This window comes from Lissotriton vulgaris, chromosome 8 (assembly GCF_964263255.1).
Source record: "Lissotriton vulgaris chromosome 8, aLisVul1.2, whole genome shotgun sequence".
In the NCBI taxonomy this organism is placed as follows: domain Eukaryota; kingdom Metazoa; phylum Chordata; class Amphibia; order Caudata; family Salamandridae; genus Lissotriton; species Lissotriton vulgaris.
The window spans coordinates 53,998,608-54,142,786 of NC_141696.1; positions in this window are offsets into that span (position 1 = coordinate 53,998,608).

Sequence of the window (144,179 nt, forward strand, 5' to 3'; positions counted from 1 at the left end):
TACAGCACCCCTTCTTAAAAAAAGAAATAAAAAAAAGACCAACATTGTCCTGGAGGCCCCACCCTCTCCCAGCAACACTCTGCGAACACACCCTCTGGGGCGTTTTAAGTTGGGGAATTCATTCCCCTTCAATACTCAGGGTCCCTGGGGGCCAACTAGCCCACCAGGTACCTCTAGTATGCGCCGCAGGGCTGCCTTACAGAGAGGTGGTCTGAGGCCACCCCCCTTTTTACACCTCTCTGCAACGCAGCTCTGTGGCGCTTACTGAAGGTACCTGGTGGGCTAGTTTGACCCCAGGGACCCTCAGGACTCAGGGGGATTTAATCTTCCAATTCACAATGCAGCAGGGGGTGCATTTGCACAGTGGGGCTGGTAGAGGGTGTGGCCTGATTTGAAAAGTGTGCAAACTCGCCCTATGGCATGTTTTAAGTTGGTGGATTAAGTCCCCTTCAATCCTAAGGGTTCTTGGGGGCCAACTAGCCCACCAGGTACCTCCAGTAACCGCCAGGGAGCTGCATTGCAAAGTGGTGGCCCAAGGCCACACCCCCTTTTTACACCACTCTGCAACGCAGCTCAGTGGCACTTACTGGAGGTAGCTCGTGGGCTAGTCGGCCCTCAGGGATCCTCAGAATTCAAGGAGACTTAATCACCCAACTTGAAACAAGCCACAGGGCACGCTTGCATACTTGTCACATCAGGTCCTGCCCTCCCCCCTCCCTGCACCACAGTGCAAATACGTCCTGTGGTGCATTTTAAGTTGGGGGATGATTTCCCCTTCAATCCGAGGGTCCCTGGGGGCCAACTAGTCTACCAGGTACCTCTTGTAAACGCCACAGGGGTGCGTTGCAGAGATGTGCTCCAAGGCTACACCCCTTTTCACACCACTCTGCAAACACGGCTTCTGGTGCACTGCTGGTGGGCGAGGAAGTCCTCTTGTGTCCTGAGGACCTCAAGACACAAGTGGACTTCATCCTCTGAGCAGCAGTGTGCCAGAAGATGCGTTTGCAGCGTGGTGTAAAAAGGGGCGTGGCCACAGAACACCTCTCTGAAACGCATTTCTGTGGCGCTTATTGAATGTACCTGGTGGCCTACTTTTCCACCAGGATCCTTCAGGGTTCAAGGGGATTTAATAGAGATGTCATAGTTCAAAATTAGGATTTAAAAAAACATTGAAATTCACTGAAAAAAACATAGGTTTCAGGTACATAATAGTTAGAAATTAGCATTTAAAAAATCCTTAGAAATTAACTGAAAAACCATAGGTTTCAGGGGGGTTATAGGTAGCTGGCCATTTCAATCTTAGAAAATCATATAATTCACGCCCCGCAATGCACTGCTGATGTCGTCACATATTACATCATTCATGACATGGTCAGTGACATCACTGATGACATCTCAAATGACATCACTGATGGCATCATCCACTTGATAATCTGAAGCACCTCCTCACACCATAATATAACCTTCCATACATGTACTCTACAATACAGACTACCATTTTCGAAACCATAGACACACCAATACCAGTTACTACATACCCACTCACTGATTCCTAGGTCTTCACACACATCCACTCAGTCACCCATACAGTCACTCATACATGCAGTCACTCATTAATACAGCACTATCACATGTACTCATATACCTATACAGACACTCACACACTGTTATGTTATGTTATGTTATGTTATGTGGTTTTTATTAGGCGCACAGATGCTCCAGCTAAGGAGCGTCCTGGCGCCCGACAAGGCAGCTACACAACACAACTAAATAAAACAGCATAAGCAAAACGACTAAGGGAATAAAAATGTTTTAACGGCGCGACGAAAAGAAAGCAAGTCGCTCGTAGCGCGAATTGCCGGGGGTAAGGAGTTCCACAGAGCAGCGGCCCGCACTCGAAATGAGCGTCCACCGGCCCTGCTTCGCTTAAAGCGAGGAACCACGGCCAATTCGAGGTCTGCCGATCTTAAGGGTCGTGCTGGGATGTAGTTGGCCATGAGGGTCGTAAGGATCATAGCCGGGGACCCCTTCAAGATCTTATAGGCGATGCAGAGGACCTTAAACTGAATCCGCTGCGCCACCGGGAGCCAATGCAGCGCTCGTATGGTGCTGGAGGTAGGACAGAATCTTGGAAGGCCTACCACCGCTCTCGCTGCTGCATTCTGGATCCGTTGCAGGCGCCCGATCTCAGCTACGTTCAATCCGGCCAGCAAAGAACTAGCATAATCCAGCCTGGAGATGACGGTAGCTTGGATCATGAGTTGTCGAGTGGGGGCATCGAAGAACTTTAGCACAGGACGGAGCCCACGCAAGATGCCGAAGCAACAAGCAGCCGTGCGTTTAGTGTGGCATGCAAACGTAAGGGAAGGGTCCAACCAGACCCCGAGGTTTTTAAGCTCGGCGACTGGGATGGGAGCAGGACCCAACTCCTCCGGCCACCATCTCTCTCCCCACAGTTCCGGTTGCCTACCACATACCATCACCTCGGTCTTACTAGCGTTTAGCTGGAGACAATTGAGCGTCATCCAGCTAGCGACCGCCCTCAGTCCTTGTTGAAACCTAGGAGCGTCGACTTCCGCATCCCCGCTGATCGTGACCGCTAGCTGGGTGTCATCGGCATATGACACCATGGTCATACCCCATTGTTTGACAACCTCAGCTAGCGGCCTTACGTACAGGTTGAACAGCGTAGGACTCAGCGAGGAGCCTTGGGGGACGCCCAGGTTCAACGGATGGAATTTTGACTGATAAGGTGGGACGGTCACGCTAAAGGCCCGGTTGGTTAAGAACGACCGGAACCAGTCGAGAGCAGTGCCGGTAACACCAGCCTCCTCTAAACGCTGCAGAAGGATAGGGTGCGAGACGGTGTCAAAGGCAGCGCTTAGATCTAATAGCACCAGCGCTGCCGTTTGTCCCGCGTCAAGCACGGAGCGAAGGTGCTCCACCATATAAAGCAGAGCCGTCTCCGTGCTGTGCCCTGCCCTAAACCCATTCTGCGTGGCGTCGAGTATATCAGCTCGACGAAGATGTTCCGAGAGAGCGGCATTTACGTGTGCCTCCATCACCTTAGCCGGCCACGGCAAGAGTGAAATAGGCCGATAGCTCTCCGGCTTGCTCCCATCCAGGCTAGGTTTCTTCAGGATCGGACGAACCATGGCTCGCTTCCACTTCAGTGGAACTACGCCAGATGTAAGTGACGCATTGACCAAGGAACAAAGCGGAGAGATGTCATGTGCCGCCAGGTCCTTGAACACTTCAGGGCAAAGTGGGTCCTCAGGGGACCCAGACTTCACTTTGCGAGCCAAAGTGCCTAGGCTATCAGAATTTAACAAAGGTAGAGAACATAGTCCCTCAGATGGTGGTGGCTTAGAAGATGTAATCGCAGAGGGAACGACCACAGGAAAGGCTCGATAGATGGCATTCACCTTTTCCAGGAAAAACTCTGCCAACTTTTCACAGTGCTCCAGAGAGCTCTGGTGTGATGTTGTAACTTTTTTGGCAGTGAGGTCTTTCAATACCTTAAAGATAGCCTTTGCCGGGTTTGAACTGTTCCTGAATTGTGTCGCATAAAAAGCGGCACGGGTTCTACACAGCGCCCGATGGTACACCTTCACTGTTGCCTGATATAAGACTTTCTTAGAGCTGGAATAGGCTTTGCGCCATGCCCGCTCTGCGCGCCTGCAAGACACCTTCAAAGCCCGCAGAGAGTCGTCGTACCAGGGGCTGGCCTTGCCAGATCTAGTTTTACAGGTCACCAAGGGGATGAGGGTGTCCAAGGCCCTGGAGACCCATTCGCTAAACCTGTCGTACATCTGATCCGGTGGACCTGAGACGTCAAGCGGGTCAGCTGATAAGAGATGAAAAAACTCATCCAGCTTAAGTTTGTTCCAGCGTCTTCTTGGAACAGAACACACCGTTGGCTTAGATGGACTAGCCACGATAGGGCAGTGGAACTGTATCAAATAGTGATCAGTCCATGCCAGGGGTGTGTAGCTGGTGACACAGACTTCCGTCAGGTTGGTAAAGAACGGGTCAAGGGTGTGACCCCCTGAGTGTGTGGGCTGCGTCACCAACTGATTCAGCTGTAACGCCTCAAGGTCTGCCAGGAAACTGGATACTGAGGGACTACTGGAGTTGTTAAAGTGCAGATTTAAATCTCCAATGATGGTAAAATTGGAGCACCCCGTAGCCAGATTGCTAATAGCCTCGGGTAACGCTGCTCTAAAGGCCACTTCACTCCCCGGGGGCCGATAAATTACCAGTCCCGACAGGGTGAAGTTAGATGAAATAGCGACCTTAAACAGAGCGACCTTAAACAGAGCACTGCCACTCATCCATAGAGTTTCTCACAAACCTAGTCAGTCATGCAAAAGATCAATCACACTTCCATTCACACACCTATACAGTTATTCAAAAACAAGCTCACTTACAGACACAAACACATACTTACTCTCTTATACATTCACTGATACAACCACACAACCACTCTTACAATCACTCACTCTCACATACAGTTCATTTATTTAATCCATCACTCACATATACTGCTTTTCAGATATGTAGTTACTCACACATGTACCACTGAGACATTTGTTCACTAATAAACACAACTATACACACACTCACCCATCTACACCGCTCTTCACAGATATACTATTCAACACATACACCCACTTATATATCCATGCACTGAGTCACCCCCCCCACCCACCCACAGATACTCAGTAAACCAATCAATAACCCATATGGACACTCATTTAGTTACTCACCAACCCATGCAACTGCTTGCACACCAACTGACAGATTGATACAGACATTTACATAGTTTAGTGACTAAGTCATTCATTCACTAAGACTCGTTTAATTACTCACTTATACAGACAGTCATGCACTTCCTAAATCATCCATTCAAACACTTATACACCCACTCATTCTCATTCTTCAATGCACCTTGGTATATATATATATTACCTACTGGCGGTCGCCAGTAGGTATATATAGTTAGGATTTTTTCTCTATGGGACTTTTGAAAATTCTATGTCTAATAACTTTGGCGTTTGTGGACGGAATCAGCTGAAATTTTCAGGAAAATGGCACATTTTGTTTCTGAGCAGCCCCTGAAAATTTGGGAGGTTTCGTCAAGGGGGGACGGGGAAAAAAGGGGGGTCCCAAAACGGGTTTTTCCCATTCATTTTTCCATAGGGCGTTTGGCCTCACTTTTAGCTCGAACGGCTGAATGGATTTGCACGAAACTTGGCAAAATTGTAGGGACTGTTAGCCCGATGTGCCTTTGCTGGGTCTCAATATATGTGCTCCAGTGGATTTTGAGAAATTAACGTTTAAAAAAAATTATATATCTGTGACAGCGTACCGGATAGCGCACCAGTTCGCGTACTTTTCGCGTAACGGAGCTTTGCGAAGCGAAGCTGATTGGCTCTCCGGTGTCTGTCAACATTCTAAACAGTCCGTAGCGGGCGCCATCTTGTCTCTCGGTAGGATCGAGAGACAAGAGGAGGCCAAAACGAAGGGGGAAATGAAGGAAAGGGGGCAAGGTAGACCCCGTCTGACCCCCTAGGATTGATGAGGGGGATATTAAAGTGCCCCTCGGGGCCAAAAAAAAAAAAAAGAATTGCGTTTTTTTGTCATAGAGGCGCAAATCGGTACGTGAACCGGGCAGCTAACCAGGCAGCTAACGGGAGTCTGAGGAGAAGCTGATTGGCTGTCAACATTGTAAACAGTCCGGAGCGGCCGCCATCTTCTCTCTCGGTAGGATCGAGAGACAAGAGGTGGTGAAAAACGAAGGGGGAAATGAAGGAAAGGGGGCAAGGTAGACCCCTCCTGACCCCCTAGGATTGATGAGGGGGATATTAAAGTGCCTCGCGGGGCAAAAAAAAAAAATGCGATTTTTCGCCGTAGAGGCGCGTCCCAGTACGCGAACCGGGCATCTAACTGGGCAGCTAACCGGCAGCGTAATGGGAGTCTGAGGAGAAGCTGATTGGGGGCCAAAAAAAAAAAAAATTTGCGTTTTTTTGTCGTAGAGGCGCAAATCGGTACGTGAACCGGGCAGCTAACCAGGCAGCTAACGGGAGTCTGAGGAGAAGCTGATTGGCTGTCAACTTTGTAAACAGTCCGGAGTGGCTGCCATCTTGTCTCTCTGTAGGATCGAGAGACAAGAGGTGGTGAAAAACAAAGGGGGAAATGAAGGAAAGGGGGCAGGGTAGACCCCCTCCTGACCCCCTAGGATTGATGAGGGGGATATTAAAGTGCCCCGCAGGGCAAAAGGAAAAAAGAAAAAAAAATTGCGATTTTTCGCGGTAGAGGCGCTTCCCGGTACGCCAACCGGGCAGCTAAACGTAGCGTAACGGGAGTCTGACATCTTGTGTTTTTGGAGCGTCCGGTTTGCGTACCGGGTAGCATTCCGGTAAGTGTAACAAGGGGAAAACCAAGAGAAACAGTAAAATAAAATTTAAAGGAATAGATTTCCACCAAACTTGGCAAAATTGTAGGGACTGTTTGTTTAATGTGCCTTTGCAAGGCCTCAAGATATGTGTACGTGTGGATTTTGTCTAATTAAGGTTAAAAAAAATATATATATATCTGTAAGCGTGCTCTGGCGCGCTTACGTTACAGGTTTTGTTTGCGCTGCAGAGACGATACGTCACGTTTATGTGACGCGTCATGAGGCGTCTCACGTGGCTACGTGGTACGTCACGTAATAAAGAATATATTTTACAGCTATAGATATTAGCTTTTAAAAAACCAATGAAATTCACTGAAAAAACCATAGGTTATAGACTATATATAGTTAGGAATTTGCATTTACAAAACCTTGAAAATTCACTGAAAAAACCATGGGTTATAGACCATATATAGTTAGGGATTAGCATTTACAAAACCTTATTTTACTCGCATAAAACCATTGAAATTCGCATATATAGTTAGTTGCGCTAACTATATATCGCGCACCCGCAATCCACTGCTGATGATGTCACATATTACATCATTCATGACATGGTCAGTGACATCACTGATGACATCACTGATGACATCTCAAATGACATCACTGATGACATCACTGATGACATGTCAAATGACATCACTGATGACATCACTGATGACATCTTAAATGACATCACTGATGACATCACTGATGACATCATTCATGTGATAATACGATGAAGCTCTTCAGACTCTAATATAACCTTAGATCCACTCAGTGTAAACAGACACTCACAGACTGTCACTCATCCATGGAGTTACTCACACACCTAGTCAGTCATGCAAAGTATCAATCACACCTCCATTTCCTCAACTATACAGTTATACACACCTTACTTATTCAAACATATACTAACACATATTTACTCTCTTATACAATCCCTGATACAAGTTCACAATGATCCACACAGCCACTCACACATTCACTGGCTCTTATGCACAGTTATTTATATATGTCAACTCTCACATGTACTGTGTTTTACATATGTACTTACTTTGACATGGTAGCACTGAGATATCCATTCATTCACCAATACACTCATGCACACAGTTAACCGCCCATACAGCTGTTTCCACATGCACTTTTGAACCCATACATCTAGTGAATCAACTGCTCACACATCTATGCACAGAGTCATACACCTCCCAGCCACCCACACACACACTCAGTCTCCCATACAAATACTTGGGCAACCAATCAATAACCCATATAGTTACTCATATAGCTACTGATCAACACATGCAGCAGTTTACAGAACAACAGACAGATGCACAAATTAAGACAGTTTAGTCACTAACCCATGCACTCAGTGAGACACATCTAATCACTCTCTCATACAGTCAGTCATGCACCTACTAAATCCTTCAACCAGACACTTATACATCCACTCATTCTTCAATATGTAAGACATATTTTAACTTTACAGAAACATACAGTCACTGGATGATGTCATCAGTGATGTCACTGACCATGTCATGAATGATGTAATATGTGACATCATCAGCAGTGGATTGCGGGTGCGCGATATATAGTTAGCGCAACTAACTATATATGCGAATTTCAATGGTTTTATGCGAGTAAAATAACGTTTTGTAAATGCTAATCCCTAACTATATATGGTCTATAACCCATGGTTTTTTCAGTGAATATATATATATATATATATATTATATATATATATATATATATATATATATGAAACATAATCTAAACTTTACATATTTAAACTTTACAGAAACACACAGTCACTGGATGATGTCATCAGTTATGTCATCAGTGACGTCATTTGAGATGTCATCAGTGATGTCACTGACCATGTCATGAATGATGTAATATGTGATGTCATCAGCAGTGCATTGCAGGGACGCGAGTTATAGTTAGCTGAACTAACTATAACAGTGGGATTACTATGGTTTTGTAGGAGTGAAATGTCCAGCTAACTAGAACATCCCTGAAACCTATAGTTTTTTCAGTGAATTTCTAAAGTTTTTTAAATGCTAATTTCTAACTATCACGTCCCTGAAACCTATGGTTTATTCAGTGAATCTATATAAATATGCTGAAAAACCAAAGGTTTCAGGGAAGTTATAGTTATAAATTAACACTTAAAAAACATTGAAATTCACTGAAAAAAACCATAGGTTTTACTGACGTTATAGTTAATTGGACATTTCACTCATACAAAACCAGAGAAATTCCGCTGTTATAGTTAGTTTAGCTAACTATAATTCACGCCCCCAAAATGCACTGCTGATGACATCACATATTACATCACTCATGACATGGTCAATGACATCACTGATGACATCTCAAATTACATCACTGATGACATCATCCAGTGAATGTGTTTTTCTTTAAACTTTAAATATGTATTACATATATACCAAGCTGCATTGAGGAATGAGTGGGCGTATAAGCGTCTGGATGGAGGATTTAGTAGGTGTGTGACTGACTGTTTAAGTGAGTGATTAAATGTGTTTTACTGAATGCATGGGTTAGTGACTAAAGAGTGTGAATGTCTGTATCAGTCTGTCTGCTGTTGTATAAGCTGCTGCATGGTTTGCGCAGTAGCTACATCAGTGTCTAAATGGGTTATTGATTGGTTGCCAGAGTATTTATATAGCTGTCTGACTGTGTGTGTGGCTGCGTGGGAGGTGTGTAACTCTGTGCATACTTGTTTGAGTGGTTGATTCACTGGGTGTATGGGCTTAGGAGGGCATGTGGAAACAGCTGTATGGGTGATTAAGTGTGTGTATGAGTGTGTCAAAGAGTGAATTGATGTCTCATTGGTACATGTACAAGTAACTACATATGCAAAAGGCAGTGTATGTGAGAGTTCAAATATATAAATGACTATACATTAAAGGCAAAGATTGTGACAGTGGCTGTATACATGAGTGTGCACTTGTATCAGTGTATGTCTGTATGCATTTCTTTCTGTTTGCATAAGTGATATGTTGTGTGTATTTTCAGGTATAGGTTAGTAAATGGAAGTATGATTGATTCTTTGCCTGACTCACTATGTGTGTGAGTAACTCTGGTTGAGTGCTGGTATGTGGGTGTCTGTGTAGGTGTATGAGTGCATATGTTAGTGTTGTATTGATGAGTGACTGCATGTATGAGTGATTGTATGGGTGAATGAATGGATGTATGTATAGACCTAACAACCAGTGACTTGATATGTAGTAAGTGGCATTGGTGTGTCTATGGTTTCGAAAATGGTATTCTGTATTTTGGAGACAGTGTATCAAAGGTTATATTAGGGTGTGAGAAGGTGCATCAGATTGTCACACAAATTATGTCATCACTGATGTCATTTGAGATGTCATCAGTGATGTCATCAGTGATGTAACTGACCATGTCATGAATGATTTAATATGTGATGTCATCAGCAGTGCATTGCAGGGGCGTGAGTTATAGTTAGCTGAACTAACTATAACAGCAGAATTTCTCTGGTTTTGTATGAGTGAAATGTCCAACTAACTATAACGTCAATAAAACCTATGTTTTTTTTCAGTGAATTTCAATGGTTTTTTAAGTGTTAATTTCTAACTATAACTTCCCTGAAACCTATGGTATTTTCAGTGAATTTCAAATGTTTTTTATATGGTAATTTCTAATTATAACGTCCCTGAAACCTATGGATTTTTCAGTGAATTTCAAAGGTTTTTTAAATGGTAATTTCTCACTATAACGCCTCTGAAACCTATGTTTTTTTCAGTGAATTTCAAAGGTTTTTAAATGTACTTTCTAACTATATCTTCCCTAAAACCTACTATTAATAATAATAGCGGGTACTTGTATTAGTAGTTAGGCCATTCCATAAGTACATGACTAGTAACTGGATGATTATAGTGCTATAAAGAGAGTGCATAGTGTATTTATAAGTGCTTTGGTATTAATGAAGTGATTAGATAAGCACAATGTGCTAGATGGGTGATTGTAGAAGTGCATGGGGACTGACAGGGTGATTGCTAGAGTGCATGGGTACTACCAGGGTATTTAGAGGAGTGAATAAGTAGTATGTACCTCCTTAGAAGTCTGTATGGATAGTGCACAGACAATTGTAGCACTGCTTGTGTCAGTGCTTGGGCCATTGTATGAGTACATCAGCAGTGACTGGATGATTACAGTACTGCAAGGAGAGTGTATGCTGAATTTATAAGTACTTGGGTATTAGTGGAGAGATTTCATTAGTGTATAGTACTGGTTGGGTGACTGGAGATGGGCACGGGGACTCACGGTGTCTTTGATAGACTGCAAGGGTAGTACCTGGGTGGATTATTCTTACCTGTTTTCAAGTAGATATGAAATTAATAGTAATATATGTTCACTTCTTTTTTTAAATGCAAATTTAAAGTATTTTAAACTTTAGTAGTAAGGTCTGCAAAACAGAAGAACAAAATTATTTTATTACATATAATGTTATACTTTTCGCAACACAATATAAGTATACAATTATATCCCATATTCAATTTGCCATTTTTTGCTGTCTTCAGATTGTTTTGAATTTCACCATGATTTCAATGTTAATCATCAGATGACAGCGGGCAAAAAAATACAATCAATAAGATTGTTAAAAAAAACATACTTCTCTTCAAAATATCTACAACCAATGCAACTTGGTATTTACATTTTCACAAATAAACATCCTTAGTAACATAGTATATAATACAAAGATCAAATATTATCACCACCTTCTTTCGAACACAATCTTTCAAACGCAATATGAAAGAAGAGAATTAATAATTGAAACCGTAATTATGAGCATATTCCCTATTGGCCGAATTATGTTACTGAAAATATTTATATTGAGTGTATCCGAAATAAACATTGGAATTCATATACACACCTTCCCAATAGGCCAAATGATATTTCTGAAAACATTTGCAATGAGGATATCCAACATACACTTCTAAAATCATATTCACATGTTTCCAATAGGGTGAATGATGTTTCTAAAATCACTTGTAGTGGAAATATCCAAAATATACTCAGTAATTCATGTTGATATCTTCTTAAAATTTTGGCATCAAAAATATTAAGTATGAATTTGGAAATTCATTAGGCAACCAAAATGTATACTCCAAATGTGCATCGCTACATAGTGCCCATCCTTTATTGCATTTTAAATATACAGTATTATGTCCAAATGTTGAAGTTGGTCCATGGTGGAAAAAAATAGCTACTGTTTTAAAAGTTGTTCCTGAAATCGACACTTGACCTGCCACAAAATTTTTAATTTTGGTTTCTAGCCGCCTGATTCATCAAGCTTTTTTGCGCTCGCAAAGGGCCAGATTCTGTGAATCTGGCCCTTTGCGGGAGCGATTTTTGCATTTGGGATTCAGCATCCCAAATGTAAAAATCGGTAATTGCGATCTCGCAATTTTGCGAGGAATTACATTTAAGGAATCTCTATTTGAGATTCCTTAAATGCAATTCATCATCCTATTTTTTTTTTGCGAATTCGCAATTTCTAGGCGCAATTTACCGCGAGGTCAGACCTCGTGGTAAATTGCGAAAACTCAGAAAAATGCATTTAATTGCATTTTTCTGAGTTGCATGTTACACACACACACATGTACTTTGGACATGTGTGTGTGCAACACCTGTGTAATATTTCATTTGAGGGGTGCTACAGGGTGTCCTGTGGACACCCCTGGCACCCTTCAAATCGCTATCTTATTTGCGATTAGCAAATTGCTAATCGCAAATAAGGAATACTCCCCATTCATTCCTATGGGCCTTTTGGCCCATAGGATTGAATGGGGAGTTATTCCTTATTTGCGATTATCAATTAGCTAATCGCAAATAAGGAATTGTAAGGAATCGCATTTTTATTGCATATTCCTACATGAATCCCGTTTTGCGAGTCCTTAATAGTGATTCGCTATGAATCGCTATTAGGGCCTCGCAAAACGGGAGCATGATGAATCAGGCGGTAAGTTTGTTCCATCTGCTCTACAACGTAATACATAGTCCACATCTTTCTATAAATAATGTTGACAACATTTCCGATTTGCACTGAGTACATTCCATATGTTGATTAGATGATTTTACTAGTTCGTTGAAAGACACTGTTTTAAAATCTGGCATTGTCAAATATATGAATCGTTCAGTGTCTATTTTAGTTGTAGATGAAAATGAACAGCTGGCACATCTATGAACCCTGTAATGTAGTCCAAACAGATTTTCAATTTGTATACCTTCATCTTCTAATACTGCAAGCATAAACATAAGAAACTCCTGAGCATCTTGCTGTACATTCTGTGTAAATTGTGAAGCACCAGAACATATATCCAGAAGATTCCGCACATCAGAAGCAGTATGGATTTTCGTTTTATTCGTTTTCAACTTCTCAAAAATATATTGTAGCAAAGAACAAAATCTTTTTTCTCAATTTCAATAATTGTGTGCTGTAGATTTTCTAAAAAAAAGACAACGTTCACAATTACATTAGCATAGCAGTTGATACCTGAACTATTTTCTAACTGATATCCTACAATATTAACAACCGTGTTCCCTTCTATTTTCTTTCCTGAGCCGTCATTCTTTTCAATTCTTTTTTCTTTGCAACCTCAGTATAATCCTTATCATATTTTCATTTTGGACGTATTAAACGTTTTTCATAAATAGGATATTTACCTAAGTTAAGAGCATAGAGCCTTCTTAACCTATTGTACACTTTTACACAATTTACCTCTGCACTAATCTTTTGCTCATCAAAAACAATCAAATACAATCCTGATAACGTTCTTACTCGAGACAATGCAACATACACCACACCCTCTTTAAACACAGAACTTCCAATATTTACCAAAGCATTGTCTACACTTAAACCTTGAGATTTATGAATACTCACTGCATGTGCTAAACAACCAGGAAACTGTTTTCTACGAACATACAAATCTTTTACAAGCAAGAAACGAACAAAACAGCTACCAATTTCTTTCACCTCTTCAATCTGATCAAATGTAATCTTCAAAAATTCAATCTCATCTCCATTTGCAAACTAACAAAGTCAACAACTTTACTCATTGCTCCATTTACTGAACCTTATTCAACATCTAAATTACACCATAATATTACCCGGCAGTTTACAGAGACATAATAGGTCTTTTCCAAACCAGCAGTCTTAGATGTTGATTTTTCCAAATAGTCTAATTTTAACTGCCATTTCTCTGACAAAAGAATATTTACTCCTTGATGTTCTATTTTATCAACAGCTACTATTGTCATTATCGGTTCATTCTCCAGCTTCAACATTTCTTCATTGATGTAGAGCATTCTTTTAGTGTTGGCATAAGGCAAATTATAGATTCCTTTTCTGCAATTCTTCGGTAGATTGTTTCAGCTGCAATATTTTCTGTTGGAAACAAGTTTTTTAGTAGCCAACTTTCTAAAGCATTTTTTCCATCCTTTTCCATAATCTTCATCATTTGCTTGTCGCATGCTCTTGATAAGATTCTTATATTCAAAATAAATCATAATATTTACATTTCCAATACTTCCCGAACATTTTTTTCATCAAGAATGGTTTTAAAGACAGGTTGGCCTTTCACAGGTTTAAGTTGTAGTAGATCACCAAATACAATTACATGTTTTCCTCCAAATAAAAGATCGTAATTTGTTTTTAAAATCTGCTGCATCCTTTATTGTGCAAACACAAGCATTAAGTTTGAGACCATGCTTACTTAATCCATTACCAGAAGTTTAATTTTCTTTAGTACTCTTGAAACTTCGAAACAAGCTTCTCCAGATAGCTTGTGGTATTCCAATTTATTTTCATGTTCTACTGGTAACAAAAGTAGACAATGTAATGTAACCCCTTTAATGTTGTGTGCTGCTAACCCAGTTGGAGCAGTTACAACACAAGACAAATGTGAATATGTTCTTTTCTGTAGATAACTTGACAAACATTTTATCAAGAAACTTTTCCCCATTCCAGCTTGTCCACTGATGTACATAAGAATAGGTCTAAATGAGGTACATTGGCAATCATTCTTTTCATGCAGTAATCCATGTGCTATCTGTTGTGTAACTTGGTGATGATATATTTCTTTCTGTTCAGTATTCAGATGTTCCTCTAAATTTTCCAAATCAATATTGTCCTGTTGTGCTTGTTGCATCACTGTTTTCACTTCACTCTGCCGCTTCATTTCAAGTATGGCTTCTCCAGTGGATCTTGACTTTGTGGAGCAGAACCCTGACTATCTTGAGAACTATCTCTAGCTATTTCAGCTGCAATAGTTTTTTCTTGATTAATCTCTTCTTTCAACATTTGGAAATAATCTGGAAAAATTGTACATTCAATGCTATCTTAACATGCATTGAAAGAATCCTCAGAGCAGTCAAAATCTCCAAGTAATTCCATTTCAGTCCGCCCAGTTTTGAAGAGTTGCAGAAGAGCTAAATAGAAAAACTCTCTTTCATCTGGAGTATCATAACTTAATTTCCTGTGATTAATCAGATTTCCTTTGTCACGCTTTACCAAACATCCTTCAGATCCAATTACAGCGTATTTTCCTTCATTTATATTTTCTATGACTTTTTTAAAAAACTATACTGTTGCAGTATTTGATATATACAGATAGTTTCCAGGTATGGACTTCTATTTGGATAGTACAAATCCAACATATTTGTTTTCAAAATATCTGTACTTTCCGGTTCATTCAGTGCCAAGTATTCAATTTCTTGTACAGATTTCAAAACTTGATTTTGTGCTGCAGCAAGACCAAGACTTATCCAAATGTTTAATTATGCTATAATGTAATTTAATTAATTAATTTAATGTTGTTTAAATTTTGCGTAATTTAATTCTGTAGCGGGTTGTGGGTTTATAGTAACCCTAGGCGAAGCACTACGCTACGCTCGCGGAGCTTGCGAAGTTTATGCAACTTCGCACTACGCGAGCTGCACGTAGCACATTGCGAACATGCGTAGTGCAGCGTAGCGTAGTGCAGCGCTCATTTTTTGCTTTTTCGCGATCCTGAACGTCATGTTCGCGACCGCGAGCAAGCAAAATGACATCCTGGCGAGATTCTCAATGCGGGGAGGTAAGGTTTCTCATTGTGAGTGGTTGCGCATGCTCGCGACCGCTCTCAATGAGAAACTACCAGTTCTCGTTGAGAAACCTGCAGCTCGAGTAATAATCTACTCGAGCAGCAGAAAACTACAGCTCGCACTGTGCAATCTGCAGTTTTCAATGATTGCACAGTGCCGGATGCTTGTCTGCACTGTACAATCATTGAAAACACATCTTGCACAGTGCGAACATGCTACTACGCAGCTCGCGTAGTGCTACGTGAAGTTTGCGTAGTGCAAAGTGCACTTCGCGTAGCGCTACTTCGCGAACTACGCCCACCCTTAGTTTATAAGGGAATAGGGTGGGAAGTAATTTAAATATGTTAATTTATGTAGTGTTATTTATTTATAATTACTTGTTAAATAATTGTTATTTGGTAATTAATTAAATTTAAATTGCCAATTAATTTTATTTAATTGATTAATTGATAATTATGTTAATTTAACTAATTTAATTTCTGTAGGTGGTTGTGGGTTTGTAGGGGAATAGGGTGGGAAGTAATGTAATTATAACTAATTACATATGTTATTTTTTTGGGTATTTATTAGATTTTAATTGCTAAGTAACTTTTTAATTACTGATTAATTAATTGTTAATTTGTAATTAATTAGTATTAATAGATAGCTAATTGTAATGATTAATTTAAATTAGTATTTGTAAATAATTAATTATTATATTATATTAAATTGGTAATTACTTAAAAAAATATAGATATTAATATATATATTTTTTAAACTAATATATGAAGTATATACTTTCCCTACTGTTGCACTCAATGGAGTGGGAATAGTAATTTTTACCCCTACGCTATCCAACGCTTTCCCTACTGTTGCACTCTCTGGAGTGGGAATAGTAATTTTTACCCCTACGCTATCCAACGCTTTCCCTACTGTTGCACTCTCTGGAGTGGGTATAGTAATTTTTACCCCTACGCTATCCAACCCTTTCCCTACTGTTGCACTCTTTGGAGTGGGAATAGTAATTTTTACCCCTACGCTATCCAACGCTTTCCCTACTGTTGCACTCTCTGGAGAGGGAATAGTAATTTTACCCCTACACTATCCAACCCTTTCTCTACAGTTGCACTCTCTGGAGTGGGAATAGTAATTTTTACGCCTACGCTATCCAACCCTTTCTCTACTGTTGCACTCTCTGGAGGGGGAATAGTAATTTGTACCCGTAAGCTATCCAACGCTTTTCCACCTGTTGCACTCTCTATAGTGGGAACAGTAATTTTTACCTCTATGCTATCCAACGCCTTACCTACTGTTGCACTTTCTGGAGTGGGAATAGTAATTTTTACCCCTACGCTATCCAACGCTTTCCCTACTGTTGCACTCTTTGGAGTGGGAATAGTAATTTTTACCCCAACGCTATCCAACGCTCTCCCTACTGTTGCACTCTCTGGAGTGGGAAAAGTAATTTGTACCCCTATGCTATCCAAAGCTTTCCCTACTGTTGCACTCTCTGGAGTGGGAATAGTAATTTTTACCTTTATGCTATCCAACGCCTTACCTACTGTGCACTTTCTGGAGTGGGAATAGTAATTTTTACCCCTACGCTATCCAACGCTTTCCCTACTGTTGCACTCATTGGAGTGGGAATAGTAATTTTTACCCCTACGCTATCCAACGCTTTCCCTACTGTTGTACTCTGTGTAGTGGGAATAGTAATTTTTACCCCTACGCTATCCAACCCTTTCTCTACTGTTGCACTATCTGGAGTGGGAATACTAATTTGTACCCCTACGCTATCCAAAGCTTTCCTTACTGTTGCACTCTCTGTAGTGGGAATAGTAATTTTTACCTCTACGCAATCCAACGCCTTACCTACTGTTGCACTTTCTGGAGTGGGAATAGTAATTTGTACCCCTACGCTATCCAACACCTTCCCTACTGGTGCACTCCTTGGATTGGGAATAGTAATTTTTACCCCTATGCTATCCAACGCTTTCACTACTGTTGCACTCTCTGGAGTGGGAATAGTAGTTTTTACCCCTACGCTATCCAACGCTTTCTTTACTATTGCAGTCTCTGGAGTGGGAATAGTAATTTGTACCCCTACGCTATCCAACGCTTTCCCTACTGTTGCACTCTCTGGAGTGGGAATAGTAATTTTTACCTCTACGCTATCCAACGCCTTACCTACTGTTGCACTTTCCAGAGTGGGAATAGTCATTTGTACCCCTTCGCTATCCAACGCTTTCCCTACTGGTGTACTCTTTGGAGTGGGAATATTAATTTTTACCCCTACGCTATCCAACCCTTTCTCTACTGTTGCACTCTCTGAAGTGGGAATATCAATTTGCACCCCTACACTATCCAACCCTTTCCCTACTGTTGCACTCTCTGGAGTGGGAATAGTAATTTTTACCTCTACGCTATCCAAAGCCTTATCTACTGTTGCACTCTCTGGAGTGGGAATAGTAATTTTTACACTTCCGCTGTCCTAGGGTAATAATATTGGATATTTTTTAATTATATTATGTTACTATATATATATGTTTTAACACATATGATTGTAAAATCTTTTTATAACTTTATTTAATTATTTAATTAATATAAGGTAGTTTAAGTATTTTTAAGTATATTTTAGTAATTAATTACAATTAATTGTTAAATAATTGTTATTTGGTAATTAATTACATTTTAAATGCCAATTAATTTTATTTAATTGATTAATTGATAAATATGTTAATTTAACTAATTTAATTTCTGTAGCGGGTTGTGGGTTTGTAGGGGAATAGGGTGGGAAGTAATGTAATTATAACTAATTACATATGGTAATTATTTTGGGTATTTATTAGATTTTAATTGCTAAGTAACTTTTTAATTACTAATTAATTAATTGTTAATTTGTAATTAATTAGTATTAATAGATAACTAATTGTAATGATTAATTTAAATAAGTATTTGTAAATAATTAATCATCATATTATATTAAAGTGGTAATTACTTAAAAAAAAATTATAGATATTAATATATATATATTTTTAAATAGTATATGAAGTATATACTTTCCCTACCGTTGCACTCACTGGAGTGGGAATAGTAATTTTTACTCCTACGCTATCCAACGCTTTCCCTAATGTTGCACTCTCTGGAGTGGAAATAGTAATTTTTACCCCTACGCTATCCAACACTTTCCCAACTGTTGCACTCACTGGAGTGGGATTCTTAATTTTTACCCCTACGCTATCCAACGCTTTCCCTTCTTTTGCACTCTCTGGAGTGGGAATAGTAATTTTTACCCCTACGCCATCCAACACTTTCCCTAATGTTGCACTCTCTGGAGTGGGAATAGTATTTTTTACCCCTATGCTATCCAACCCTTTCCCTACTGTTGCACTCTTTGGAGAGGGAATAGTAATTTTTACCCCTACGCTATCCAACGCTTTCCCTACTGTTGCACTCTCTGGAGTGGGAATAGTAATTTGTACCCCTACGCTATCCAACGCTTTCCCTACTGTTGCACTCTCTGGAGTGGGAATAGTAATTTTTACCTCTATGATATCCTATCCAACGCCTTACCTACTGTTGCACTTTCTGGAGAGGGAATAGTAATTTTTACCCCTACGCTATCCAACGCTTTCCCTACTGTTGCACTCTTTGGAGTGGGAATAGTAATTTTTACCCCTGCGCTATCCAACGCTTTCCCTACTGTTGCACTCTCTGGAGTGGGAATAATAACTTTTACCCCTACGCTATCCAATCCTTTCTCTACTGTTGCACTCTCTGGAGTGGGAATACTAATTTGTACCCCTCTGCTATCCAACGCTTTCCCTACTGTTGCACTCTCTGTAGTGGGAATAGTAATTTTTACCTCTACGCTATCCAACGCCTTACCTACTGTTGCACTTTCTGGAGTGGGAAAAGTAATTTGTACCCCTACGCTATACAACGCTTTCCCTATTGTCGCACTCTCTGGAGTGGGAATAGTAATTTTTACCTCTACGCTATCCAACGCCTTACCTACTGTTGCACTTTCCAAAGTGGGAATAGTAATTTGACCTTTGACCTTTACTCCTGAGGCGGAAGCCGGGAGCTACAGTCACGAGCACTCGCTCATTTTTAAAATACTTTGAGAGTCACGATAACTTGTACTTTGGTTAAAAATTACGATCTGACAAACCTGTGTGAATGCGTGTGTGTTGATTTTAAAAACCTCACCTTCCCACAGCTCCACTCACCCGCCCACAGCCTCACAGCAGATCTTAGCGCTGCCGAGGACTCGCAGTGAAAACAAACATTGCCGCCATTTCCCGCCGCACTCTGAGGCCATGCCCCTTTTTACGAGGCCACGCCCCCTGAGTACTTAAGACGCGAAAGGCAAGCGTCTGGTCAGAAGACCTTTTCTCCTGAGGCGGAAGCCGGGAGCTACAGGCACGAGCACTCGCTCATTTTTAAAATACTTTGAGAGTCACGATAACTTGTACTTTGGTTAAAAATTACGATCTGACAAACCTGTGTGAATGCGTGTGTGTTGATTTAAAAAACCTCACCTTCCCACAGCTCCACTCACCCGCCCACAGCCTCACAGCGGATCTTAGCGCTGCCGAGGACTCGCAGTGAAAAGAAACATTGCCGCCATTTCCCGTCGCACTCTGAGGCCACGCCCCTTTTTACGAGGCCACGCCTCTCTACCGAGACCTCCTCTCTCTATAAAATATGTGCATGTACCGATCGCGCAGCGGGCGAGCGCAGCGGGTACGACGTTTGCGCGCCGAAGGCGCACCTAAGGCAAGCCCGTCTGCGCCCGTCCGCGCCAGCTCTGGGCCTAGGGCCAGCCATGCTGTCAGTCCCTTACCGGCCACGAGAATCACGTGGACCAGCTCACAGCTACTAGACCTAGGTAAGACATCCTGCTCGTCTCCCATCACTTGTAGCTTTCCTCTACCTTGCCCCTTCCGGCACAAATGCCCAAATTGTCCTTTCTCCCTCTGTCCCGACTGGACTCGTACCAGGAACAGTACACCAGCAACTAAGCAACCCCCCCCACCAACACCTACTCCATGGGTTTGGTGAATTGTCGCTCTCTACCCAGCCACGCCAATGACATCTGGCTTTTACTGTCTACCTCATCCTGGGACGCACTGTTCCTAACAGAGACTTGGATTAAAGACTCCTCCAATCCTGAAAGCAATCTAACAAAAGAAGGGTTGGAGCAAGATACCTGCACCTGTCGTAGTCAGTGACTCTTGAATAGTATGATGGTGCTTGAGAAACCTAGGAACACAACCCTATAAGTTCCTTTTAAGGACAGAGTCCTAAACAAACAACAAAAGCTGTGGAATCAGCACCCATTTACAAAGTACAATTGCAAATAATGTCCTTTAGAACAGTGGTAAGCATCCGTATCAAATGAACAGGTCCGAGCTTGGCAATCGTATATTTTCAATCCTTTATTTTGATTTCACAGTAGAAAAATGATCCAATTCACAATGGATTTTCTTTTTTTCTTTTTTTCTACCCAAGGCGTTACGTCTCTACAAATGAGATTTCTTCAGGGCTAAAAAACATATAAAAAGTTTATATAAAAACACTCATATATACACTTACATATTATTTACAGCAAAGATTACAAACATCTATGTACAAAAAGATTTTCATGGAGAAAAGAAGAAATAGTCCAAGTTATTTACAGCTGTGAAGTGGATTATGCTGCTTGCTTTTTGTGAGATAGGGAAAAGCTCCACTTGTATCTTTCACACTGATATGTTAGAACTTTGAGACATGGGACATTTTCTGCACAAAATTACCATGTCATTTAAAAAATATATTCCTCAAAAAATATTGGTTTCTCTATAAATTAACTTTATGTTTATGCTAATCCTTAGGTCAGAGAAGATATTGCACTCAGTTGTAAATAAAACATCATATCTTGTTTTGAAAAAACCGATCATACCTCAAACATCTGTCTTATGGTATGCAGTATGAGCTGGCGAGTTCTTAAAATGCTTGAAAAACTTGTGAGAGATCTAGAATGTACACATAGATTATATTAAAAAACAAAGCGCTACTCATGTGATGTTTAGGAAATGCAGAGATCAAAAAGAAGGACAGTCCATTAACTTGCCCATAGCATGAAAAACAATATTCCATCAAATTGCATGGTTATATCAACAAATATAAGATTGCCAAATATTCTATGGTTATCAAGAACTTCAAGTGATTACCATCACAATAAGTCATCCCGAATATCTTTGAAAAAACATTTGAAATGTTTCTAAAAAGAGCTCAACATGAAGTAAATCAGACTTCTATTATTACAAATCAAAACAAATATACAAATTAATAATCTGTTCTGACAAACTAAAATACTGTTACAGTTAAAATTCCTAATGCAGTCATTCAGAGGTATATATTGCAAAAAAAAATGAGTACCTGTCATGTCCTACGAGTATTTAGAAATGACTGTTTAAAAGAGAGAAAAGAAAAAAATCTATCAGAGAAAATATATTCAGGAAATATATCTTGTAAACTTTACATATGAAGCAATTAGATTTGACAACCATTTTCGTTGAAACTAATGTAATGCAAAAATAGGGAATGTGATAGTTCAGAATAACAAGAATATTGTAATGTCTCCCATTGTATATTAGGAACCCAGAAATCAGGAAATGGTTTGATACCGTTTAAACACTACCACACATGGTTGATGGTGACCCAACAATAACTTGAGACATTTAAATCTCTGGAATATATTGTATGTGTCGTTCGTTTTAACAGAAAGGATGTTAAAAAGTATCCCATTGTATAATGGGAACCCAGAAATCAGGAAACGATTTGAAACCGTTTAAGCACTATCACACACGGTTTGATGTAACCCAACAGTAACATGAGACATTAAAATCACTGGAATATATTGTTTATATCGTTCGTTTTTAACAGAAAGGATATTATAAAGTCTCTCATTGTATAATGGGAACCCAGAAATCAGGAAACGATGAGACTAAGTAAGTAGTATGGTGTATAGAAAAAAGCGGCACCCGATGCAGTCTTAGTTTAATGGACCAAAAGAACGCCAATCAGAATGACCCAACCCCAAACACATGAAAGTTGGCAGACATCTTGGAATGTCTTTTGACTTAACCGAACCTTCCATAAAACCAAAAACGTAAGAAACGTGTATAAAGAATCATTCCCATAAGAGTTAACTGGTGTAAAGCGAGTGATTGATAAAATAAGGAAAAACTGTCGACTGCATAAGGCAGCGTATCTAACAGCGAAACTTACCTTGGGGACGGCATGGTGACCCGCTGAAGCGAACAGCACGGATTCAGGGTAGCGAATAAGGAGTTTGAAAGAAAGCTGGTTTATATAGGGGAGTAATTGTATAATTAATGACACGTGTAAAATTTTTTTGAAACTCGGAAAAGCGGAAGTGAATATCGCAGTGAATAAGGAAGCGAAAATGGCGGCCATCTTATAATTCCGGTAATACATATCCTGCATAGATCTTCCTCGATAACTATAAGCGTAAAAGGATATGTATATAGAAAAAATAAGCAAAAGGAGACAAGCCTATTAGGGTATAGTGTTAGTGGCAGAATAAACAATTTAAAGTAGCGTTTGTAATTGTCAATGGGGTCTCAAAAAAAAAGATCTGTATTAATCACGTAAGTAAAAGAAAAAAAATCTATACACAAAACATAAAAAAACCGCAGTTAGATGAGAATAGAAAGGTGAAGGATTATAGAAATTAAAATGGAGCGAGAAAAAGAACGTATGTTAGGCACTCGATGATCAAAATGAGAACTAACTAATGGTCTTAGATCAGGGGTACTCGTAGTACGGCCCGCGGGCCTGTGGCGGCCCGGCAAGCCTTTCCTGGCGGCCCGCGGAACCCCGAGACATCATATCTGTGTTTTACGTTTTTTTTAAAGTGTCTGCAGCAGCGCGAGAGACTCTGCTGCTCTGTGGGAGCTGACGATCGGGCGATCTTAGCAATGGCCAGAGTAAAGCTGCAGGGGCCTAAGAAGAGGTGAAATACAAAGGCCACATTAACATGCAAATTATCTTTTAAAGACCCATTAAGAGCTCAGGTGCGGCTGTGAGTGTGTGTGCGCCCCGGCTGGCACACAGGCAGGGTGAGATGACCGAGGGTGACAGAGGGAGTAGGAGGGAAAGGGAGGGGCAGGGGGACGGAGTGGGAGTGAGGGAGTGAGTGTCAGAGAGCGTGAGTGAGTGAGAGGGAGTGAGTGAGTGAGAGGTAGTGAGAGTGAGTGAGTGAGTGGGAGTGAGGGAGTGAGAGAGAAGGAGTGAGTGAGAGGGAGGGAGTGAGTGAGGGAGTGAGGGAGGGAGTGAGAGGGAGGGAGGGAGAGGGAGTGAGAGAGAGAGAGGGAGTGAGTGAGAGGGAGTGAGAGGGAAGGAGTGGAAGGGAGGGAGTGAGTGAGAGGGAGGGAGTGAGGGAGTGAGTGAGAGGGAGTGAGTGAGAGGGAGGGAGGAATGAGTGAGTGAGTTGGAGTGAGTGAGAGGGAGGGAGTGAGTGAGTGAGAGGGAGGGAGTGAGAGAGAGGGAGTGAGCTAGAGGGAGGGAGGGAGTGAGAGGGAAGGAGTGGGTGGGAGGGAGTGAGAGGGAAGGAGTGGGAGGGAAGGAGTGAGAGGGAGGGAGTGAGGGAAGGGGAGTGAGGGAGTGAGTGAGAGGGAGTGAGTGAGTGAGTGGGCGTGAGTGAGTGGGCGGGAGGGAGGGAGTGGGCGTGAGTAAGTGAGTGGGCGTGAGTGAGTGAGTGAGAGGGATGGTGTGAGTGAAAGGGATGGAGTGAGTGAGAGGGATAGAGTGAGTGAGAGGGATCGAGTGACTGAGAGGGATAGAGTGACTGAGAGGGATAGAGTGACTGAGAGGGATGGAGTGACTGAGAGGGATGGAGTGACTCAGAGGGATGGAGTGAGTGAGTGAGAGGGATGGAGTGTGTGAGTTAGTGGGCATGAGTGAGTGAGTGAAAGGGATGGAGTGAGTGAGAGGGATGGAGTGAGTGAGAGGGATGGAGTGAGTGAGAGGGATAGAGTGAGTGAGAGGGATAGAGTGACTGAGAGGGATAGAGTGACTGAGAGGGATAGAGTGACTGAGAGCGATAGAGTGACTGCGAGGGATAGAGTGAGTGAGTGAGAGGGATGGAGTGAGTGAGTGAGAGGGATGGAGTGAGTGAGTGAGAGGGATGGAGTGAGTGAGTGAGAGGGATGGAGTGCGTGAGTGGGATGGAGTGAGTGAGTGGGAGGGAGGGAGTGAGAGGGATGGAGTGAGTAAGAGGGATGCAGTGTGTGAGGTAGAGGGAATGAGTGAGGTAGAGGGAGTGAGGTAGAGGGAGTGAGTGAGTGAGTGAGTGAGTGAGAGGGAGTGAGTGAGTGAGAGAGTGAGTGAGCGGGAGGGAATGAGTGAGAGGGAGGGAGTGAGAGGGAGTGGGAGGGAGTGGGAGGGAGTGAGAGGGAGGGAGTGAGTGAGTGGGAGGGAGGGAGTGAGAGGGATGGAGTGAGTAAGAGGGATGCAGTATGTGAGGTAGAGGGAATGAGTGAGGAAGAGGGAGTGAGGAAGAGGGAGGGAGTGAGTGAGTGAGAGTGAGTGGGTCAGAGGGAGTGAGTGAGTGAGAGAGTGAGTGAGCGGGAGGGAATGAGTGAGAGGGAGGGAGTGAGAGGGAGTAGGAGGGAGTGAGAGGGAGTGGGAGGGAGGGAGTGAGAGGGAGGGAGTGAGTGAGTGGGAGGGAGGGAGTGGGAGGGAGTGAGTGAGGGGGAGTGAGAGGGAGTGAGAGGGAAGGAGTGGAAGGGAGGAGGGAGTGAGGGAGGGAGTGAGAGGGAGTGAGTGGGAGGGAGGGAGTGAGAGGGAGTGAGAGGGAAGGAGTGGAAGGGAGGAGGGAGTGAGGGAGTGAGTGAGAGGGAGTGAGTGAGAGGGAGGAGTGAGTGGGAGGGAGGGAGGGAGTGAGAGGGAGGGAAGGAGTGAGTGAGAGGGAGGGAGGGAGTGAGAGGGAGGGAGTGAGAGAGAGGGAAGGAGAGAGTGAGAGAGAGGGAGTGAGTGAGAGGGAGTGAGTGAGAGGGAGTGAGTGAGAGGGAGGGAGTGAGAGGGAGGGAGTGAGAGGGAGTGAGAGGGAGGGAGTGAGAGGGAGGGAGTGGGAGGGAGGGAGGGGGAGGGAGGGAGTGGGAGGGAGTGGGTGGGAGTGAGTGAGTGAGTGGGAGGGAGTGAGTGAGAGGGAGTGAGTGAGAGGGAGTAAGTGAGAGGGAGTGAGTGGGAGGGAGTGAGTGAGAGGGAGGGAGTGAGTGGGAGGGAGGGAGTGGGAGGGAGTGGGAGGGAGGGAGTGAGTGAGAGGGAGGGAGAGGGAGGGAGAGGGAGGGAGGGAGAGGGAGGGAGTGAGAGAGACGGAGAGGGAGTGAGACGGACAGAGAGAGAGAGGGAGTGAGGTGGAGATAGGGAGGGAGAGGGAGAGGGAGGGAAAGGGAGGGAGATGAAAAGGGAGGGAGACGGAGAAGGAGTGAGAGGGAGGGAAAGGGAAGGAGACTGAAAGGGAGTGAGATGGAGGGAAAGGGAGGGAAAGGGAGGGAGACTGATAGGGATTGACATGGAGGGAATGGGAGGGAGACTGATGGGGAGTGAGATGGAGGGAAAGGGAGGGAGACTGATGGGGAGTGAGATGGAGGGAAAGGGAGGGAAATGGATGGAGAGGGAGGGAAAGGGAGGGAAATGGAGGGAGGGAAAGGGAGGGAGACGGAGAGGGAGTGAGAGGAAGGAAAAGGGAGGTAGACGGAGAGGGAGGGAGAGGGAGGGAAAGGGAGGGAAAGGGAGGGAGATGGAGAGGGAGTGAGAGGGAGGGAAAGGAAGGGAATGGAGGGAGAGGGAGGGAAAGGGAGTGAGACGGAGAGTCAGAGGGAGGGAGACGGAGAGGGAAGGAGAGAGAGAGGGAGGGAGGGAGAGAGAGAGAGAAATGGAGGGAGAGAGAGAGGGAGGGAGTGAGAGAGGGAGTGAGACAGAGGGAGTGAGACAGTCAGAGTGAGACAGAGGAAGACAGGAGAGAGGGAGGGAAAGAGGGAGAGAGAGCTAGAGAGAGGGAGAGAGAGCTATAGAGAGGGAGGGAGACCGAGAGAGAAAGAGAGAGAGAGATGTGTGTATGCCGGGACGGCTTAGTGGACGAAGGCGTCCGCTGCAGGGACCTGTGATCAACCTCATGGTCAGTTTTATGTTGTTGCTCTAGCCCCGCCCCTCCCCCACTGACCCCGCCCCCACCGATGCGGCCCTCAGACACAAACCAAACTGTAAATTTGGCCCCCGAGAGAAAGTTTGTGAGTACCCATGTCTTAGATGGACTAATGCGGCGGCCATCTTAGAATGAATAATAACGAATGGCATATTTCCTAATTAATTGTATAGAGAGACCATTGCAAATAAAATATAAGTTGTATGGTATGATTAGAGACCCAAATAGTTCAAAAGAATAATATTAAATCAAAAATATCATAAGAGGCCAAAGTAATGAATATGAAAAATTACAATAAAGGAATTATAAAAAAAGGGAAGAGAAGGAACACTAAAGTAAGTAATGCCTCCATATTCTGTATTTAAAATGCAAAAGTAGTAAGAGAGTTGCTAAGAATGCTTATCATGCAAAAGTAGTAAGAGAGTTGCTAGCATTAATAAACAAAAGATATATACAATTTCTTTCTAAAAAACAGTCACCCCAAATACCGTGCAACAATTATCAGAAAATCAACATCAAATAATCAGTATCTGCATCACAAAATTGTTCACTAACCGAATCATTGTAGCAGAAAGAACAACTTTGTAAAACATTACATTTTAACAGAAAAAATGAAGATCGACATCAGAATATCATAAAAAATGATGAAATTCATTATTTTGATTTATCCCATATTGAACACATCTCAGACGGCAAATCCATGTAGATTCTAATTGTCTCAAATCATGTTCTTTATTACCGCCTCTTGGATTGGTCTGTAGATGGTCAATTGCATGGAATTTGACTAACCTCTCATTAGGATGTTCAGTACAGATATGGTTAGCCATTGGATATTTTAAATCACCATTTTTGATAGCTCTTATATGTTCCTGTATACGTATTTTCAGGCAACGAATACTGCTTCCAACATAGGTCTTATTGCATGAAAATTGGATTAGATATATGGTGAAAGTGGTGTTGCAATTGATGAATTCTCTGATCTCAAATTTCCTTGAACCATTATATGAGAACTCAGTGATTTTGTTCACACCAAAATGGCAAATGCAGCACCCCCCACAGACGAAAAAACCTTTAGGTTTTTCAGGGAACCAACGTTTTTTGTTAGGGGTAGACCTAACATAGCTTGGACATAGTTTGTCTTTTAGGGTTTGTCCTCTTTTGTATACCACTCTTAGTCTGTCCGAAACTATATCCTTGGGGATGCTTTCTGATTTAAGAAGATGCCAATTCTTACGTAGTACATTAAATACATGGCTGCTGTAAGAGTTGTATTTGGTAACGAAAGGTGCATAAGCTAGTTGTTTTTGCTTAGTCTTTTTAGATTTGGAAGTGCTCAGAATATTAGTTCTATCTAGAGTGCGAGCCTGCATCTCTGCTTTATTCAGACAATTAGTGTCATAGCCCCTTCTCCTGAAACTTTGTTTAATCTGTGATATATTCCGGAAAAAATCACAATCTCTGCTGCAATTACGTCTTGCACGTACCATTTCCCCATAGGGAATAGCATTGATGGTAGATTGGGGATGTGCACTAGTGGCATGCAACACACTGTTGCATGCTGTAGGTTTCTTGAACACATCACTATGGATTCTCCCTTCATGAACATATAGTTTCAGATCAAGAAAATAGATTTCAGTTGCTGAAAATTTGATTGTCAATTTAACATTGAAAGAGTTGTCATTCAGATAGTCAAAATAGGACATTAGATCATCCTCTGGGCCATACCATATTAAAATGATATCGTCTATGTATCGAGCATAGAATATCATCTGGTCACACCAATTTTTTGCTTGTGGGCCCCAGACATGCTCTACCTCAAAAAGCCCCATAAAGAGGTTGGCATACGATGAAGCAAATCTTGAGCCCATCGCAGTGCCCCTCTTCTGAATGTACCATTCACCATTACTTAGAAAGGCATTGTTCATAAGGATCAGTTCTGCCATTTCCAACAACATAAAGGTATGTTCCATTCTATTACAGTCACGTTTGAATAGAAAGTATTGCAGTGCACGTATTCCTTGTTTTAACTCAATACACGTGTACAAACTTTCCACGTCCATGGTAACAAAAAGTAACTGAGAATCCTGCCAAGTAAAATCTTCTAATTTGCAAAGAAGATCGCCACTATCTCGCAAATATGATGGAAGATTTTGTACAAAAGGTTTGATGAAGGTATCAACAAATTCCGAAAGGTGTTCTGTTGGTCCACCATTACCGGAAATGATAGGTCTTCTGGGGGGAAAGGTTCCCCCTTTATGAATTTTCGGTACGATGTACAAACAAGGGAATCTGGATTGATGAGCTTGTAGGTATCGATATTCATGGTCAGATAACAAACAAGATTCATGCCATTCATAAAGTTTGGCATTGATCAAGGTTTCTATTTTGGATGTAGGATTTTGACCAAGTTTGCCATAACAATTGGGGTCAGAAAGTTGTCTATTTATCTCGTCTAGGTAGTCACTTTTGTTCATTAGAACAACACTTCCTCCCTTATCAGCCTCTCTTATTACCAGATTGTCATCATTCTTGAGAGCCATAAGCAAAGTCCAATCACTTCTAGATATATTTGTATGATGTTTACATTTGTGTGTTCTAAGATGGTCGTCCTCCAGTTTGTACAAATCCAAACTGACTCTGTTAAAAAACCCACCAATAACAGAGTCCCTCGTTTGTGGAGGTATAAATTTGGATGCGATGCGTACACCACTATCAGTACTACAATCCTCATAGAAGCCTAATAGATTGGAAAATTCAAAAACATTTCCGATTTCTTCCTCATCATAAAGGGTCGCTAGCATATGAGAATGATGAATATCATTAATACTAGGTACATCTACGGTAGAAGATTCGGACACAGGAGGCAAAGGAGGATGCTCAGCAAAATGTTTTTTTATTTTTAGTTTTCTTGTGAATTTAAAAAGTTCAACATGAATATCATCAAAGTTACATCTCTCTGTTGGACAGAAATTCAATCCCTTACGCAAAACATTGCGTTCATTTTCAGTTAACACTTTGGTTGATAGATTGACAAAACTAATGTCATTTACAACAGAATTATCATTAAATTCAACTTCAGACAAAGTACCCAATACATCTATTTCTTTTGGGTTGTGTTTTGTTCCCTTGCTCTTGTACCTGCCCTTGTATTTTGTGCCACCCCGCCTTGTTCTTGGTTTGGATTTTTCTTCCGATTGCCTAGGCGGAATCTTTGTACCTCTCGTAAAAAATCAGACAAGGTATTATCTATGGCCATGGTGCTGGTACCTTCACCAGGATCACTTTCTAAGGAAATGTTAAATGTTAAATGTCGTATACTTGTAAAGTGCACAGCTGCCCCAGCAAAGGGGCGTCCCGGCGCTGTATACCGCTGGGGAACCCGTCCTGGCTTTCCCTGTGGGATGGTCCCTACTGGGAATCCCCAAGGTGGAGCCAGGCATCCCCGGCGTTGGTGGGGCCGTTGTGGAGATTAGGCAAGCTAATGCCCAGAGTTGCTGAGTGGGACCCCAGGTTAAAGTAGGCACCAAGGCGAGAATTGTCGAGTCCGCTGACCCTGGTCCACGACCCTGCCACGTCGGGAATTGAACCCTGGTCCCGGGCCGACTTCTGCTCTCAGGTCTGCCGCCTCTAACCAGTGAGCCACACCACTCCATTAGATAGAAGATAGAAGATAGAGAAGATAGAGAGGTGTTGCTGGAGGAGACACTGGTGTTACTTTTATCAGTTTTCTCCGGTGCTTTACTAATCACATCATCATATTTCCTAGAAAACGTAAAGATGCGGCCTTTTTTGTAATCACCATCATCTCCTCCAATCCTGATATCGCCCTAGCTCTATCCACTGACTACAGTTTCACGGGACTCAGCCGTGAAGGCTCCAAAACAGGAGGAGGAATCGCGGTGATCCTAAAGAAGCACCTGAAAATCACCTCACAAAAAATCTCAAACATTAACCCCATTGAAGCTCTGTACTTTTCAATCACTGATTTCACAACAGCCGTTTGCTCAGGGATTCTGGTCTATAACCCCCCGAACACCCCACAACCCGCTGTCCTAGAGCTATTGGCTGTCACAGCAGATCTCTCCCTCAAACACCCCCACTTCATGGTACTGGGAGACTTCAACCACCACGTTGATGTAAGTAGCTGTAACCGCGCCTCTCAACTCCTCGAATCTATGCAAAACATCAATCTTACGCAAAAAGTAAAAGGCCCCACTCATAAAGCAGGTCATACCCTCGACCTCATTTTCTCGAACAGCGAGAAACTCAAAATCCTCCTCTCCCTACCTCTACCATGGTCCAACCATTTTCTTATACCATTCGAGATACCCCTGACTCTAATTACAAAACAGGAATCCTCCATCAGATCTCAGGGCAGAAAATGGCACAAACTTACACTTACTGCCCTAGAACCAAACTACCATAACAGTTTAATCCCTCTCCCGGACGACCTCAACGAAGCAGTGCATACACTAAATAGCGACCTTACGTCCGCTACCGAGAAAGTCGCACCTCTTCAAAGCCTCTACTCCCGTAGACAACAACCATCGGCCCCATGGTTCACGGAAGACCTACGGGCACACAGAAGCATGTGCCTTAAGCTAGAACGACAATGGAGACAGAACTATGATACAGGAGCTAAGGCCCTCTATCGGCAAAGCCTTAAAGAGTTTCGTAAACTCAAACGCCAATCCATGTGCACATACTTTTCCGAAACAATTGCCAAAGCAAAAAACTCGACAAGGGCCCTATTCAATATAGTGAAAGAATTTACTCACCCCAGCGCACTCTCCACTCCAGTGCCCATGTCACAGACACTATGTGAAAACCTATCTAACTTCTTCGAAGAAAAAATTGCCAACATTGCGGCAGCGATCCTTCAGAAAGATTCCGATACCACCAAAGACCCAACCCCCAACAGCACTCATGCATTTACCGCATTCCAACCACTCAGCAAAGAACTTGGTCTAAAGCTGTTTCAGGAATGTAAATCTGGTTCACCTCTGGACCCAGCCCCAGCTCTTATCATGAACGAAATTGCCCCCATCATCATTAACCCCCTACTAGACATCTGGAACTCCTCATTACTCACTGGGGTTGTTCCCTCTGCCTGGAAACACGCCATGTTAATTCCACTTAAAAAAAAAAACGGTGTTGATCTTTCCTGTTTAAATAACTACCGACCAATTTCACTTCTACCCAAGCCCGCAAAAGTTCTGGAAAAAGCCATCCAAAAACAACTGTCCCACTACCTGGAATCCAACTCCTTATTCCACAACACCCAATCAGGCTTTAGACCAGACTATAGTACTGAGTTGGCGCTACTCGAGGTATCCGAATCGATCCGCGAATGCACGGACATGGGAGAGGAGGCCATGCTGGTCCTCCTCGACCTATCCGCTGCGTTTGATACCATCTCACACAACAAACTTCTGACTCGCCTGCAAGAAGTTGGTATCGGCGGGCCCCCCCTCGCATGGATAAAATCTTTTCTTACAAACAGACTACAGCAAGTGATGCTGGGACCTTTTCTCTCCTCCAAAAAACAGCTGATCTGGGGCGTCCCACAGGGCTCTGCCCTCAGCCCGCTCCTTTTTAATGTGTACCTCAAACCTCTGGCTAAAGTTGTTGAATCCTGTGGCGTCAAAGTAACCTTCTACACTGATGACACCCAACTGGTGTTCTCCTTCAACGACCACACTGAAAAATCTTTTAACAACTTTCGCCTCTGTATGCTCAACATCGCCGCCTGGATGTCCGCTAACAACCTAAAACTCAATACAGAACGCCACACTGACTTTTGCCCTGTGGAGGAAGGAAGGAGTTGACATCGTCGAGGGAAGGACTGACCAGCAGCTTGCGGAACCCGCTGCGCGGGTCCCGCTGCGTCGAGGCTGCACATCCGTTTGTTGGCCCCTGCTGGGTGAGAGAGTGAGTGACAGGGCTGCGAGCGCTGGGTCCGGGACTCGCTTTCCCAGGAGTCCCGGCTTCCCAGAGGCCAAGTCACCTGGCCCGCTCTCCCTGACCGCCCCGCCCAGCAGAAACGGCTGAAAAGGATTCTGCCCGTTCAGGAACTCGGGAACGCCACACTGACTTTTGCCCTGTGGAGGAAGGAAGGAGTTGACATCGTCGAGGGAAGGACTGACCAGCAGCTTGCGGAACCCGCTGCGCGGGTCCCGCTGCGTCGAGGCTGCACATCCGTTTGTTGGCCCCTGCTGGGTGAGAGAGTGAGTGACAGGGCTGCGAGCGCTGGGTCCGGGACTCGCTTTCCCAGGAGTCCCGGCTTCCCAGAGGCCAAGTCACCTGGCCCGCTCTCCCTGACCGACCCGCCCTAATTACTGACGCCTATAAGAACCGGCCCAACACGCTGCGCGGGAGCGCCCGGGGCTAAGCCCGGGCAAAGGGCGGGCCCTCTGTGGCCCTCAGAGGCCAGAGGAGGCCGGGCTGGGCCACTGACCCTGATCGATTGTAACTATCTAACTCGCACTTTGTACCCCTAGGGCAAACGGGTTATGTCCACTCGAAAAACTAGAAGTATGGCTGTTGCTAGTGCTAAAAAGCTTACTGGGACACTGGATGATTTTATTACCCGCACACACGCATTAATTGACGAGGGAATCGTATTAATGGACAGGAGAGTATCACAAGACCTGGCCATGGCCAAACGTTCATCATTGGGTCTGATTGCGTTGGCCCAAACCCCTATCACTGTTTGCCGTCCAGAAACCCAGGCTCTAATACATAGCCACGGAGATATTGGGGCTATGGATGGCTCTAATAGTAACACTGATACCGTTCAGGACTTGGAGGCTTCACCTAACCTTAATATTCTAACTCTGAGTGGAACACAACCGCAAGAGTCACACACCTGTGATACCACCGATGTTAACACTAGAAGTGAGAGGGGTAGGATTGAAGGGGCTATTCCTAAACAGAAACAGAAGGGTAATAAACAAACTACTTTTAAACGAAAGAAGGGCCAGACACACCCCAACCCCAATCCCCCTAACTGTGAGAAGCTGTCTGAGGTTCAAACTAGCTCAACAGGGGGGACACTCCCAAACAAGGTCGGTTTACCCTTAAATCTACCAGACGACACCTTAATTGATCAAAGTCTGGAGGAAATTTTACAGTTTAGTGTAGACGCTGGTAATCCTCCTCCTGTAGCGCCATCACAGGAGGAGGATGGTTTAACTATCAACAACTCTGTGATTTTCAATATGTTGTAATCACTGCTAGAACCCATAGAGGTAAGACTACGCTGTCTTGAAACTGTCCTTAAAAACATACACAAGGACATAAGTGCTCCTAGTTTCTCCTTAAATAATAAAACTGTCCAGATCTCTAATCAGCCTAAACCACTAAAACCCCAGGCGATTTCTAAAAAAACATTGGAGTCCGTTAAAGGGGTGCCTAAGAACCATAGTAATACTCCAATTCAGACTATTTCTAACAATAAGCCCCCTTCAGCAGAGGGAACTAAGAAAATTGACTCCGGTCATACACCCTCCAAAAACAACTCAAATTTAACTCCTCAGGCTACTTCTAGGGATGGTCTATCCCAACCGACAATCCCTGAAGCACTTGATAATGTTAAATGTAAGGTCCGAAAAAATATCCATCTGCCTCCAGATGCCTGTCCCTATGTTGTTATACTTACTGGGGTCACTGAAATACCCCCAACTGAACAAGAGTCATATCAGACCCTGAAAAACAAAGTATGCCATTGGTTAGCCAATAATTATCCTCTCCCTCCAAATATTCCCTGTAATATCTTGATGATAGAGAGAGCTCCATGGGTAGGACATAATAGGAAAAATCTTCCAGGGGATTGTGTAGTGATTACCTTCGAGAATACTGAGGTCGTAGAATTTATTTGTAGCAGAAGGGCCCCGAGATACCAGGCGAGCACAGTAACTGCTAGACCTCTCTCCTATTTTTATCTCCCACACAATCAAGCCGACAATCGATGGAGTTGGCTTAAGGGTCCTCACGATCGTAAACCCAGACAGAGATCTAATCTTCCCTGGATGCCGCAAACTCCTGGATGGGAGGAGGAATGGGGTGGGGGTTGGAACCTGGTTGGGAATAGAGGAGGCAGACCACCTCAAGGCGGCCCTTTCTTTGGTCCGCATTCTTCTCAACTACATCATTACCCCCAACAGCGAAATGGACCTCCCAATGCTCTGTACTTCCCAATGGCGAATCGTTTTGAATGCCTCTCAAATACAGACTGGGTGGATTGACATATGCGAGGCTCTCCAAAGGGAAGGGGACCTCAGACCAGTTTAATTCCCCCTCATAAGGAAGTGGCAACATCGGTCTTGATTACGGACAAACCTTCTTTTACTCCCTCTGATAGTTCGTTGGAGGCGCAGAACCGGAGTACACCATCTTTTCTCCCAGCCGCACCTCCCCCACTTTGTAAATTCCTTACTTGGAATGTGGCAGGTCTAAATGCAAAGGCGTCGGACCCCATATGGCAAGAGTTTGTAAAACAATACGACATAGTGGGTTTGCAAGAAACCTGGGACACCACAACTAATTTTGCACTAGATGGCTTTCGTAGTTTTTTTACCCCTGCAGCCTCTAGTGCAAGAGGCAGGGCAAAAGGTGGCCTACTTACACTGTGTTCCTTGGAGTTGGTAGGGGCATTCAAACAATTGGAATCTGCACCTGCAAACACGCTAGTCGTGGAGTGGACCTTACCTGGCTTCCAACCTTTCTTATTGGTTAATTTTTATAATTCCAGGGAGTCTTTATTTGTGAACGAACATTTGACTTCCTTACTACAATTTTTGTCAGCCTATAGAAGCGACTGCACCTCTTCCCTAGAGATGATTATTTTGGGTGATTTTAATATTCATCCCTGTGAGGGTGATTGCCTTAATGATAGTTATGGGGGCTCACCGACGGAAGCCATCCCCCATTTTGTGCATACAATTGAGGGTGAGTGCCTTGAGTCTTTCCTGGCGACTTTAAATTTATTTGAATTTGCTCAAAGTAAGAACGATCCCAGAGCCCCAACCTTCGTGGGGAAAGACGCTAATACGATTATAGACTTCATTTTTGTTTCATCTGGGGTACTAGCTAAGGCACGCGAGTACAAGGTGGTCACTGCTAGTTTCAGTGATCACAATCCTGTCCTCCTGATGCTGGACCTAGACTGTTTCCGGACCCATAATCCAACAGATGTGGCAGCCCCAAGGGACTTGATAACTAAAGACCAGGGAAGGCGCCTAAAATGGGAACAAATAGTCTCCTGAACACTTCTTCCATTCACTTGCCCAAGAGTCAGAGGCAGATATGGCAGTATGTCTGGACCCAACTGCTCGAGGCCCGGATGTAGTAATCGCATACGAGGAGATATGCGGAAGGATTGCTAAGAATTTGGAGTTAAGGTCTACCGGGCAAAGGATTAAGAAACCCCAGAAATGGTTCAATAAAGAATGCTCCCAGAAACATAGTGCTCTGATTAAAGCTCTAAAACAAAAACCTAGGGACAGGACGTTGGTGGCCAATTTAAGGAAGGATTACAAAACTGCAGTTCTTAAACGCAAATCCGGAATCAAGGAAGAAGCTTGGGAGAGCCTTTTATCTACGGATGTATTGAGAGACAGCAAAAAGTTTTGGGCCATTGTGAACCAGCCCTTCTTCTCCAATGAAGGGAAGACCGACATGGACTGTGTAATAGAAGATGATAGATGGGTAGCCCACTTCGAAAAGATCTACGAATCCACAGCACCTGGTCTAACCGATAATGCCCATAAATCCCCTAACCTAGTTATGGAATTTAGTAGTTCGGAGGTTGAAAGGGCGATTAGAGACACAAGTAAACACAAAGCTCCGGGCCCTGACGGGGTTCCTGCAGATCTCTACATCCAATACCCCCAATTTTGGTCGAAGATATTAATGAATGTTTTTAACGCAATACCCTCAGCTGGTTTTCCTTCCTCTTGGTCCACCTCCATTATTGTGCCCATATTCAAGAAAGGGAACAGGGGGGACCCGGCTTGCTACAGGCCAATCTCCCTGCTGGACTCTGCCGTTAAGATCTTGGGCAGGGTCATTCTGCAGAGGCTTGAGGACTGGCTTGGAGAGAGCAGGATCCTCTCGGAGTTACAGTATGGTTTCAGAGCACACAGAGGGACCATGGACCAATGTCTCAACCTCCACCTAATTATCAGCAAGTACACAGTGGTGAAGGGGGGACTTCTTTATTTGGGTTTTATGGACTTATCATCCGCTTTTGATTTGGTCAATCGTTCAAAACTGTGGACTATTTTGGGCAATATGGGTTTGGACACAACTTTGGTTAATTTTCTGCACGACCTCCATTAAAATTTATTTGCATCTGTTAGGGTGAACAGGGATGGAAGGTGCACAGCAAAGTTTAAGTCTGGAAGAGGTGTCAGACAAGGCTGCATTCTGGCACCTCTCCTTTTCACACTGTACATCAACTCCCTGGGTAATTCATTGAACTCAGTCACCCCAGACATTCCGCGTATGGGGGGGGTACCTATTCCGGTCCTCCTATACGCGGACGACGCCGTCCTCTTAGCTCGGACTGGCACAGGCCTTCAAAAACTCTTAGATCACTTTGGCCTCTTTATGGAAGCTCTTGATCTTAAAATTAACTCGACCAAATCCCATGTTATGGTTACAGGTTCACGGAAAAAACACACGAAGATCAGATCTTTTAGCTGTAATAGTTCACCAATTTCCAGGGTCCCTTTCTTTTGCTATCTGGGCGTCACCTTCGATGAGAAAGGAACATGGGGTGCACAAATGAGATTAAAACAGAATGGAGTTACTAGATCCACTATAGCCCTTCTGCACTTCTCTAAAAAACTGGGATCAAAACCTATGGAAGCTATGACCCGTATCTATAAAGCTAAATGTTTGGCAATTGCCTCTTATGGGGCGGCCATATGGGGCTATGTCTCATGCCCAGGCATTCAGATTGCAGAAAATAATTTTTTACGAGCCTTATTATCACTACCTAAATCGTCCCCTATACACACAATTCATAATGAATTAGGCTTGGGTCACGTTACTGACCTCTTAAAAATGGCCCCAGTGATATATTGGGTTAAAACGTGGACAAACGAGGAAATCAGTTTAAATCATTGTATCCTCAAAGATTGTTTGTCTCTGGATAAAGCCAATAACATCCCGTGGCTGGCGTATGTTAGAGCGGCATGCGCGAGACTAGGGCGTCCAGAAATGTACTCTTTACCACACAACTTAAAAAAAGAGGATGTAAAGTGGGTCAAGCTGCATTTCCAAAACTTGTTGGAGTCTGAAAGGGAAACGGTTGAATTAGGTAAACCAATGGTATGTTCACTTTTTCAACTCTCCTCAACTTTAGCCATGGAACCTTATTTGAAATATGTTACTAAGCCTTACCATCGCTTTCTACTCATAAGGTTCAGGTTTAATTTAATACACCTTGTGCTTGGCTCACAATCAAAGTGGGGTTTACCAGAGAACTTACCCCCCTGTACCTGCGACTGTTTTTCCACTCAGGACACCCTCCACTTAGTTATGCTTTGTGAACATTATTTGGTGGCTCGCAAAAAATTCCTGGTACCTATTCTGAAAAAATTGAACTTTGTCCAGGTACGGCCAGCATTATTATATCTACAGATGCTGAACTCGGTACAGACAACATATGGGGTAGCCTGTTTTCTGGCAGCAGCTGCCAGACAAAATAAATTAAGAATGGCTGCTATTTCTAACAACCAAAATTTGACACTTCTATAACTTTTGTTGGACACCATGTAAACTTGTTCTTACAGTCACTTATTTTTAACAAAATTCGGTTCTTTGTGTTCTTTATGAAGGTGTAGTAATGTCTTTTCATATATGTTTAATTTAATTTTAAACTTGTTTTGTATAGTATGTCTTGCTTTTATGGTTTTAAATAACCGAATAAAGTTTCTTTGACTGACTGACTGACTGACAATACAGACAAGACCGAGGTCCTGTTCTTTAATCAAAAATCGCCTATACCCTCCAATCTCTGGTGGCCGTCTGAACTCAACCCCCCCACCCCAGAACCAGTTCAAGCCGCCCGCAACCTTGGCTTTCAATTCAACACCTCCCTCTCCTTCAAAACTCAAATCAATAAAGTCACCTCAGCCTGTTTCGGGAAACTTCGAATGATAAAAAAAATCATCCCATACCTACCACTTGAGTCCCGTAAAACGGTAGTTCATGCCCTCATTACTGCTCATCTGGACTATGCCAACAGCCTATACGTAGGCGACCCTACTTACCTCATCCACCAACTTCAAAAAGTCCAGAATGCTGCGGCCAGGCTAGTCTGCAATATCCCCTACCGTCATTCCACCTCACCCCACCTAACTAACTACATTGGCTCCCAATAAAACTCCGTATTCAATTCAAGGCCTTAACACTGGCCTTCAGAGCGCTCAATGACCGAGGCCCAACCTATCTACGTCGCAGAATGAGGTTTTCACAAACACCAAGAAACCTGAGATCCAATCATCTTCGCCTCATGATCTGCCCCCGCTTTTGCCTTACACGTACAGGAGGAAGGGCCCTGGCAGTAGCCACTTCCAAACTGTGGAATCAGCTACCCACAGAGTTAAGATTCCTGACGTTCCAAACCCCAATTCCGAAAAAAACTAAAGACCTGGTTATTCTCACAGATCTAAAGATCCCACTTTACTCCTTCTCGACCCTCTTGAGAATATGTCTTCAGCGCCGGGACACCTCCGTCGGAGATAGCTGTGCGCGCTACAAAATTCTAAATAAATAAATAAATAAATAATTTGTACCCCTACGCTATCCAACGCTTTCCCTACTGGTGCACTCTTTGGAGTGGGAATATTAATTTTTACCCCTATGCTATCCAACGCTTTCCCTTCTGTTGCTCTCTCTGGAGTGGGAATAGTAATTTTTAACCCCTACGCTATCCAATGCTTTCCCTACTGTTGCACTCGCTGGAGTGGGAATAGTAATTTTTACCCCTACGCTATCTACCCCTTTCTCTACTGTTGCACTCTCTGGAGTGGGAATATTAATTTGCACCCCTACGCTATTCAACGCTTTCCCTACTGTTGCACTCTCTGGAGTGGGAATAGTAATTTTTACCTGTACGCTATCCAACGCCTTATCTACTGTTGCACTCTCTGGAGTGGGAATAGTAATTTTTACACTTCCGCTATCCTACGGTAATAATATTGGATATTTTTAAATTATATTATGTTACTATATATATATGTTTTAACAAATATGATTGTAAAACATTTTTTATAACTTTATTTAATTATTTAATTAATAGAAGGTAATTTAAGTATTTTTAAGTATATTTTAGTAATTAATTTTTAATATTAATTTAATTTAACATTGTTTTTTAATAAAGTCGATATTTTTATAAACTATATTTTTGTAAACGATATTTTTTACTTGATATTTTTGTACTTACCTATTTGTAGATACAAAGTCGATATTATGTCTGTCGATATTTTTTCACCGATATTTTTGCTAGTCGATATTATGTCCCACAAACAGATAAGCAGCACATTCTCTCCAGTTATCATTCTTTTCTTCTTCACTTTTTAAAAACACATATACATTCCTAGTTTGAATTTTATAATGAGTACGTCGGCAACAAATGCAAACATAGTTGGGATTTTCACCAGAAACCACTTTAAACTTTGCTATTTCTTTTTCAAACTTCACATCAGTAGTATCTTCCACCTCTTCTTCAACACCTACACTTATCAAATTCTCACTTTCTCTACACTCCTCTTGAGCAGCAAAGAGACGTAACTCTATATGATCACAGACTTTTTTACATCCAACACTGAACCATGCAAAAGAGCTGTATTAATTTCATTTAGACATAATGCAGGACTTTTCACATAGTATAATCTTCTAACTAACTTCCACATTTCTGAATGATGTACTGCTAACATTCTCAAATGATAAAAACAACTTTGACACACTTTCCTAGAAAGACAAGCCAGAGGATGACTTTGCAACGCTGTATTTTTTCTCACTTTGCAAGGATCCAGTCCTTGTAATATCTTAATCTTCTGTTTCACAGTTTTTCTTCCATATTCTCTTAAGAAATGTACTAAAATATCAATAGATTGTTGACGTATACTACAAATACTACTACAATCCCATGTAAACACTGGAGCCTGGGTACGTCTCCCTTGAACTTCCTCAGCTATTGATTCTTCAACATTTCTAGGAACCAAGGGCCATATTGCCAACAAGTAGCGATATTTATTGCTAAATAGGCTTAGTGACGATTTTTTTTATCGCTGCCTATAGATGGATATGTTAGCGGAGAAAACATGCTATTAGTAACGTTTTTCTCCATTGTTCTAAAATACCCAGCGATAGCGGCGAAATGCGTGAATATCGCTGAGAATACAGCGATATTGATGCATTAGCGATGAAATGCTCTTAGCCATGTTATCCACCTCCCATTGGATAACATGGCTAAGAACTGGTCTGGGCAGGTGTTAGTATTTGGAGATATTCGCGCTTAGCCCAAATATTTCCAACGCTACGCCTGCCTTGCTAATAGGTGATAGCGACGCTAGCGACTGCTTTTAGTCGCTAAGTGGTTGGGTACGCCCACTTTGCATGTCATTAGCGATAAACATCGCTGACATGCAAAGTGAGCCCCAAACCGCTCACTATCGCCTAAAAGCTGTCGCTAACATCAGTCAGCGACAGCTTGCTAATAGGGCGATAGAATTATCACTGCTTAGCGTCCAAAAACGGCCGCTAAATCGGCGATAATTGCCTATCGCCCCCCTTGGTAATATGCCCTTATCTTTTCTTTCTGAATTGGACAACCATCTCGCACCTCATAAGAATGACCACAGGTATCAACTTCATGCACTAAACAATTTTGTTGAAAATAACTTTCTTCATTAAAAAAAGGTTCCATACTAGAAGTATGCTTTCATTGCCCGGAAAATATTTTACAAAAATGTGTTCTATTTACAATTCTTTTTCTCTTATATTTGTCCTTCATACGCTACAATATTGTATTTAGGGTGTTCGATCTTTTTAAAATTAAGATAAACAATCTTCTTTTTAATTCAAAAGCTTCTTCAATAACACTAAGGGCATCATTAGGATGGGGGTAGACTTTGTCTGCCAGCCATCCTGACAGAAAACAGGACTGCACGCCCTATGTGCAGCGGTTCCGTGGGAGAGATTAGGATGCGCCCACCACACTGGCGGGCGCATCACGTATTTTTAACATTGTGGTGGGTGGTGCTTTCAGCAGCACCCGCCGTAATGGTAAAAATGCTTGTTGTGCATTTGCATGGACAAAGTGACAGGCACCAGCGGTGCCTGATGCATTATGCATGTAATAGGTGCCCCCCAACACCCCAACTACCTTGGGGCCCACAACAGGCCCCCAATTGTGAACTCCACATGCCTTTCTGTGGCGCAAACACCGCCACAGAAAGGCTGCTCTCTGCCTGCATACTAATATGGATGGCGGTGTCTTGCAGACACCACCACCATATTAAACCCTTTTCCACCCGGTCGACTCAACGACCGGGCGGAAAAGAGGTGGACGGTCTTCCCGTCCACCGGGGTCCACCCGCCATACTAATATGGCGGGGTAGAATGTAGGGCGGTAGCGATCCATCCTACATCCTTAGAATCTCCTTTTTTGTCTGTAAAATGCTGATCTACTTTTATATATTTTACATTTTGTCAGTAAATCCTAGAGTACTCTACTTTTATATATTCCTTTTCGAATTTCGGAAAATTGTTTGTTCCATATTCCAACATAATTCTTTTTCCAAAAATCCAATTTTCCCCTTTTTTGAACATTTTTCTTTTGCTTTTGTTTCACTGTTCTGGTTCTGTCCATCTCTTCTATATTTTTAATATTGAAAACAGTCCTTGCAAGAAGACTTTCTTTGAACATTCATGTTGTACTGGATCTAGTTTCTCTTTTCCTTTTCTTTAAATAAACCTCCTTTCTTTCTTTTCTTTTTCTTTGATGTTTTCTTCTCATTGTATCTCCTTGCACAGAACATTGTGATTTGGCTGGTCGTTGAAAATATGGGAAAGTGGTGTTTTCATGTTTTTTTTCATCGGCACCACCTACTCTGCATATCGTTAGCATTAGTTGCGGCTCTCATTTGTGGAGATTTGTTTGGCAGAAGGTATTGATGGAAAAATGGTGAGATTTGCAGTTTTCACTAGGTTGAGAATGGGATAATAATTTTAATACACAGAAAAAAAGATAGATTTAATGAACATTATAATTAGAAATTAGCATTTAAAAATAATCAGAATGATCAGAATATTGTAGCCGTACTTCTATTACTGGCTAGGCCATTCCATAACTACATAACTACTAACTAAAATAATTACAGTACTGCAAACAGAGTGCATAGTGCATTTATAAGTGCTTAGGTACTGGCAGGGTGATAGCATAAGTAGAAGTGATGAATGGCTGATTGGAGAAATGCATGGGACTAACAGGGGGATTCCTGCACTGCATGGGTAGTACCTGGGTAATTAGAGAAGTGAATTAGTAGTATGTACGCTGGTTAGACCAGCTGCAAGCCAAACAATGGTTTGTCGAGGCAGAGCTGTGAGCTGGTGCACTAGCTCATAGAGGAAGACCTGCAAGTCGACTAACTGGGTTGTATAGGGAGAGCTGCAGGCCGGCTCAGAGGAACAGTTACGGGCCGGTGGACTGGCTCATTGAGCATCAGCAGCAACCCGTTGGCTCGCAGAAGGATAAATGCGAACCAGCTACCACAAGAACAGTTGCAAGCTGACTACTATAGCAAAAAGTGTGAGTCGTTGGCTTGCAAAGGGATAGGTGCGGGCAGTGATGTGGCGAGAGTGAGCGTAAAGCAATTATCTGGTAGAGAGACAGCTGCACCATATTTCCAATATAGCTTTACAGAGGTACCACTGCGGACTCCCACACAGAGAAAGAGTTGAGAGCCCACCAGTGGTTCCCAGAGGAAGAGCTATGAGCCAGCAGGCTGGCTTACAGAGGAACACCTGCAAGTAAACTAGGTGGCTCATACAGAGAGACTTATGAACCGACTCACAGAGGAAAAGTTGCAGGTGGACAGGCTAGCTCGTACAGGAAAAACTGCGAGCCAACTCGCTGGCTTGTACAGAGAGACCTACGGGCCGGTTCACAGTGAACAGTTGCGGGCCAGCGGACTGGATCATAGTCATGGTAGATGAAGACCTGGAAGCCGACTGACTGGCTCATAGAGGGAGAGCTGCGGGCCAGCTCACAGAGAAATAGTTGCGGGCCGGCGGGCTGGCTCGTACAATAAGAACTGCGAGCCGACTGCCTGCCTCATAGAGGGAGAACTCCGGGCCGGGTCACAGAGGAATGGCTGTGGGCCAACCAGTATAGGGAGAGATGTGGGCCGTCCACTTGTAAAGAGATATTTGTATGACCGTAAGGTGGGGAGAGGGAGCGTAAAGAGGGTATCTCCCAGAGAGAGCTGCAGTATATTTCCACTGTAGGCTTGCAGAAGTACAACTGCTAGCCTGAATGCTTGCACAACAAGAGCAGTGAGCCAACCGGTCATTCACAGAGGAACAGCTTCCGGCCAGCTGGCTAGCTCGTAGAGGAAGATCTGTGAGCCGACTGCATGGCTCTTAGAGGGAGAGTTGCGGGTTAGCTCACAGAGTAATAGTAGTGAGCCGGCGAGCTGGCACATAGAGGGATACCTGCGAACCGACTGGCTGGCTCGTAGAAGGAGACCTGAGGGCCGGATCACAGAGGAACGATTGCAGGCCAGATGAATGAATGAATGACTACTCATTTATATAGCGCGTGGTTACCCGGAGGCATCCCAGCGCTGCAGTGGTCCCATTCATCCCCAGAGAGATTACGGAAATAGGAAGGTTTTTAGCATTTTCCTAAACCTAGGATGGTTTTCCTCCATCCAAATAGGGTCCGGCAGGTTGTTCCAAAGTTTGGCTGACTGAACAGAAAAACGTCTGCCACCCATGCGGCTTCTCCTTATTCATGGGACTGCCAGAAAGTTCTTGCTGCTAGATCTAAGGGTCCTATTGGTTTGGTAAGGGCAAAACAACGGTTGAATTAGACCAAGTCCTGTCTTAGTTAAGGCTTTATGGACAATAGTCATAGCCTTAAATTCGACCCTTTGTTGTATCGACAACCAATGAAGTTGCCGAAGAGCTGGTTTGGCAGAAGTTCTACGTGATATCTTTTAAAGCATCCGGGCTGCACAATTCTGTACAGTCTGTAGAACCCTGAGTGTCACTAGTGGTGCCCCTAAATATACTGCGTTTGAATAGTCCAGGCGTGTTAAGATCAGGGCCTGGACTAATATCCGCCTTGCTTCGAACGGAAACAGTCCAATGATTTTTCTAAGAGATCTCATCAGGGCATAGCAGGTCGCTGCTACCTTCTGCACTTGCACCAAAAAGTTAAGTGCTGGGTCCAACCAAACCCCTAGACTTTTGATTTTCTCTTTGGGGGAAGGAGGATGACCCAAAATAGTAGGCCACCATCCGTCCACTTCGGAGGGAGCATCATGAGCAAGCATCATGATCTCCGTCTTTGTTCCATTAAGTTTCAGGAAAGAGGCATCCATCCACTCACGAACCTTGCTAAGGCAGGAGGAAAGTTTGTCATAAGTTGACATCTGGCCAGAGAGGGTGATGATAAGCTGCGTATCATCAGCATACGTCACTAGTTGCACCCCCCAAGGTAACACCACTTCAGCCAGAGGCCTCATATAAATATTAAATAAGGTCGGGCTGAGGGATGACCCCTGGGGAACGCCACAGTGAAGATGTGAAGGTGGAGAGGAGATGTCGTCCTCAAATACTGAGAAAGTCCGATCGGAGAGGAAGGATTGCAGCCATTTCAGCACGGTCCCAGTGACACCCACATCACCCATCCTTTGAATCAGAATAGAATGATTAACGGTGTCAAAGGCCGCGCTGAGATCTAATAACAGTATGGCTGCACAACTACCTCCATCCACAATCCTTCTTGCTTCCTCAATAACTGCCACCAGGGCCGTTTCAGTGCCTTGCTTGCACCGGAATCCGGTCTGGGTTGGATGTAATAAGTTCTGGGTTTCTAGATGGCTGGAAATCAGAGAATTGACATATTTTTCAGTAAGTTTACTCATCGTGGGCAGCAAAGAGATAGGGCGATAGTTAGCCCAATCGTCAGGGTTGAGATTGGGATTCTTCAATAGCGCCTTTACTCCTGCGTGTTTCCAGTGGAGAGGGACTGCCCCAGCTGAGAGAGAGGTATTAATCACCTCCTTAATCACCGGGGCCACAACATCTGAGACCAGATTGAGAATGGTGGGAGGTGCTACATCAGCCGGTGAACCTGATTTAAGGTTACTCAGAAGTGATTGAACCTTAAGGCAGTCAAGAGGGGGAAATGTCTCAAGGAGAGTCAGTTCTGAACAAGGGGGCGAAGATGGTGTCAACGGGGTACCCCGAAAAGTGGAGTAGATATCTGTTATTTTTGATGCAAAGAAATTAGCTAATTCCCTACAGCGTGTATAAGCAAGACTAGGGTCAGCTATGGGGGTAGGTGGAGTGACTTAGGGCTTAAATATTTTAAAAATTTCCCTGGAGGAGCTGGAGGCAGAGGTAATTTTTTCCTGATAATAATTGGACTGAGTAGTTTTAATAGCTTTTTTATAATTACGTAGAGCCGTCCTATAGATATCTTTACTGGCTTTAAGGTAGTCTTTTCTCCAGAGCCTCTCTTCCTGTTTACAGAGTTGTTTAAGGGTTCTAAGCTCTGGAGTATACCAGGCTTTTTGGTTTGCCCCAATACGATGGGAAAGCTCAACCTTAGGTAGAGTCAAGTCCAATGATTCCTCTAGCCAATGGTTATAACGATTGTTTGCTTCTGAGGGGTCATTACTAATTTCAGGTATAGTTTCTAAAAGATTGAGTGTCCATTTCTCAGATCACAGAGGGCAGCGGTGGGCCGACTAGTATAGGGACAATTGTGGACCGTCCACTTTTGAAGGGATAGGTGCGGGACGGTGATGTTGGGAGAGGGAACGTCCCTGCATATTTCTTGTGTTCACTTGCAGAGATACAACACTGACATAGCTCGCAGACCAACAACTGCGAGCCAACTGGTAGTTTACAAAGGGACAGCTGCGAGCTGACTGGCTGGCTCGTAGAGAGAGAGCTGCGGGCTGGCTTGCACAGGAACAGCTGGGGGGGGGCAACTAGAATAGGGAGAGGTACGGGCTGTCATCTTGTAAAGGGATAGGTGCAGGATGGTGATATGTCTAAATAAACAGAAGAGGAACCCTGAGAAAACCAATTCTGAGGGAGCTTCCAACAAGGGAAAAGGCCAAACTAAAGAAAATCAAAGGATGTCCCCAACTATAATTAAAATTAGGACAGTAGCTCCAAGATATAGAAGCATTCACCCACAGAACAGCTGAACTGATATTTTATTTATTTGTCGTTATTAGGTATTTTATCTTTTTTTTTTTAAAGTCAAAAACATATACCGAAAATGTAACCATGGAAATACATGAAATATATCACGAAAGACATACATAAAAATTCATAAAAAACACAGGCCCAACCCACAATAAACAATATCCAAAAAAATGTATATAAACAAATGTACACACTATATCACCAACAACCCTGGAGCACATACATTCAAAACATACAGTGAATCAAAAACACATTAAATAGCAAAAATATAATTAGAACATCAAACATTACAAAGAACAAAATATACAATACACAATAGTGCCATACAAAACACTGACAAAAAAAGGGGAGAAAGAAGTGCCAACGTGCTTTTGGAAACTACACAACACACAATAAAGATTCCTTCATCAGGGCACACATTTCAATGTTTAAATCATGATTCGTGACCCAGGAGTGGTCATCAGAAGAACAACGTAATGAGTGTGCACTGCTGGGCTGAAGAGGCTGTCTGGGGGGAAAAGAATTTAAGAAAAGATAAACAGAAGTTAAAAACAGGACCAATGTAGGTCAGACATTGAGCAAGACATTCACGTTGTTTCACACAACTACATGCACTTCAGAGGACAGTAAAGAAAAACAATAAAACAGAAGAAACGTGAATGGTTATACATCTGACATTCCAACCATAGACTCGACCTTATAACCCACAACCATCCAGGCGCGGTTCGTCCATTGGGGCATGGGGGCGTAGCCCCCCCTGCCCGACGCCGCCCGCAGCTCCCTCATTACAATCAAGTCAATGAATCAACATGACGTCAGACCGCCGGGCGGGCGTCATGTTGATTCATTGACATAATTGTTCAGATGGCAACACAAGTACGCATGCGTGGGGACGGAGGGTGAATTTTTACCCGTGCCCACGCATGCGCACTTTTGTTTTGGGGCGTTGCGCATGCCCATCAGGAGCCCTAATGGGCGTGCTGCGGGCGAGAGGGTACCTGTGCTCCTGGCGCCAGGATTGGCCAGGGGCGCTGTGAGGCTGTGACGTGTGCGGGACCGGCAGCAAGGTAAGAGTGTGTGTTTTTCGGTGTTCCAGTAAACTAGCTTGCACAAATGACTTGAGATAGTTCAGTGTGTTAAAGCATCTGCTGCAGAAATGTGTGCGTCTATTCCAGGTCACCCGTTTATTTCACAGCATGGGGTTTTGGAAATGTAAAAATTCTCAGAATTTCTTTTTTGATAGTTGCAACAACAGCCTTCAACAGATTTCATTTATAAACATTTTCCAGAAAATGAGTTAACAACTGTCACCACAAACTTTGTACTTTGAACTAAGGTTATAAAATTTCAAAATGTTAACAAACGGTAGAGGCGGAATAGCATGAATATGCATTTATTATTGCATGCATGTTGGTGTATGTTTGTATGTGAATTTGTATAGTACATACCTAGGGCTTACAGGATGGCAAATACATGGGCGGTAGAAGGTTTCCAGCATAAAAAGGTAGGGGTGATGTAATATGTAAACTGGCACATCCTTCAACATCGATCCTAAAGGCTTGTTAGAGTCCATCATTTATTTTTATATGGTCATAAAAATACATGAATGATGGATGGATGCAGGGTGGGTGCATTAATGATTGTTCGGTGGATGGGTGGGTGGATGGGTGCATGGATGGATGCATGCATGATGGGTGGATAGATACATGAATGATGGATGCAGGATGGGTGGGTGGATGGGTGGATGCATGAATGAATCATGTATGGATGCAGGATGGGTGGATGGATGGGTGGATGCATGGGTGCATGAATGATGTATGGATGGATGCATGCATGATGGGTGGATGCATGATGGATGGATGGATGGGTGGATGGATGGATGGGTGGATGGATGGATGGGTGGGTGCATGAATGAATGATGTATGGATGCAGGATGGGTGGGTGGATGGATGGTTGGATGCATGAATTATGTATGGATGGATGCATGCATGATGGGTGGATGCCTGATGGATGGATGGGTGGATGGATGGATTGGTGGGTGCATGAATGAATGATGTATGGATGCAGGATGGTTGGGTGGATGGATGGGTGGATGCATGAATGATGTATGGATGGATGCATGCATGATGGGTGGATGCATGATGGATGGGTGGATGCATGAATGATGTATGGATGCAGGGTGGGTGGGTGGATGGATGGGTGGATGCATGAATGATGTATGGATGGATGCATGCATGATGGGTGGATGCATGATGGATGGATGGATGGGTGGATGGATTGGTGGGTGGGTGCATGAATGAATGATGTATGGATGCAGGATGGCTGGGTGGATGGATGGGTGGATGCATGAATGATGTATGGATGGATGCATGCATGATGGGTGGATGCATGATGGATGGATGGGTGGATGGATGGATGGGTGGGTGCATGAATGAATGATGTATGGATGCAGGATGGGTGGGTGGATGTATGGGTGGATGTATGAATGATGTATGGATGCATGCTTGCATGGTGGGTGGATGCATGATGGATGGATGGGTGGATGCATGGAAGGATGGGTGGAAGCATGAATGATGTATGGATGCAGGGTGGGTGGGTGGATAGATGGGTGGATGCATGAATGATGTATGGATGGATGCAAGGTGGTTCGGGCTCACTCGCTGCGCTCGATCGCTGCGGTGCAATATGCAAATTAGTTTACGGCCCACCACTTTCAAATGTCACCAGCCGCCCCTGCAACCATCGTGTAACACTTAACGCACCTGCAGGTTAAATGATCACCATTGTTTTAAGTTCAAACAGTGCCTTCCAAATGCAAATAGCAGGTGTGGTTGAACTTAGAAAATGTTATCCTATCATATGAAGTCCACGTTCAAACTGCTTTTTATTAACCAATGACAAAGATGCTTTTCGACAAATTAATATGCCCCCTACTTTTTAGTAAACAATGCTTTTCCTCACCCAATCAGTTATCGTTTTGTATGGGTAAAAAACATATCTCTTATTCTACGAATGGACTGCATGAGCTACAGACATCTATCCATACTTCCCAGCCATACCTTTAAAATGGTAGTGTGGATCGTAGGACATAGCTATGTTTTCTAGTTACAGAGGTATGCAGAACGGAGACATATTGACTTAGACCTAGGCTTACAAAATGTAGACAAAGAGGATTAAAGTGACAACAATTGCTCTGTTTGCATCTCCAACACCCTGACCTCATGATTGTGCACTGTGGTGGTAACGACATAGGCACATTAACTGGCGTAGGTTTGGAAATACTAATGAAGGAGCCTTTCGACAATTGATGTTGCTTTTGCCTCAAACTGTCTTTGTATATGTGGAGAAGTGTGGCTCAGTGGTTAGAGGCGGCAGACCCGGATGCTGGGATCGACCGTGGACCAGGGTTCGATTCCCCGCCTCAGCGGGTCTCGGGCTCAATATTCCACGGCCTCGACAATTCTCACTCTGGTGCCTACTCGACTCACGGGGTCTCACTCTGCAACTCTGGGCAATAGCTTGCTTAATCTCCACAACGGCCCCTCGCGGCGGGATGCCTGGCTTTCACCTTGTGGACCCTGCCGGGGCCTCTCACAGGGGAATACCAGGACGGGTTCCCTAAGCAAGCGCCAGGATGCCCTTTGGGTGACAGGTTGCGCTATATAAGTACACCTACATTTACACATTTACATATATTCCAATATATGCCAAAGACAGAAATGGAAATGGTCAAACCAATTTTGTCCTCAGATTGAAAAATCTAGGAACAATGTCAACAAAGCTGTGTCTGCATACCTCAGAGACCATAGAATGGGGTCCATCTACAACAAAAACATATGTTTTGATATGGCTGATATCTACAGAAGTAATGGAGTACACTTCACAGATCAGGGAAATCAAAGATTTTTGAATAACTTGAAGCTGTGCATCCGCACTTATATGTAGCTCCAACTTAAAACACAAGGGCTCTTTTTAGAGCCACCTTATATTCCTAATATCTCTTAGCAGAGTGACAGCTGCGATCTGACTAGCACAGGAAGACTTGCGGGCCATCGGGCAGGCTCGCAGAGAGAGAGCTGTGGCCTGTAGGCTCGGCTCACACAGAGAAAGCTACGGGCCGTCGGCTCGCAAATGCACAGCAGCGTACCGGCTAGCAGAGGAAGTGCTCGAGTCTGATTCTCAAAGGGACAGCAACGGGCCAACGGCCCTACTAGCAGAAACACACGTATGACCTAACGGACTGGCTCGCACATGTACAGCTACGGACACCACGGCTTGCAGACGCAGACCTGCGAGCCCACAGACTGGCACTGTTTTATGCTTTAGGGTAGTACAGTGGTGTTTGTGTACTGTACTGGATTGTACTGTGTGTAATGTTTTAGGAATTTGAGTAATGCAGTGTGTTTGTGTAGTGTTTTGAGATTCGTGCTGAAAAAACTGTTTTACGGTTTAAAGAAGCGCAGTGGTGTTTATGTAGTGTAGGGGAATGCACTGGGAGTAGTGCTTTAGGGTTTAAGGTAGTACAGTGGTGTTTGCATACTGTAAAGGGTCGTGCTGGCAGTAATCTTTTAAGATTTAAGATACTACAATGGTGTTTATGTACTTTAGGGGGTTGTGGTGGGGTTAGTGTTTTAGGGTTCACAATACTGCAGTAGTGTTTGTGTAGTGCAGGAAGTCGTGCTGGGGGTACTCTTTTAGGATTTAGGGTAGTGCAGTGGTATTTGGGTAATGTAGGGGACCGTGCTGGGGGTAGTGTTTTAAAGTTTACAAAAGTGCAATGATGTTTTGGTAATCTTTGAGTACTGTAGTGGATAGTACTGACAGACCAACTCACAGAGCTCCAAGCCGATGACGACCTTCTAAAGGCATAGCCGCAGCCTGGTGATGTGGGGAGAGGCAGCGTGAAAGGGGTATCTCACACAAGCACATGTGCTATTGTTGCCTCACAGAGCTAAAACTACTGACCCGATGGCTTGTTGAGGAAGCGATGCGAACAAAGGGTCCGAATCACAAAATTACTGTCAACACTTACTGGTTTCAGCAGTTCACAGCCTACATGCCACAATCTCCTGCTCGTAACCCATCAGCCAATATAATGTCACAATTTTCAAATATCGATATCATAAATTTCATATTTCTCAAAAACTACTGAACGAATTTACAACATTTAAACAAAAGCATGCTTTCTGGACCATCACCTTTCTCCTTGCCAAATTTGGTGTAATTCCGTCCAGCTGTTTCAACTGTAGTCTTCTGTAAAGTTTTGTATCGAAATTGCATGGAGAAAACACGTTTTGGGAGCCTCTTTTTTCTCAGTCCCTCCTCCACCATTCAACCCAAAACTTTCAATATAGGAGCTAATTAAAAAAAGAAAAACTATTTGAATAAGTTCGTAAACATTCACCAAACGACGACAAAGTTATGAGCACATAAAGGGCTCCAGGAGGGGGGTCGCGCAACCCCCTCCCAACATGAAGGAAGCCCCGGGGCTACGCGGACCCCAGTGGGCCCCCACTAGCCTTGCAAGCCCACCCTTTTTTTAAAGAAATGCCCCCGTAAGCTAGCTCACCCTGTCGCGTTCTAATCTAGGACCCTGATCAATACTGTGACCTTATGCCCCTACACGGCTATAATCCCTTTGTACCCCTATATTGGTATAACCGATCAAATGCAATATTCAGAAACTCGTCTCTGGCCTCACACGATCAGAGCCACATTTCAGAATCACTTCCTCTGCAGCTTCTTTTGCAGCTCATTAGTGCAAATGACACAGCAGAAGCCACTATCTTAGATTCCTAGATTACAATCCGAGTTCTTCAACAAGATAAAAACTCAGCAACCTGGGAAATCCCCGCTTGCTAAGTTTTGATTAGTAATAGAACTCTAATTAGCACTGAGAGACGATCACTTCCTAGTGACATCTTTATTGACGTCTTATGTCCAAAAACTTACGTTAAACCAGGCACCTTTCAGGTATAAATATTACCAACGTTGCCTTAAGCAAACGCAGCCTCAATACTATCGCTGCTTCGCTGATACTGAAGCTACAGCTGCCTCAACGGCATCAGCGAACGATGGTGTGGTGCACATAGGAGCAGAACAGCTGTCCCCTGCAAGAGCCCAGCAGATGCAAGCTGCCCGCGGACGCTGCCCCTCCTCTTCCTCGACGCGCTGAGAGAGACGCTGTCTTTTCTCCTGCCGAGAAATCCAGCTCCGGCGTTTCCAGCCTACTCTTGCGAGTGACTGGGATATCGAGTTCCTGGAAGGAGATACCAGACCTCCAACATTCTATTCCAGAGGTATGGTGTTGACTATACCCTTAGAGAGAATTCTTGAAGCAAACCTTGGCAAAACCAACTTAACTTAAAGCTAATTACTTACTCCCTCCCAAGTATTAGGCTTAGGTCAGGTACACTGGGGTAGGCGTAGTTAGAAGCACCAGTTGAGTACGTTAGCTAATTTATATATGAATGTATATATGTTTTATTCATTTTAAACCATTGTATGGCTAAGAAACCATATCAATGCTTTTACAATATTATTTCACAATCCTCATTTTACTGTACGCACTTTTTATAATAACTAGTCTTGCAATTGTGGGAATTCATTTCTCTTGTATGAGAAGAAAGACTGTTCAATAAATAATACCTTTTATTGAAAACGCCCGTCTCTCTATTCTCTGCATATTGGTGAAAGTAATCTGCACAAAACTGACTGAGTAAAATAACTGTCTATTGTTTCACACGACTCTAGAGATTGACTCTTATTCTAAGGAGCAAAGTTGTCATGTTTATGCGGTTGTTGGAAAACTGAATCCCTTCTTGTCTGTACCAGGGAAGCTGATCACTTCCTATTCAGTCAAGAAAGTTTCTAGTGACCTCTGAGCTGGTTGGTAACACACCCAATTAAGTTTAGCATAGTCAGTGGAGACCTGGAAGATCCGCACTTCAACGTCCATACTACTGTTTATGTTATTCCAATGCGCAGGGCCTATTGGGAAAATAGGAACTACACTACATGGCGCCCAAACGTTTGGTAAGGCGATAAACTAACGCAAGACGTTAGAGTAACTCAGTCGTGGATTTTTCACACAGACCCCTTTCTCCCGTAAATACTCCAATAGACGTCTGGAGTGGGTGAAAGGTTAAAATCCGCCCGACCTTAGTAGGAAGAGATTCCTATGTAAAGCTCTGGTTTATTCAACGTTGAAGGATACAGTGTTCCAAAATATTGTGCACCTAATCTTTGTCTCCTTGGAGACCTGCTCTGCAAAACCTGCATTTATAAAATGTCAGTAGAAAACAACGGAACTGATGCCGCAGTAGATGCGACTCAGCAGGGTCCCGACGGGACTACTGAACCGGGTGCAATAATCATCCCGGCACATTTAAGAAAATCTATAACGTCAAAACTTATAGAAAATGGACTGACCACACAAGGTGGCACAGTCGTTTCGTGATAGAGGCACACGAATATCGGCAGACAGAGGTATTCTATTCATGGATAAAATTTCCAGCGGCAAACGCCGCAACACACGAGTTCCACTACTATATAGTAGGGGATCCACCGGAAGAGTACGCTCCTTTCGAGGAGACTGAAATCCCATTAAAATTCCAAGAGCACCTGCTCTGGTTTAAAGGCGCCCTAAAACATAATGATCATATTACCAGGCTCGGTCCACTAGGTAGACCAGGAGCAACGTGGCCGGTTCTAGCCAGCTACACACCACATCCAGACATTGATAAAATGTCAAGTGAAGAACTCTTAGTTAACATAAGAGAATTAACAAAATCATATAGAGAGTTAGTAAAATTATTTATTAAAAATAATTCAAACACTCCTAAAAAGAGCTGGGATGGAAATAAACAATCCACTCCCAAGGAAAAAGTTTTCCAGTCCAGAGGAAGGTCTCCTCGACGGAGGCAAAGAACTCCGACTCGAGAACACCAGTCTCCCCGGAGGGAGCCCTCTGGGAAAAGATATAACCTTAGAAATAGGGATAATTTGAAGAAGCCTGATAGACATCAAAGTATTGATACACGTCCCTCTCGATCTTTTTCGCAGAAATCGGAAAGAAGAGGACGGTCAGACCCAGGAGAGCACACCAAGTCCAAAGACAAGGAACCTGCTCAGAATAAAAAATCTCAATTTCCAAGAAAGAAGGTAGCCAGTATTAGAGTAATCGAACATGCCAAGAATACTGAGGACACCTTTGAAAAACGGGGAGTGGGCACAGACAATGCTAGACAGTGCAGCAGAAATCCGTATAGCATGCAAGATCCTGATGAGTCATCTGGAGACAGTGGACACGAATGAATACATTCAGGTTGAAACTGCCGACACCAGACTTAGCGAGCCCCATAAGATATACGAAATAACATTGCGTATAGAGGGTGATAAGACTAGGAAAATAAGGGGTCTATTTTGGGATAAACTCTCAAAAGGCTATGATATTCTGTTAGCTGAAAAAGATTGGCCCCCAGAGTTTGTCAGGGAGTGCCCTCGTGGCGAAAAAATGATTATGCCTGCCTTCTCGAATCACATTCCGATTCACAAAAAATATACTTATGCAAGGAAATGGGCAGTGGCCCAGGCACCGGCATTATATAAAAATCATGAAGGATGGGATGAGGACTCTCCTCCTCACAAAACCCAGTTAAAAAGTCAACCGACTGCTCAAAGGCAGTATCCCATTAAGCAAGAAGCTAAAAAAAAAGTCAGGGAGATTTTAGATCAACTTGAATACCAGGGGGTGATTGAAACATGCACCTCTCAAATGAACAATCCTTTGTTTCCTGTCTCCAAACCAGACAATGCATATCGTCTAGTTTTGGACTACAGACACCTTAATGCATGTTGCAAAACATTTGCAGTACAAAATTCGCATAGTGCTGCACTAGTGAACAACCTAGTTAGGAAAAAATATACAACGACATTAGACATATCTAATGGTTTCTTTTGTCAAAACATTGCACCAGAAAGCAGATACTTGACCGCTTTCTCAGTAATGGGGTCTCAGAAAAAATTTCTGTAGGCTCCCACAGGGATTCAAGAACAGCCCAGGACTATTCTCAGCTAGAGTAACAGAGTTACTACAAATGTATGATGATGAGGCATTATCTTATGTAGATGATATCTATCTCACAGACGACGACTTGGAGACTCACTTGAAAAGAGTGAACACCATTATACTTGGGTTCGCAGCAGAGGGTTACAAATTCAACTTTAAAAAGTCTCGAATTGCCCATCTGACAGCATTATTTTTAGGATACGAATTATCAAGTGAAGGAAAAAGCCTAGCGGACAACTTCTTAGAGAAGTGCGCTGTACTCCAAGCACCGAAAACGCTGAAAAACTTACAATCCATTCTAGGCTTTCTGAATTTCGGTAGAACTTACATTCTAAATTACGCGGAGAGGGTAAAACCTCTCTATGAACTAATTAAACCTGATTTTAAACAAATCACCTGGACTCAAAAACACACATAAATTTTGAGATCACTGCAAACAGACATGTTAGCAAAAACAAAATTAGATACACGTGACAACACACGAAATCTTGTAATCCGAGTCATCCCAGGAAGATGTGGATTTACGTACCTGACCTCTAATGAGGGAGAAAATGTACCAATTTAATTAAATCTCACTTGTACACACAAGCGGAAAAAATATTCAGTCCAACAGAAAATACTGTGCAAGCAGTAGAAACTGCATTAGCGAATGAACGAGAACTAGCACATGGCAAAAGGATCAATATCCTCACAGCGGAATCCGCCTTCGAGGCGCTATTCAGCCCATAAAACCTGCCTACAGTGTCACTGGATCCGAAATGGATACAGTGTATAGATTCTCTTGGAGCGGAAGATGTGAAATACTATTTCGCCCCGCAATTCAAAAAACTGAATGATTTAGAATATGAAGAAGAATATCCTCTGCCAATCGAACTTCTGCCTCTCCCACAGTACGCCTGTATAATCTATACAGATAGATTTGCACAGCATTTCAACGTAGAGAGTAAATCCTACGATGCAGCCTACGCGATTGTTAAAGGTCGCTGGCTGAGCGGTAAATTCAGACCGAAAATAACAAAAACTGAATCAGTGAAGTACGGTTCGGCTCAGAGAGCTGAAATCAGATCTTTAAAGATGGCACTTGAAAATGTAGAACGTGAATTCCCGACACTTATCGTGTGCGATTCTCATTTTTGCGTCAACTCTTACAATAATAAGTTGCAGAGCTGGATTGAAAATGCTTACAAAGATGACACAGGTGCCACAATAAAGCATAAAATGCTTTGGAAACAGGTAGCTCTTTTACAGAAAGAACTACAAAAGACTCACGTGATACACACTCTGAGTCTTTCTTTCTTTCAAAAACTTTATTCGGTACTTAAAAAGACACCATAAAAGCACAAATTTTAAAAGGTACATAAAAATACAATTTAAATACACGTAAGTTAAAAAAATTTCGTTAAAAAATACACAGTTCATAAGGCGTGGAAAGGGGGTTATTAAAGTGCTTGGTTATGTATTATTGCAGTCCATCTGAGTCATCAACGTGATGGCGTTCACTTTGCAGGGAATTCATTGGCTAATACAGCCACTGCAGAAGCAACTAAACCGGCTTCCGTAGCCACAAAAAAGCGTTCAGAAAAATACATAGACGGGGAAACCATGCTGGCAGTCAAAACGTCCATAAAAGGCAACTGTGCAGCACTACCCGTGAACTATCCTCTCAATTATGCATACGTGATTGATGCAAACTCCGTTCCTTTTGCTCGAATCCCTGGAGTGGGGGATAGGGTAATTCCAAACAGGAACCGGAGAGGTTTCCTATTACAGGAGGCACATATGAGGTTGGGTCTGAGACACCAAACAATAAGGGACTCTCTGACTGAATTGCAATCAGAGTACTGGTGGCCGGAAATGAGTGAAGGAATTCATGATTTCGCAAAAAACTGTGAAGACTGCAACAGAGATCGCAGTGGAGAACCCGCCAGTGTAGTGTCAGAAACCCTAATAGAAAGCATAAGGCGATCTATCCGCGCAATCAAACAAGAGAAACGCTTCCCATTGTACATCATGGATGCAAAACACACTTAAAAAAATGTGGCCCCAGCGCTCGGCTGAAGCCAGAACGATTATAAAAGATCTGCGAGTCTTTATCGGCACACACGCAATTTCCATGTTCCATTCTGACCAAGGTCCTGCTTTTAGCTCTCGAGCTTATAAGGAGGCCATGGCCAGCATGGGCGTTGGCTTGCGGTATTCTTGTCCGTCACACCCCGAAGGGAACAGTGTGGTAGAAAGAAAAAACCGGGACATAAAGCAATCTATAACAGCGAAGGTATTAGGTTCAGGTACTGGGTGGGTCAAACATTTAATAAGTGTCCAGTTAAGCCTAAACAACTTGCCAAGAAATTCTCTAAAAGGTTTCAGCCCATACGAACTATTGTTCGGAACTAGAATGCTAATTCAGGACTTAGATAGTCAGGTATCAGTGGTACAAGATAAGAAAACAGACTTTGACATCAAAGATCGTTTGGCTGTTTTACAGGACTTGAACGAAACATGAAAATCCTTAAGCAACATAAAGTTAAAGCAACAGCCAGCTACCACTGACGAGGCACCACCAGCCCCAGCAAGGCCGGTCTGGATTCCAAAGATTGGGGATCTAGTCAGAGAAAACATAGCTGTGAAGAAGGAATTTGGGCCTTCTTACAGAAAAGCAGTACCTGTCTTAGTAATCAACGGAACAAGATCAGTAGTACTACTGCCCCTTGCTGGTAAAAAGGAGAACAGAGTTGTATCAATCGACCTGGTAAAACCACAAGCATGTGGCCTATAATCAACAGTAGGCCCAGTGGACTCCCAAGAAACAACAGAATACCCAAACTTGCAACAATCCAAGAGGTTCAAACTGAAAGACTAATCACATTCGATCAGCCTGCAGTGCACAGAGAGGGACACTGCAATAATGCCATGGAACTCGTGCCTCTTGAGACACAGATTGAAACAGTTCGTCAAGAAACACCAGTCTACAATGATGTGGCATCAGAATGTGCTACCGAAAGACAAATTGAAAGAACAATTCCAACAATTGACAGAACTGCCTCTGGCTACTTCATCAACTTAGATAACTTTTCTGAGGATCAACGCAACCCCGAAGTGATGCCAGAAACAAAAAAGACTTTTAAAGAAAAAGCAACAGAACTCTTTCATCAACTCAAGGAAATTTACCTTATTTCTCCATGGTTAGAATTCTGGTTTGCTCTAGGTATATTTTTCCTCCTGCTTTGGCTCATCATGGTACTTTGTTTGGGAAAATTCATTGAGGGAAAATATAGTACAATGGACACAGCAAGTCAGAACATCAACTTAGTCCTCAAACCACACAGATCATCCCACGTGAAGAAAAGAGAACTGTCAACAGTAAATGTCACAGCCATTCCAATACCCGGTGGGGTAGTATGGGAGAAAACTGACTATGAAATATATGGTTCGGTCGAAATCCTGAAGTATCCTCATCAATTCAAGGTTTCCTTAAGTGACTTTGTAAAACCTAGTACATTCTCTGATGATTGGGACTTTGAAAGTATTAATAATATGATGTCTGATTTAGTAATGTCAGCTAGATTCACAGATCATGATTATTTACAAGGTTCGTCTAATTATGAACAGATGTTCTGCTACACACACTATGGTGACCATTACTTGCATAAATCTGCACAGCCTAGAAATGTTTTTAAGTATAACCAATGGGAACATTGTGCTACACCAACTAAAAGCAGTTCTAAAACATTCGTTGAGAAATTCAAGTACTTCTCAGGGTTTAATACCAGTGATGCAGAAACGTTTTATTATAAACTGTTAGATAAAACAGGATTGAAAACAATGCTGACAAATACTAAATTGATATATTCAGAAGCATTTTATGAAAAAATGATGACATTTGGTTTTGATTATTGGAAAAATAACATTGAAACAAAAACAATCTGGGGTACAAAAGATTGGCAGGTATAAGGCCTAGAAGCATTATTTCGAGCCTGCATGATCCCAGAACAAATAATGTTTTTAAATGAAACAATTCAACAAACAACCTGTCTTGGCTTAGCTAAGATCAAAGACCATAACAAACCGTCTATTCCAAAGCCAATACCTGATAATGCAACAACAGATATTGAGATAGACGTATCTAAAATTTTACATTTAAACAGAACACATCCTGATTGGAAAAAGTGGTTAATCTGGCCTACTGACACAAACAACTGTCAAGATAGATTCCTGAATAAAACACAGGGGTTAATAATGACCAGACAAGACCCTAGATACTCCCAGAGACAACATCCAGGGATAGTAACAACATACAGTGTAGGGAAGATGTGCCTTGAATGGCTAGAATCATCCACACTGGCTGAAATTAGGCAACACTTATCTTTACTTAAAGATGGTGCTGATTTGCGCGATTTTATTATGGGACCACGCAAACAGCGTCAAAAGCGCTTCATAGCGGCCAGCATCTATGCTGCATACAACGAGGCTTGGAAAGTCACGCAAATTGAAACAGCTGAAAAAATACGAGAAATTGATCGTATTAATTTGGAAAAATCACTTTCTGTAGTGGACAATGGGTTAATGACTCTGTCCTCCAGAATATATTCGTTGGACAATATTGTATCATCTGCCATAGATAGAATAGACAAAGACTTGCTAATGTTACAGCATGGCCAGTCACAATTGCGTTCTATTGTACAGTTAGGCTGGACGCTGCAAAATCTTTGTTCAGGCTATGTGCCTTGGCGTTTAATCCACACAACGTCATTGTTTTCCATCTTTAACCTTACTGATAAACAAATCAGCTTGGCACAGAAAGGAGCAGACTATACAATCCTGAGCATCGAAAAACCTGAGAGATTACCTTTGACAATGTCAGAAAGTCCTGTCACTGAATGGATAATACACGGGATTATCACAATTCCGATAACAACTTTCCAATTTAAAAATTGCCTTGAATACATACCTACTGGCCAGTATGAACGATTGGGTAAAGGATACATTAAGTCAACATGGAAATTACCATACACACACACATGCTACAGTGACAGCAACAAAAATGTATTTCTTAGTGGTGAAAACTGTAAACATTCACTAAGCGGTATACTTTTGTGCGAGGGTATTAATTTACACGGAGCCTGTGAAGGTAATTCTAACAACCTTTCATGCCACCAGCATGTCACACCTGCAACGCAGATAGAGCCTTTATGCAACTCGCAAATGGGAGTTACATTCTAATAACGGATCACAGATGTTGTGGCCTTTTGCCAGGAAAAGCCTATCTCGTAAGCGTAACATCCATGGTGAAATGCTGCATGCAAGCATTGTTTCCAAACGGCCCTGGAGACTACGAGACTCCCATTTGGCCTTGTTTGAATTTCTCTTCTATACGAATTGATACTTTAAGCAGAATGAAGTCTGTGCTTTTGCAGACAACAGTGCCCATCACGTCATCAAAAGAGACGTATGATCTCCTAGTTGCAAGGACAGCTACAGAGATTCATGACCTTTTATCAACAAATTGTCCCGTGCATTTCGCAGAAATGCTTAGCCAACTCCTTAACATGTCTAGTGCCACAGGCATCCCAGGCATATTTAAGACGATTTTTACGGGACTGCTAACACCATTCAAAGCAATTCTAGGAATCATTCCTAATTTTGTCCATTCAGTCTTTGGCGGCATACCCCTATTTTTGGGACTTGTAGCAGGCATTTTATTTTTGACCCTCCTGCTCCGATATGGCAAGCCAAAGCTCAGACATGACTCCTACAAGGATGGAAGAAACGATCCTAGCAATCCGCTACCGGGACAGAGTCCTTGGATTGGCCAGGCTGAGAGATCTAAACATGACCTGGTTTCTTTCATTCAGACCGATATGGCAATCCTGCATCTTACCTGTGCTTCGATGTATGCTATGCGGAGATGAGTGCGTGTTGGACATCTGTCTTGCACTTCCATCAGCAATACCAATGGATATCGATACTTTGCTAAGTCCGATAACGGCACATGCATTGTGTTGTCCCCAGCGGCTACCAATCCTGATGACGGCATTCGTTGAGATTCCTGTGCTACGACTAGGTGGTGACAGTGGAGCGGAAAATAAAAGCAACATCACCCAGGTACGACCTTCTGTGAGCATTGCCAATCCAGACTTTGATGACAGCAATCATTCTCACACCTGCCAAGTTACAGCACTATCGAACTTGGTCGAACTGTCACCTGATTTTGTAGACCAATTCTTTGAGAGCCTGTCTGATATGATGTTCTCACCCGAACAGAAACAATAATTTAGAAAAGCATTCCGACACACAGCGTTCCCATGAACTCTGAATTCGGCCTTCAGTTTTGAACAACAAAAACTGCTAAAAAGCGTTGAAACTCTATTCCCCCGTTCAACAAGAATTTTTTTTTTTTAATTGAACACTTTAAAAAAAATATTTACCCTTTTCTGGCACGAAATTCTTTGCTTAAAGTAGACCTATTCATAAAGAACAGAAGCTTCTACTTCTATTTTTAGGTAAATCTAGAGACATAATAACTTTACATCAGCCTCTAGCACATTTTATTACAATGCATTTATATGTGATGAAATTATCTCGCCTTTCTTTTCTGTATTAAGAGATATTTCATGTGTAATTTTTTCACAAAATCGTTCATTGATTACATATGCTATAATTTTGAATGATTTCTATGCTTAAAGACGTACAGTACCAAAATTACCACTTATTACGAATACGCCATTTCAAATGCATATATGTATTTTGGGGTGGGTAATGTTACACATGCATCTTTTGCTATAGTTTTAGTAAATTGATGGACATAAATTCATGGAGTGGGTGTCGCGTTCTAATCTAGGACCCTGATCAACACTGTGACCTTATGCCCCTATACGGCTATAATCCCTTTGTAGCCCTATATTGGCATAACCGATCAAATGCAATATTCAGAAACTCGTCTCTGGCCTCACACGATCAGAGCCACATTTCAGAATCACTTCCTCTGCAGCTTCCTTTGCAGCTTATTAGTGTACATGACACAGCAGAAGCCACTATCTAAGATTCCTAGATTACACTCCGAGTTCTTCAACAAGATAAAAACTCAGCAACCTGGGAAATCCCCGCTTGCTATGTTTTGATTAGTAATAGAACTCTAATGAGCACTGAGAGACGATCACTTCCTAGTGACATCTTTATTGACGTCTTATGTCCAAAAACTTACGTCAAACCAGGCACCTTTCAGGTATAAATATTACCAACGTTGCCTTAAGCAAACGCTGCCTCGATACTATCGCTGCTTCGCTGATACTGAAGCTACCGCTGCCTCAACGGCATCAGCGAACGATGGTGTGGTGCACATAGGAGCAGATGCAAGCTGCCCGCGGACGCTGCTCTCCTCTTCCTTGACGCGCTGAGGGAGACGCTGGCTTTTCTCCTGCCGAGAAATCCAGCTCCGGCGTTTCCAGCCTACTCTTGCGAGTGACTGGGATATCGAGTCCCTGGAAGGAGATACCAGACCTCCAACATTCTATTCCAGAGGTATGGTGTTGACTAAACCCTTAGAGAGAATTCTTGAAGCAAACCTTGGCAAAACCAACTTAACTTAAAGCTACTTACTTACTCCCTCCCAAGTATTAGGCTTAGGTCAGGTACACTGGGGTAGGCGTAGTTAGAAGCACCAGTTGAGTACGTTAGCTAATGTATATATGAATGTATATATGTTTTATTCATTTTAAACCATTGTATGGCTAAGAAACCATATCAATGCTTTTACAGTATTATTTCGCAATCCTCATTTTACTGTACGCACTTTTTATAATAACTAGTCTTGCAATTGTGGCAATTCATTTCTCTTGTATGAGAAGAAAGACTGTTCAATAAATAATACCATTTATTGAAAACGCCCGTCTCTCTATTCTCTGCATATTGGTGAAAGTAATCTGCACAAAACTGACTGAGTAAAATAACTGTCTATTGTTTCACACGACTCTAGAGATTGACTCTTATTCTAAGGAGCAAAGATGACATGTTTATGCGGTTGTTGGAAACTGAATCCCTACTTGTCTGTACCAGAAAAGCTGATCACTTCCTATTCAGTCAAGAAAGTTTCCAGTGACCTCTGATCTAGTTGGTAACACACCCAATTAAGTTTAGCATAGTCAGTGGAGACCTGGAATATCCGCACTTCTACGTCCATACTACTGTTTATGTTATTCCAATGCGCAGGGCCTATTGGGAAAATAGGAACTACACTACAACCCAGGGCCCTCATTAAAATAAAGCATGGGAACCCGCGACCCCAGCGCAAATTGCGCTGCTTTATCTATTTATATTCTGGGACCCCTGAGCAGGCCTAGGGGGTCAGAGTGTTTCTACCCTGCCCCTTTCCCTTGTTTTATACCTGTGTTTCTCCGTTTTGGGTGACTTGCTTCTACCGAGCCACACGATGGCTGCCAACACTTCCTGGTTTGGATTACTAGCAGCCAATCACAGTGAAGCTCGTGCACACGACTTAGGCTCCACCCAGATATCGAAACTTTTACTTTTCTAATTTCTCAGCAACTACTGAACAGATTTACACCATTTAAAAAAAAGATCGCTTTCTGACACCCGCACTACCTTTGTGCCAAATTAGGGGTAATTCCGTTCAGTAGTTTTGGCTGTAGCCTTGCACAAAGTTTCCTATGGGTAAATTATTTTTTCAGTCTTATTTTTTAAATTTCTCAAAAAGTACTGTATGGATGTACACCATTTTAAAAAAGGTCTCTTTCTGAACCAAGCGCTACCTTTCTGCCAAATTGTGGGTAGTTCCGTTCAGCAGTTCGGGGTGTAGCTCATCGCAAAATTTCTTATGGAAATTAACATGGAGAAAATATGTTTTGAGACCCCCCCTTTTTTCTCAGCCCCTACTTGACGAATCACCCTAAGCTTTCAGGATAGGAGCTGACCTGGATAGACTTTTTGTTTGGAGAATTTCAGGAAGATTCGTCAAACAACGCCAAAGTTATTAGCAAATCAAAAAATACTTTTCCTATGGAAACTAGGTTCTAACTATAACTACCTACTGATGACTGCCAGTAGGTAATATATGTCAGGTACTATAACTGACAGTGACATTCTTACAAGCAAAGAGCAGTGCATGGACAAGGGACAGTGACAGGTGAGTGAATGAATTCATTAGTGGAAACGCGCAGGATGTATATATGTTTGAATGGGTGAATGGATAAATGGGGAAGGAGCGAGGGCTATCTGTGAGAAGTGATAGTGAGGCTGCTGACGGTGTGAAACATAAAAGAGAAAGGGGTCCAGACATGAGGGCGAGGGGACAACACACAGCAAGTGCTTAATTTGTACCCGTGTGTGCCTGTGCTTGGCACCAGCCCTTAATTTGTATACATCACCACATATTTATGACTGCCTACCTCATGATGGCGCCATTTGTCTATTTATTTTTTTAGCAGAACTCTTCAACAAAGTGTTCAGCATGATTTAAAAAATAATAATAAAATCAGTGGGTCCAGAGCATGCTTACAGCTTGCAGTAACCTGGAATATTTCAAAATTTCAAACATGTAAAGTCTGATGGTTAGTATGTGGAGGTGCTGGCAGGGATGGTGGGCGGTGGCCTCTTGACAAATACTTCGGACCTCCGCGCTTATATTTTCACAAATTAAGCACTGTACTGCCGGCAGTAATTTTGGATTACTTTACTAGGACATATAAACCAAGGGCTTCTAAAAAGACATCCTATGGCTTCCATGCATGTTCAGTTTCTCATGGTGTGGAAGAGGTTTGTGTGTCCCCAAAACAGTGATTACAACCTATGTCATATGTGTCCCCAGGCTGTATGGAGCCTCGGAAGGATCATCCAGTGTTGAGCTTCAGTAGACCAAGCAGTACGGAGTCTCGGAAGGATCAGCCAGTGTTGAGCTTCACTAGCCCCAGGCAGTACGGAGCCTTGGAAGGATCAGCCAGTGTTGAGCTTCAGTGCCCCAGGCACTACAGAACCTCGGGAGGATCAGACAGTGTTGAGCTTCAGTAGCCCCAGGCAGTACGAAGCCTCGGAAGGATCAGACAGTGTTGAGCTTCGGTGGCCCCAGGCAGTATAGAGCCTCGGAAGGATCAGCCAGTCAGTATTGAGCTTCAGTGGCCCCAGCCAGTAACTAACCTCAGTGGCCCCCATGTATAAACAGCTAAAGCCTTACACCAATGACCACAGGCAATGACAATCTCTCAGAAGAAATTAATCATATGAATAATAATTCACACTTCCGCTCCCAAAGCAGAGTTGTATGAATGTATGAGGCTTCATGCTTGGAGTAACATTATACCACTGCAGAGCACTGCAAAGTAAAGATTTGGTGGTTATCAAAGTATATGGGGCTCATTTTATGAACCCCAGAAGAATTAATGCACAGAGGGTCCTACAGAGCCTCAAGCCTCTGCCCTGCAAGAATCACACAGCTCGTTGCAGCTTTAGCACTTCTCATTGGCTCTATTTTCCTAGCATGGATGTGTAGTGTCTAGGTGTGAACAGATTTCACCTTTTGGGGATTTTAAATAACTGACCTGTCTTATATCCACAGTGGGCCTAGTGCAGGGCCGGAAGCGGTTAAATGAATGGTAAAGCGACCCAATACTATAAAACTTGCCCCCTACGATGCTGTGCTGCATTGCTCCAAAACTTAGTTGATTTGCCCCACAGTTTCCGCACAAATCTCTGAAGTAGGTCCAATAACTCACAGAGTAGCAGCACTGGTTCAGAGGTACATGCAGATTGCATACACATCTCTGTTTAGGAGGGTTAGCACACCAGTTGTTATATTAGTGGTGGAGGCAGTAATGATGGTGGTAGTAGTTATTATAGTGATAATGGTGGGTATGCCCGTGATAATAGTGGTGGCGGTGTTTTTAGTAGTGATGGTGGTAGTAGCAATGGTAGCAGTGGTGATCACAGTAGTGGAAGTTGTGGTGGTAATACTGGCCTTGGTGTTGAAAGGATTATACAAAAATAATGGTTCTGGGGAAATTGTCAATTTCTTTGTCAGGTTCAATTATTTTTAGTGTATTTCACAATATTATTTTTGGAAATACTTTTTGAATCTTTTTCAAAAGGAAAGAAACACGTTTTTAGAAAGCAAAAAAACAAAACACACACCAAATTTTTGACTTTTGCAACTATATTCTTATTCTGAAAGTCAGCACGAGTTAATCATATATAAAACTGGAAAAGGGTTGTCCAAAACATAAATAACATGGGTATCACAATTACAATAAAGTGCTCAAGTGAGTGATAGTGACAAGTTATGAACTGACAGTTTAGTGACACAATAACATATAAAGACATAAATTTGCATCAGTCCATAATTCCAAATCAATTGTTTCAACAAATACGAATATTTTTTCTTTCTGGTTGAAACTTAGTATGGGCGGATGGGAAACACAACGTCGACGTTTAGACCCTATCAAGTGGTACAGACTTTTTCGCAACCGTATTGGGTCTTCATCAGGACAAACAAAAACTAGAGACAACCTGTCAAAGAATGAGGATTGTTTTTAGTTCTAGGTGTGTGGAGCGTATTATAAAACCGTGAGACAGTGCCAGGCCGGGCTTGCTCACCTGATGGTTTGAAGGTTTTCCTGCTTCTAATTGCATCCGAGCAGGGAGGGTGTCAGCCGACACCCTCTGCGATGGATGGCAGTCGTAGATTATACCATTCGTATTTGTTGAAGCAATTGATTTGAAATTATGGACTGATGCAAATTTATGTCTTTTGTTTTTTCGCTTTCTAAAAATGTGTTTCCTTCCTATTGAAAAAGATTCAAAAAGTATTTCCAAAAATAATATTGTGAAATACACTAAAAATAATTGAACCTTACAAAGAAATTGACAATTTTCCCTACAGAACCATTGTTTTTGTATAATACTTAGAACCCAGGTTCTGAGGGTTACTGGGCCACCACATTAGAATTAATGGTGTTGAAAGAAGGGGCAGTGAAGATGATAACAGTGGTGGTAATAGTGGTGAAGGGTAGCGGTAGCAGGTAAGAGGGTGTTGATTGCGGTAGTAGCATTGCTCGTCACTGCTGTGGAAATGGTGGTGGTCATAGTGGTGGGGAAACTGCCGAGTGCGGTAGTAGTGATCTTGGTGGCAAAAGCGTTGGTTAAGATGATAGTATTGGGAGTAATAGTGGTGGTGGTGACTGCAGTGCAAGTGCTAATGGTGGTAATAGTAATTATGGTTGTAGTGGTGATGTTAGTGATGATGTGGGGGGTTGTAAATGTGGTAGCAGTGGTGACGGCGATAGTAGTGGTGGTATACTGGGGTTAACAGTGGGTTGATGGTGGTGGTAGTCACTAGTGACGGTTGTAGTGGTGGTTGTAATGGTTGTTGTTGTTTTGGTTGTGATAGTTGTAGTAGTTATAATGGTAGTTATGATGGTTATAGTAATAGTGGTAATAGTAGTGGTGGTGTTAAATGTGGTGGGGACAATGTTAGTAGTGGTGCAAATGGTGGCAGCAGTTTTGATAGTGCTGGTAATGGTGGCAGTCATGGGGGTGGCAATTGCTGTGATGGTATTGAAGGTAGTTGTGCTGCTTTTAGATGTTGTAATGGTGTTCTGCAGGTTGACTTGTGAAATTAGATGCCTATAATTATCTTTCTTTTAAGTCCATTCCACACCACACCATCGCTGCATCACAAATACATTTGGCTTGTGTTAGACCTGCCAGTATTAGGTGGGTCTTTCCCCAGACGTGTTGACTGCTTACCTCCTCTTTCTGCTGATTCCTTTTTTTTCATTAGGACTCTGAGCACTTTTTCTGCCGCTCACCAGTGCTACAGTGCATGTGCTTGTCCCCTAAACATAGTAACATTGGTGTATACACAATTGGCATATGTAGTTTACTTGTAAGTCCCTTGTCCATTGCCTGTAAATGAAATGCTACTAGTGTGCCTGCAACACTGACTGTTCCTCCCACATACATAGCCTTACAAACATGTCTCAACCCTGCCATTGCAGTGCATATGTGTGCAGTTTACTGCCACTCCAACTTGGAATTTAAAACTACTTGCCAAGCCTTAGACTTCCCTTTTATTTATGTCACCCCTCTTTTTTTTTTGTTGATTTTTTTTTGATGCAAGGAACAAAAAGGTTACAGAGAAAACACATGAGACCCCGCAAGTAATAAGTACAGAACCATGTAGGCACAATCGTTTGAACAAAACCGTTACAATGTGATATAACATATGAACACAAGAGAGAGTGGCAAAAAGAACAAAAGAAAGAAACAATGAAGAAAAAGAGGAACACTACAAAAAATACCTGCAATTATCAAACATTCCGTTGATATGAGATAAGCAAAAAGGAATAAACAAATCAGTAACCATACATTCATTATATCCATTCAGTAATAGGATTCCAAATTTTAAGCCATATTCTCCTCTTACGAATACCCTTTGTTTTATATATTGCAATCTCCAAGTTGTATTCAGATAACAGCTAGGCCCTCCACAGATGAAATGTGGGAGGATCGGGAGATATCCACTCTTTGCAGATACAACCAAGTAGTACTGCCATACAAATGAAAAGAAAAGAGGCCCGATCCTTAGAAGTATTCAAAACTGTGGAGTCTGTACCAAACAGCACCAACTCAGCATTAATACATATGGGAGAGCCCACTATTTCAGTCAAAAAAATTTGAACCGAACTGAGAAGGAGTGCAAGTTTAGGACATGAAAAAAACATATGTAGTGCATCAGCTGCATAACATCCACATTTACTACAACTGGCACCCGGACCAGTACTCCATTTGGAGACTTTCCTAAGAGAATAGTACAGGCCATATAAAACCATGTAATGTTGGGCCAACATCTTACCCGAGGTCAGAACCTCCTTAGCAAGAGTGATAGAGAAGTAAAGGTCAATAGTGGCAACATTTAGTTTAGTTCTCCATTTCTCCTGACATTGATCCAGGTCCTCTGGAAGTAACAAAAATAAATTTGAATTAAAAAAAACAATGGGTGACCCATTTCCCATCCCTTCTAACAGCTGAATTTGCTTGAACTGCGTTTCGTATTGTCCCAGCTGAACATAGTAACTGCGGATTTGAAGAAATTTAAAGAAATAATTTTTATGTACACCATATTTACGTTGTAGGTCCAAAAAGGGCAATGGCTGCAAGTCCTGAAACATATCGCCCAAGTTGCTTATACCCAGCCGATGCCATTTCCTAGTTGTTGCATCTCGGAAGATATTTGGAAAGATTCCTGCAGTCTCAAACGGGGTGTAACAGTTTATTTGAGAAAGCCCTATATATCGCCTTATTTGCCTCCACACTGAAAAAGCCACAGTCAATACCTTAAACTTAGTCTTTTTATAGTAGCTAGGTTCCAGTATTTTCAGCAGGCAGCCATTAGCCTTCTCCCCCATAAAGAATTCATAGGCTGAAGGATTATGGCACTGTAATAGATTGCATTTTTTACCGATGACTAAAGCAGCAATGAATTGCAAAACAGATGCCCAATAATAGAATAAAAAATACGGGGTACCCCAACCACCCCTTGGTCTGGGGAGGACCATTTTTTTAAATGTAAATGTATTGGCATTTATATAGCGCACTACTTACCCGTAGGGTCCCAAGGCGCTTCGACCGCTGCGAAACCCTTCCTGGCTTCCCTGTGAGATGGTCCCTTAATGGGTATCTCCAGGGTGAGACCAGGCATCCCCGGCGGTCTGGTGGGGCCGTTAGTGAAGATGAGGCAAGCTAATGCCCAGAGTTGCCGAGTGTGATCGCTGATCAGAGTGGGCACCGAGGCGAGAGAATTATCGAGTCCGCTGACCCTGGTCCAGAAACCTGCCGCGCCGGGAATCGAACCCTGGTCCCGGGCCGTCCTCTGCTCTCGGGTCTGCCGCCTCTAACCAGTGAGCCACACTACTTCCTTCGGCTTCATTTGTAGCCCCTCAAAAATCCTGAAGAGATGTTTTCAAGTTTTTTAAGACAGGATAAAGGAAATTCTAATGGTACGGATCTAAATAAATAAATAAATTTAGGGAGAACCAACAATTTTAAAACATTTGCTCTGCCATATAGAGACAAATGAAGATGGTTAAGGCGTTCCAAAGTGGAGTTAACTTGGTCTAAGACTGGGTTAATGTTGATCTCAGGGATCCTACTAATAGGTGAGGTCATTTTAATCCCTAAATACGTAGCCTCTGTAACAACAGTTAGATTCCTTGGAGCATCATCCCCCACATACAATATCTGAGTCTTATTTATATTAAGCTTATATCCCGAGAAATGACCGAATTGATTAGCCAATGTTTCTACTATCAGTAAAGAGGGCACCAAATCAGTGGTTAAAACCACAATATCATCCGCAGAAGCAAGAGCTCTATATTCCATTCCACTTATACTAACAGGTTTGATCTGCACTGTTTCGGCCAATTTAACCAGAACAAAATCTACATATAGGGCAAATAGTAAAGGGGTCGTGGGGCAGCCTTGTCTAGTGCCACGTAAAATAGGAAAAAAGGTCCGATTCTTTGCTTGCTAGATGAATAGATGCTTTGGGGGCCAAATACAGGGTCCTAATAGCCTGCAGTATACGTGGTCTAATTCCCTTCATGCGTAAGACTTCCCATAGATATGACCAGGCAACCCTGTTGAATGCCTTTTCGGCATCCAACAGGGTCACGCCTATGGATGTTTTAGTTACCTCTGCCCAGTCCATTAAAGAATAAACACGCCTCACATGGTCTGTCGTGTCACTGCCCGGAATAAATCCGTGCTGAAGGGGTGAAACCAGAGAGGAAATCATAGTGGAAAGTCTAGTGGCTAAGATTTTGGAATGCAACTTGCTGTCGGCGTTTATTAAAGATATTGGCCTGTAAGATGATGGTAACTGACCAGGTTTGCCTTTCTTTAAAAACATTGTTATTATGGAATTATTTCACAAAGCCGGAGGGGCCTCACTTTGTGCCCTAAGACAGACTTCCAGGAGATGTTTTTTCAAAATGGAAGAAAAAGTTCGAAAGAATTCTAAAGGAATCCCGTCAGGACCTACTGCTTTCCCTAAAGCTAGAGATGAAATCGCCATCTCTACTTCCTGTTCTGTATACTCCCTCTCTAAGGCTTCCCTCTGGAAATCTGTGAGTTTAGAAAATTCCTGACCATCCAAAAACATCGCTAGTTCATCTTCTGTATCCAAGGAGTCCTCACTAGAATAAAGTTTAACATAAAATTCTCTAAACACTTCCAAGATTTTGCCAGGCTCAGTGTGTAATAAGCCATTGGCGTCCTGTATTGCGTCCACTTTCCTAGCCACCACTTTCTGCCTTAGTCGTTTGGCTAGTAATCAACCAGATTTTTCCCACACCTCAAACATATCAGAGCGAAAAATCGCGATTTGAGCCACTAACTTCTCGGCATAGCTTTCATAGATTTTAATTCTCTGGATAGCAAGATCTCGCACCCTTTGTTCAAATTCTATTTGATAAGAGTTTGAGGTTTGCATCAGTGCCAACTCTAAGTCACGAAATTTGGACATCTCTAATTCTTGCTTAGCCCTGATACAACGCTGTTTATTTATAGTAAAGCTTAATGTTTCCCCCCGCACCCCAGTTTTAAACGCATCCCAGACTATGCCCACTGCTGCAGAGCCGACATTAAACTAAAAAAAGTCAGTTATCCACGTGGCCATATGTTGATGATATCCCTGGGCAACCAATAATTGGCGATCGATGGTCCATGAACTCCTAATGTTGGGGGTAAAAAAGGTATCTGTGACTAGTTCAAGAATAACCAAGTTGTGATCCGATATGATTTTGGGGCAAATATTTATTTTAGCATTAGTTAACCCCTTTGCTGCGTCGAATGTTCAGCACCCAGTGCTGAACGTTCGAATAACGAGCGCTGGCCCGTTGGCCAATGGTCGTCTGCAGCACTGGCAAGGTAGTGCTCGCGACGACCGTTGGCCGACGGCAGCGCTTAAGGGGTTAACAGATCTACTGGGGCAAAAAAATCATCAATACGAAAATGTTTTCAGTGTGGGGTAGAAAAAAAAAGTAAAACCAGGCAAGGCTGAGAGCATAAAGCGCCATACATCAACTAGCCCAAATTCATTCAGAATGCCCTTTATTGCCTTAAAGATGTTAGGCTTTCTACCTAAGTAAGAGGAATTGAGACAATGATCGAAATCTCCTGACAAATGAAAGTTTAAGTCTCCACATATCACAAGGGGAGAAGGCCATTGGGCCAGCTCAATACTAATCAGATTAAGCATTTCAGGATCATCCAAGTTGGGGGTGTATGTGGTACACATAGTAAAGAGAAAATTATCAACCCTCATTTCAGCAATTGCCCATCTTCCATATTGGTCAGCCTTGGCACGCTTACACTCCCCCCATCCGTATTTTTTTAAGATTGCTATCCCTTTAGTTGTTGTCCCTTGACGTGTGCATATCAAGGTTTCATAGCCGAGATTTTTCAGGCACATCCTGTTATTCCACGCAACGTGAGTTTCTTGAATACAGAGTATCTGTACCCCCATATTCTTGAGAATCTATGCCATCACCCCCCTTTTTTTCTATTATTCAGCCCACAAACTTTCCAGGAGCAAATAGAGAATTTAGCCATTATCCGAAAAAGTGTTAAAGATCAGTACAAACAATTTATTGTTACTTCTTCTCGATTGCTGTCTCAAATAATGAGGTGAATTACATACTCTGTACCTGCTGTTCCTTGCCCCCCAACCCCCACCCCTGCCCTGCCCCCCACAAACCCTCCCACCCCTCCCCCCGGAAACCCCCCACAACCCACCTCAGTGAGGCATAGGGAATGAAAAGTCCCCATAAAGGATGGAAAGAAAGGAGTAGGCGTTCCCCGCACACCCCCTTCCCCCCTGCTAGGTTTGAGAAACCTCCAAAAAGGAGCTTTAACTTGACCCTATGAAGAAAAGTGAGGAAGGAAAAAAAAGGGAAAAACACTACGCACAAAACATTAGATAACCTTGAAGAGAATCAAGACATCTCACAGAAGATTGCAGAGGCCAACCAAAACGTATTCCATACCCTTAAAGAGAATCTAGGAACTCCTTGGCCTTAATCTCTGAAGTAAAGAACACCGTTTTATCTTTAGTGCTGACCTTCAGTTTAGCTGGATTTAACAAAAAAGCCTGTGCTCCTTTACTTTGAAATGTGGGAATATGTTGGCGGAGGTGCCATCTCTGCTGTACAGTTGCCCGACAGTAGTCTGGCCGGACAAAAAATTTGCAACCTTTTGCCTTACGTTTGCGGTCTGGACGAGCCAGATCATATAATTGCTCATGTAAAAGAAAGTTATTAAGGCAAATAAGAATTGCCCTTGGTCTATTTTCTGGTCTATTTTCTGCCCCCCAGCCCTCTTCCGAATCTGGAAGGGAAATCTGTGAACTCTTTGGAGCTCCCTCTCCCATTCCCACTCTTTTAGCTCAGGAAAAGCTTCTACACATAATTTGGTTACGAATTGGTGGATATTTTTCCCTTTGGCCCCTTCAGGGACTCCCAATATTCAAAGATTATTTCTTCTTGCCCTATTCTCAATATCTAACAAGAGGGACTCGGTTGTTCCTAAAGATCAAGAATGAAGAGTATGGTCAAATATAAGGGAAGAGTAGTATAGGAGGGTAGTGCTCAGTGGAGGGCTACCCTGGGAATCCCATTAGTTGGAATTTAATGGCCTCACACACCCTTGCGAGTGTCATGCTTCATCATCGGCCGTTGCTCCTCGTTGGACAGGCGGTGCAATGTCCAACGGGCTCACCTCTAGGAGGGGCTCTTTATCGGAGATCTTTTTTCCAACAGCCTGTGGGTGAAGTGCAAGTGAGGGGCCAGGTGAGGGGTGGATAGTGTAGGTGGGTGCGTTAAAATAAGGCACGAGATACCGGAGATCAGTTTATTCTGGTGGTTCCCGTGCTTTATGTTAAAAACAGTGGGTAGCCTATGATCGGTAGAGGTTCTGTATCACGATCAAGGACTACAATATGTTCTGTCAGGTCGACATGTTTCTCGCTTTGCAATTGAGCTGCGATTCTTCAGGACCTAATATAATATATACATCTATCACAAGGGATGACCTAAAAAGTATCAACCTATAATATATATTTTTGACTGTTGTACCTGGTTAAGACTGCTCTTGCCTAGAGGAGACAAAAGAAAGGGTTACCAAAATACAGTCAACAATATCCCATATTTGACCGTGAGCACACTGTGGTTGTGTGGAAACAAGTGACTCTGTGGCAGTGACATTGAGTGCGCAGTGACCAATTAGTATCAACTCTAATCACATTCACCACATGTCATCTCTAAATTAAGATTACAGTTTAAGAATTAAAATAAAATTAAAATGATATACAATATTACAGCAGCAGCTTCTTCATGGTGTCGTAATCGTAAACCTCCAAGGGCTATGTAGTTACTCACCTAAAGGTCAAGGAGTACAGGTGTCAACAGTACCCGGTAGGTGTGACTTCAAGGGGGAGAGCCAATAGGAGTTTAATGGCTACAAGGGAGACAAAGGCACGCAAATCTGGTTTATCAGTATTCCCTACAGGTCAAGACAACTCCAAGTTCTGAGAGAAGGGAGGGGGGTTGGGTTATGGTTTAATAAACCCTCTGGTTCATACTCTTAGTATTGGATATTCTATTGTGGAGACACTCCTCTGCCTTCAGTCATCCACTAAGTTTCAAACATCTTGTGTCAACTGTACACCCTAGGACTTGGGGAGCACCACAACGTAGTACAACCAAAATGTATCAACATTCATAAACTGCTCTCCAGGTCTCATTGTAAGTTCGCCTGGTTGATGTGCCAAAAAGCAGTAATGTACAAAAATCCGCGTTTGTGATAAATGTGCCAGATCTACCCAGTAAGTGCCTGAGTGAATGGCCATCCACACCAGTGCAAACTGCACCCGTGTAGTATTTGTGAAGTTGTCCACTCACTTACACTCTTAAAATCGGAGGCAAAACGTGCAAGCGAGCTGTCTGCTCGAGGAGGCTCACACACACAGACAGACGAACAACAAGTAAGTACCCCGATATCGAGGTGGAAGTTACAGACTCAAAGTGCCCCCAGCTTAACGATGCCATGTTGCCCGCTCACTTCTACTCCCAACTCGGAGGCAACCGTGTATGCGAACAGGCACATACTCACAGCCAGACTGATTGGTACGTCTCATTCTCAGTGCGCCCCCAGCTAAGAAGCACCATTACTTACTTCTCGAGGCCTTGGTCAGGACTACTTTCCCTACCCATCGCTACCGGGAACCAGATAGTAGTGGGTTCCCGGTGGTCGGGTCGTTATATCGATGGGAATGGGCGTTGCCAGTGCGTCCGGTGTGTCACCTGACTCATGGCGTTAGCGTGGGCGCCATCTTTGAACGTGCAAATAACCCAATGGTATTGAGAAAAATATTGGGAAAAATACTGAGAAAAATATACAACAGGCTCAGTCAGCAAGATGTTTATAAATATAGTACGACTGGTAACGTTATAATGATCACTAGTGTAGGAGACCATTAAGTGATTGTTAAGATCTTTGTGTCAGAGGTAACAACAGGTGTTGGGTATGCCGCGTAATTAGAGGCATTCGTGTGGGCGCCATCTTAGAGTGGGGAAGTCAACCATGGTGAGTCTATGTACAAACACATGTGTACATCAACCAGAGTTAGTTGTTTTAATTACTATGGTTTCGCGAGTGTTGTAAGTGAATGTCCACATATAGCGGGGGGTATTTGGATATTATGATAGTCTGTTGGAACTGTCATCAGACTGGTAGAGTCATGGCAGAGTCATGATGTCAAGACTATATGTACAACAAAGCCTTATTCAGGACACAGATAGGTGGTATTGACATCAATGGTCCACACCAGTAAGAAATCGAACACTAAAATGTGTCGGCACTTTCTGGAACACAACCATAGTGCTGACTCCATAAAGTGGATCATTCTTGAAACCCCTAATATAAGATCCAAACAGGACTTATTCTATAAGGAACAGCGATGGATACATCGGCTATCAACAGACAAACAGGGGCTTAATGAGGATATCCCATGGAGTAGCCTATGATCACATTGATGTCAATACTACCTATCTGTGTCCTGAATAAGGCTCTGTTGTACATATAGTCTTGACATCATGACTCTGCCATGACTCTACCAGTCTGATGACAGTTCCAACAGACTATCATAATATCCAAATACCCCCGCTATATGTGGACATTCACTTACAACACTCGCGAAACCATAGTAATTAAAACAACTAACTCTGGTTGATGTACACATGTGTTTGTACATAGACTCACCATGGTTGACTTCCCCACTCTAAGATGGCGCCCACACGAATGCCTCTAATTACGCGGCATACCCAACACCTGTTGTTACCTCTGACACAAAGATCTTAACAATCACTTAATGGTCTCCTACACTAGTGATCATTATAACTTTACCAGTCGTACTATATTTATAAACATCTTGCTGACTGAGCCTGTTGTATATTTTTCTCAGTATTTTTCCCAATATTTTTCTCAATACCATTGGGTTATTTGCACGTTCAAAGATGGCGCCCACGCTAACGCCATGAGTCAGGTGACACACCGGACGCACTGGCAACGCCCATTCCCATCGATATAACGACCCGACCACCGGGAACCCACTACTATCTGGTTCCCGGTAGCGATGGGTAGGGAAAGTAGTCCTGACCAAGGCCTCGAGAAGTAAGTAATGGTGCTTCTTAGCTGGGGGCGCACTGAGAATGAGACGTACCAATCAGTCTGGCTGTGAGTATGTGCCTGTTCGCATACACGGTTGCCTCCGAGTTGGGAGTAGAAGTGAGCGGGCAACATGGCATCGTTAAGCTGGGGGCACTTTGAGTCTGTAACTTCCACCTCGATATCGGGGTACTTACTTGTTGTTCGTCTGTCTGTGTGTGTGCGCCTCCTCGAGCAGACAGCTCGCTTGCACGTTTTGCCTCCGATTTTAAGAGTGTAAGTGAGTGGACAACTTCACAAATACTACACGGGTGCAGTTTGCACTGGTGTGGATGGCCATTCACTCAGGCACGTACTGGGTAGATCTGGCACATTTATCACAAACGCGGATTTTTGTACATTACTGCTTTTTGGCACATCAACCAGGCGAACTTACAATGAGACCTGGAGAGCAGTTTATGAATATTGATACATTTTGGTTGTACTACGTTGTGGTGCTCCCCAAGTCCTAGGGTGTACAGTTGACACAAGATGTTTGAAACTTAGTGGATGACTGAAGGCAGAGGAGTGTCTCCACAATAGAATATCCAATACTAAGAGTATGAACCAGAGGGTTTATTAAACCATAACCCAACCCCCCTCCCTTCTCTCAGAACTTGGAGTTGTCTTGACCTGTAGGGAATACTGATAAACCAGATTTGCGTGCCTTTGTCTCCCTTGTAGCCATTAAACTCCTATTGGCTCTCCACCTTGAAGTCACACCTACCGGGTACTGTTGACACCTGTACTCCTTGACCTTTAGGTGAGTAACTACATAGCCCTTGGAGGTTTACGATTACGACACCATGAAGAAGCTGCTGCTGTAATATTGTATATCATTTTAATTTTATTTTAATTCTTAAACTGTAATCTTAATTTAGAGATGACATGTGGTGAATGTGATTAGAGTTGATACTAATTGGTCACTGCGCACTCAATGTCACTGCCACAGAGTCACTTGTTTCCACACAACCACAGTGTGCTCACGGTCAAATATGGGATATTGTTGACTGTATTTTGGTAACCCTTTCTTTTGTCTCCTCTAGGCAAGAGCAGTCTTAACCAGGTACAACAGTCAAAAATATAGATTATAGGTTGATACTTTTTAGGTCATCCCTTGTGATAGATGTATATATTATATTAGGTCCTGAAGAATCGCAGCTCAATTGCAAAGCGAGAAACATGTCGACCTGACAGAACATATTGTAGTCCTTGATCGTGATACAGAACCTCTACCGATCATAGGCTACCCACTGTTTTTAACATAAAGCACGGGAACCACCAGAATAAACTGATCTCCGGTATCTCGTGCCTTATTTTAACGCACCCACCTACACTATCCACCCCTCACCTGGCCCCTCACTTGCACTTCACCCACAGGCTGTTGGAAAAAAGATCTCCGATAAAGAGCCCCTCCTAGAGGTGAGCCCGTTGGACATTGCACCGCCTGTCCAACGAGGAGCAACGGCCGATGATGAAGCATGACACTCGCAAGGGTGTGTGAGGCCATTAAATTCCAACTAATGGGATTCCCAGGGTAGCCCTCCACTGAGCACTACCCTCCTATACTACTCTTCCCTTATATTTGACCATACTCTTCATTCTTGATCTTTAGGAACAACCGAGTCCCTCTTGTTAGTGATTGCTATTTGGGGCTCCGACTCTGGTTGGACCTTCCATTCTACCTTCCTGGAATGGTAATTTGAGCCTCAGGATCAACAATTGATCCCTTTCTCTTTACCCCTCTTTTTTGATACCTATTCTCAATATCACAGAGCTTCCAGCTAATATCATCACGGAGAGTATATAATTCGGAGACGTCAGCTTTACAAGAAGAAAAGTAATCTTCGATGGTAGAAATTCTACTCTCGGCCTCTGCGACTCTAGTGGTCAGTACTACATTAGTTTTGACAATACGGCGGACAGAGTTCTGCTCCATGTAGGCTCTCCGCCTTAGTCTCCTCACGATGTATCATGATTGCTTGATAAAGTGTGATAGGACTGACACCATAATCAAAAGAGGTCCGGTTACTCCCTTCGTCACAACTCTCAGCTGCAGTTGGCACTTGCTCAGCAAGAGCATGTGGCGATAAAGAGTTACCTGACCCTGGAACAGTTAAAAAAGTATTTTTTCCACTGGGAAATCTTGAAAAGTCTTCTTCTTCTTCTTCCAAAAGTGCAGCGCTGGCAAGACTACGATCATCTGCCCAGTCAATCTCCATTTCCGCACTTTCATCCTTTCTCTCTCTCTCCCAGTCAGAGACCAGTGACACATCTGACATAGAGTAAAATTTTCCTCCTGAGTCACAAGAGTCAAGATCGTTCAATATTTCCTTATTCCCGGGAGGATGAGCTACTTCAGGTAAAGTGATTGTGTCACCATCCGCAGTAACAGAATAGTGTATCTCAGAAATTATACCGAGCGAAGAGAAGGGGGGGTTCTGTATTGAAATAGCGACACTTAGCTGGCCAACTAGCATGGACAGTACATTCTTTTCTGCCCTCAACTGATTCTTTTTTTTAGTCTTATTAAAAATAGCCGGAATTGTTACCTTTTGCCCCTGCGGGGGCTCCTCAGAGGCCGCTATCCCCGGAGCACCAGCGAGGAAACTGTAGAAATGGCAGTAGGAGGAGATACGGCCGGTCGAATATCTTGGGGAGCATCGTCAGACTTCTCACTCTCTCCGTTTTTAGTTTTTTTTCATTCTTCTCCCCTGTTGATGACTATCTGTGGGACCTACAGCTGGTGAAGCCTTCCCTGGGGTGTTGGTGGCTGCCGCTGCCCTCGTAGTAGCTCCCTTTGGTGCCGGGTTTGAGGCGGCATTCTTAGGTCTCATTGTGTCAATTTGAGTGATCCACTCCGGGTTTTGCAGTACTCCCTCCAGGTGCACCTTGGTTTCTCTAGTCACACAATGTCGCAGTCGCAGTTTCCCAGGTGGATACCTATACTCAGCCAGACAATTTTCACGACTCTCAATGTAAATGAAAGGAGAATTATACTCTGTAATGTTGAAAAAAAATGTTGAGAGCCATCGGCGTTTCTGAGGAATCGCCCCTGAGAAGGAGCCAGGACAATTTACGATTTCTGGCTTATTTACTTGCTTCGTCACAGAAAGCCGCCAGGCTGCAAAACCAAGGAATCAAGCAGAAAATGACGCTCCTCGCTCGAAACCGGCCAGCACTCCGCTGCACTCCGATTCAGAAGAGCTACACAATCCTCGTGGTTCAGAGTCTGACTGGCAGGTCGCTGAAACTTCCTCTTAAATCAGGTAACCATCTGTTATTCTTTTCCCCGATATGCCAGCGTCTTCATTTTAGCAGTGGGTCAGAGCTACGGTGTGCAGGAGAATGCCGGTAACCCGCTTACTCGGACACAACCGTATCCGCCATCTTGCCTCAGCAAATGCCAATTTATAAGTCACCCCTAAGGAAGGCCCTGAAAAGCTACATAGTGCAGCGTGCTGTGTAAGGAAAAGGTAGGGCATCAACTTTTAAGTTTTACATGTCCTGGTACTAACAAACCCCAAAACTAGTTTTTCAATACTGTGAAGTCTACTCACCTCCTGGGTTAACATTGCACATTCCTTAATACTCCTTAAAGTTATAACTCCTGATTAGAAAGGAGTAGCTGTGTCATGTTTTATATCTTTGGAATGGTAATGACAAATCCTCTTTACTGGTAAAGTGAGATTTGACAATACTATTTTGTACAGACCACTTTCTGCAAGTGGACATTTCTCTGCTCTTTTAGCTCTGTGTGGCTGCTGTCTGTCTGCAATACGTGCTTATTTGGGAATATGCACTTCAATGGCTTAAGAATACTCGGATTGAACTGGCAATTTTGACTCTCACACCCTAATTACATCTTTTTTATTTCTTGTTTGTACAACTAGTCCCTTTTACCCTTTCTTTGAGTGATAGCCTAAATAAGCTTATACACCTCTAGTTTAGGTGTATATTAACTTCCCGGTCAATAGACTAATTCAGTCACACACAGTGGCGGATCCTCCCTGAGTCAGAGGAGTGTCGCCCCAATGCTTTTTTGCAGTAACACAAAGGGAAAATAACTAGTTATTATCATTTTATTTTCTCCTACTGCTGTCCACTTTGCATTGGGGCGGGGCAGGGTAGGAGTGGTGGCACCCTACTAAAGTGCACAGTGACTGCTTGACCAGCCCTCTAGGGCCACCGAAAACAATATTTTGTGCCCTTTGCATGTTCTCCATGCAGGTTGCATTACAGCCTGCATGGAGAGCATGGCCAGGCCCCCAGTCAGCATCCGAGTGGCAAAACACCGCGCTCAGACCAATCACAACGCTGCTTGCAGCATTTTTATTGGACTACGAAAATGAGGAAGCAACAAGATATTTTAGGCTGAAACACATGATCTACGAAAAGATTGTGCAGTGAGCCACACCCACACCAACATAGCCAGACACCAGTAAACTCAATTAGCCAATCAAGGAACAATGACCAGTGAGTGAGACTGGAGAACTACAGCCCCATAAAACCTATTAAGACTTGCGCCATGTAGAGACTTTCTCTCCTTTCTTTTCCATCTTAAATTTTAACGTTCTCCATCTTGGTTTGTATTATATATTTTTTTAGCCTGCAACGTGCTATCAGGAGCACTCTCCATAACTAAGGGGATACACCTTTTCCCCTAACAGGTATGTTTCTTTTGTTTTCCTGCTGACAATAGTATTCTTTGGGCACAACAGGTACAGATATAACACAATTTAACTTTCATCATGACTGATAATTCACTGCTTAAGAAAATAAGGAGTACAAACTATAGTTGTAGTTAAAACTCAGTTAAGCAAAACAATCTTAAGTTGAACTCAAAATAGGGTCACTACAGCCTATGATAGTATCACATCGGGTGTTAAAAGGATCACACAAATGTAAAAATATGTTACAATGCTGTTTATTATTATTGTCATATTCCTTTTCAGTGATAGGCCTACAAATCAGCATGTAACCTCATTATGAATGGGGCATAATATGCTCCTCAAAGAAGATGAGTGAGTAAATTTTCTAGCCCTCATATACATCGCCTAAACATCTTTGCAGAAGTTCAACACATAGTTGGTCTTCCTTATATGATGGTTCTGATAAAGGCCAAGAGACTTGTATGAACTAGCCAAAACATGTCCACCCAATCATATGGTGTTGTGGACCAGTAATTCATCCACTTTAACAGGACCTGTTTTTTAACCTTATTAACCTTATTCTATCTAGTCTTCATAACATTTTTCTTCATTGGACAGGAGCTAATGCTAACCAACATCTTGTGTCCACTACAGGTTTCCTCCAGCTGGAGGATTATGTATCAATTGGAGAATGGGACACTCAAGTGATAATTGATTTTTTCTGCTAAACCATGTCTCACTCTGGAGAAGCAGCACATTAACCTACAGTCATTGATTTTGAGCTGGCCAAGTTAGAGTCCTACACTGTGCCCCAGAATTTTGTAAGGAGTTTCAAGGGTCTACTAAAGGCTTCACCCTGAAGGTGCAGAAGGCTTTGAGAGCCTGGGCAGAGGCCTGGGATGCAGAAGCTGGGATCCCAGAAGAGGAGGAGCTGGAAATTAAAGAGGGGTATCAGGAGTTGATCCTAGATACTGTCCTGGAACTGCATGAGGAGAGGGAAGCCAACATTAGGTCTAATGCAGCTAATGTCCACAGAGCACGCAGCAGCATTTCATCTGCCAAACACCTGCCCCTAGAGGAGCTGGAGGGTGACAGGAGAGAGGAGAGAAAGCTGAAATTAGAGCTTACCAAATTGATGTTGGAGCAGGAGGAAAAGCTTGTCAAACTGAAGTTTAAGAAAGACCAAGCTCTAGAGCAGTGATCCTGTAGGAACAGCCCGGGAGCCGCAGGCAGCCTCCTGACTTTTCTATGTGGCCCCTTGGTCAGCACCAGCACTGGGCTGCTGTTTACTTGACTATAAATGTGCAAGCATTTATTTATAAGTTCATCTAATTAGAAGGAAAAAAAGATGTCCTCCACCATTTAACGTTAGGAAAACCTTTATTTTTGAAGACATCTTCAGCAAAAGTGTAAAAATATGATAACATCCCTTCAAAATTCAAAAGTGTATTTCATTAACATTTGAACCTTTTCACCTTGGTCCATCAGATTATATCAGTGCATTGGGAAGTATTTTTTTTAAGTGGTTTCGAACATGATTTTAGAAGCATTCATGCTCCTCCCCACCCTGACAACAATGTCAATAGTGAACTAAGAGGCAAGTCAGTTGTTTTGTACACCCTTTGGGGGGCCTGTGTTGCTATTATATATAACATTATAGTTTATTAAATGAAAAATAAGAGAAGGCTCTGTACAACCACATCCTGAAGACATGCATTTTTTAGGTTCTCCTATATGGTATAATAATAAAAAAGGAGAGAAAGTGAAATAAAATAACTCCCTCGGACCACACAATTTGGGCAAGTCGAGTTGCAGGGATTGATGCATGTTTCCTAGTTTTATATTATGCAATTGAGTCACTAGATGTAGATACTTCGTGTCACTTACATCCAACGTATCGCCCCTGACCCCTCAACTGCCACCCTGCTGGCATCAATATGACCCTTGGGTGCATCACAGACCAAACCTTTTGGGCCCTGGCAAAATGTGTGTGAGTACCCATTCTCTAAAGGAAAGGAGGTTAGCTCTGGAGGAGAGGAAACTAACCCAGCCGCTGAATCTTAGAGAGCTGGACATAAGAGCACTACAAGGGGAATCCAGCAGTAATGTTGCAGCATACCTGCAGTTACTACTACTGAAGTAATCGTTTGGATACCAAAGGATTTGGCGACCAGTTACATGGTGGGGAATGACATAGACAAATGATTTGCAGCCTATGAAGTGGCAAAGAGTGCTCAAGGTTCCAGAGGAGTCCTGGGGTGGTAGTTCATGGAGGTGCATGCCCACAGTGTGGAGGGATACACGTCTCACATTAGAGGGGGGGTCCGGACACACTAAACTGCTGTAAAGACCATACTAGTTAACAAGTGTAGGGTAGACACCTACGAAATACCGACAGAGGTTCTGGGCCAGTTACAAGATCCCTTCACAGAGCTGGGTGGACTGCTTAGACTATGCTAGCAAGGCACTGAAGGGCTGGGTAAGGGTTCAGTAAAGTAGGTTATTATTCAGGGCTGTACAACTTGAGGAGCACATGCTTGATCTTTGTTTTGCAGAGCTGCCCCAACACCTGGTTGATAGTAAGCTTTCTGACCCCAGGACACTTGTTGAGGAGGCGACATCTGGGTGAGCACTAGAGTGTCCAAGAAGACATCAGGGGTGACCTCCAAAAGAATGGTCAGGGTTCCCACCAGAAGAAGCAGGGGGAGTTAAAATACAGAGTTCTCTAAACTCCCCCAAAACAACTCACAGAAGAAGGGGTCTGGTTCTCATTCCCAATCTGGCTACCAGAAGAAAACCTACCCTGACAAGAGTCATCACCCAAACCCATCAAGTGCTTTGAGTATGGACTCTACAAGGACGATCCCAAGTGTTCAGAAAGAACACTACCTCCCACTGGAGGAAAGGTTCCAGTGGTGGCTAGTGTAGGAGTTTGTCCCATTAATGGAGAGGAGCTTATTGGGGTTACGCGTGTGTCCCTGGGTGACAGTGAGATGGCTCATAAGAACCATGTGCCAGCAAATACTATAAAGTTTGGGCAATGGGTCACCCGCAATGGGCAAGATGGTGAGGCTCTGAGGGACACTGGTGCCAGCATGACTAAGGTAAGGAGTCAACTGGTGTCCCCAGAGCAGGTGATTCCCAATCCAATCCAGAGGCTGTGGCGGTTATCAACAGAGAAGGTCACTATCGAGGGGCCCTTGTTCCATTTGAGGTAGGGGGGCAGGTCTTCTGAATGTTGCTGTGAGCCCTGCAATGCCTGTGGACTGTTTACTTGATCATGACCTTGAGCACACTACATGCAAGGAAGTGGAGCTCAAGGCTCATGTGGAGATGTTGGGGTTATCTGATTGGATCTGTGCTACCACCAGGACCATGGCTGCCCAGGATGAGAGTCAACAAAAAGGGCGGGAGTCTGGAATAATGGCCCAGCCAGCTACTAAGAAGGGGAAAGGCAGAGGGCATGGGAAACTAGCCCCTTAATGTCTTTCCAGTGAGGTGGATGGGGCACCTGCAGTGGATGCCCCGGACCACACTGAGGAGGGCATTACTTCCCTTGGTGACATGCTAGATGGCATGTGGAAGAAGGTCCCACCAAGGAGGATTTCTGAAGGGCACAGAGGAAGTGCCCAACCCTTGCAGGTACGAGGCAATAGGCTGAAGCCCAATCAGCAGGAGATGCGTCTGGGAGTATTCACATTTACAGGAGGACAACATCCTTTACAGTGAGCCTAAGGCTCCTTGGGATGGAACATCAAGGATCCTGGTGGTCCCCCAGTGCTACAGGGCCTTCCAACTGGAGCTGGCCCACAAAATCCCCCAGGCAGTACACCTGGGCCAAGACATAATGTATCCCCAGCACACGTAAAATCAAATTGGTATATTCAAATGTGAGTCACACAAAAAGCACAAAAAAATAAATAAATCTGTTAATTTTCTCTGTACTTTTTTCTTTTTTTTTTTATCTTCAAGTTGTCAGTTAGTGAAAGGTTCCCAAGCCAACACGTGTTTCGTTGTCTCAGTAAAGTTGTACATATGACTTGTTCACGGCTCAGCAAAATCACTATATTGCAGTTTCTAGTGCGGTGATACTTCCAAACCAAACTAATCCTGTGTCGTGAGGTAAAATCCAGATAAGGACTGATGGCAGGTTTCCAATATTGATTCCAACATTTGATCTGAGTTTCCCAAATCTGCTGGACTTTGAACAGACTGAGCCGCCGATCAGCTGACTCATTATCTCACGCCAGACTCCAAATTGCGAGTAATTTGGAGTCCGGCGTGAGGTAACGAATCAGCGGAACCTTTCACTAACCGAGAACTTGAAGATCAAATAAAAAAGAAAAAGAAAGAATTACAGAGAAAACTAACAGATTGATTTATTTATTGGGCTTTTTGTGTGACTCACCTTTGAATATACCAATTTGATTTTACGTGTGCTGGGGGATACATTATGTAATGTCTTGTTGCTTTTGCCACAGAACCTAGAGAGGCAGTTGGTTCTCTCTGCCCCTTTGAGCACCGTCATTACTTAGGACCTTTCCAAAAAATATCTAGTGGATTTACCGATTAGCGCCTTGACCCTATTAACCTATACCAACTGGGCCAAGATAAGATCTTTGCAAGGCTTGTTCCTCACTTTAATTGGCCTAGGATGAAGACTTCGACTTATGCGACCTGCCAGGCCAGTGGGAGCCCAGGGCAGATCCTTAAACCCCCCTTTAATTACATGCCTGTCATTGGCATACTCTTTGAGAGGATGGGCATCCACATTGTAGGGCCTATGGATCCCCAGACTACTTCTGTTGGATCTTGCCACTAGGTACTCAGAGCTAATCCCTCTGAGAACCATGACTGCACCTGTAGTGCAGAGGCTGTGATGGGGATTATTTCCAGAGTGGGTTTTTCCAAAGAAGTTGTGTCTGACAGGGCACAAACTTCATGTCTGCAGTCAATGTTGAAGGTTTGTGGGGTAATCTTCAAGTTCTTTACTCCTACCATCCACAAACTAACTGGCTTGTTTAGAGATTCATATGCAAAAAAGTAGAATAGGGGGAAAAAGGGGTCAGATCGCCCCCCACTCAATCATTTATAACAATCACGAGACCTGACCTCTGTTGAACAAATATCTTTTTATTTTTCACGACCCACGGGTAGTTTCTAAACAACTTTTAACTTCCCCGCGGGTACAGCTAGCTACCAGTGACCTGTTGGTCTGGATATTCCCTTTAAAAAATCTGCCAATAACCCCATCAAATACACATGAATGTGTCTGTAAACCCTTACATAAATGTGTGAAACAGAATAAATGTGAGAAAGGCCAGAAAGCACCTCATGTATGCACACCCAAGGTGCTGCTGGAGGGTACTCACCAGTATGCCCACGTTATCATCATAGGTTGCTTTCATGACCAAACAGAAAAAGGAAAAGAAGGGGCGTACTGAAATTCCTCAGAGGTGGAAAATCAGAGAAAATATATAGGAAATAAATGTAAGAAATTGACAAATGTCACTGAGAGTGCAAGTATCACTCAGTGCCCACTGGTCCCCAATTGTGAAGGGAGAATTGTTATTCTCATAATTAAAAAAGGGGTACCACTAAAATGCGGAATATACTTTATTTAATGCTTTGAGTGTCCTCAGGTTAAAAGAAAGGCATGTATATGGCACACTTTCAAACACAAAAGACCAACATGTTTTGCTGCCAACTTGTTTTCGGCAACTACATCAGGGCTGATGGGGAAACCAGTCTTTACCGCAATTGTTTATCACATCCAACCTGCTGTTATTGACGAAAATAAAAGAAGAACGTGCCAATCTTAAACAAACCCTGTCTTCACAATGCTCATCAGCATTCCTTTATAAACCTCCTCCATACAATTATATATTTACAGAGTGGTTGCTGTCATTCCTCGTACCTGCAAACCACTTCATTCAAGGATTGTGCGCCAGATGGTCACATGTCTTCTTTTGGACTTCAATCGTCAATGTCAACCTACAAACACATGTGTTACAGATTACTAGTGTATGCAGCCCACCTACACCTACTTATTTTACATATGCAATACTCCTATCTTCTCATGCTCGATGTCCCATATCCTTCCACTCACTGACTGCAGGCTCATTGATAAGATTTGAGGCCAGTAGTACTGCGGAGTGTATTCTATGTATGCCATTACCTGCCAGTTGTTCATTTGTATATTCAAACTGTCAGCTACATTAACCCCTTCCAGTACACTGATCGTGTGCTCATGACTAGCTGAGCTCGTCATGAACAATGGGGAAATCAGAAAATGCAGCGCCGCGGGGGAAAACCTCTAGCAGCCAAGGTGTTAAAAACACAGTATAGCCTCAACGTTTAACCAATGTCTAGTGATGTTCATAACTTTTAAAGTGCAAATGCCAGATCTACTTTCATCGGTAGTCAAATATGTAGACCGGAGTCCTGCCTCAATATCCCCAACAATGATGGTGTGAGAAGTGTGGCTCAGGGGTTAGATGCGGCAGACCCGGAAGCTGAGATCGGTCCTGGACCAGGGTTCAATTCCCCGCCTCAGCGGGTCTTGGGCTCAAAAATTCCACGGACTTGATAATTCTCGTTCCGGTGCCTACTCGACTCACGGGTTCACACTCTGCGACTCTGGGCAATAGCTTGCTTAATCTCCACTACGGCCCCTCGCGGCGGGATGCCTGGCTTTCACCTTGTGGATACCCTGCTGGGGTTATCTCACAGGGGAATACCAGGACAGGTTCCCAAGGCAAGCGCCTTGATGCCTTCGGGTGATACGTGCGCTATATAAATCGCAATACATTTACATACATACATGGTATTATCAATGAATGCTCTTAATACACACAAGGAGTTAACCCAGCATTCGATGTTTTCTAACACACCCCTCCTGCAAAGATGGAACCCTCTTACTGGGTCCTGGTGCAGCCTCAACCTCTGTGCTCCATCCCGATAGCTCAAGCTGGACGCCGGCACCAATAATAAGGAGGCGCCTGGACCCGGAAGTGCTCAATGCGCAACGCATGTCTGGGAGATAGTTTCAAAATTCAACCACCATTCACTACTAACATGGCAACCATATTACAACGTCTTGAGGCCAAGTTAAGAGATACACTCCCTGTGAGCAGGGACACAAATCCTAGTTCAGGGAGGATCACAATTTATCAAAAAAGAATTCTTTTAAAGGAAAGAAATTCATATTGAAAAACGTATTTCCTCTGTACCTACAGACCCACATTGAACACCCCAAAAACATCAATCTGTGTTCTATACATTCGATGTATCCTATTATGTATTTTCCCGTAATTTTCATTACCAAGCCCTGCAATATCATTCCTGAGTGGTTGACACAACTGGTAACATATAACCCTCAGCTGTGGCCCAGTAGAGTACATAGCCAAGACACCCTTAGTAGATAGGCCATTGTACACAACATCTGACTCTGTTCCATTCACTGGAATCGTTCAAGCCCGTCCGGTGAACTACCTCGGTGTTGTATTCCTCACCCACCACCTTTTCCAGGACAGTCCATGAACATATCCCTGAAATTATGATTTTGTTCCCGAAAATGTTGAGCAAAGCATGTGGTCAACTTTCCTGATTTCAAAGTGCTCAGGTGCTCTTGTGTCCGCACCTTAACTTCATGCGACGTGAGTCCTATGTAATGCAAACCACATACACATGTAAGCCTGTAAATCACATGTGTAGTCTTGCCATTACTGAACTTGTTTAAATACCACTTACAAGCTGGACATTCTTCGTTGCTTCAGTAAGGTCATACACTGAACAACCACCACATCGATAATGCCCTGTTGGCAGGTCTGATTCTTTTTTCTGTTGGATCGGGCGCGTATAAACCAATCTATCTTTAAGATTAGAAGTTCTTTTGAAAGCAAATCTCAGGGGAGGCATTTTTTCCCCCACTGTCCAACAGTGACAAGTGTTTCAGTATTATTTGCCTGATTTTCGCAGACGATGGATCAAATGTTGTTACCCGTACAATGAATCCTTTACAATGAATGCATCTTTACCACAAATGTCTTTACAACTAATTTATTGACCACTAATATGCCTTCACCCTGCCCGACTTCAAAATGAAAATGTAAGTATTTTGCAGGTAAGTGTATTTCGGCCCTGGAGACCCTATCCCCGGGGCCCATCCTATTTGTAATAGGGGAGGAGGTCCATGCGGGCTGCCACACTGGACCAATTTTGCCCCCGGGTACAACATCCCCCGGGGCAACCTGTTTAAGTTAATACTTTTAATGGGGAAGTGGGCCTAGTGGCCTCCCTCATCTGGCCAATTTTGGCCTCAGGACCCCATCTCCTGTGGCCTAGCCTCTTTCCAAAGGAGGAGTGGGGCAGTGCAGCCCAACTCCACAGGCCAATTGCAGTCCCAGGCTTTGTCTGCTGGGTGCCCCCTGGGCACCGTGTCTCCACTGGGACTGCGTTGTCCCTGCTGGCTCCCCGTATCCTACTTGCATTGCTTTCAGACAGAGTGAGCTGCTGAACATACTGCTCCCTGTGTCTGAAAGCAAGTCTGCTCCGCTTTCAGCAAGCAAGAGCATTTCTGAGCTCTTGCTTGCTGGAAGCTAAGCATTTGCGGTGGCAAAGCAGGAGCGGTAAAGCTCCTGCCAAACACAATAAACAGCTGTGTCCCAGGGGTGGCATCCAGGCAGTGGTGGCTCCTCCTCTAAGGTGGAGGAGCATCGCCCCACTGCAATTTGAGCAGTGCAAGAAAGAAAAATAAAAAGGTTTTTTTACCATTTTTTCTCTGCGTGGGACTGGAGCCAGGTCGGGGCTGAGCGGAGCTTGGGTGAGTGAGGGGTGTTTTTTGCACTCCTTAAGTGCACATGACTGTTTGGCCTGCCCTCCAGGACTGGCCAAACAATCATGCGCACTTGGCAATTTCTCCATTGGGATGTGCTGCACAGGCCTGTGGTGAACATGCCCAGCCTCCCCAAGTGCTGCCTGAGCATCCTGTTTGGACTCTGTACTTATGTGTCTGGATCCTTTAAATGATTTAAATGAATTGAATTGAAATGAAAATAATGTTAAAAAGTACTAAAGTGTTTTTGATAATGATGTTTTTAATTTTATGACACTTGCATCAATAGTGTTTTCTCCTCTATCGAATTCTCTATTTTTTGTTTCTTTCCTTTCCTATCCCATCTATACTTCAATTTTATTTCATTTCAATATTATCAATGGTGGAATGCGTCCTATTTGAAACATTTGTGATAATTTGGATTTTGTTGAAGAGGCTTTAATCATTCAGTATTTATTCAACTCCGGATATATACCCATACAGGGCTTGATTGATTTACATGAACTTAATAATGATTGCCCATCTTGGGCTTGATTGGTTTTCTAAATTTATTGTTGAATTTATTTTCCGATGAATTGTGCATGCGAAAGTTGATCAGTTAGTCATTTAAAGATGACGCTGGTTTAGAGCGACAACCAAGATATATGTTAGTCCTCTTTTGATGTTCATGTTGGACGTGATTACGTTTAAATACTTTGAATGTACGGTGCTCTGGTAAACATAGAGAAAGGTTTACTCTGAAATGCGTCTGTTTACTTGATGCTCTGTTGCTGAAATAAATTCTTAGTGACAAGTCACCGCGAGTGCGATTCTTTCCTGGCGGAAGTCGATGTGGAGAGAAAGTGGAGCTGGAATATTTATGCGGGTGCACCCCGCAGGTATTCGCACCTGCCTGCGAGTGGGCCAAATTGTTTTGGTGCTGTGGAGCGTATATATATATATATATATATATATATATATATATATATATATATATATATATATCAACACCACCTCGTACTTCGAAGTACAGCTGCACTCCTGACAATGATCTCCGCCACACAGAAAAGTGGTTTTTAGGAAGTCTTTATTCCATATTCAGCCAAACTTTAGGGTTTCTTTGTCCGAAAGTTTGGCTTAATATGGAATAAAGACTTCCTAAAAACCACTTTTCTGTGTGGCGGAGATCATTGTCAGGAGTGCAGCTGTACTTCGAAGTACGAGGTGGTGTTGATGTGACAGGGTTACCTTGAGCCCTGATTTGCTGCACCGACGCGCAGAGTGTCCCGGTTACCAGGTGGGGAAAGTGAAACAGAATATATATATATATATATATATATATAAGATGGTAGTTATAGTTAGGACCTAGTTTCCATAGGAAACTCATTTTTTGTTTTACCAATAATATATATATATATATATATATAAATCTATACTACTATTATAAAGGAAGAACTTTGAGGCTTTGAGGCGGGTAAACTCGGGAGCCACAGCGCCAATCCACACACCCGATACATCGTTGGAATCCTCAGGGTGTGCAGATGGACATAGGCTATATAAAGTTAAAAAATACGTTATATTTAAAAACTTTACATTATAAAAAAAGTAGTCCCCTCGAAGTAGCGCCAGCCGCGACCTGCGTGCTGACGTCAGGAGCACGGGGAGGAGCGGCGTCCAGGAGCGGCGGACATGGCACGAGGGAGGAGCGGTGACAAGCGGCGAGGAGCGGTGGACTGAGGAGCGGCGGCTGAGGTAAGGCAGCGGGGGTCGGGCAGGGGGTGTGACGGGGTGATGTAAGGCTCCAAACTACCACGATCACGCTCATTAGTTTTACCTCAAACACAGCTCAGGAAGTTGAACTGCAGAGCGCCAGCGTTTCAGCGTTAAGGGTTTAGGTTGACACGTGGGCATTATGTTACCATGCTGGAATCTCGGCACGCTGAGCTCAGTCAAGGGTAAACCCTGCTCAAAGAGACCCCGCAGGCGAAAGTGATCCGTCAACCTCGGAGCCGTGTTTAAATGTGCCCTCTTTTCGTGGTACTTTTCATGTGGATGGGGAAAGCAAACAGCCCGAAGCGCAGTGCTGTGACTATCATATGTCGCCTTTTTAAGGCTCCGGGGGACAATGTCGGTGCAGGCGGGGGACGGGGCGGGCGGGGACGGGGAAAGCAAGCAGCCCGAATGAAAGCCAGGAAATCTGGTTCGGTTCATCTCCACTCTAAACACATGGAAATGGTAATTTCCAGGCGAAGGCTGGAGTAATAGCTGCAATACAGTGAGACGGTTTTACATTATAGTGCATTGCTGTGACTATCATATGTCGCCTTTTTAAGGCTCCGGGGGACAATGTCGGGGCAGGCGGGGTCGGGTCAGGTGGGGGACGGGGCGGGGGCCCGAAATGCTGGACAATGTCGGGGCAGGCGGGGGTCGGGGAAGCCTGATTGCTCCCGGACAAGGTCGGGACGGGCTGCTAGTATATATATATATATATATATATATATATATATATATATATATATATATATATATATATATATATATATAAGGCGCGCAAAGTGTACAAATTTCAACGCGACCTTGCTGACTATGAATGCGGACGTATTTTTACCTTTGCCCGTAAATTCGATTCAATCAAAAGTGGTAAACCAATGGGGAAAAATAAAAACAGAGCACAAGCGGGTACATCATATGCCTCCAATGAATCCACACTTTCTGACTTCAGCTCTGCAGCTGAAAGCGAGAACGAAGGCAACAATACCAGAATGGCGCCTGCTGACCCCAAGGCAATTCCGACTCCAGGTGATGAAATTGTTTTTTTATCCATGGATCGTCTGTCAACCCTGCGGCCCCGGAATCGGCAGACACAGGCCGCAAGCGGAGAAACCACAAACGCAGCCAAAGGCGGAAAGCAAGGAAGCGCGCCAGTAAACTACAAGGGCAAGGGGAGAGGTCGTTGGAAACGTCAGTAATGATACAAAATAATGCCTGCAATTCCACAATTCCCATTGACTGCAACTCGGATGAAAGTCTTAAGAATGTTAATAACCCCTCAGAAAAAACGGTTATTAATCTAACAGAGACAGTCCTGACCAAAGCAGAAATTCAAATTCTATCTTTAGGACTCTCTCACTGCAAAGAATCCAACTTTGATTATGCCACCACCCGCATGGATGTGTATCAGTTTATTCGCAAACTCAAACTGAATAAATTTCATACTCTTAATCCATCCAAACAACCAGACAAGGAAACCATGACTCAAATGGGAAGCCAGAGCTCTATTGGGACCCCATCCTGTACAGAATTACCTTCTACCTTGCTTACTGTTCTCACGGATCTTCATGCCCAAAATCGCACTGAATTTTCGCAACCATCCTGTAGCGGTCAAACTCCAAGTCAAACCATTAGTACCACCACCACAACTCCATTCAAAAACAAATCCAGGTTCAATCCAATCATGCCACGAGATGGTATTGACATCTACAACGAACATGTGACCAATGAATTGAAAAAATTGAACTTTAAAACTTGCGCCATGAAAAACAAAATATCCAGGCGCAACAGAACATATGACAATCTGGTGGCCAAATTACAACATAACAACCAGATTGTCATCCGTAACTCAGATAAAGGAGGCAATGTGGTACTTTGGGACAGAAATCAATACATGACTGAGGCTATGCTACAATTGAATGACCGCAAATGCTACAGAATCAGCAGTGCTTCAGCAGTCAAAGAAACGTCAAACTCGTTTTTTTTAAGCTCTTAGCCTGGAAAAGCGCTGGTCCGATCACTAAGGATGAACACCTGTACATGAAGAATGACTATCCCACTATCCCCAACATTTACTTTATTCCTAAAGTACACAAGGACTCTCTGCACCCCCACGGAAGGCCCATCATTTCCGGTAGGAACAGTTTGCTGGAACACACTTCAAACTATATTGACTTTTTTTTGCAAGACTGTGTAACTGGGTTGGCTTCTTATCTTAGAGACACCAGTGATTTTCTGGATAAAATCAAGGACTTTGTTTGGGATTCTGGGTTCCTTTTACTTACGTTAGATGTTTCATCTCTTTATACCTGCATTGATCACAAAGATGGTATAAGAGCTTTGGATTACTTTCTCACCAAGAACAGACCCGCTTGCCCTGAGCATAACAACATGCTGCTAGACATGGTGACTTTCTGCTTACATCATAATTTGTTCACCTTTAACCAAACTTTTTACCAACAGGTGAGGGGGTGGCTATGGGGGCCAGCTTCTCCCCCGGTTATGCCTGCATTTTCATGGGCTGGTGGGAGGAGCTGGTCCTAAAAGGGACTCTAGGTGAATGGTTTCAGAAACATGTCAAAATGTACTATAGGTATATTGATGATCTTATTTTTGTCTGGGATGGTACCAGGGAAGAGGCCCAGGAGTGGGTTAACCTCTTGAATGTCAACGATATCAATTTGAATTTTACCTGTACCATGAGCCACACCAGCATTCATTTCCTAGACATAGAATTGTACATCACCAACAGTACATTGCAAACAAAGCTCTACAGAAAGGAAACCGCTGGTAATTCCATCTTACACTACACCAGTTTCCATCCGAAACACCTTATTCGCAGCATCCCCTACGGGGAAATGCTGAGAATAAAAAGAATCTGCAGCAATCCCACTGACTCACTAATGGCTCAAAATGAATGCAAAGAGCGATTCCTTGCCAGAGGATATCCCTTGCATATCATTCAAACAGCCATTAATAAAACAAAGGAACTAGACAGAAACCTTCTTCTTGTTCCCCGATCTACCAGAAATCCCTTAACTCCTGAACCTATGGAACCAGCTAAATCCAACACTGTTAGACTTACAGTACCCAAAAGGGCGCAATAAACAAAATCATCTATCAGAACTGGGCACTTATACGCTCTGACCCGGTAATAGGCCACAAAATGCCAGCCAAACCCAGCATCACCTACAAGAGAGCCACTTCTCTTTATAACAGCTTAGTATCCAACTGTCCAGAAGTCATCCCGTCCAAAGACTGGCTGAAAACCTCACGGGGGTTCACTAAATGTCATGCGTGCAAAGCCTGTACTTATGGTATCAACAAAACAAGTTACCGTACAGCCTTCAGTAACAAGGAAATTAAAATTTCCAAATCCCTCCATTGTAAAACCGAGTACGCCATCTACATCTTGGAATGTACTTGTCCCTTACGGTACGTGGGAAGTACCAAATTACCAGCTAATGTAAGGATATTACAACACATCAGGGCCATCACCAACTCTGACCCCACCTACCCAGTGGCGAGACATTTTCGAGAGGTCCACAACAACAACTTGAGGGACCTCAAATACTATGTCATCGACACGATTCCCAAAACGAAACAGGGAGGTGATCGGGAACGCAAAATGCGTATGTTGGAGACCAGGTATATTCTGAACTTCAACAGTAAAAGCCCTGGAGGTTTAAATAATACTGAAGATTTACATACATGTCTATGACCATTTTTCATCCTCATAGCCCCCTGTTGAATGATGATTTTTTCTGTTTCTCCCAGTACTTTTTGATAACCTACCCTCTGTGTCCTTTTCCTACCCGTTCTCATTGTAACCTATGTGTTATCAAAACTGTCGCCTTCGACTTGATTTTCGTGTCAGATGATATGTCAACACACCATCTTACCAATGTGATTATCTGACGATTAGCCCGACATAGCTGTCCTTTGCCTCTCACCTAATCCTGCATATTCAGGATTGCTTTTTAATTTTAATTTAGTATTAACCTTATTTATTTTTGGCACTCAATAGCACTTTATTCATATTCTTCACGAAAAAAATCCAACTGTGTTTATAAATTTTGTGTCAGTGACACACAGGAGGGTACTTCACAAATCGTTTAGCATTTATGCTATTATTATGTCGTGACCTACAATTCTTAACCGCTGGTGTGTAAATATATGAAATGTATATATATATATTTTCTTAACAAATTTATTTTTGTATAGAAAAATGATATTCCCCTTTTCTTGGATATACTTATATCCCACATTGCACTTTATCAAATTTTCCCTTGAATCTTTATGGGGTGCAATGGAGATTGTATTCATGCTATAAGTATTTATACTGTTAGTCACGCATTCATGCAATGGAAATTTCTTTATTTCTTGTTAATTGTAAATAGCAATGCTTAAGTCACTACATGTATTTATCTTTGACCAATTCCCTCCAATCAGTTGGAACCAAGTATTACTTTATTAGTTTTACTTCACACGAAGCACAGTCTTTCTTCTAAAGTTAAAAAACGTTGCATTTCACCTTTTCTTTATGTTTATCACATTCACAATCACGTGCTTAGGGTGCTAGCTGTTTTAATGGTCCAGTGAATGTCTGAACGTTGTCATGTGATCAAGCCACTCCAGTGGTGAAACGCGTTAAGGCGGACTACTGAGAAAATAAACGCTACTGCTTGCACTTACTCTGGGCTCGTGTCTGCTTCTTCGGTGCATGCTGGAAACCTCTTGTTGCACCTGATTCCTTCAAGCGGCCTCTGAGATATATAAATATATATATATATATATATGGCCGACGGATTTCAACCCAAACAAAGGAGATTCTATCCACTGAATCCTGGTCTTTGCTCCTACTTTGTTTGTATGCAAGAGCCAGCTGGCAGTGGAGTTTTTTTAACCCACTGTGGTAAGGAATTTTTAATGGGGACTATGGCAGCTGCATTCATCATTGCCAGCAACTGTGAACAAAGGCGCGAGGACGCCCGAAACGCGTAAGGAACTGTTGGCGTGTTGAATTCTGTGCGCATGAAGGCTGCTTAGCAGGGCTGCCTTGCAGGATAAAGAATGACACAACGTACTCAGGCTCTCCAAGTTGAGTGCTTTTGTCTTGGATATATATCTTTATATAACATAAAATCTTTAAAAGAACAAACCATTCTAATTAAATAAAAAAATTAAACAACTTAAAACTCTTTACATTTAGTACAAATGATTTTACATATAAAAGCAATAATAATTAAAAATATTATAATTTTAAATAAACAGAAAAGTTATAATATATATTATAACAATATAAAATAAATTATAAACTATAACATTTAATACGTATACTATTCCCACTACAATTTATACAAAATTACGCAAACTCTTAATAGTAAATATATAAAACATTTACCTCTCCCACTTCACGCAATGCAATAATAATAAAATTGGGTAAAATAAACTAATATCACTCCACTAAATAAAACAGTAGTAAACATGTTGGATTGTGGATCAGTAATATTCAATATACCCACTCCAGCCAGTACAGCAGTAGGGAAAAGGTTGGAGTGCGGAGGGGTAAAATGTACTATACCCACTGCAATGAGTGCAACAGTAGGAAAAGTGTTGGATTTTGAAGGGGATTCAGAAAAGGGGGTGGTGATGAACAGAGTGTCTGATTTAAGCAGACCACTCTTACCCAGTCCAAAGATCAGGGCTTGATCCATCACCCTTTTTAGCTCACTGCACCATCCCAGCTCAGAACCTGGCTATATGCAAATTGGTCTGTCCCTGGCCCAGTGCATTATGGGAACAGGGCAGACCAAACTACCATGCCAATTCTTATACTGGGAAGGAAAAAAGCTTCCGGGGACCGGTTTCTGGCATTTCAGCCGTCTTCGGCCCGGCTTGCTTGAATCCTGATGGTGCAATGAGCAAGGTACTCACATCTGAGTATACCCTTCCACGCTTATGGTGGACAAAAACGATTCAGAAAAGGGGGTGGTGATGAACAGAGTGTCTGATTTAAGCAGACCACTCTTACCCAGTCCAAAGATCAGGGCTTGATCCATCACCGTTTTTTAGCTCACTGCACCATCCCAGCTCAGAACCTGGCTATATGCAAATTGGTCTGTCCCTGGCCCAGTGCATCATGGGAACAGGGCAGACCAAACTACCAAGCCAATTCTTATACTGGGAAGGAAACAAGCTTCCGGGGACCGGTTTCTGGCATTTCAGCCGTCTTTGGCCCGGCTTGCTTGAATCCTGATGGTGCAATGAGCAAGGGACTCACATCTGAGTATACCCTTCCACGCTTATGGTGGACAAAAACGATTCAGAAAAGGGGGTGGTGATGAACAGAGTGTCTGATTTAAGCAGACCACTCTTACCAAGTGCGGAGGGGTAAAATGTACTATACCCACTGCAATGAGTGCAACAGTAGGAAAAGTGTTGGATTTTGAAGGGGTACAATTTACTATTCCCACTCCAGTCAGCAAAACAGTAGGGAAAATGTTGGATTGCGGAGGGGTAACATTTACTATTCCCACTCCAGTCACTACAACAGTAGGGAAAGTGTTGGATTGCTGAGGGGTAAACTTTACTATTCCCAATCCAGTCAGTGCAACATTAAAAACAAACAAAATAAAATTATTTAAAAAGTAAAGTAAATAAAAAAAATATAAATATGTTGAAAATAAAATACAAATATATTTAACATTGAATTAAAAAAATTAAAAACATATTACAATGTTTAATACATATCACAAATACCTAGAAATACTATTATAAATAAATTGCAAAATAATTTTCATACAATTAAATATTTTTATTCAGAAATTATGTATTAACTTCCCAGCCTATAACCCCATAAAACTCACATCCTGCACCTGAACTTAACTTAAAAAATGTATTTACACTATTAATATAAATATTTATAAACACACTCATTTCATTAATTAAATATTAATTAATTATAATCAATTTTCTTCCCACAATCTACCCCCACAAAACACCCAACACACTTATAAAATTTAACAGAAAATTATTGATACAGTTAACATAATTAATTATCAAATTAATAATTAATATTAAATTAAAAAAGTATTATTAATTAATTAGAATGACTTTACCTCTCACCCCATACCCCTAAAAGACCCGTAACCCACATCTAAAATCTAATAAAACAAATTATTTCAACAATTAACATAATCACTTATCAATTAAACAAATATTATTAGTTAAAAACTAATGGCCGCCTAATTATGATGTCGGGGGGAAAGACTCCGACTGCTGGTCCGAGACTTTCCGAACTACATAATAGGTTTAAACTCCGACCGCCGCATTAGGATGGCGGAAGTCAAAGTTTAAACTGACTGGGGAATCCGACTCGGTTCTGCCAGTCAGAAATGCACTACAGTCCCTTAAGGACAGCGTTTCTGTTGTTGGGATTGTGATGGCACTTTCCAACAGCCTTCTTATGTCGGGCTTTCCATCATGAAAAGGCGGTCAGAAAGTGTATTTAGGCCTCAAGCAGGGCCCCTTAGTCCCTGGCCCTCAGCATTTGGGACTGGTGGGCACCTATGGTGCCCCCCTCAACATCCTTGCACTGTGTGGAAGGCACCATGAGGTGCCAGCCACAAGATGCATGAATGTGTACAAACTTCCCTTTTCCAATGGGAGCTTGTGCTGCGGGCTCATTGAAAAATTGTAGTTTTGACCGCACATTGTGCGGTTGCATCCTAATGTGGCTTGCAGAACCTCCGACCCATGACCGGGTGGTCCCTTTCCCGCAAAGGTGTTGTCCGCCTGACATCATAATTAGGGCCTAAATATTAATTCATTTAAATAATTAACTTACCACCCTTTACCCCATAAATCCCAAAGCCCACTCCAGAAAATTGAACTTAAAAAAACATTAATTGCACAGTTAAAATATTTAATTATCAATTAAATAATTAATAGTATTTACCAACTAATCATTCATTAATTAAAATTAATTTACTCCCCACCCTTTACCCCTATAAACCCCGCAACACGCACCTAAATAAAATTAAACAATTAACATAAGTTATAATTAATTAATTAATTAATTAATTTTAACAACAAATTATTTTTTTATTAAAATTCATTATTTATTTATTTAGTGTTTTATAGAGCGCGAATGCGACCTGTTAGGGTGTCAGAGCACTTTACAGGGATAATACATTGTATTCAAGTATGAAATAGACAAAAAACATAAGTAGGGATAAAAGGAAGTGAAACACTTGAGGAATAACAATATTCAGATCATAATGCAGAGTTATCCAGCAAATTACATTTGTGGGCGTAACAGGTCAGTACAAGATGGATAGCAGCCAGTCAGTCAAATATCTATCAGCAACAAAAAATAAAGCAAAGCCGCTGAACGGTGAGTGTAATGCATGATTTATGGGAGAATCGTGCCCATTAGGAAGGTTTTGGCTTCCTTTTTGAATATTGACAGAGATAGAATTCTTCTGATGAAAGACGGCAGCGAGTTCCAGATTCTTGGTGCCACCCCAGAGAAGGCACAATTGTAAGTTTTTTCCTTTCGGAAGCGTAGTGGCTGAAGCACAAAGTCTCTGGCGGACCAGGAGTTTTTGGCTCCTCCAGAAACCATGATTTTCTGGTTGAGATATGCAGAGAATTTTGTATGTAGCGCCTTGTGGGTGAAACATGTCAGTTTGAGTTGGATTCTGGCTTCATGAGGAAGCCAGTTCAATGCCTTCAGGTGTGCTGAGATGTTGTCAAATAGTTTTCAGCTGTTCAGAGTTTAGCGGCGGCATCGAGGTAAGCTTTTAGGGGGCCGTGGAGATCTTGGGCAGGCCAGAAATGGTTGAGCATCCATATTCGATTCTGACGATAACTAATGCCTGGACTGCCATTTTTGGGTCCGAGGCATCAAGGAAAGGTTTTAGTTTCCTCAGGTAGCTCAGGGGAAACCTGGCAGTTTTAGTCATCGAGTTGATGTGGTCTTGCATATTCAGGTTGCTGTCTAAGATTATTTCGAGAGATTTGGTCGGTGTGCAGTTTAGTGCTGTGATCGACTTGGTCCATTCCCAAATGTCAGTGTTACTTTTAGGGGGGGGGGGTGATTAAATGGAACACTGTTTTTGTGCATTTAGTTTGGGCTGGTTGCAGGCGAGCCATTGAACAGTCAGCTTTAGGGCCTCATTCAAAGAGTTCTCCACTGGTGATGAGATTTTGATGTAGATGTGAGTATCCTCGGCATACATATGGAAGGAGATGTTGGTGGTACGCAGTAATTCAGCTGACAGTTCAAGGTAGAGATTGAAGAGGGTTGGGGAAAGAGTTGATTCTTGGGGGACTCTGAACGTTATCAGGGAAGGAGCAGATAGATTACTCTTGACTAAGAATCTCTGGGAGTGGTTCCGGAGGAAGGATGTGAACCATTCGAGAATGGTTCACCCTACTCCCATCCTGAGTATTTGGCATTCAAGTAGTTTCTTGTGGTTGTCTGTGTCGAATGCCGAGGATAAATCTGATAGAATTAGAAGACATGTTTTGCCTTGGTCAAGGTCTTGAAGAAAATCATCCACAATATGGAGAATAGCAGTTACCGTGCTGTAACCAGGCCTGAACCCAGATTGGAATTCGTCTAGCAGATTGAAATTGGTGATATGTTAGCTCAGTTGAAGATGAACACACTTCTCCAGGACTGTCGCTAGAAGTGGGATGTTGGATATTGGTCTGAAATTGTCTGGAGTAGCAGGATTCAAAGTGGGTTTTTTCCCACCCTTTACCCCATAAACCCCACAACCCACACCTAATTCTTTTTTACAAAATTAACATAATTATTTATCAATTAATTAATTAATCTTAATTAACAACTAATTATTGACTAATTAAAAAAAAATACTTCCCTAACTTTACCCCTATAAAATCGACAACCTGTGCCTAAACAAATTATTACAAAATAAACACAATTAATTATCAATCAATTAATTAATATTACTTATCAACTAATTAATAATTATTTTAAAATAAATTACTTCCCATTTTTTACCCATATAACCCCACAACCTGCATCAAAACAAAAAGAAAAAATATGCAATTTACATAATTATTAATTAATTAACTAAGATTAATTAACAACTAATTATTAATTAAATAAAAATAAATTACTTCCCACCATTTACCCTATACACCTCACAACCTGCACAAAACATTTACATAAACAAATAAAACCATAATTGACATACTTAAATATCAATAAAAAAATAAACTTAAATAAAAAATAATCATTCTGGTATTATAATTAAGTAACTTCCCACCCTATACCCCTATAAACCCACAACCTGCTGCCTATCTTCTGTCTCCCGTGTGGAGTACCACAAGGATTAGCTTTGTCACCAAAGTCGTTCAATATTTATGTCACCCCTTTGGCCAGAATAATCAAAGATCATGGTTTTACGCTAATCTCAAATGCGGACGATACCCAGATAGTTGAATCTGTCACGCAGAGAGTGTTATGTTATGTTATGTTAAGTGCGACTTATAGAGCGCGCTGACACCGAAGCTTCCTGGCGCTGACAGACAGAACAGGTGAGGGGGGAGTATAGATGACAAAAACTAGCCAGAGATGGGGAAGAGGTGGGTTTTTAACATTTTCCTGAAGTTCAAGAGGGAAGGGGAGGATTTGATTGGGAGAGGGAGGAGGTTCCAAAGCACAGGGGCTAGGTAGGAGAAACGGCGGCCGCCGAATCTCCTAGTTTTACTCCTGGGGGTGTTCAGCAGATTGCGGTGAGCTGATCGCAGATTGCGTGTGGGACAGTGAGGGTGAATGAGGGATTTTAGGAAGGCGGGACCAGGGCAGTGAAGTGCCTTGAAGGTGAGACATGCCACCTTAAAGGCGGCCCTTCGATCGACTGGGAGCCAGTGAAGGCTCATGAGCAGAGGCTTGGCTGATTGCCATCTGGGGGTTCCATGAATCAAGCGGGCCGCTTGGTTCTGGACAACTTGAAGACGTTGTATCAGAAATTGCGGCAGACCGTGGTAGATGGCATTAGAAAAATCCAAACGGGAAAGTACCAGCGAGATAACGATTTGAGTAAGTGCCGCTGGGGGGAGAAAGCAGCGAACTTTGCGGATCCTCCGAAGTTGGTACATACAGGAGGAAACCACCGCTCCAACTTGAGCCCTGAGGGAGAGCTCGGTGTCCATGATGACACCCAGACTCTTTACTGTTTTTACTGGGGTAGGGGGGGAGCCGAACTCTGGAGGCCAGAACTGTGGGCCCCAGTAGGTGTGACTGAGCCCAGGGAGAAGGAGCTCAGTTTTACCGGGGTTCAACTTCAATTGGTTCTGGTTCATCCAGAGTTGGTTGTGAAGCATGGCTCCATGGAAAGTTTTAATGGCATGTGGTGAGTTGAGAGAAAAAATGATTTGTAGATCGTCAGCATAATTGTAAGTGACGATATCCCATTTCAAAAGTGTCTGAATAAGTGGCCGAAGATAAAGATTAAAAAGGAGCGGGGAAAGGGAAGAGCCCTGGGGGACACCACAGGAGGTGGGGGTTTGTTTAGCAGTGTAGGGACCTAGGCGGACCGCTTGGGTTCTTCCCGTGAGAAAGGATTTGACCCACTCAAGAGCAACGCCTTGGATGCCCGCCTGTTCGAACACGGTGGAGAAGGATGTTATGATCCACCGTGTCGAACGCGGCAGACAAATCCAATAGGACGAGGGCTTGGGGGGTTCCCGCGTCCGCATTACTCCTGAGTGTATCGAGAACTGCCAAAATGACAGCTTCTGTGGAATGGGCAGGTCTGAAGCCGGCCTGAGTCGGCTCGAGATAACAGGAGGATTCTATGAAGCTTGACAGGCGGCGGGTGACATGGGCCTCCATAAGTTTGGAGAAGTAAGGGAGGAGGGAAATGGGGTGGTAGTTCGACGGCTCTGACATGTCAGCACCCGTTTTTTTTAGAAGGGGTACCAGGATGGCCTCCTTAAAGGAGCTAGGACAGATGCCACTGCTGAGCGATCTGTTAAGTAGGTGTAGAACACTATCTGGTAAGTTAAGGCAGATGCTCCGCAGGACAGATGGTGGACAACAGTCGTTCGGAGAGCCAGATTTCACGCGGGTGGCTAGTTCCGCCAAGGAGGTGGAATCTAGAGCAGGGAAGGAGGTGAAGGTCGAGGGATTGTTAAAGGAATTATCCGGTAGTAGTGATTGGGGAAGTGGGGGGATAGATTTTTTGATTATTGCAATTTTTTCTAAGAAGAAGGAGTTCAGGGTGTCACAGGCCTCCTGGGTGGGGGTCTGGGCTGGGAGGGTTCTGTCGTCTGTGGTTAGCTCATTCAAGACTCTGAACACCTCCTTAGATTTGTCGACTGCCAGGAAAATCCTGCTGGAGAAGTGTTCCATTTTGGCTAAGCGAATAGCTGTTTTAAAGTCTTTGCGTGCGGCCAAATAAGATTGCTTGGCTAAGTCAGAGTAGGCACGTCTCCAGATGCGTTCTAACTGGCGTGTTTTTAATTTCCGGGCTTTCAAGTCGTCGGAGAACCACCTATGAGAATTCAGGTGTCTAGTACAGGGGAATTTGACTAGGGGGGCAAACAAGTCGCTAGCCGACTCTAACCAGGAGGCGATGTCTTGTTCTAATCCATCGATGTCGTTGGGGTCTTGATTAACTGGGCAAGAGTCGGCTAGGGCGATGAGAAAGCCCTGGGAGTCGTATGAACTCCATTTACGGGAGAGGCCACCAGCCATCAGGGGGGCAGGCGTCTGACCGACGACTGTGATGGTGGTGTCCACCAAGTGGTGATCAGACCAGGCACATGGAAGTATGTCTGGTGGGGACAGCGCCAGGTTACAAGTCCAAATCTGGTCCAATATGTGTCCCTTAATATGGGTAGGTTGAGAGACATGTTGGGCGAGATTCAGATTTTTAAGAGTCTCAAAGAGCTCGGTGGCATGAGGGCCGGCATTAGTGTCTCCAAAACAGTAGTTTAGGTCGCCGAAAATAGCAAAACGGGAGTGCAGTGTAAGGAGGGAGGACAGTTGTTCACTCATAATAGTGGAAAAAGATGGCGTAGAGAGTGGAGGCCGATATAAAAGAAAGAGAGTAAGAGGGCCGGTATTTGTTTGCACGTTGATGAGTAAGTTCTCCACCTCAGGGAGGGGAAGAGAGTAGGAGGAAATGGAATTCAGGCGTTTAGATATGATGGCCGCTACCCCACCCCCGGGCCGGTCGCCGGGACGGTCGGCGTGGAGAATGTAATAATCGGGGGGAGGGCCGCCAAGATATCTGGCAGGGATTCTGAAGTGAGCCACGTCTCCGTGAGTAGGAGTATATCAGGATGAGAACTGGAAAGCAGGATGAAGATGTCCTCAGAATGCTTTACTAGCGATCGAGTATTCAGATAGGATACCCTGATGGATGTGGAGTTCCTAGTCAACGTAGCTGGGGGTGGACGACCGTCGACAATGGATTGGTCAGGGCGAGTGAGACCAGCAGATGAAATATGTTGCAGAGTCAAAGGAGATGGTAATATGGCAGTGTTCTGGAAATCCCTGAGTGCTTGGGGTGAGTATCTGATGGGGTGATCAGCTTGGCATGCCCTCATCCCCGTCCTGGCGCGGACGGGCGCAGACGGGCTTGCCTTTGGCGCGCCTTCGGTGCGCCGCCGGCGCTCCCGCTGCGCCCGCCGCTGCGCGGACGTGGGAGGCACATAGTTAAATAGAAGAAAAACAGGAAGGGGCGTGGCCTGTTGTGAAGGGGGCGTGGCCTGACCAGGCTTCCCCAGAATGATGACACCAGCTATGGCGGCCCGCGACAGCGTTCAGATCGGCTGTGCAGGGTGAGTGCTAGCGAGGGTATTGGCAGGTAAATGGGGTTAAAAGCACACAAGAAATGCAATTTTTAAAATAATGCTCGTTGCTCCCGGCTTTCCGCCTCAGGAGTTCTTTCTGTCTGTTCGGCGCTCGGATTTTGGCGCGTTATGAAGGCGGAGGGGCGTGGCCTGTTGTGAAGGGGGCGTGGCCTGACCAGGCTTCCCCAGAATGATGACACCAGCTATGGCGGCCCGCGACAGCGTTCAGATCGGCTGTGCAGGGTGAGTGCTAGCGAGGGTATTGGCAGGTAAATGGGGTTAAAAGCACACAAGAAATGCAATTTTTAAAATAATGCTCGTTGCTCCCGGCTTTCCGCCTCAGGAGTTCTTTCTGTCCGCCAGCTTTCATAATTGTCTAAACTCCATATGGCCTGGATGAATTTAAACTTTCGCAAGCTTAACACTGAAAAGACAGAGTTCATTGAGTTTGGGCAGGGTCCTTCTGTATGGGGCCAACTGTGGTGTCCATTCGAGGTGGGTAACTGCCCAGTTTCTTCTACTAAGGCAAGAAACCTCGGAATTATATTTGACAACAAATTAAAGGTGCAAAACAAGTCAATCATTTCACCTCCTCCTACTTTCCTTACCTTGAACATTTTGCGAACCTTAGGAAAATGGTAATAGGAGCTCTTGCCCTCCCAAAATTCGACTATGATAATGCACTATTCCTGGGAATTGATTAAAGGCCAGACTGCCAAACGGCAGTCAGGCAGAACTAAAAACACAAAATGTAATTGAACTAAATTTAATAACTACTAAAATATGAACTAATATATTAAAAAACATTATACTAAAAATTACTTTATGTACATTTAAAATCTATACTAAAATGCATACCAATAATTAAAAAATGATATTTTAAACAACCATATATATTTTTTATTTTAATATTTTTTATTGAGTTTTAGAGGGAGAAAAACATTATCAAACAAATAAACACAATAAAAATATGATATACCAACCAATATAAAGGAAAAAAACAGGAGCAAAGAATTTATGAAGAGAGAAATAAAAAGAAAGAGAAAGAAAGAAAAGCAAAAAAAAGGGAATATTATAAAGCATGAAATAAATAAAATAAATATACAATAGGAAAAAAGAAAAATGAAGATCGAGATTAAGATGCAGGTGCAAAAATAGAACGATACGAAGTAAAAGTTAACCACAATAGATCAGATTCAATTTTCTGAGAAAGGGAAAGAGAAAGAGAAGAGACATGAGCAATTCTGTGTTCATCACAAATAAAGTTCCACCAAGTTAACAATGATAATTTAGAATTATCTTTTCAGCAAAATAAGATCACTTTAAATGCAAGAGCGATAAAAAGATCAAATAGCAAAGGCGTAGAAGAAAAAACATCAAAAGCAGGTGAGGCAGTAACAAGAAAACCAGTTTGCATTGATAACGGAATATTACAGTGAAATATTGTCATTCATTTAGCCCAAACAGATTGCCAAAACTTCAGTACATTAGAACAATCATATAATTTGTGAATTAAAGTTCCATTGGAGGCAGAACAAGACCAACATAGCGGAGAGGAGGTAGGGGAAAACTTGGATATACATTCAGGAGTAATAAGAGCTCTATTGTAAATGAAGTATAACAATTGAGTGATGCGGGCTGCACCAGAGGTTTTAAATAACTTAAGCCAAAATGTATCCCATGGAGGGATAGGAAGTGAGATAGATAAATATGCTTCCCAAAGTCATTTGTTATGGGTTTTAGAAGGTTCAATAACAGGTGATAACATCATATACATAGAAGCAGCCTAAGGTCAGGAGAAATGTTGTAAATTGGTGTGTTAGGGATAAGGGAGGGAGAAGTTATAGAGAAATTATTAGCAGTTAAATAGGACTGTAAGACAGATATTAAAAGGTACTCAGGAAGGAACGAGTTAGGTAAGTCATATTGTAACTGCAATTGGGAAAAGGGAATAATGGAATTATGATGAACAAGTAGATAAATAAACATAATTCCCTTCTCCTTCCAGTGTTTGTAGTAAAATGATTTACGTCGAAATGTAATACATTTATTACACCTAATAGTAGAGGATAAAAAACATTGGTGGGAGTCAGGCCAGCTGACAGGATATTATATAATAATTGTTGGGAGTATTTTAAAATAGGATTAGTGGATACAAAAGGGCAATTAGACATATATATTATATTTCTAAAAGAAAAATTCCTCAACAGGGAGCGTTCAAATGAAATCCAACGCGGCAGAGGAGTGTCCGCAAACTCAGAGCTTAAGGCAAAAAATTATCTAATTAAAAATGCAGAATGATAGAGTTTATAATCAGGAAAGTGAACACCACCCTCATTTTCGGGATGTTTAAGTTTAGCAAGAGCAATACGGGGATGTTTAATATTCCATAAAAATTTGGTACAAATAGAATTACGTTGAGAAAAATAGGAAACGGGAATCCTGAAGGGTAACATAGATAGTGTATTAAGGATATGGGGGGTGCATCATTTTAATAGTGTCTAATCTACCCCACCTTGAGAGGCGGAGAGTCGACCAACAAAGAAGTAAGCTCTGTAGTTTGTTGATTAATGCAGTAAACGAATAGCTGATTGTGTTAGAAAGAGTAGAGGAGAACCAAATTCCAAGGTATTTTATATTTGTAGTGCACTAAGTGAAGTAAGTATTAGTGAACATATATTGGTAGCAAAGGGAGTTTAAAGGCAATACCTCTGTTTTAGAGAAGTTCAATGTATATCCAGAGATGCTAGAATATAACTGAACCTCATGTAAAAGGGGAGGTAAGGATGAAATAGGGCTCAACATATACAACAGAATATCATTGGCATATGCTGACAATTTAGTTTCAATGGAGCTATGTACAAATCCTTAAATAAGCGAATTAAAATGAATGCGTTCAAGGAAGGGCTCTAAACATAGAACAAATAACAGGGGTGAGAGGGGACAGCATTGACGGATACCTCTATACAGTAGGAAATATGTAGAAAAATGGTTATTAACAAAAATACTGGCACGTGGGGCAGAGTACAACAATTTAACATAAGAGATAAAATTTGGTCCAAAACCATACCATTGAAGAGTAGTAAACATGAATTGCCAATTGATGTGGTCAAACGCCTTTTCAGCATCTAGAAACAGTGCAGCATGAGGCGATTGGTATTTTTTCCCAAAGGAGATAATATTAGAAAACATTCAAGCATTGTCAGCTGCCAATCTGCCCTTAACAAAACCAGATTGGCTGGTCTTAACCAATAGTGGGACAATATTTTCAAGATGAGAGGCAAAGATTTTAGCAAATATCTTGCAGTTGTAATTAAATAATGAGATAGGTCAATAATTTTTGCAAAGGGTATGATCTTAGTCAGGTTTGGAAATCGGGACAATTAGGGCTTCCATAAATAAACCAGATGCCTTAGAGTCTTCGAGGAAGAAATTAAAAAGAACAAGACGTTTAGGGGCAAAAATGGAAGAAAAAGTAAAAAGTAATTCAGCTGAGAGGCCATCAGGACCAGGTGCTTTAGATTTCTTTAAGGAACCAATGGCATCCGTTATTTCCTGGAGAGTAATCTCAGCTTCTAATAAGTCAAAGTTATCAGACAAGGGAGGAGGTGTAGGAAGCCCATTAAAGTAAGTATGCATATTCTGATTGGAGAGGTTAGTGTCATCAGAATATAATGCTTGATAGTAATCTTGAAATGTAGAAGGAATATCTCCATCGGAGGACACCAATTTATTGGTAGAGTAATTTAGGACAGGGACAATATTTGTGCGTTCAGATTTAATTTTCAAAACATTTGCTAGCATTTTGCCTGCTTTATTTTGACTGCAGTGATATTTGGATTTAATTTTGAGGACATTGCAAGCGTCAACTGTGGCAAGTTTGTTAAGAGAAGATTTGACCTTAATTAACTCGTGGAGAGTCAGGGCCGATTTTGAAGTGAAGTAAGTATTTTCCAGTGATTTGAGTTGTTGTAATAGAATTGTATATTCGGCTTGGGCGGTCTTCTTTCTCAATGAGTAATCAATAGTAAAGGCATGGTAAGAAGCCTTAAAGGCATCTCAGGTATTAGGAAAAGAAGTATCTAAAGGATTATTAAGATTAAAACAATTGTTGGTATAGGTAGTGGCTTCTGAGATGAAAGCAGTGTCTGACAAAAGTAAGTTATAAAGTTTCCAACTACCACATTTTGGGGTGCTCAGAGAAAGGTCAAGTGAGGAACTGACGGGAACATGATCAGAAATAAAAATAGATCCAATCTAGCAATATTGGAGAGAGCGGAGTAAGTGGAGTAAGGGTTTACTAACCAAAATATAATCAATTCTAGAGCGAGTGTGATGGACATAGGAATATAATGTGAATTCAAAGGAGTCAGGAATACAGGTTTTCCAAACATCAAAAAATGGTCGCGAGGCAATGGCAGACTGAAATGATCCGTGGCATTTATCGGGATTAAATTTATAATTGGACTGTTTATCAGAAAATGGGTCTAACCACTGACTGAAATCACCAGCAACAATATTCTTACGATTATCAATGGAGGAGAGTATTATCTTAATGTTTGTCCAAAAATCAGGGTCTGGTTTGACAGGGCCATAAATATTGAGTAAAACAATTTCTTTATTGTGAATGAAAACCTTAGTCATTGCCCAACGTACAGCAGTGTCACTTTGTATAGATAAAATTTGTACATGCATTGACTTAGGAAAGAGAATAGCAACACCACCCCTGCGAGTGGAGGCTGGGGAGTAAACAACTTGACCAACCCATTGTCTCTTTCATTTAAGGGATTCAGCATCATTACAATGAGTTTCCTGTAGGAAAGAAACATGAGAATTCAATCTAGAAAAATGAGAAAGTACCTTTTGCCTTTTAACCGGACCATGAACATTCCATGAAACAACAGTACACATAATGGGAGGTAGGGTACGTAGTACATGAATGGAGATGATACACTTTAGGAACACATCTGAAAACAAAAGGAACACCATGTATTAACCCCTTGGCCGCGGCGCGAACTTTGTCATGGCGCGAGGGGGCGGGGGCTGAGCGCGGCGCTGCCATGCTCATGATTGAATGATGCCGTCATGAGTCACGGGCAGCCTGTGCTCATGACGGCGTGGTTCAGTCACTGCCCTGCCCACTCATTAATTCACCCGCACAGCGGGGAATTAATTCCGCATGGGTGGAGCAGCCACATCATGATGGAACCAAGCCGTCATAAGCACATGCCGCCAGTGGTTCATGACGGTGTGGTTCTGTCATGCGCACGCAAGGGGTTAAATAAATAGGAGACAGAATATACAGAGCAACAAATAACAGATAAAAGCACATGCATCATGTAAATTACAAAAAAAGGACAAACAGTGAAGAACATAAAAAGGAATGGAAATAGTAAGAAAAAGAGATAGATCTAAGAAAGGGATCCAGATCTAAGACGAAGAGTAGACAAAATAAGTATGGGGTGAAAAAGCACAGAGAACAGACGAACTGACAAAGGGAGAGATATTAAAAGATAAGAGAATGAACAGCCAGAAGTAACATGATAGAAAAATAATTAACAACATTGGATAGAACTGTCAACAAAGTTTGTGGAGAGACTGTGGAGAAAAGATTTCAATTTAACAAGATCATCAAAAGAACAGGTAGTTCCCTCATGAGTAATTTTACACAAACACGGATGTAAAATGCCATTGCAAACATGTAACTGTCTCATCTGTGGACGAAGAGCAAGAAATTCCTTTCTTCTGGCATTAGTGGCATTAGAGAGATCCTGGGAAAGAAAAACGGTATGGCCAGACCAGGTAAGGCAATGCTTCACTTTTGCTGCTTTAAGCACATGCATGAGGTCAGTAAATTCCAAAAATAGCATTATAATTCCACGAGGTCGAATAGAGTTTGGTTGGAGTTGACCAAGACGATGTACACATTGGATATTGAGTGGAGGCTCTAATGGAAGGTTCAGACGTTCCAGAAGAACCTCTTCAGAAAAAGAAGAATGTCTGGGCCCTCCAAATTCTCTGGTGAACCATATAGATGAAGGTTATTACGCCTATTGCGATTTTCAAGGTCTTCAGAGTCTAACTAGAGACTTTGGATTTCCTGCTCCAAAATAGGAATCTTAGTAGTAACGTCATGTAAATCACTGATGCGTAGCTCCATATTCAATACCTTTGATTCCATAGTAATCCACCTGCCCTCAATTTGTTGGAGTCTCTCATTAGTAGAGGACATAAAGGAGTTTAGACCGCTCACCTCATCAAGAACAGTATAAAGAACAGGATTGTAAGAGGACATAATGGGTGAGGGGTCATTTTTCATCCTTTTGGGATTTGTGCCAGAAGAGGAAGCTTTAACAGAGTTCAGAATGTCACTGGCCATCGCGGTACGTTGAGAAGGACAATGTTGGACCTTTAGTGTTGACCTCAGTCTGCCCAAACTCTAATGCAGATTATGCAGAGGAAGGCAAGTTTGAAGGAAAAAAGTTGAGGAAATCTATATGGCATAGATCAAGAAATGAAAAACATGCCCCTCTTCCTGTCTTCTTAAAAGAGAGAAATAATCCGAGCAATGAGTAGTCGTATACGAAGTATAGGCAAAGTCAATGCAAAACAGAAAAAAAGAAACAAAAAAGCTGTGAAAAAACCATATGAGGAAAGAGGCAGAAAACAATTGCTCATTCATAGCAAAAATCTGTTTGAAAAACAGAGGCAGAGAAATAAATGGCTAGTATGCATTTAGAGAAGTAAAAGCAGGCAGATACGAGGAAAAAAACAAGTTGCCGAGCGTTGAAACACAACACCGGTTTTACCTCAGTGATAAGTCTTGAAGAGTAAGTGGCAGGCTCATGAAATGGCAGCCACTGGCATGCAAATGAGGAAATGTTCCGACGCCACTGCTGAGTCAGGCAAGAAGAGAATCTTCATCGGAGCAGCTCCAAATGCCGCTCCAACCATTAAAGAGAGCACAGTAGAGAATGCTCTCCAACGTTGCTGGAAGCGGCTGAAAATATTGAAAGGAGCTCCGCGTCCAAGCGGAGCTCAGCTCAGAGACGCCATCTTAGTCCGGCGCAAGACACATCACAAACAACCATATATTTTTACAACCGATAATAATGATTTAGATATTTTAAAAATCGATATTATTTACCTTTAATTTGAAATTATTAACATCGATAATCTTGCTGATGATATTTCCATACCACAATATTTTTGATTCAATATTTTGATATGCCAATATTATTTACATGATATTTTGTCTAAATACCCCACCACACCTCAAACTTAATGCAGTGAATGTGAAGCAAATGTGGTCGAAGGCCCTGCTGAGCCCTGACAACTAGGAACTTTAAAATGCTTACATTGGCTAGAAATGTGTTACTTCGTGGAAGGGGTGTTAGTTGGTGGAGTCCGCTGGAGATTGGTGCTCACGTCTGCCATGGCAGGTTGGAGTCTTTTGCTCATCTTGAACATTTTTGGACCACTTTAAAAGCCTCTCATACAATACTGTAGCATAGCATGTTCTTACATTTATATGTATTCATTTTTGCATTTTGATACCGCGCTCTTCACCAGTAGGAGCCAGCATAATGTACATGTGAACAACAAAGACACTTAACATCTTACCAAGAAATGAGGTCATTCAGATACAAATATTTTACCGCCTTAGAATTGATATGATAAGTAATGTCATCAACATCATAAGAAGGAGGTGGAGAGGAGAGAAATTTACAGGTGTTGGGGAGGAGCAGATCTGAGGGTGGGGAAGCTAGTGCATGAGGGTAAGGGGTGGAGGACAGAGTAATGAGGGGAAAGTGGAAGATTACCAGTGAGGGTCTCAAGGCACTGGAGTTGCTAGCTGCTTTACTGTTTTCTGTGCATTCAATGGAAAAGCAGGCAAACAAAGTCAGAAAAATGGGGGAAAGGAAGGAGAAAGCAGTAAACAATGAGGGAGAAGCAGGAATTAGCACTCACAAAAAACGAAAACCGGAGGAGAAATCAGTAAAAAACAAGACACAAGCAGAAGAAAGAACTCAGAAAAATAGCGGAAAGGAAGGTAAAAGCAGCAAAAAACGAGGTGAAAGCAGCAGAAAGCACTCAGAAAAATCGGGGGATAGGAGGGATAAAACAATAATAAGATATGTATTGGAAATAGTTTTCGCATTTGTTTGAGTTAGAGCTATTGGCATTGTAAATGGCAATGTTTTTTACTTGTGCGTTATGGAGTGTATGTATGTGGTGTTTAGTGGAATTATGTGGTTTTGACTGGTTAGTTGTGGAATTGTGTGGTGTAGAGTGGAAGTTGTGTAGTGGAATTAAGTGGCATGGTGTGCCATGGAATTATGTGGATAGTAATTATGTGGTATTGAGTGTACTGGAATGATGTGGAGTGGGATTGTATTATTGTGTGTAATTATGCGGAATGGTATTTTGTGTTGTGTAGTGGTATGTAGTGGAGTTTGATTATGTGGTGTGCTGTTGAATTTTGTGGGATGATGTGGGAGTGTGTGGTGTGGATTGGATGTATGTGGTGTGTTGTGTATTTGTGTTGCTGAGTTGTATTAGGTGGTTTAGTGCAGAATGCTATGGTGTGGATTGGAAAAATGTGGAGTTGAATTGTGTGGTGTGGAACTGTTTGTTTAGGTGTTAAAAAAGAAAGAGTTACAGCTATTGATGTTGTAAATGTAAATGTCTCTTATTTATGTGTTTATGGAGTAAAGTGGAGGTATGTGGTGTGTATTAAAATTATGTGGGTTGGATTGGAATTGTAAGTTTTGGCATTGCATGGCATGGAATTGTGTGGTGTGGAGTGGATGTTTGTAGTGGAATTTTGTGGCACGGTGTGCAGTGATATTATGTGGATAGTAATAATGGGCTTTTGAGTGCATTGGAATTATGTGTTTTGGGATTATGTGTCATGGAGTTTAATTATGTGCAATGGTATATTGTGCTGTGGATTGTATGTAGTGGAGTTTAGTTATGTGGTGTGCTGTTGAAGTTTGTGGTATTATGTTGAATTATATGTTATGAATTCAATATATGTGGTGTGTGCTGGAATTGTGTTGTGGAATTATATGGTTTGGTGTGGAATTATGTGGGGTGGAATGGATTTGTGTGGAGTTGAATAGCGTGGCAAGGTACAGTGTCACATTGAGTGAAATTATGTTGAGGGGAATTATGTGGCATGGTATGGAGTGTATTTATGTGGATTGTTGTTTTGTGGCTTAGAGTTGATTTATATGGGGTGTATTTATGTGGTATTGAGTAGCGTGTAATTAGGTGGAGTTGAATTATCTAGTGATGAGTGAAATTATGTGGAGTGTAAGTGTAGCCTGAGCATTTTGCCTGTGTGAATGCATGGGTGAACATTGTGCCTGTATTGGTGTAGGGGAAGCATTGTGTCTATGTGTATGCCTTGTGGACATTCTGCCTTGTTGCGTGCAGGGTCAGGGATGTGGCTCTGTTATTGCAGGGTGAGATGTATGCCTTTGTGAGTGCCATGTGAGAGGTGTGACCATGTGAGTGTCATGTGAAAGGTGTGGCTATGGGATTGCAAGGTGAGAGGTGTGCCTATGTGATTGTCATGTGAGAGATGTGACTATGTGATTGCAGGATGAGAGGTTTTACTATGTGAGAGTCATGTGTAAGGTGGGTTTTGGACTTGGCCCTTTTTGCAGGGTCATCCCTGAATTGTTTGCCTTCTACTATATAGTCTGACCTGATTTTGTTGGTTTCATGACTCTGGGCACTTTACCACTGCTGATCAGTGCTAAAGTGCATATGCTCTCACTATTGTAAATTAATGTATGGATTAGTGACTCCATGATTGGCTGATTTGGTTTACTTGTCAGACCTTAGTACAGTGCACTGAGTGTGCCCGGGGCTTTGAAACCAAATGCTGCTGGTGGGCTTGCATCACTGGTTGAGCCACCCACAGAAGCAGCCTGTAAAAGTGTGTCTTAGGTCTGCCATTGTAGAGCCTGTATGCAGTCTGGTACTACCATGCTGACTGGGCAAGTGCACCCACTTGCCAGTCCCGAAACCTTCCCTTTTCTTCATATCAGACACCCCTATGGTAGGCCCAAGGGCAGGCTGCATTGTAAGTATAAGGTAGGACATACCCTGGTGTGTGTGGCATGTCCTAATAATGAATTACAGCCATTTTCGTGTTTCACTATTGCAAGGCTTCCTGTCCCCCATAGGCCAGAATGGTCAGTTAGATTATTACGTTTTATAATCCTAACTGACTCAGGGAACATGGTAGAAATTCGAGTTTAGTATGCCTGAACTCAGAATGATAAAATACATATTTTAGTGAAGTTGGTTTTAACATTCTGTGTTTCAAAATACCACTTTTAGAAAGTAGGTATTTTGTTGTCTAATTATCAAAGACTGCCTCTGCTAGGCTGTGTAGTCCTTGTCTGGAGTTTGAGTGACAGGGCTGGGGATTCCAGAAGACAGAATGAGTTAGCCCAGTGGTAATTAGAGAGATCTGCATCTAGATGGGAGGGAGGAGTTGCACCTGGGACCTGAAGAGAGCTGTGCCTTCCCTCCACAATGCCAGCTCCACCTCCTGGGGTGCGACTGATGTCTCTGCCCTGCACTGTGAAAGAAGAGGAGGAATCATGTCAACAAAGTGCTCCAGGGTGGTGCTTTCCCTCCACAATGCTGTCTCCACCTCCTGCGGGGCGTCTGATGTTTCTGCCCTGCACTCTGAAAGGAAAGAAGGAGTCATGTCAACAGAGTGCTCCAGAACTGGTTTGGACTGGGCAAAGGCCCCTCTGCCCTCAGAGGACAAAGGATTTTGGGGTATAAATATTGAGACCCTGATCCCAAGAAATTAGATCACTTTTGGACAAACAAGAAGAAACCTTTGCTGAGGAGTGGAACCAGAAGAAACTGAGGAGAGACTATCCCTAAGCTGACGTACTGCTTGGGGGATTGGCCTGCAGTGGTTGCCTGACTGCCAAAGAAAGGAGAAAGGGACTTTGTGTACTTTCATCAATTTGTAAGGACCTCCAAGGGATTGGAACAGAGCTTGCCTCCTGTTGAAGTCTCAGGGACAACAGACGTCAACCCCCAGCTCCCCAGAGTTCTTTGGAAGTACCTGCTGCTGTTTTAGGCCTTCTGAGGGACTGCGTGTCACAAGGAGCTGGAAGTGCGACTCAAGAGGAAGAAGCGGGTCGCCATCGCTGCTGCTGCCGTCGCATCATGGATGTCACCACTGTAGTTGTCGTATTGCACCGCATCGAGAGAAGAGTCTCGCAACGAAGAGGAAGTGTGTCGCAGTTGCTGCTGCTGCCATCGCATTTTGGATGTCGCCGCTGTACCTGTCGTATTGCATCGCATCGAGAGAAGCATCTCGTAACGAAGCGGAAGCGTGTCGCTGCTGCTGCCATCGCATCTTGGATGTCGCCGCTGTAGCTGTTGTATTGCACCGCATCAAGAAAAGTGCCTCGCATCCACGGAGAAGTGTGCAGTCCTCAGAGCTGCTGCCATCGCATCTTGAATGTCACCGCTGTAGTTGTTGCATTGTGCGGAAGCGTCTCGCAACGTCCGAGAAGAGTGTCGCAGCCATCGCATCGCAGAACAAGGGTGTCGCCGCTGCAGCTGAAGCATAGAATCGAGACTTCTCGCATCATTGGAGAAGCGTGCCGCATCTGGAAGATCTTCACGTCTTTATTTCTTTGCACCAGAACTTTGCTGCATTTCCATCGCTGCAACACTTTTGTTGTGGAAGCGCAACACATCGAAAGGTACATTGACTATAAGTGTCACATTTTAAGAACTGAACAGAACTAAGCTAAAACTACCATTTTAAGTACAGTATTATGAATTTTGTCGTTTATGGTCTTGTGTTAAATCTCTTTAAAGAATACTTATTTTTAATATAAAACCTGTGTGGTGTCCATCTGTAGTGTTGTCAATTGATTACTGTATGTGGTCACAAATGCTTTACACACTGCCTCTGAGATAAGCCTGCCTTCTTGTGCCACTCTACCAAGGGGGTGAGCAGAGGTTATTTTAGGAGTGTACCCCCTTACCCTGACTAGATGCAAGGGTCCCTATTTGTCACAAGTACTTACCTGTGCCAACTAGAGACCCCCAAATCTAACAGTGTGCCTATGTCATTGCAGTGTAAGTGGTGTGCATATGTGATTGCAGGGTGAGAGGCGTGCCTATGTGAGTGTCATGTGAGAGTGTGCACATGTGAGTGTCATGTGAGAGGTGTGCCTATGTGATTGCAGGGTAGAGGTATGCCTAGAGATATGCCTGTGTGAGTTTCATGTGAGAGGTGTGCCTATGTGAATGTCATGTGAGAGGTGTGCCTATGTGATTGTAGGGTGAGCAGTATGCCTATGTGAGTGTAATGTGAGAGGTGTGACTTAGTGCAGGGTCTGATGTGCTTGGTTGAGTGTAAGCTGAATGTCAGAGTAGCTTTACTGTGTCTTGCTTGCACTGTGAATGTTTGCTGTTCTTGTCAGTGTTGGGTAATCGGGAAAAAAACAAGGCATTTTTCAAAGATTTATAACACATGCACACTTAAATGAACAGACAAGTCCAGACGTAGCAATTGAAGAATCTATCTGAAAACAAAACTATCATGTCCTCTCATTAAAGGGTGTATTTAGTAAAAGCCTCACAGTGGCAGTCCCAGAAAATGTAAGCAGCCACACCCAGACCTGTGGAAGTACCTTTGTCTTTCTAAACACCTCTGCTGATCCCACCATTACATTTCTAGCTGTACTCTTTCCAAAGAGGTGAACGTGTTTAACTTTATTTCTACTTTGCGTTTATTTGCATTGCACTACTTAAGTCTATTTTTAATATGCTGCAAACTTGACCCAAATCAGGTATCAGAGCGCTTTACATAGCACCAGTTGCATAACATGAGGACACATTCATTTTTGTTAGGCACGGGGAGATTAACATTGGAGATTGGAGAAGTGTGGCTCAATGGTTAGAGCGGCAGACCCTGATGCAGAGGTCTGGCCCGGGACCAGGGTTCAATATCCGCTTTGGCGGGTCTTGGGCTCACTTTCCTCGGACCTGATAATTCTCGCCTCGTGCCTATTCTAATCATGGAGTCCCACTCTGCAACTCTGGGCAATAGCTTGCTTAATCTCCACAATGGCCCCAACAGGGCTGGGATGCCTGGCTTCACCTTGGGGGTGCCCAGGAGTGGACATTTCACAGGGAAAAGCCAGGAAGGGTTTCACAGCGGTATGCGTACAGCGCCAGGAAACCCCCGGTTGGGGTATAATGCGCTGTACAAATGTGTTTCATTTCATTAAGTGATTTGCCCAGAATCACAGGATGATCGCCCTAGCCGTTAGACCAAGTTTTTATCGGGAAGATTTCAACTAGAAGTTTCATCTTTCTATGGAGCTATTAATGGGTGATTGATGTTATGCTTGCAATTAGATGCTAAAGAAACAAGGACAGCCGCCCTCTGAAGCGCTGCTCCTTCTGTCTGTACCTGCACTGCTTGTGACTCCCCCTTCACAGCACTGTGTAGGAAGCTCGAAAAGGGATACATTGGAAACTTCTTTGTAATGAAAGGCGTGCTCACAAAATTTAGAAAAAAAGCAGATAGTGGTGGGAGGACGTCACCGCAGGCCGAGGCAAACTAATAAGTAGTTCCCAATCTACATAAATGGGCAGAAGGAAACTGATCCATGTAACAGAGTCAGTCCTCAGGGTAGAACAAAACAGCCAACAGGCGGGAAAAATGTAAGCTGTTCACCGGAAAAACGGAAGGAATTTTGAAACGCAGACATAGGACAAATGAAAAGCAGTGGGTGTGGTGAAAGCCCACAGAGTAGATAACAGCATGTCGAGAGACAGTGCATTTGCTGCCTAGGCTCGACTTAACAGGGCAAAAGCAGGAAAAAGCACTTAGAGAAACGGGTAAAGGTAAGGAGAAAACAATAGAACACCACGAAAGATCAGGAGAAAGCATTTCAGAAAAGTGGGTGGGGGGAGGAGAAAGCAGTAAGAAATTAGGCAAAAGCAGGAGAAACTACTAAGAAAAACCAGGGAAATGAAGGAGAAAGAAGTAAAATGAGGTAAAAGCAGTAGAAGGCATTTAGAAAAAATGGAGGAGAGGAAGGCGAAAGAAGTAAAGCGAGGCAAAAGCAGGAGAAAGTGCTAAAAGAAACAGGGAGCAAGCAGCGAGGTGCAGCAGCACTGGAAGAGCAGGGCCTGAGGTCGTGCTGCAGCCTCCATTAAGTAGGTCCTGGGAGGAGGTAGGGGCATTAAAAAGCAGTGGGCGGGGCTAGGCACGAGGCGTGAAAACAGGCTGCAGCTGGGAACAGCACATGAAGAAAAAGCAAGGTGAAGCAGTGAAAAATGAAGGCAAAGAATACAAAGCAATCACAGAAACGGGAAAAAAGAAGAAAGCTGTAAAAATAAGGCACAAGCATGAGAAAACACTCAGAAAAATGGAGAAAGGAAAGAGAAAGCAGTAAAATGAGGAAAAAGCAGGAAAAAAGCAGTCAGAACAACAGGGGAGAGAAAGCAACTGCATCATTTTATTTTTCATTTAATGGCTCTGAACCAGGCAGTGAAGCGACACTCCTCTGCCATTGCGGATGAACTGCCACTGATCTCCTTTCAGGGGTGTAAACACTACCAGGAGTTGGAACCAAAGACCTGAAAAGATGGCTAGTGAAGTGGCACATCAAGGTGGTAAGCTTCAAAGCATTTACTGCCTTTGGTATGCATCCAGGCTGCCTCCCAAAAGAGTAAAGAGCCCTCCCCATCCCCCAGGCACACTTAAACCCAGGCAGGCAGGTAAATTATGTAGTCAAGAGGTGTATATCCATAGAAGGCTAGCCACGACCATAGGTTGGGCTACCTGGTCTGTACAGCTGAGAAAGACTTCTGCCATTTTTAAAAGTAGTAGAATAGTGGGTTCTGGGCAGAAATACTGACAAATACCCACGTATGTGGTCCTTTCAGGGGCAAATAGGCCACTTGGGCTAGTAATCCTTGCAACCACACCCCAACACCCTAAATCTATGATTTAAGGGGCACCTCTGAAACCAGAACATCAGTTCTGATATGACTTGCATAGAGGAAAATGGAGGATTGTGCCCTTACGATTTGTCAACAGTAGTCCAAAAGGAAAAGTCAAATGTTCTTTTAAAGTTTTACGTGCGTGATTTTTATTTCATGTTATATTTGTGAAAAGAGGACAGCCGACACGTGTTTTGCCCCTATAGCCTATAGGCCATGGGCTTTTTCAAGGCAAATATCAGTTGTTGGGGTAGGTATAATTCATGATTCGCCAGAATATCGGTATGTAGTTTCTGCGGTCCTGGAACAAAAATACTTGCAGCTAGGACAAAAGAAGAGACCTGTGTCTGCAACAGGATCTGCACAAAGCAAAGGTATGATACTCTGCACCTGTGGCAACCTTCCTGTAACTACACAGCAGCAACGTGTCCCAAACCAAAGATCTGTTCCACAGACAGAGGGACCCCGTTGAGAGCCAAAGGCAACTTCATACTCTCCTTGACTAGTGACACTAGTCCCCTGCAGTCCGCAGGTAAAAAAATATACCGAAACTAAAGAATTGCAGGTCATCTGGCCCTCCTAGGCATTGCCCAAAAGTAATTGGTCCAGTGTATTGTGGGAAATTAAGATGTGACCTCCAGCAAGTTTAAGTTGGCTACCACTTTCCCACGGACCTCTGGACACCGAAGCATCTAAACACTGACCTTACCAATGCCAAGGCTTGTTGGTGGCCAGTCAGGCAACAGCCACATTTACTGGACTCTGCAACTCAAGAAAACTCCATAACGCCTTCATCTGATGCCAGCAGTGACTTTGTTGTCAACTTTTTGCACCTATTTCCTCACCAGCACTGTGTGAGCAGCAAAACAACTCCCCCGTGGCCCCCGCTTCAGCACCTTTGAAAGTCAGGACAACTCTGCACCCAGGGTTCTCGAGCCAGGTAAAATCAAACTGACCGTTGTGGTTTGGTCCTATGACCCGCATCACTTTTACCCTCCTAGGGTTCCACACCTTGACCTGCAAGCGACCAATTGACATTAGTGCCTTTTCCCATTGACTACAATGATAACGTTTTTCACTATTGATTTGCATTGATTTGGTTTTACTTCTGAAATTGATAACTCCGGTTATATGTATCTGATTGTGTTTGTTGTGGTGTCTAAATTAATATAAAAATCTGCTTTATTTTTATAAATTGGTGTTAGATTTCAATTGGATCATGTCAATTACTTATCATCCATTTTAGTACTTTGAAATGCTTAACACATGCTCCTCTAGTAAAGCCTGGCTGCTCTTTGTCACATTACCAGAACTGAGCTAAAAATATATTATTGTGAATCCAAGGACCATATTTTGGGTATTGTTAGAGTATTACATAGTGCAGCGTAACCAGCCACACTAAATAATACTCCACTTTCCTACAACATGCACTTTAGACAAAATACCCAAAACACAACCCTGAAGGGCACCCTACCATACAGGCCACCCCCAACCAACTTCAGTAATCTCATCTCAGATTTCATAACCCCCCTCACTATCAACTCCAAGGACTTTAGACTTCTCTGTGACTTCAACTGCCACCTGGAGGACTCTACTAGCCACTCTTCCACCAAGCTCTTTCAGAGTGTGCATGGCATTGGTCTTTCCCATCTCATCATGGACCCCACACACATAGCAGGACATACTCTAGACACAACCTCCGGCAGCAACGTTAACCTCCATCTCATCACTCAAATGGACCGACCATGCCATCATCCACTTCACAATCTCCACTCTGCAAGCCAAAACACCCTCCAGCATCAAACAACCCTCCTGGGAATGAAACCGAATAACAGAATCTGACTGGCTCAGCACAGTTGAGACCAACCAGCCGCACCCACTGACAATCTGGTTGAGGATATCACCAACGAGTGGATCTTGAATTGTGCTGACGCACTTGCACCCTTCAAAATTTGTAAACACCGCAGAACGAACAGGCAAGCCACCGGGTACACCAACGAACTCTGAAACTACAAAAGATACTGCAAGCAGCAGGAAATTTAAACATGAAGGTGATGCAAGATCTACCTACAAGGCTGCACTCAGGCACTACCACCATCTTCTGAGAGACACCAAAAGAAAATCCCTCTCTGACTGGATTGAAGCTAGCCCCAACAATCACAAAAAAATCTTTACTATCATCAAGGAGCTCATCGCTCCAGAAGCCACAGCCAACTCCATCACTCCTGCCCAGGAACTGTGTGACACCTCTCAAACTTCTTTCACAGCAAAATCGAAAAGATCTACAACTTTGAAAAACAACCCAGCCCTAAGAATATCATCCACCAATCTACCAACCGCCTACCTGGACACCCATTTAACCAACTGTAGAATGCTCACAGAGGAATACACTGCGACAGTCATGTTATACATCCACTGCAGTGTCCCTAAAGACCCCTGCCCACATCACATCAATACCTTAAGAAGTCCCATGATCAGCAAATTCCTCACACACATCATCAACTCCTCCATCGAAACCACCACCGTACCCAAGGACTGGAAACAAACAGCAGTCACGGCCCTCCTTAAGAAACCTTCGGTCAACGCCAGCAAGATAAACAACTTCCACTGCTCCCATCCCTAGCCAAATTGATAGAGAAGACAATAAACCAACAACTCACTAACCACCTGGAACTCCACAACCTTCTCGAACTCTACCAACCCAGTTTTTGAAGTAACCACACCACCGAGGCAGCACTCATCATCGCCACAGATGAGACTCAAACCATACTAGACTGAGGAAATACTGCCTCCTTCATAGTACCGGACCTCTACGCTGCATTCGACACTGTGTCACTCCAGCCTCATCAAAAGACTTCACAAAAAAGGTATCCAAGGACCAGCCCTCAAATGAATATGTTACTTCATCCTATGAAGAACAGAAATCGTACACATCGGAGCCCAAGGACTTGATCTGCGGAGTCGCAAAGGTTCACCTATCAGCACAACCCTGTTCAAGATCTACATGACACCCCTCGCCAATGTCATCTGAGCACATGGCATATCCGGTTCACTGACAAAGTATTGATGCCCAAAATATCTCCATATTAAAATATTGTGACCACATTATCGATGGCAAAAATATTGACATCATATACGTATAATGGTAAGTACAAAAATATCGGGGGGAAATATCGGTCATTAATATACATTTTTTAATATATATATATATATATATATATATATATATATATATATATATATATATATATATATATATATATATATATATATATATATCCATCGCATCCAGGAACCCATTTAAGAAAGGCCACATGGAAGTTGGTAAACCACGTAGTTTATTGGCAGCATGCTGGTAGCAGATTACAGCAGGAAAATCACCTCCAATTCAGTAAGAGCCAGACGTGTTTCGGGACTAACCACATCCCTTCTTCTGTGGCTTTAGGAAGTGCAGAAATGAGCTTGTCAATGTTCTCTGTATATTTAAAACACCTGCCTCACCGAGACTCGATGGGGCGCGGCCGTCAGCACAGCCTTCTGGATGTTGAAGTTTTACAAGTTCATTCAACCCGGATGGGTGCACCGTTCATTTCAAAATATGCATGAATAATTCTCCAGTGGGTGGTGGTGAAAGCCAGCCATCTGTCACCTTGCTTTCTCGCCGCCAACCGTGTCAAAATGCACGCTACCTGGAATCGCGCACAATTTTGTATTCCATCCTTGCTGCCAGACACTCGCCGAGTGCCTGCATAGGACCCGTTTGTTGTTAAACGGGGGGGCCTTCCTAACGACCGGGACCGGCCGTTTAAACATCCATCGCATCCAGGAACCCATTTAAGAAAGGCCACATGGAAGTTGGTAAACCACGTAGTTTATTGGCAGCATGCTGGTAGCAGATTACAGCAGGAAAATCACCTCCAATTCAGTAAGAGCCAGACGCGTTTCGGGACTAACCACATCCCTTCTTCTGTGGCTTTAGGAAGTGCAGAAATGAGCTCGTCAATGTTCTCTGTATATTTAAAACACCTGCCTCACCGAGACTCGATGGGGCGCGGCCGTCAGCACAGCCTTCTGGATGTTGAAGTTTTACAAGTTCATTCAACCCGGATGGGTGCACAGTTCATTTCAAAATATGCATGTTTTAAATATACAGAGAACATTGACGAGCTCATTTCTGCACTTCCTAAAGCCACAGAAGAAGGGATGTGGTTAGTCCCGAAACGCGTCTGGCTCTTACTGAATTGGAGGTGATTTTCCTGCTGTAATCTGCTACCAGCATGCTGCCAATAAATTACGTGGTTTACCAACTTCCATGTGGCCTTTCTTAAATGGGTTCCTGGATGCGATGGATGTTTAAACGGCAGGTCCCGGTCGTTAGGAAGGCCCCCCCGTTTAACAATAAACGGGTCCTATGCAGGCACTCGGCGAGTGTCTGGCAGCAAGGATGGAATACAAAATTGTGCGCGATTCCAGGTAGCGTGCATTTTGACACGGTTGGCGGCGAGAAAGCAAGGTGACAGATGGCTGGCTTTCACCACCACCCACTGGGGAATTATTCATGCATATTTTGAAATGAACTGTGCACCCATCCGGGTTGAATGAACTTGTAAAACTTCAACATCCAGAAGGCTGTGCTGACGGCCGCGCCCCATCGAGTCTCGGTGAGGCAGGTGTTTTAAATATACAGAGAACATTGACGAGCTCATTTCTGCACTTCCTAAAGCCACAGAAGAAGGGATGTAGTTAGTCCCGAAACGCGTCTGGCTCTTACTGAATTGGAGGTGATTCTCCTGCTGTAATCTGCTACCAGCATGCTGCCAATAAACTACGTGGTTTACCAACTTCCATGTGGCCTTTCTTAAATGGGTTCCTGGATGCGATGGATGTTTAAACTGCCGGTCCCGGTCGTTAGGAAGGCCCCCCCGTTTAACAACAAACGGGTCCTATGCAGGCACTCGGCGAGTGTCTGGCAGCAAGGATGGAATACAAAATTGTGCGCGATTCCAGGTAGCGTGCATTTTGACACGGTTGGCGGCGAGAAAGCAAGGTGACAGATGGCTGGCTTTCACCACCACCCACTAGGGAATTATTCATGCATATTTTGAAATGAACTGTGCACCCATCCGGGTTGAATGAACTTGTAAAACTTCAACATCCAGAAGGCTGTGCTGACGGCCGCGCCCCATCGAGTCTCGGTGAGGCAGGTGTTTTAAATATACAGAGAACATTGACGAGCTCATTTCTGCACTTCCTAAAGCCACAGAAGAAGGGATGTGGTTAGTCCCGAAACGCGTCTGGCTCTTACTGAATTGGAGGTGATTTTCCTGCTGTAATCTGCTACCAGCATGCTGCCAATAAACTACGTGGTTTACCAACTTCCATGTGGCCTTTCTTAAATGGGTTCCTGGATGCGATGGATGTTTAAACGGCCGGTCCCGGTCATTAGGAAGGCCCCCCCGTTTAACAACAAACGGGTCCTATGCAGGCACTCGGCGAGTGTCTGGCAGCAAGGATGGAATACAAAATTGTGCGCGATTCCAGGTAGCGTGCATTTTGACACGGTTGGCGGCGAGAAAGCAAGGTGACAGATGGCTGGCTTTCACCACCACCCACTGGGGAATTATTCATGCATATTTTGAAATGAACTGTGCACCCATCCGGGTTGAATGAACTTGTAAAACTTCAACATCCAGAAGGCTGTGCTGACGGCCACACCCCATCGAGTCTCGGTGAGGCAGGTGTTTTAAATATACAGAGAACATTGGCGAGCTCATTTCTGCACTTCCTAAAGCCACAGAAGAAGGGATGTGGTTAGTCCCGAAACGCGTCTGGCTCTTACTGAATTGGAGGTGATTTTCCTGCTGTAATCTGCTACCAGCATGCTGCCAATAAACTACGTGGTTTACCAACTTCCATGTGGCCTTTCTTAAATGGGTTCCTGGATGTGATGGATGTTTAAACGGCCGGTCCCGGTCGTTAGGAAGGCCCCCCCGTTTAACAACAAACGGGTCCTATGCAGGCACTCGGCGAGTGTCTGGCAGCAAGGATGGAATACAAAATTGTGCGCGATTCCAGGTAGCGTGCATTTTGACACGGTTGGCGGCGAGAAAGCAAGGTGACAGATGGCTGGCTTTCACCACCACCCACTGGGGAATTATTCATGCATATTTTGAAATGAACTGTGCACCCATCCGGGTTGAATGAACTTGTAAAACTTCAACATCCAGAAGGCTGTGCTGACGGCCGCGCCCCATCGAGTCTCGGTGAGGCAGGTGTTTTAAATATACAGAGAACATTGACGAGCTCATTTCTGCACTTCCTAAAGCCACAGAAGAAGGGATGTGGTTAGTCCCGAAACGCGTCTGGCTCTTACTGAATTGGAGGTGATTTTCCTGCTGTAATCTGCTACCAGCATGCTGCCAATAAACTATGTGGTTTACCACAATAAACTACGTGGTTTACCAACTTCCATGTGGCCTTTCTTAAATGGGTTCCTGTCCTTTGAAGTTCTTTATTCAGGCACAGCAAGCGATCGAGGACAACGCGTTTCGAACAACCCTGGTTGTTCTTGGTCACATGACCCACGTTCCTCCCACTCCACCTTTTAAAGGTGTATTAACATTTTTTTCATTGTTTTGAACTTTATTGTTCCAAGACAAAAAATCACATATTTTAAGTCAGTACATCTATGTTTTCTGATGAAAATTCATGAATTAATTATAATCAATTACAGTCATTGATTTTAAGTGCTAATAATGTGCAATTCTCGTGAAAAGGTGCAAATAACCAGCTTTCATCTTGGCTTTCATGGTTTAAGTACAGTGGGCCCTCTTAGGTTTCTAATTGAGGTTTAGTACCACTATACATGTATTTCTGTTAATGAACATCATCCGACTGGAGATCATGCAACAATATCGGTCTAGTACCATAGTTCATGATTTTCAAATATAAGGTCCATAACAATTCTTCTGAAATTTCTTCTCGCTCCAACCTAAAACAAACAGGAGAAGAGAAGGTATTGATGCGCTATAGTGTTCATGATCATACAGTTCTGTTTAAGGAGGAGGTATAGCATTTAATCTTGTTGTAGAAATACCATATATAATCACAAGGCCCACATTGATTTGCTGGTATAAGTTGTGAGGGTGTGAGGGTGTACAGGGTGGGAATTAAAAACAAAGATATCTACATGTCTAATGGGTAATCAGCCTAGAATCGTTCAGTCATATTGCCCTGTACATGATTTCATACTTGTTTCTCCTATAGATGGGAGTGTAGCTCTTCGTCCATGTTCAGACCTCCTGGGAATCGAGTTCCTGCCAATAAAATTAATCTTGACTCCAATTTCCGTAATGCGGCTAACCTATCTCCACCCCTGACATTATTTTTAATCGTGGCTATCCCTATATATTTGGCCGCTGATATTTTACTCTGATGGAACTGGCTGAATTGTCTTGCAGTACTGTATGAAAAGTCTTTGTTAGTAATCGCACACCAGTGCTCCAGAATTCGTTTCTTTACTGGCGCAGTTGTTGACCCTATATACCATAGGTCACACGGACACCGTATAAGGTATACCACATATTCGGTGGAACATGTTATCAGGGACTTGATTTCCCATTTCTTTTGGTGGCAGATGGCTCTGTACTAGGCAATCTTTTAAAGATTGTCCACGTCTGTAGGATATGCCTGGGGTTGTTCCAATAGAATTCCTTAAAATGGGATCCTGTCTAATATATCCCATCTATTTTTCAAGATTTTTCTTATTTGATAGGATTGGCGCCAGTACTTAGTTATGAATCTAATTTCAGGCGTTTTTGTATTTGTCTTGGGGATGTCTTTTTTAGATGTTAGTGCTTCTTCTCTGGTTACTTTATCAACTCTATCTTCAGCTTCTCTCGATGACTTCTGTGAGTATCCTTGGGCTAAAAATCTCTCTTTCATCTCTTGTTTTGTTTGTTGGAACTGAGATTCCATCAAACTGTTCCGTTTTGCTCTCAAGAACTCACTAAAAGGGATTCCCCATCTAAAGCTAGGTGGATGGGCGCTGGAAGAGTGAAGTATTGAGTTTCCAGCTGTGTCTTTCCTGAACAGTGTTGTGGTTAGGTGGTTACCTACTTTCGTGATTTTGACGTCTAAATAGTCTACTGTGAGTTGGCTGTAGTGTCTTGTGAATTTCAAATTCACCTCATTCATATTTAAACAATCAATGAAGCAGTTCAAGTTTTCTTCAGACCCCCTCCACACAAAAAAGACGTTGTCTATATATCACGTACACTTTCTCACATTCAGTGCCCACTTCTCCGTGAGGTCGTTCCAGAGCACCTGCTTCTCCCACCAGCCAACCAACAGGTTGGCATAGCTGGGGGCGAAGCAGGTGCCCATTGAAGTACCCTGTTGTTGTCTGTAGTAGATTCTGTCAAATAAAAAAATGTTCTCATTCAGACACAGTCGGACCATTTCTAGTAGCATATATGTATGCTCCTAATATTCCATCCTACGTTGCTTCAGAAAAAACTGGCATGCCTTGATGCCGTCCTGGTGTCTGATACTGGTATAAATGGACTCGACATCAAAGCATACCAGCCAACACTGATCGTCTACTTCTAGTTTGGAGATTTTATGTATAAAGTCAGTGGTGTCTCTTATGTACGATGTTAATTCTTGTACATAAGGGAAGAGAAAATAGCCAATGTAGATACTAGTGTGTTCAAAGAGACTGTTTATGGATGAGACTATTGGTCTCCCTGGTGGTCTAGTCATACTTTTGTGCACTTTCGGCAATAGGTAAAATGTTGGAGTCATTGGATTGTCCTTGCGAAGATACCGTTCTTCGTCCCATGTTAGTAGTCCTCTCTCTCACCAGTGCAATAATATCTTATAGTATGTCTCTTGCAGATTGGTCAAATGTTTTTTATCCACTTTGCAATAGCATGTTGTATCCAATAATTGTCATTTTGCCTCATCCATATACATCTCCCTGGGCATGAGCACAATCTTTCCACCCTTGTCAGAGGGTTTAATTATTGTGTTTGTGTCTTGTTTCAGATTGTGGATCACCTTCCATTGCTCCCTATTAAAATTTTTACTAGGGGATCATGTCGCAAGTAATTTGGCCAAATCCCCTTTCACTAGATCACTGAATACATCCACATTGTCTCTAGGTGTGACGGGTACAAATTTGCTCTTTCTGCGAAAGGTAGTACCAGCTGGGGCATTCAAGGTTCCATCCGTAAGACTGGTCACCTGTGTCCCAATTGCTGTATCAAAAGGATCTACTATGATTGAACCACTAGTCTGACTGTGTTGAGTTCCTAGTGTTGTCAATGTTGTGAGGATCGGAATATCCCCTATTGTGGGACCTCCTGTATCTAAATCCATGTCCTCTCTGTTCTGTTGTAATATGTTTTTGCCTGCATGTATCTTGCATAACTTCAATTTCCTTTCAAATGTATACAGATCAGCTCGTACATCAGCATAGTCAAAATTAGAGTCTGGACAAAACGACAGTCCTAGTTGCAGTACTTTGATCTCATTTACAGTCAATATTTTATCTGTAAGATTAATTACCGTGAGTTCTGTGTGGTTCTCCATCATTGTTGTTTCTTGTTGGATTGGCCTCTCTTCCCATGCCGGCCTTTTCTCCTGGTTTTTCTCTGGATATTCCTTTTTTGATTAAGTCTCCGTCTCCTCGTGTTTTCATTTTAGGCCGGCCCCTGTTCATATGTTCTCTTTCTTTTTGTAAGATTAACAGTTACTTGGAAAAAACCTGCTGTGAATTTGTCGCTGAGGAGCCGCTTGCAATGGAGTCAGTGTCAGAGCTTAGATCCGTTAATTCTGATTGAGACCCACTCTTCTGTCTATCAAAGGTACTTAGTGCTTGCTGCTTTTGTACATCTGTGCGGGGTTTGTCGTATTTTCTAGCAAACGTTAAAATTCTGCCAGCCGCATAATCTCTTTCATCCCACACAAATTTCCGTTGTTTTCTTTGAATTATTTCCTTCTCATACTTTTTTAGTCTTTCATCCATGTTTTTCAATATGCGTTCAATCGCGTTCTGTTCTGATACTTTACCCAAATCTGTCATGTTGTCGTCTATTTGCTTGGTTATTTCAGTGTGTTCCTCCCATGCACTCTCAATCAGGATTTCAATCCTCCCTCTAGAGCAGGTATTCATATTATCTGTCCATTTCTGCAAAATGTGGGGGTTGGGTATTGACAGCGTTGGAATAATGAATATCCGTAGGCCCCTTGGGTTGCGGTTGACTTCGAAGTACATCTTAAGGGAAGTAGCCTCCCACCATCGACTGATTTCTTTTTTCTTCAGTCTCTCCAATTGGTTCGTTTTACTTCTCCAGCCCTATGGTGTATCAGATTGTGCTGTGGCTGTGGCCATTGCTCCCAGTGGCCCGCCGGGCTTTATAGGCTGGAAGATGGCTTGGACTGATTTCTCCCGTTCTTTCATTAACTCGCTCGTCATCTTGATAGTGCAGTTACCGAATTGTCTGGTGGGAAGATCCCAATGCCTTGTTTTTAAAGGACTCGCGTGTTGCAGTTAATAAAGTAACTCAGGCACACTCTGACTTTCAAGAAGAAATATCCGATGTTGTCACAAAGCACTGACCCGGAAGTCAGGCAGTCCGGTCCGCAGGTCCTGGTACGTCGACTTCCTGGAGAGATGTAGCCGTTACCGGGTCCTCTCTTCCAGCATCAATGATCGAACACTCACGGACTGTTCTTCTTCATCCGTTCTCTCTCTCCTTCCATGAGAGATGTTTTCTTGGAATATTTCCTCTGTGTGTCGGCGGGTGTCTCCAAAGGGCAAGACAATCGGTAATCTTCTGGGGTGGCGGAAAAGACACCCAGCCAGCGAGTGAGGGCTTCGTCAGGCGGACGCCGCCACCTTTACATGAAGCAGCAGAATTCCAGTAAGCAAAGAATTCAGACGAGCCCGTAGTCCTTTGAAGTTCTTTATTCAGGCACAGCAAGCGATCGAGGACAACGCGTTTCGAACAACCCTGGTTGTTCTTGGTCACATGACCCGCGTTCCTCCCACACCACCTTTTAAAGGTGTATTCAAATTTTTTTCATCGTTTTGAACTTTATTGTTCCAAAGCCAAAAAATCACATATTTTAAGTCAGTACATCTATGTTTTCTGATGAAAATTCATGAATTAATTATAATCAATTACAGTCATTGATTATAAGTGCTAATATTGTGCAATTCTCGTGAAAAGGTGCAAATAACCAGCTTTCGTCTTGGCTTTCATGGTTTAAGTACAGTGGGCCCTCTTAGGTATATATATATATATATATATATATATATATATATATATATATATATATATAGATATATAAAAAATAATAAATATTAAATATAGTAAATAGTAACATTAATTTAAAAAAATATAAAAAAGATGTAATATGTATATCTTAACAAAAATAACAAATAAACTTATTTAAAAAATGTAAACACAAATATGTATTAATTAATATATATATGTACATATATATATACTTAAAACAGTTATTAAATGAATACACTTAATTTATATTATAATTTATAAATAATATAAAAATATAGCAAATGAAAATATATCTACATATACCAATAACATAAAATCTTTGAAAAATAAAAAGTATTCAAGTTTTAATATAAAATTAGAAAACAGCAGTTGATGGACAGAATGCAGAACAATGTCATACGTTCGCCCCAGTACAGAGATCTGGGCCTAAATCCATTGTTTTTTTGCACTCCACACCACCCCAGTTCAGACATGGCCATATGCAATACAGCCTTGACCCTGTGCCTCATGGGAACAGTCCAGCCCGAACTGCCAAGCCATGTCTTTCCTGGACCGGAATCATCAATCGACTATATTATAATATCAAACGTTTTGGTCAGTTGAGTAATGACTACTGCACCATTAATTAATACTCTAAGTGATAATTCTGCCCTTAGCCTCGAGCTTCGCCTAATCTATCATCATGTTACTCAAAGTATACCCAGCGTGTTAAGCCAGAATGCTTTGCAACTGGATAAGAAGCCCTAAGTCACTTCGGGGTCATCTTAAAGACAATAAAGGAATCACTTACGATTAAGCAAAAAAATAGTCGCCCGAAGAAACTAGGGTGGTTTAACCATAGATGCACGGCAGCCCATACAAAATTAAAAATAGCCCTGCAAAAAATTAATAGAATGCCACAAGAAATTATAAGTTTAAGGAAGGAATATAACATTGCATTAAAGGAGAGGAAGGCAGAATTAAAACAGGCTTTATGGGACCAACTACATAAAAGCAGCTTGAATAAAAACAGCGCAGCCTTCTGGACTGTGGTTAAATCTCCCTTCCTGGTGGATCCAAAAAACTGTCCGACCATTGATGTAGCTATTGAGGAATCTGTTTGGGTGGCCCATTTTGCTAATATATTTCGGAAAGGCTTAGTACCAATGGGTGAAGATTTACTTCCCACTAGTAGCCTTCCTGCGGTGTCCTACCCCATTGCACTAGAATTTACCATAGATGAGGTTCTCCAAGCCCTCACAGCAAGTAAAAACGGAAAGGCCCCGGGCCCAGACGGGGTTCCCATAGACCTGTTTAAACATAACCTGGACCATGTTGACAAGAATATTCAATGCAGTCACTGAGGTGGGTCTGTTGGATTCCTGGACCAAATCTATCATGGTTACGGGTGGGCGTAAAATCCGTTTCGTGGTCGAATTTGCGGATTTTCCGCAATTTCGCGATCCGCGAATCTCGCGAAATCGCGGTAAAATCCGCGAATCAGCGGGGACGAATTTTCAGCCAAGCAAGGGTTACAGCAGCAGGTGCAAAAGTTGAACCTAATGTCTTTGTAACCTTTTACAAAAGGGTTACAAACAAATTAACTTCAACTTGGACACCTGCTGCTAATTGCTTCCTGGCGCCTTGTTGCCTACTTGCAACTATTCTCTGACCCTGCTCTGAGCCTTGAAGCAGGGTCAGAGAATAGTTACAAGTAGGCAACGAGGCACCTGTCCAAGGAATTAAACCTCATCAGGAAGCACTTACAGATATAAAAAACAGGAAGAAGGGAGAGGATGGCAAATACACCCATTTTGAGTTGTCAGGAGGGGTTAAACTAAAAGAGACCTTTACAGCACAATTTTCATATGCATTTTGCTAAAAATAAAAAGCTGTATGTTCTGTAGGGGCAACTCAGGAATCTGGCCCTTCAGAGATCCGGCCTCTCTTTCTTTCTCTCGTTCTCTCTCTCCCTCTCTCTTTCCCTCTCTTTCTCTCTCTGTCTATCTATCTATCTATCTATCTCTCCCTCTCCCATAAACGACTGCATGGGTAACTTCGCTATGCAAGCGGCTCGCGAAGACGCAAAAAGCCCCGTGAACATGCAAAAAAACAAAAATCCGCAAATTCGCGAATTTTGCGGATCGCGAATTCGCAAATCCGCAAATTCACGGATCGCAAATTCGCCCATGCTTAATCATGCTCCCTATTTTTAAAAAAGGAAACCGCCAGTAGGTCTCCTGCTATCGCCCAATCTCTCTGCTGGATTCGGTGTGGAAAGTGGTTGGTAGAGTCGTCCTTGAGCGTCTCCAGCAGTGGGCGGACGATGGGAGGGTCCTCTCGGACCTCCAATTTGGATTTCAGAAGGGTTTTGGAACAACCGAACAGGCCTTGAATCTATCTATGTTATTGGGAAAATATGTTTGTGCTAAGCCGGGCAGACTATTTATGGTTTACGTTGATTTGTCTGCAGCATTCGATTGCGTTTCCCACGCAAAACTATGGTCTGTTTTATTATCAATGGGGGTCGACTCACCTCTGGTGGATTTCCTAAGGGAATTATATTCTAATGCTTCTGCAAGGGTGCAGTTTGGTGTTAGAGGCAAGTTGTCGGCGTCGTCAGGAGTAGAGCGGGGAGTTCGGCAAGGGTGTGACCTGGACCCCTTTCTGTTTTCACTCTATACTAATGGCTTGGAGATGGCCATGCTGAGGGGGGGCCAGGATCTTCCACAAGTGTACAATCGTCCGTTCCCCGCTCTGCTCTATGCGGACGACGCCGTGATACTGGCACGTACCCCGCAAACTCCAGAAGGCGTTGGACAGATACTCAGACTTGATGAGGAAGCTACACTTACACATAAATATAAAAAAAACATACGTAATGATAGCTAGTCCAGGGAATAAAGTATCTGGGTATTATCATCGATGATAAACTAAACTGGAAACCCGCGATTGAGGCGAGAAAACATCATCTTATGAGAGCAATTGGTGCACTCATAAACTTCTCTCAAAAGCTGGGTAGGAGGCCACCTGTGGAATTGCTAAGTATATACAGAGCTAAATGCCAAGCAATCGCCCTCTATGGGGCTGGCGTGTGGGGGTACGCGAGCATTAGCAGTCTGCAAGTGGCTGAGAATTCTTTTTTAAGTTTTCTGTTAGCGGTACCCAGTAGCGTGTCGACACTTGCATGCCATATGGAATTGGGGCTCCCCCACTTAGTAGATTTGGCCAAAATCAAACCCATTCTTCTCTTACCAAACAAATAATCGCAGATTGTATGTCACTGGACTATTCGTACAAAATCTGATGGCTATCATACGTAAAAAGCTTTCTGAATGACTTAGGACTAGGGAGCTACTATACCGTTCCTGGAACGGTCCGGGCAATATCAAGGAAGACCCTGAAAGCAATGGCCCTGAGTCACCTAGAAGAATTACGAAAAGCTAAGGAAGTAACTAAAGTTTCAGTGCAACATGCAATGGCAGTTCAAACTGTTTCTTTAATCCAGCCGTATTTAGCTTTGACCTCACTACTTTTGAAAGATTACTCCTGACGAGGTTCAGGCTAAATATCTTTCATCGATGGGTTACTTTCCCAGTGAGAAACAATTGGGACTCAACCTAACCCCCTTGCCCATGTGATGAGATCTCTGTGCAGGCAACCATCCACACTCTTTTGGTCTGCAAATTTTACGATGGGCACCGAAAGATTTGGCTGGTACCTTTGTTAAAATTGCTGGATATTAGAAGATGCCGTCCAGCACTGTTACGCCTTCAGTTTTTAGAGACAGTATGGATCTCCAAATCCATAGTAACATTTTTAAAATGTATTCTTAGACATAGGATGAACTTGTAACAACCTTTTTATGAAGTGTTTTAGATAGATTCAGTATTACTATGTATTAGATATCATGGTTAGACCTTTTTGTTGTTCCCTCCTGTTACTGTCCGTTACATTGATTCGTATCCATTTTAAAAGCGAACTACTTGTTTTTTAATTATTGTTATCGCTTTTATGGTTTTTCAAATGTTAAAAAACCGAATAAAGAAATATTGATTGTTTGAACTGGGGTGGTGTGGAGTGCAAACAAACAATGGACTTAGGCCCAGATCTCTGTACTGGGGTGAATGTATGACATTGTTCTGCATTCTGTCCATCAATTGTTGTTTTTGCATGAATATAAAATTAAACAACATGAAATTCTTTCTATTTTGTAAAAAAATGTTGACTCATAAAAAATAATGAAAAATATATGTTTTAAATAAAAACATAATAATATACATCTATACTACTATTATAAAGAGAGAACTTGCACCTTTGAGCCAGGAAAACTCGGGAACCACAGCGCCAATCTACACACCCGATACATCGTTGAAAATGTCAGGGTGTGTAGATGAACATAGGCTATATACATTTTTTTTAAACGTAAATTTAAACATTTAAGTTTAAAAACAAAGTAGTCCCTTGAAAGTAGCGCCGGCCGGGACGTAGCGCTGGCTGCACGCGACGTGCGTGATGACGATGGAGGAGCGGCGGACATGGTGTATTCCAGCAGTTCTGACAAGTGCCGGCTCTTAATGGGTGTCTGCAAGTTCCTGTTAAGTGATCTGTAGCATTCAATCTGGGTCCTGTCCTTATTTTCTCAAGGTGGCGTTACTGTTTTTTCCCTGCACGTTACCTCTTTAACGCAAGTGATACAGAGATGGATTTTGTGGCTTTTTATCGTTCTGTATTCACAGCTTTAATTTTCAGGGCAGTTGTCACTTCCTCTTACATAATGACTGAAACCTCGAATCTACCCGTGCTTCAGAGTCCCGTCACCTTTATTGAGCACGCAGACTTGTGGGCACCAGCACTGGCTCTCAATAGAGACAGGTCTGTTCGAAATATAGCTGCATGCCTGCCTTGCCTGCTTAGTTCACCTGGCGAAAAATTGCTGGGAGCATTACGTCACAGGGTGCTCTACATAAGGATTCCGCAGTGCGCCAGCAGACGATTTAAAAGCCGAAAATGGGTCTCGACCAGCGGTCTGGATTCCCTGAAAGGGGGCTGTAAACATCAGGATCCTTCAAAAGCAAGCATGATTGATTATGACAAAGGGTAAGAAACTACCAGCCGGAGGCAGGGCACAGAGTTCACCACAACTTGAAACCAGCAAGGGTGATGGTAATAATTGTGATGACATTCGCAATGAAACAAGCCAGAATTTGGGCAGTGCAAAAGGTCAGCAATTTCTCCCAAGCTCTGAGAATGCCAGCTCTGAACCTTTCACACAGTTCCCGATGGCGGCAGCGATCACCCTATTGTGACGTCTTTAATGCAAGTGATACCAAGATGCATTTTTGTGGCTTTTTATCGTTCATGGCTTTAATTTTCAGTCCCGCTGTCACTCCCTCTTAGATAATGCCTGAAACGTCTGTACGTTGAATCTACCCGTGCTTCAGCGCACAGTCACCTCTGTTAAGCACGCAGACTTGTGGGCACCAGCACTGGCTCTCAATAGAGAGAGGTCGTGTAAGATGGAATTGGTGTACAGGGCGCAGTACTAGAGGCCGTTATAAGATGTCCCTGCAAAGTCAGGCTTCAGTACAGGGTAAACCAGGGTGCAGTATTGAAGTCTGCGCCTAGAGGTCCCTGTAGAGCCAGGCTCGAGAACTGGGTGAATGCCTGCAGCATCGCAGTCTGTGACTGGATGTCCATGTAGAGTTCAGCTCTAATGCATGGTGAACCAGGGTTCAGCCTCACAGTCCGCTCCTAGAGGCAAAATGTTACAGACTATTACAATGCTTTGTAGTTTAGTATCCACACAATCATTTCGAAATACTTAACACCTGGGGTAGGTGAAGCATATTTTAGTTTATATTATGTCCTTTAAAACATGCAATGTTGTAATTAGCTGAAGCGCCTATAGCCTAGATGTATGCATAGTGCTTGCACACACGTAACGCTTTAAAATGACACTGGTACATAGCACAATGTAGCGTGGTTTAATTGCTGGCTTTAAAATAAGAGAGAGAGAAAATGTGTGTGTATTTATATATATCTACTAGCAGCCCACCCCAGCGTTGCCTGGGGGCAATGAGGCTTCAGGGCCAACCGCCCGGCCAGGCCCCCGCCCCGACATTGTCCGTGCATGCCCATGCACGGACACGGACCAGGCCCCCCTCCCGCCCCGACTCACTCTGTCGACTGGCCTCCTGCACGGACACGGACCAAGAATATCCAATCTCGAATGTCATTGCAGTGGCTCCGCGTGATTTTGTAGTTGTTACCGGCAAGTTGCACAAATCCCTTCTCTCATAACTGTCTCCCTCCCGCCCGACTCACTCCCGCGCTCCGTGTTTCTGTCGCCTGCCCTCCTTCATGGACACGGACACGGACACGGACCAGGCCCGCCCCGACTCACTTCCGCGCTCTGTGTAAACATTCCCTTTCCTTACCTGTGCCGCCGCTCAGCCGCTGGTCACTGCACCGCCTCTCCCCCTTCATCGTCATCACGTCGTGTCTCGGTCATCACGCACGTCGCGTCGTGGCCAGCGCTAGGTCTCGGCCGGCGCTACTTTCAGGGGACTACTTTGTTTTCAAAAGAAATTTTTTTAATTTACTTTTTTAATTTATTTATATAGCCTATGTCCATCTACACACCCTGACATTTTCATAGATGTATTGGGTGTGTAGATTGGCGCTGTGGTTGCCGAGTTTACCTTGCCTAAAGGTGCAAGTTCTCTCTTTATAATAGTAGTATAGATACTACTACTATAAAGAGAGAACTTGCCCCTTTGAGCCAGGTAAACTCGGGAACCACAGCACCAATCTACACACCCGATACATCGTTAAAAATGTCAGGGTGTGTAGATGGACATAGGCTATATAAATTTGAAAAAAAACATAAATTTTAAAATTTAAGTTTAAAAACAAAGTAGTCCCCTGAAAGTAGCGCCGGCCGGGACATAGCGCTGGCCGCGACGCGACGTGCGTGATGACAACGAAGGACGAGCGGCAGACATGGAGCGGAGGTGCAGTGAGAGCGGCGGCTCAGGTGCGTCATGAAGAGGAGGAGCGGCGGTGCGGCGGGTCAGGTAAGGAAAGGAAAGAGTCGGGCGGGAGGGAGTCGGGTGGGCGGTTTGATTAAGAGTGGCATTGCAAATCGGCATTGCAAATCTTTACTGAGCTTTTGGAAAGTTATGGGGTGTGATCAGTACCACGAGTGGGGCCGGAGGGAGTCGGGAGGTACATCACACCTACCTCTGCTCGCTCGACCACATGCTGCCCCCAGCCCCCTTCTGCCCTGGGCAAAAAATGCAGCCCCCAGCCCCCTTCTGCCCCAGGCAACGCTGGGGCGGGCTGCTAGTTTAATATAAAATATATTATAAAATATATAATTTAATACGTATTCTATTTGCACTGCAATTTATACAAACTATGCAAACTAATAAAGTAAATATATAAGAAATGTGATACTCCTACCTAGCGATACGCAAAAACAATAACATTTAATAAAATTTACAAATCACCCTCCAATAAATGCAACAATAGTAAAAGAGTTGGATAGAGGAGGGATACAATGCACTATTCACACTCCAATTACTACAACAGTAGGGAAAGTGTTGGATTGCGGAGAGTTAAAATTTACCGTTCCCACTCCAATAAGTGAAACAGTAGGGAAAGTATTGGATTGGGGAGGGGTATAATTTACTATTCCCACTCCAGTCAGTGCAACAGTAATAAAATAGTAGGATAGAGGAGGGGTAAAATGTACTATTCCCTCTCCAGTCGGTTCAACATTAAAAACTAACAAAATATCTTGAACAAAATAAAATTATTTAAAAAACAAATTATTTAATACAATATACATATTTTGAAAATAAAATACAAATATATTAAATACTAAAAACTTTTTTAAACAAAACCATATTACAATGTTAAATACATATGTCAAGCACCTACAAACATTATTATAAGTACATTTCAAAAATAATTTTCATATAAATAGTTTATTTACCAATTATTTATTTTAAAAAACATTATTTATTACATTAATTTAATTGAGTTATATTCCAATCTACAATGCAAAACTCACAACCTGCACCTAAAACATACCTTTTATAAACAAAAAAATATTTACACTTTTAATATAAATATTTATTCTTCAAAAACTAATTATCATTAATTTAATATTAATGATATACCCCCAGGAAAACACTCATAAAATGTAAAATAACATTAATTACATAATTAACATAATTAATAGTTAAATTAATAAAGAATTACATTATTTAATGCTTCCCACCCTTTACTCCTATAAACCCCAGAACCCACACTTAAAATTAAAGTAAACAAAAAATGTATAACACAAGTAAAATCATTAATTTTCAATTAAATAACAAATAGTTTTTAACAACTAATTATTAAAAAATCATTAATTTTCAATTGAATAACTAATAGTTTTCAACAACTAATTATTAATTAATCTAAATTAATTTACTCCCACTCTTTACCCCAATAAACTCAACAACCTACACATAAAAATGTTTTATTAATGATTTAAGATAATTAATTAATTATTACTAATTAACTAATTATTAAATAATTAAAAATAAATTACTTCCAACCCTCTATTACTTACCTTAAATTCGATATTCTTGACACTGATATTCTTGCTGACTATATTTCCCTATCACGATATTTAAAACGTTATCCTTTGGTAAGGGGATATTTTTTGTTCGATATTCTGTCTAAATACCGGCATATCCATCATCTCGTACACCGACAACACCCAACTCATCCAATCAATGTCAAACAAGCATTTGCAATGCAATAAGTCTCGCATTAGGAAAGTTTGAGCTATTGGTTTTGTAAATGACACATTTTTTATTTATGTGTTGGTTTTGAAAATAGCGAAATTAATAGCTTTGTCATTTACAATGCCAATAGTTATAACTTTCTGAAATGTGATACCTATAGCATTAGAAACAATATGGGGCCGATTCCGATCCGGGAAAAAAAGCGTCCGCCCGAATCGTATCCGGATCCCTCTCCGTATGATTCGTAAACATGCTGTACGACCCGACGAGTATGATCTGGACCGGGGTATGAGGACGCGATTCGTACGGTACACGTCAGGTAAGGGCGATTCGTACGGACAACCACACAATCACATACACACCGTACAGTGCGTACACCCCATGTTCACAGGGGTACGGTTCGTACCCAGGCTATCATGGGGTGTATGCACTGTACCCCATGATCGCAGGGTGTATGCACAGTAGACCCTGTGATCATGGGGTACAGTGCGTACACCCCATAATCACAGAGGTACGAACCGCACACCCCATGATGGCAGGGATACAAACCGTACCCCTGCAGACATGGGGTGTACGCACCGTACCCGGGGCGGGCGTTCCGTACATGTTTCGAGGTGTACTCTGCTTCTCCAGACGTTTTGGGCTCCCGTAAAAAAAGCGTTGTACGGTGCGTACCTGACACGAATCGTACTTGCTGGGTCGGGAAAACTTGCTTCGAACCGTACGGATATCGCGTACAGCGGGTTCCGAGGGAGTATCGTACGGAGATTAGAGTCGTACGGTCTTTGTACGATTCGTATGGAGTCCAGCTCCTGGTATAAATCGTACTTCATCGTACGTACGGGGGAGGTGCAGGGTACGATTCGTACAGGAAAAATGCTCCATACGGCTATTCTGAGTGGTTTTTCCCGGATAGGAATCGCCCCCTATGTGTTGTATTTACGTGACTTAGATGTATTGATATTACAAATAACAATGGCTTTTAATTTTCTTTAATAATTAATGCTTAAATAAAAGTTATTGTAATTTATAATGGCAATAGCCTAAACTTTTGTAAATAACTTTTGTGAAGATTATGTTCAGTGTATTTTATTGTGACGAAAATCCAAGAACAGAAGTGGAATATTAACATCTTTTTGTGAAATTTGTAATAAAGCTTGAAACATTGAGAGAACATATTTGAACCAATTGTTGTTGAATGGTTGCGCAGATTGATACTGTGGTGGTGGCGCTGAGTGATGTTGTGGTGGCGACCAGTGATTCTGTGGCGTTCAGTGATGCTGTGGTAGCGCATAGTGATGTTGAAGTGCCCCTGAGTGATGCTGTGGTGGTGCTGAGTGATGCTGTGAATGAGTGCGATAGAGTGAGGGTGATAGATAGAGGGAGGGCGATAGATAGATAGAGTGAGGGGATAGATAGAAGAGTGAGGGCGATAGATAGAGTGAGGGAGATAGACAGATGGATTGATAGAGTGAGGGGCGATAGATAGATAGAGTGAAAACAATCATCAAGGCGAGTTAAATTGTGAGGTGCGCTCAAGAATAAAGACGAGGCCTATTTTAAAATATGTTTTGGTCTCACTGACGGAATAATGAGCGGGGTCTATTACTCAGTGAAACCCCTTCTTGTAATAGATGTTCTGCAAAACATTAGCACAAACCTAAGATTCCTTTCTTTTTGTGCCTATAAAACTCTCGAGGCTTTCCAATAAATCATTTAATGCAGCATTTTTTACAGCAGACACACTGCCTCGCGCTGTGCCCTAGGGAGCGGCCTCTCCGTAGAAGCTCTTGATGGGAGCCCGGGCGCAGACAGGCCTCGCGAGGAGCATTTTTCAAAACGACCTTGAGTTTCATATTACTTGTGAGTCAGAGTTGCTTTTGTAGGCAAAGAAATCCCGGTAATTTGTGGCAACAATTTGAGTTCTATT